Source organism: Brachionichthys hirsutus, chromosome 19 (assembly GCF_040956055.1).
Source record: "Brachionichthys hirsutus isolate HB-005 chromosome 19, CSIRO-AGI_Bhir_v1, whole genome shotgun sequence".
Taxonomy (NCBI): Eukaryota; Metazoa; Chordata; class Actinopteri; order Lophiiformes; family Brachionichthyidae; genus Brachionichthys; species Brachionichthys hirsutus.
Genome location: NC_090915.1, coordinates 7,644,645 through 7,786,884, shown reverse-complemented (window position 1 = coordinate 7,786,884; position 142,240 = coordinate 7,644,645). Strand labels below are relative to the sequence as shown.

The following is a 142,240-nucleotide window of genomic DNA, read 5'->3' as shown; positions in this document are numbered from 1 at the left end:
CTTTACCTAATAGTTTGTCCATTTACCTTGGAACAAATTTGTTTTTTTCTTTTTTTAACACACCCATCTCTTTTTACTGGCTTTTTCGTTGTGTAGAGTTTTGGTATTTTCTCTGCAAGAGTCTCTTTATTTAGATTTTTCAATTAAAGGAATTTCAATATCAAATCTGCAGTGTGTGTGTGTGTAGATTCTCAACATTATTCTTCAAGGACGGGTTTCAATTTCAGGATTTGTCACTCAATGCTAGAGTTTAACGACTCTGAATCCATGTGGTTTTGCAGATATTGTGTTGTTTTGTAAGAAACATTCAAAGGACTATTAACAAGAATCAAATCCACTGTTCTCTGCTTTTAATAATAAAATATTGATATAGCAGAACTACTGTCACCTCTTATCATAGCATCCAGCATGTTGACCCCTCCCATGTTAATTTCTTTGCCGTCTACCAAACGAGTTATTTTTAATATTTTATTTTAAAACATATAAATGTTGTGTGTTTGTTTAGATTATCCATGGAGCAGGTGTGAAATGTTTGGTTATAAAAACCTTTTTAGGCGAGGAAAAAAAAGCAAAGTGTAATCCAATCTGAATTTGATTGCCTGATGAATAAATTTGTCAGCCAAAGGTCGTTTTGTAGAGAGACACGACGTTTATAAGAGTTCACCAGAGTGTTTTAATCGCACATCAGGACAGGTCGCATAGCAGCAGGGGGTATAAAGTTGTAATTACACTTTGAAATGAAAGAGCACACCGAATTATGCAAATCCAACCTCTTGGCATCATGTTATTTTATTTATTTATGTTTTTAGTATAATTTATTTTGCCTGCAGAAAACTGCAAACTTCCATCAGGTTACATCAGTGACTTAAAAACGTGTATCTTTGGATATTTTTCAATAAAATAAAAAATCTGTCAAAAATTGATTCATTGTTGTATTTACGCTGAAACGTAGCGTCTTTTTTTAAAGAGCTGTTTTATTTATATGACGTCATTTCTACAACAGGCCTATGCATGTACAGATAATTGTGTGGGGTAATAATCAGACTTCCCGTTCGTTATTACTTACCATTTTATTTATCTTACTCTTCAGCTTCTCTACTGTGATGAAAATACAACCTTTAATTCATATTTAATCATTTCAATCTGTACAAACGCTTCTTTGTTCTATTTGTTGACTGCAAATTCACAACATCAAACATGTTCTTCCTTAATTTTAGTCGATACACCTAAATGCTAATGACGTTTTTTAAATTACAGTAAAAACGAAGACCTCGCATTAAAAAAAAGCCTATAATTTGCATCAAGTAAAAGTCATTAATATAAAAATATATAGTTATATGTTGTCGCTGCGCTCGAGACATGCGTCAGATGTTGTGTGTTTCTGGCAGCAAATAATTACATAAATAACTATCATTTACTTTTTGCCTGGCAGCCTCCGATACCCAACACGCACTTTGAGTGTGTTTCTGTCATAAACGTGCGTCCACCCTTCTCGCGCACATGAAACTCTTCCTTCCACCCTCCCCCCCCACCCCCTTCTTTAACTATAAGGCAGTCCACGGAGGCGCACCAACTTCCACTGCCGCGCCACGGACGCCGCGTCTCCGCGTCCCTCTGAAGCCTTGGACTAAAAGCTGCAGAAACACCTCAATTTGATTTCGCTTGCTGTAAACAGAGTCCTTCCCAAAAGTGGAGAGGGGGGGGGGGATGACGCACGGAGAGAGGGAGAAGTCTTTCCGGTCTCAATAAGGCTTTCTGCGCAGCGGCGAGCAGCATCTTCGTTATTGAACCGGCGGCGTTTATAGGAAAATAATGCATTTGCATTAAAAAAACAATCTCTGCGCCATCTCCACCAGAATCCATGCCTGGCTCGGATGATACAAGTTGTGACGCCCGTCGCTGAGTCTCCACGCGCAGACTTTGGAGACGCTTTTACGCGCCGTGAGACTCCAGGAGTTCATGTATTGGAAAAATGAAGTTTTGTCCCCTCTTTCAGAGGGAAATAAGATTCTATCCGAGGGAGTTCCCACGAAGCAGGTAATAACAAATGACTTCCATTTCTGTGCGTAATTAAGGGCTGAAGCTGGAGAGGCACGCACGCACGCACGCACGCACTGTTTGGGCCTCGCTTATTTATCTTCCACCGACTTTCCTTCATTTCTCCTGCGTAAAATCATTCCCACTGCTCGGCGTCCAGTGCGCACCGGGGTCGCGTTTGGAGCTGCGGCAGCGTCGTGAGACTTTTGTTTTGTCTCTTTTTGATGTCACAAGAATCTCTTCTCCGTCAGCTGCACGCGCCAGCCGCCGTGAAGTGGCACGCGCCTCCCGTTCTATGAATGGCGTGATTTGTGCCCCCCCCCCCCCCCCCGCACGCCTCTCGAACGCTGCCGACACGCCTGAGAAGAATTGGATTTTAATTACAGCCATTAAAAATCACATTTGCGATTCCTTGGGTGACCCGTCGCCTTTTCTTTTTTCTTTTTGAGTGGCAGTTGAAATTGACACTCTGCGTCGCTCTCATCCATCGCGTTTCAAGCTATTTGTAATTACAGGTACCCCCCCCCCCCACCCCCCCTACTCTCCTGTCCTGGATTGCAAAGAAAATACTATTATTGTGAGAGGCATGGGTTATTAAATCAATCCAAATTGACATAGTTTGTTTAAAATGTGCCTTTTGTTGCCCCCCCCCCCCCCCCCCCCCCCCCAAGCTGAAGGATTTCAACCTGTTTTTATTATCAGGACGACTTTATATAGAAGGAGTTGCGTGCAAATGTCTCCTTATCTGAGGATGCGAAGGGGACAGTGATGAAGACTAGAGCCGTTTACTGCATGAGGATGAGAAGGGGACAGTGATGAAGACTATTTACTGAGGATGAGAAGGGGACAGTGATGAAGACTAGAGCCGTTTACTGACGATGAGAAGGGGACAGTGATGAAGACGCGAGCCGTTTACTGACGATGAGAAGGGGACAGTGATGAAGACTAGAGCCGTTTACTGATCCTTGTCTTGCAGGTGATCTCGAGCGAACGTCTGAGTCTGACGGGATCCTCGCGCTGCAGCGTGGACGCGAAACGCGCGCAAATGGTGAGTTTTATTCCCCATTTTCTGCTTTGAAATTGTCTTATTATTCATGCTTTTACGCTTCTATATGCTCGCCCTGCCCCGTGCGCACCAATGCGCGCATAGCCATATCCCCGCACGCATGGTTTACGCGCATGATTTCCTGTACAATAATGGCGCGGTGCTGATGTCTGCTCTGCTGGTGTCCCTCTTGCACGCAGTCTCACTCGGACGGAGAATCCCAGCGGTCCAACATGGAGCGGGAGGACACTCGTTCGTCGCCCAGCCCTCCATCCACTCCCTCCGTGTGTTCGCCGGCCTCCACCAGCAGCTCGGCGCCGTCCACCGGGAAGAACGTGTGCGCCCGCTGCGGGCAGGAGATCCTGGACAGATACCTGCTGAAGGTGAGAGGTGGCTGCGTGCGTGCGGGGAAAACGTCTTGCCCCCCACCGTGGATCAAACAGAAGGCCTTTAGCCGTCCCGGAATAATAACCTGAGCATCAGTCACAATAATATATACATAAATAAGCAGAACCCGTATGTTCAGATACTTTACCGTATATTTCTAATTATTATATGACGATATAAATGTATATTGGACACGAATAGATTTAGATGTAATCGACCTAATCAGGAACGTCACAGGGCAAAAAAAAAAAAAAAACACGCATTTATTTGGGGAGAGAACACACACACACACACACACACACTCAAAAATGTCCGACGTGTCTGGTGCGTTCGCGTGTGTCCACCAAAATAATTCTCTGCGGCGCGTAAAAGCGTGTTTGTTTTTTATCTCAGAGGCAGCGGAAGGGGAACAGTTATTCTGCTCAGATGTGTTGTTGTTGTTTAATTAAAGGCAGAAACCGTTCAAATACCCCCCCCCCCCCAAAGTAGATTACTTTTGTGTGTATACTTTTTTTTTCTTTTTCTTTTATTGCAGGCGTCATCATTTCGTGAATTACAAAGATGTTAGATGTTGTCAAATAATACAGTATGAACAGATGAACACACGGAAAAACCTTTTTTGTCCTGCATTGTTTAATAAAATATTGATTAGGTCATTTCTCTAGGATGTCGTAAATAAATGTTCACAGGCCAAAACGAAATTAACGACTACTGATTTCTACTAATATGATTAGTTGAAATCGAAGTCACGTGTTTGATTAATTTAAATTAATTTATTAATTCATAGAGCAGAGTCACGATCTCAGAACAAAATAATAAATTAAGTAATGTTAATAAAATGAACTGGACATATATGTGACTTTAAATAGATTAACTTTATATTAACTGTTTATCAAGCCTGCACCAGACACCCTTCATGATTATGGCGTTAATTTAAATAACCACCTTATTTTTTTACCATGTTGCTGTGTGTAAACCGTCAAACTATTAAATTAATTGCATCAGTTATCAGATATATTTTTTTCGTTTATTTACATCTAAAAATTCTGTTTCTCATCTGGGCTTTTTCCCTATTTTCCAATTATTTGAATAAATAAAGCCTTCTGTTATTTATTAACATTTGATTCGATATTTCCCAATAGGCTATATAGGCATATTCAAAATTTAAATGCGCACAATATTTCAGCACATTAATGTATATCTTTACTTAATAAGTAAATTAACTCAATTTTGAAAATAGCCTATTTGACAAAAATAGGGCTAATGTTTACCATAAATAAGAAAATGCATCTGTGTAATTCTGTATCGATCATAAAATTATCTTCGAAAATGATATGCTTAGATATAGCTCATTATTAAATACCACTGTGCAAGAGCTATGTAAATATTTTGTGTTGTCATACTATCACGTACCACGTCCATACACAACCTTCAGTACTCAGGTATGATCAGTTAAAGGTACTGAGGTCTGGAATGAAATCCCAGCTCCAATGAGAGACTGTACCACAATTAATACTTTTAAAATAAATCTAAAAATGTGGCTGAAAAAAACAAACAGATTTGTCGACACTAATTTTAATTGTAATTTTAGCTTTTCATGACCTCTCTTTACTGTCACTGCATGGGATCTTAGTTGTCCAGCTTTCTAACGTTTTTTTTTGTGTGTATTCTTTATTTGCATTGTGTTACTGTAATGTAATTACTTCTGACATGTCAGGGATAGCCATTGGCTAATTCTGCATGGCTTATTTATATTTATATACTCATTAATATGCATTTTCACTTAATTCTTAAAAAAAAAAAAAAAAAAAGAATATTACTTTTATCATGGCTTCCAATATATTAACGTGTGCCCGATTGAACTCGACCTCTGTGGGAATAATGGATCGAATGAAAACGCAGAACTGGGCAACACGTCCAACTCTCATTCATCACCTATGCGTGGGGCTGACAGGGATTTGGTCTCTCTGCAGGTGAACAACCTGATCTGGCACGTGCGCTGTCTGGAGTGCTCCGTGTGCAGGACGTCGTTACGTCAGCACAGCAGCTGTTACATCAAAAACCAGGAGATCTTCTGTAAAATGGATTATTTCAGGTAGGGTAAGTTTATGGCCGTGTTTCTAAAACACAACGTTTTACTCTGCCAGCATAGACCCTTTCTCTCTGCCACGCACACACACACACACACACACACACACACGCACGCACTTCCTTTGAGATGGATGCGGGTTATTTTATGTCTTCTTGAAAGACCTTTTCATAAACTCTCAAGCTCTGTAACAAAATAAAAGTCTCCATGCTCCACCGCTGAAAGAGCCACGAGTTTGTTATGTCTACCCGAAAACACGATTTTCTGTAGCCACGAGGAAATAAAATAATATCCAGTGTCTCTCTCCTTGAATAGATATTTATAAGATCACGTGCTTGAACTTGAAAAACTAAAAAAAAACCACGTGTTTCACTTGTTGGATGGTAGAACATTTAGTGGATGATGTTTAAAACCACATTTCTCTTAAGTGGCATTGGAATATTTTGGTGATTTATTTATTTGACGTGGATTATGTCGGACCAGAAGAAAATAAATCCGTTTCCGATTTCAATGAGATAATATCGTGTGTGTGTGTGTGTGTGTGTGTGTGTGTGTGTGTGTGTGACTGTTCCGACCCACGACTGGGCTTCGCTGTTCGTTTGATCGAAATGTGACACCATGTCACCGCGCTGAGGTTTATAATTACCAGCAATTAGTCGGTCCCCACACCAGACCCCCAGGCCTCCAGACCAGCAATTAGATTCCCCCCTTACAGCCTGGTCAGCAACTTCTGATCCGATCGTGACTCCCACCCAAACTAAACAGCTAAACAGACCCCCCCCCCCACACACACACACGGCTCATAACTTGCTCACACTTGCTCTTTGACACTCCTTCACGTACATAAACATGCATTAAGATGCCTGTTTATTTAAGCATGTCCAGCAGTTGCCAGTCATTTTAATGATGTTTTTCACAAAACAGAGATTTTGGCTGCATCTCAATAAGATTTCCACTGAGCGAGCCGTCTCCTTAGTCACCCCCTCTTGCCCCCCCCAATGCTGCTTCCTGAGGCAGAATGAGACATGCAAAGTGGATTAACAATATGCCAGAGCATTCGGGAATGGCGAGCAAAATGAGTCTAGCTGTCTCCGGGTCACTAATAGTTTGTTCATCAGAGGAATCTTATCCTCTAATTAATGAATGACTCCTGAGCATGAGAGACAATAAATGTGTAAAAACTACATATATTGGTCAGTTTCAGGCTTAACATTGTATATTAGTTTAATAAATCTACATTTGCTGAGCAGAACGACTCAGAGTGATGACTCATTGTGATGTTAAGGTTACAGGTCACTTCTGGCCAAAATTATTAATTTTGAATAATCCTATTTGTAGTTTTGTTTAAACGTTCTTAAAATTCACTCTGAAAAGTGAATTCTTTTTTTTTTTTTTTTTAGAAACTTCTAACAGTGGAGCTTTGCTGCAGGACTAAGGCCTGAACAAAGGTTACCTCTGTAAATATAAACTGTAATCTGGGTTTAGGCCAGATTTAAACTAGGCTAAACACCACTGTGAGTCCAGCTCCTCTGGGCTGGTTTCAAACCTCTGGAGATGTTTTCTCATCTGTGTCAGCCTCTCATCTGGCTTTGGACTGACAGCTGCTTTAATGGGGCGTAATAGCAGGAAATCAGAATGGGTTTCCCTCCATCCCAGTGTGTGTGTGTGTGGGGTGGGGGGGGGAGGAAGGTGGCTTGCTCATGTCGACATCGGGGTGCAGGACAGAGCTCACGCTGTGCTTCTTAAACCTATGTCAGGCCTCAAGGGCTTGCACACTCCAACACAATCCTATGCGTGCACACATACACAAACGCAAGCCATTTCTTTATCAGCCTCCCACCCTGACCCCTCGCCGCCTCTCCTCACCCCTCCCTCACCCTGTTCATAGAAACATCATCCTCGTTCTTGAGCTGCAGGCCACACAGGAAGTTGCATTGCTGTACTAATCAGGGGCACCCTGGGATTCTGACGGTGTAACCAGAGTCCATGCATGCAGGGAACTTTGTGTGTGAGGTGTGTGCACATGGATGTGTGTACATGCCTCTGCGTGTGTGTGTCCTGATAATAATTATTCACCAACCCACCCCTGATTAACAGATTGGGTCTCCATAGCAACAAGTGCGAGGAAATTGCACAGAATGATTTGAGTTTTTTTTTTTTGAAGAAATGAATTAATCAAAATTATAATAAGACATCTGTCACGTAGATAAAGTCTGCTCATCACGGAAATAGAAAAATAATTTAAAGAGACGCTTCAGCCTGTAAGAGCCGATAATTCATATTTATTTTATGCATGGTTAATATTTTGCAGCCTTGTTATTTTAAATCTGTTAAAGGAAGTTGTCTGTTGCGTATTTTATCCCGTCTCAGACGCTTTCAAAGGCTTAACGTGAACCTCACGTCTCAAGACCACAAAGTCAAGCTGGAAATCTCTTAGGACAAATGTAATAGCGATTAAAGTATTCTTATAGCACATCAGAAATAATCCAAAAAACATGTACCCCCTAAAGCCCCTCTTTCAGCAGCAGGTGAATTATGGTAAAAAAAAAAAAAAACCCAAAAGAAAATACAAGTATGGTTTAGATGAAAGATAGGGAGCAAACAGGAGAGGTCTGGGGTAAAAAGAGACTTCTGTGATGTAGGATTTTTCCTTTTGTGAGTGATATAGGGGGCTGTGAGAACCGACAACGCGCTAAAATAAACACCAGGCTTTTGGTACAAAGACAAAACAAGATACAAAAAAAAAAAAAAGACAAGGGCAGAAAGAAAGAGACGGACACGGAGGGGATGATTTGCAGCTTTTCTGGGTTCTGTCTCGTAGCATGAAACTGACAAGCTGTCATGCCAGATTAGCTGCAGCGTTCCACAATGTTTTCCTCTTTACTGTAGAAAAAGCCTGGCATTCCCCATTCCCATCTAAAATGATGCCATACGTTCAACGCACTAAGCCCTGGAGTCGATTTGTCTCCGGAATGGCTTTATTGGGATTTAAGGTTGTTGGGGTTGTTGGGGGGGGGGGGTTTGGTCAAGTTGTACATATCACTGACAACCTAAGCTCCCTGTAAGTGCCATGCCAGTTGATTTCATTTCGAAGTCACCAAAAAAGACCCCCCCCCCCCCCCCCCCTGTAACGCCGAAATAACTTTAATGTCAGTTTTCTTTTTATTAGGACATGTCGTCGTGTTCATGAAATATTAGGATGCTTGTAAAGCAGCAGCCAGACAGATGGCAGAAGTCCTCAGACAGGAGGCATCTAAAGATGAACTTTAAATATTCTCCATCACTCCATGCGTGGAAACGTTACTTGTGGCCGACAGACTTCATGTACGTGAGGAGGGGTCCGAGGCTGCGAGATGCCGGGGCTATAGCATGCTTTCATCCCAGATAGAGTGGACTTGATTGCACTGATGGGCTGCCAAACCCACTCACTTGGCAACCCTCATGCGCTCCTTTCCCTGCTCTCTCTCTCTCTCTCTCCCTCTCAGCCATCGATGCTCTCCGCTCTTCCCCTCAGCCACTTACTTCCTCTCTCCATGTCTGTTCTTTTCATCCTGCCCTCACCAGCTCCTGCCGTCTTTCTACCTTTCAACCATCAACCGCTTTTTTCTTTTTTCTTTTTTTTTGTCTAATTTCTCTTCTGAAATAAAATCGGGCAAAGAAGAGGGAGCGACAGGACTGTTTGAACTGTCGAGTCGGACATTTGCTTGTAAGATATGGTCAGCCGCTCCTCTAAAGAACATGAACGGGGAAACATTTCTAATTTGAGCCGAAGCCATGTTGCTGCGATTCCTCTTTCCAACAGTTTTCCCGTTGAAGCTGCACTTTCTCGCAGACTGCTTACAAATCCTGCCTCCTTCACCAGAATTGGCAGCTGCTCACCTCAACAATGGCCCTTAACCTGACCCTAACCTTCAGCAACCTAAACCGCTTTATAGTCATTAAACCCATAATGTGCTCCTTAAAGGAGGAGCTTAATCTCTTGTGATTCTATGTAAAGCAGGAGATTTGTATAATATTTCAGTTGTATAAGACTGGCTTTTTTTTCTCTAACCAAGCCAGCTGCTCAGCAAAATCTTAATGCTGCTGATATTGTATATTTCTAGCAGAACTTAACTTGAGTCCTTTTGCACCGTTCTGTTGCTGCACGCTCACTAAAAGTCCCAACGTGTATCAATCCACAGCTGAAAATAGTGCCTCTTCAACTCTCTTTCATAATGTCCCCGAAATATTCATTTGGTTGCGTCCCATTTTAAAAGATTCACATCTTTAGTAAACGATTCGTTTCTGCCTTCCTTTGTATTTGTCCTCAGTCACAGTCAAATATTTCAAATGCTGACAGCATGTTTGTTGTTCTTTTGAGCTCATGAGGAAATTGTTAAAGCGCTTGCCGACTCTTAACTCTCTCTGTTTGTGACTTTCGGTGGCTTTGTCTTTCATCGTCTCCTTCTGTTCCCCTTAGCCCCCGAACGCTACCCACCCATTGTGACCAGCAAGTCAGGTGGTTTAGGTTTATAGACCGCCTGACCTCACTGTTGTTATCGGTTACAGCGCAGAGATCTAGAATGATGTCATCTGAACCTGCTCCAGTTTACATGTCTGTTGGTGTGTGTGTGTGTGTGTGTGTGTGTCCCTGTGTACATGTCAGGGCCTTCATGCATCAGCCAGGAAATTGCAGGTGTTGGTTTGTTTGCATTCAAGGCTCAGTTTGCAGCGGCAGACAGCTCCAGAGTATATTCCATAAACTCTTAACTTAAAGTTTAGAAACACTTATCTTCTATCTTAAAGTATCCTTGGCTGAAAGAGTGTCTGCTCATGTTCAATTCTATAGCTGCAATGTCTAGAGACGGAGCCTGAGACGAGGTTTAAAACGCAATATTCTCTGCTGCAATATTGCATTTGCCTCATCTTTACCTCACTAATGCCTCTTTTCTCCTGCCCCTCTGCCTCTGTTGTCTTTCTCTCTCTCTCTCACAGTAGGTTTGGTACTAAGTGTGCCCGCTGCGGGCGGCAGATCTATGCCAGCGACTGGGTACGTCGTGCGAGGGGAAATGCATACCACTTGGCGTGTTTCGCCTGCTACTCATGTAAGAGGCAGTTATCCACGGGAGAGGAGTTTGGTTTGGTGGAGGAGAAGGTTCTGTGCAGGATCCACTACGACACCATGGTGGAGAACCTCAAACGAGCAGCTGAGAGCGGTGAGCAATCATTTTGGTGTGATGCCTGAAGTCCATCCACATTTTAATAAAGTCATTTTTGCATGTGCAAAAATAATAACTGCATAATTTTGAACAATTTGCCATTCCTACATTTTTTTGTTTTTTTCAGGCAATGGCATCACGTTAGAAGGAGCGGTTCCAACAGAACAAGACAGTCAACCCAAACCGGCAAAAAGGGCGAGGACGTCCTTCACCGCAGAGCAGCTGCAGGTCAGCCATGCAGCAGTCTCACCTGAAGAGTTTCAAATTCAAATTCGAACCCTAAAACTAGTATTTATTTGTGTTGGTGCTAAACTGATTTCTGCAACAGCTCATATGTGGTTTCAAACTGCAGATCATGCAGGCTCAGTTTGCCCAGGATAACAATCCAGATGCCCAGACGCTACAGAAGCTGGCCGATATGACGGGCCTCAGCAGGAGAGTAATACAGGTAATCCAGATTCAGCTGTAAGTGTCGAAAAGAATCCTGCTAAAATACTCAGACATGCAAAAATGCTACATTTGTGTGCCGTTTTTAATTCATCAACACATTCCATTTAAAGGATATAGCTACATGATGTCTGGTTACATTGCGTCTTTATAGGTGTGGTTTCAAAACTGCAGAGCAAGACACAAAAAGCACACGCCCCAGCACAGTGGGGCTCCTCAAGGTCACCCCCAGTCCAGGATACCCTCGTCCCTGCCCGATGACCTGCATTACTCTCACTTCGGCAGTCCTGAGCGGGCGCGCATGGTGGCCCTTCACGGCTACATCGACAGTGAGTTATTCCCCTGTATGTGGGACACAGGTGCAACATTTTTTTTTGCTTTACTGGTACGTGTTTTAATACTTTACATCAGTATTTTAAGTGTTTGTGTTTCTCTCTGCTCTCCAGGCCATCCCTTCTCGGTGCTGACCTCTCAGAGTCTCCCTCACCAGGCCATGTCGCTGCCCCAGCTCCCCCTTAGCCGCTAGAGCTCCACCACTTCGACACTTACGACCCCCCCCCCCCCGAAACGCCGGATTGTAACCCTCGATCTTCCACCGCTGACGTCTGCAGGCCTTGCCCAGAGGTCACACAGGAGTCAGCCTGGAGGAAAGACACAGCTTACAGGAGCGTCGGCCACATGGATACAGAAGGAGAAATGGAAGGAAGAGGAAAACCTGAGACATCCGTCCTTTTTTCTCTCTGAGGACAGGAATATCCCACCTGCAGACATTCTGTCAAAACTGAGCATGAAGCCTTTATTACGAGCAGGAACTCACTCGCTGTATTCTACACCACCTCCTGGACCCGTTTATCTTCACATGTACAGCATCCTCCTCTCTGTTCATCCACCCCTGACTTGCCGGTGGAGGAGATTTGAAAACATGGAATTGATTAAAATTCAGGATTGAAGCCGTCAGAGTACAGAAGATAAAAAATGAGGGGGAAATTTAAGGGGGAACTTTCATTGTTGCCTAAAGGCCGGGCACACACAGTAGACCACATGAGAGGTAAGACACCTCCCTCTTTTCTCTTGAAGCAACTATGAAGGATTCCTACATGTAAATGAAACATCGTGACTTTTAAAATGTTTTTGTTGACATGTCAGAAAACACAAACTCTCCATTTTTGTTCAGTTCTTCACAAATGACATTGAAATAATGTGTGCCTTATCATTTTCATTCCTGCCACAGAAACAGTACAAATAGGCTCATTCTAATTTGAAGCTGTAAGTCAAAACCAAGCTTAAATTCTCAATTTGTGGAAAATCAAACATTTCTATAGACATCATCTTGACTGTATATCAGGAAGAAATACCATAAAGCACGGCATATGGGTTTCTGTGCTGTTAAATTAATGCTGTAATATTAGAAGTAGGAGCAGATTTGAATTCACATGGAGTCTAAACTAAGGGAGAAACAGAACAGAGTCTGTGAGCTCACCCTTCAGTCCACGTTGCTACCCAGCATGTCATGAGTTAAATATTTTCACATTTCCAACCCGATGTATACTAACACTAATTTATAATTTTTTTAAGGTTGCTTGTTCAGCCTCAGTGTGTGTGTTTTCACACAAGGAGGGAAAAGGAGTGTTGGTGTATTGGTACAATATGAAACAGACGTTGTACAAGTGTGTGTGTGTGTGTGTGTGTGAGTGAGAATGTGTGTATATGGCAGGGGTAGAGAATGTGCATCTGTATTTTTGTGCCATGGCCATTGTGTGAAGAACAGGATCCAACAAGACCTCAATGCCCTTGTATTTATCGAGATGGTAAATCCCTGTAAAGCACTTTTTTCCCCTCTGACATTGTTTTGTTTTGTTAAAAAACAAGAAATGAAACAAAAAGTTTATTTGATAGACTGTGCATCATAAATGTTTTGTGTATTAAAATGCAATAAAATAGAATGTGACATTTTTGTGGTTTTTTTGGATCATTTTTGTGGCTAAATTAATGAAGCAATAATTCACACAAATAATGCGTGTGACAATCGGACAAAAACAAATAAAATATGTAAGTAATAGTATCCTTTTTGTGTGTGTGTGTGTTTTTTTTAGAATTGCTGCTATCATCCTACTGTCTCAATATGTCTTGTGCTTGCGGTTTGGAACATTTCATTCTTCGGGTGCTTATGTACTCTCATTTTTGTGGACTGCATGCTTCATTTGTGTGTGTGTGTTTTGTGACTTTTTTCTTGCCATGAAGCAGGAAGGGTGCATCATGGGAGAACCGTGCAAAGAACTGCTGCCTTTAAGATAAATTCTCATTCCTGAATTTATTTATTTCATTTATATGATTTCAACTTTTGAAATTGTGAAGGGTGATTGAGGAGCATCAAAATCATAAGATTATACCTTTGGTCTATAATGAGTATAGAACTGTGTACTTCTATCAGTGCCTGTACTATAGCAAAAGATTCAACCCAGAATATTTCAATCCGGAGACCAGGAGTTGTATCAATCTAATCCCATAAATTGAGCATTAATTAGTCCCTTTGATCACCGTTTTGTCACTGAAGACTCCAAACTCCACTTTTACAATAGTTTGAGTATTGTCAATGATTTCATGTGTAGAAAACCTGATCATTTAAATGTATATTTGCAAGTCCAGCCCAAAATACTTGTGATTTGAAACTGCATCAAAATGACCCTGTAGCACTTAAACATTTGAGAAACACTATTTGTGGTAAATTAATCAAACCTATTTTGTGTACTAAATTTGACACAACATATTCATTTGTGGGATGAGGAGGCTAAAGCAAAAGTAATGTTTCAGATGCAGAAACTGTGTTAAACATTTTACTCCTGCGGACAGATATAAACAGCAAAAGACTAAATGCCTCTGATTGGACTGGAAGGCGTCCAAACACAAAGTTTACATAACAAACCAAACAGCTAATCTCTAAACAAAATATAACACATTTAAATGGCTAAAGGTCTATTCACATCAAAACAAATTCAAGTTCGACATGCATTGCAATGGTTTTCAATTTGTACATGAGTTCCAACAAAACGTACGATTATTGAAGAAGAAAAAGAATCACAAGTTTAGCAGGTTTGTAAATATCTTAAAAAACATTTGCTCGTTTTGAAACAAATGATAAAATCAGATTTATTTTAATTCACTGGAATCCTCGTCTTCGGCTCCCGCTACAGCAGATCTTCCAGGATCAGCGTCATCCCGAGCTTTCCGACAAATCCGCACAATCCACTCATGCTCCGAGTCATCTGTTGGGAAAATGTCTTTTTAAAATGATTCCTTTTTTGTTATCGAAAATAATTTCTGAAATCAATATAAACGCTTTTAAATGCTTAAATAAAATCAACAATAGCAGCAAAAATCAGGCCTGAAAACCCGCAGATATACAAAGGCGCAGACTAAAGATCTGCGTTCACCTTGCTGCGCTTTAATCTCTAATAACCAGCAGACATGCAATTAACCCCCGAACCATTTTAGTAAACCTGCAAACTGAGAAGGACAATTAAGTCCCGGGTAAATCTGTCAAATCAAGATAAACCTGACAATTAGGAGAAAATAACTTCTCAGTGCCACTTCAGACGCCAATAAATAATAACCCCGAGAATGGACGCCATTTCCCTAAACCGAAACGACTGACAGAGGAGTTGATAATAAACCTTTTTTTTTTTGTCATCATCGCAACTGAAACGAGTCGCTAATTGCAGGGGAGGCGCGCTTTCTCTGGCGCGCCCGCAGCTGCACGCACTTGAGCGGCCTCGCCGGCTTCCACGGCGCGCGGGGCTCCATTGTACCCAGGAGCAGGCCTGCAGCTCCGCGGGCTGATTGCGCGTAATTGTCGGCCACGGGCGTCGTGGCTAACAGCCACTTCAAGTTTAAATCGCTTCTCGCTTCTTGCCTCTCTTCTACCTGTTCTGGTCGGGAGGTCAATTGAACGCGTCGGACGCGCCGCAGCTGCCATTTTCAGGACGTTTTGACACGCGTTTGTCAGCGAGGAACGTGATTAGTGAAGCTCGTACGTCCTTACGTCATTTCGTAGACCTTTTTATGTATAATCGTTACAGGTGGCGGATCAGAGAACAGCAGGATATTTTTTTGACTACCGTTTCAAAATCAATACATTTAATTTAGAAACCTGCCCCATGCCACATTTCATAATTTCGGTGGCTTTATATGCTGGAGTTGAACTCCCCCCCCCCCCCCCCCCCAAGAAATACTATCATTAGGTGGATTTCATTGAAAAGTGGAAATAAGAAGAAGAGTGAAGAAGCTGAGAAATCCTTTCAAAAATAACATTTAGGTTATTCCCTGAAAAAAAAATCAAAAGGAATTTGTTACGGAGATTTCGACAAAAATTGTCATGACAAAAGAAATCCCACTCCCATAATGAACCCAAATCACCTTGTAACCATGGAAATAAAACAACAAAAACATTAAAAGTTCTTAAAAATGAATGTTAATATTAATTTTGAAGTTATGCAGAAATAAAACATGACAAACAAATGGATGGATGGACCATTCCTATTCCTTCTTCTCAATTTGTGGCAGCGATGAAAAAAATAATTACCCTATATGTGTGGTTCTCTCTATGATGTAAATCTGTCAGATCTGTAGGTCAAGTGCAGCACAGTACAATCGCTTTTTGGGTCACAACGTCTCTGCTGTATCGCCCTGCGTGGATTCTGCTCTGAACGCCGGAGCGAGTGTGTGAAAGCGATAATGGCACCTTGTTAAAGCCTGTTTATCTTAATCCTTAAAATACACTCAGAGGGAAAAGTGTTTCCTTCCAGCCTAATGGCAGCAAAGTCACACACACACACACACACACACACACACGCACGCACACACTGATTTCCGGATTTAATGGTGAAATAGAAAGATATCGTTTCGTGCTTTGCGCCTTATATAATGTTGTTCTCTTTTCTACTTAAATGTTTGTCTATTTTTTGAACATTCTAGTTTCTCTATTGTTTATTATAGGGTTCTCATTGTTGCACCTGTAGGGTCTGAGAGAAACAGAAATTTCAATCCTACAGTACATGCTGCAGAATTGACAATCAAGGACATTTTGAACTTTCAATAGCCCATCATAGTCAGTTGAGCTGTGATTCTGTGACGTCGCCAGGGGCCAAAAATCTGTTCTTGGTCCACTGACAATAGGTGCTAACATTGTAACATTGCTAACCACATTTTGTGGTTTCAAATTTTGAGGCACCACACTGAAAATCAAAATCAATGTGCAAGCTCAAATAAACGTTTGAATGCTCGTCATCTGTCTCCAATTCAGTGTAAAACGGAGCAGCATATGAATTTTTCTATCAAAGTTCACAGGTCTAACACGTGAACCCTGTTTCGTGATTAATTTTGTCCCATAAAAAAGTAGAGTTTCAGGAAAGTGACCTTTCCACTCGGTAGGGCCCTGGCTGATTTGATCTGTCTGTAAAACACCTCGGCTCGACGGGCACGGGAGGGAGGAGCAGCGGTTTGGTCACCAGAGGTGTTTTCCTTGGCAGTGGAATGTTTTCGGTGTGGGACTCTTTTTGTGCGCAGTTATTCCAGAAACAGGAAAGTGCTACTAACAATATGGCAACACATGGCCTCTGCTGGAGCAGCTGCCGCCTCCTGCACTGCTGCTGAGTGTCATCTGTTGCCAAGACAGAACATACACAAGTGATCGTGTGTGTGTGTGTGTGTGTGTTAGTTTAAAACCCAAACATGCTCAATCAGTCATGGTGGAGATTTGATTGAGCAGATGTGTTCTTTTTAATTACGGCTTTATTGGCCAATTCAAATGTTTTTGAATTGTACCTACAAAGTTAAGAAATGAACTTCATCAGCAACAACAAATTACGTCCAATTATGTGTCTCTGGGTCTTTGGGGGAAAGCAGATAAAAACAACCTTTTAGAGTTGTTTGTTGATTGTACGATTTGTGTTTCGGATTTTGCTGTAATCATTTCATTGCGTTGTAGTCTGTTGCCGTTGTATAGTGAGGTATAGGTGACAGTAAGTGGGAGCACACGCTTGCTGTAGCGATCTCAGGTCAAAATCAAGTCATAATTAAAATCTTTCATTGAACATTTGTTTTCTAACAAGCTGCATTTTGTGTATTCAAATGTATGGAATTGTAGTTTGATTACACTTACAAATTAACAAATGCAACCAATTAAAATCAGAGGTGAAAACACACCTAATTTGCAGCATTTAAATTTAATACGTCCCCATAACAAATAATATCCAAACACCATCAGCTGTGTGTCTCAACTCTGCTATCAGTGTCTAGTGTTGTCTTATTCTCGACAGATTTCCTGGTGAAAGGTGTGGCTGCTTTTGATTTAGCATCAAACCGAGCTTTCTTACTCTGCACCTGACTGTTGGGTCATAAAATCGACCCAGAATCAATGACGCTTTAATTGTGTGCATGGACAGAAATCAGTGACGGGTGACAGCTTCATGTGTCAGGCCGTTATCATCTCATGGAATCGTTTTGGTTAACCAGCAACGTCTCCTCCAATTCAGAGAAAAGTTCCTGGTCTATAACCCAAAACCATTGAGTAACGAGAAAGTTTCATGTATTTTTTTTATTTTTTAAATTTCCTGACAGGACCACCAAGAATTGGAATCAGCATGGCTCTTTTAATTCCTACAATCAACGGATGTTATGCATTTATAAAAGGTTGAGTACAGATTTTTCCTCCTTTACAAGATATTCTGAAAATATTCCTCCGCATGAAGCAGCAGAAAAAAAGATAAACTCCAAATATAACCTTTAACCTCTTGGGGAATATTAGCAACAGATCCTATTGTGTTGCCATGTTGGCACTACGCCGACAAGTACTGTTTGTTTAAGTTAGCAACAGTAACTAAGGCGAACAGGACATTGCGGTAGGTCCATTTTGAGCACCGAGTCAAATTTAGCCAAACAACGACGTCCAGTTCAAGGGGTTAATCGTCTGCATTTCAAGCCGTTTCCATATGCATTATTTTGCAGCCTTTGATGGAGCTCCATCAGTTCTTCTTTGTCCTTCATCCACCCGTTGTCACAGCTACGCGGGGAGCTCCTTCCTCTTTCCGCGCTGCGGCAAACGTCCCCCTCTGGGAGGGTGGGCCTTCTTTGTGTCCCATCATCCTCGCACTGCTCATCCTGGACGGAAGCCATGGGGCAATAAATCCTGTCTTCACACCCACTCTGACAAATGTGCCTTCACCTCCAAGGGTTGAGAAAAAAAAAAAAATCCACACAGGATACAGGGGAAATATTCTCAAGAATTGTATACCAAGGCAAGAGGGGAAGTACGTATGTGATGTAAAGCACAAGACACATAGCAACATTCCCCTCTAAGCGCTCTAACAGAAACTGCCATGAAAAGGCACACACCAATTAAATATTTCCTGTTTGGTATTTATTAAAATAAGACCACAGCCAGAACGTTGTTGGAAAATGTTCAGTTACGCTTCATTTTCATCTAAAAAAAATATTTCATTCTTATGCTCTTGCTCTCTTCTTCTTCTTCTCTCTCTTACTCGCTGCTGATCAATACCAGACCAATAATGATGATGAACAACCCACATCAAGGCAAGAGTCGTAAAACATATTTTTGCGCTGGATAGGCTTGCCGAGAACATCTGCCGGGGATGTGGATCCCGTCCCGTGTTTCCTTCTGTCTCCACACGTATGCAGACGCTTGTGCTCGTGGAACTAATCTGCAAGTAGCTCATTTTAATAAAAAATTTCTGCCAGAAAGTGCATTTCCACCATAAGGAGTGTGAGTCATGCTGAAATGTCTGCCAGGAATCCTGTCTTGCCACTTGCCTGTGTTAGTAAGTTTAAAATAGCAGTATAGTCAAATTTGCAGGAAAAATTAAATGGGATTAGTAAAATTAAAAGAGTCCTGCATGATTGTCAAACATCCCAATGCATGCATGTGTGATTAAAGCATGTGTTCTAGTACGGTACTGCATGTGTCCATAGGAACAGTACCGGTAATGGCATTTTGATGCACAGCTCATATATTTAATAACTGCGTTCATAACCTGCTGCCTAATTCCACACGTTGTCCAGGGTATGTAGAATCACAGGAGACACGATGAGCAGAGCACGTCAGAATTTGTGGATTCCTATCGGGACGCCTGACAGACTGCATTCGCTTCAAATCAGGAGTTCCAAAACTGGGCACTCGGTCAGTGGAAAAATGTGTCTTGAGTTTTCCACTTTTGACGAATAACAAAAGGAAAAAAAAGGAAAAGATGGCAACAGCCTATGGAAGCATGCTTATCAGATGTAGAAACCTTTCTTCAGAGTATCAAGGGATAATCCATTTAACAACACTCCAGATCCAGCGTTATCAAATCCTTCCCATGTGGCTAGGCTGCACGCTTCAGGAGATCAGGTTATAGAAAATTTGTCTGAAACAAATTCAACTCAAACGTACTGAGGTATGCTCCTGAGAGGTTGTTTCCTTACAAAGTATAACTATAGAATTCAAGAGACTGGAAAAAATAAGAGAGAGAGAGAATAACGTGATATTTGGGGTCTTACCTGCGTTTCTAAGGAATCTGCCGGCGTAGGACGTGACGACTCTGGTACTGGGATCATAAAAACCGTCTCCGCAGTCGTAACAATCGTCAGGAATGCTGGGTGCAGGGTGCAGATCGGCCATCTGAGATTCTCCTGCAGTAACACAACAGTAAAGTTACATTACATTACAGCTGCATTGAACGGTAATCACTCCTGCCACAAGCTTTGTGCGGACAGCCATTTGGAAAAAGTCCAAATGCACACGCAGACCAGTGAATTTTAGGATCATCTGAAGCTTTAAATGGTTTCTGTATTTTGGGTTAGGGATAGTCAGTCCTCTTACTCACACTCAATTTATTACGAGTTGGAGGAGGTTATGTGATCACTCATGTTTGTTCACCTGTTTTTCCACAGTATTTGAAAAGTTGTCAACAGATTTTGATTACATTTTGGTCGAGGCCCCTGGTAGAGGAGAAAAGTCTGAACGAATTACTGAATCCAAACCTGTTGGTCTGAGCCCGTTGCGCCTCTCACTGTGGAAACGCCTGTCGTGCCCATCGCAGTAGTCCCAGTCCTTCTCCTGGTACTGAAGACCATCAGCAAATGTAAAGGACCCCTGGTGAGGAGTCACAATAATGAAATCACCATTGTTAAGTCACAGTGTTATGGGTTTCCTTTGTGCTTTGCCAAAGATTCATAATTTTCCTGTTGTCAGTTTTCCTTGTGTCTTAAAAAAAAATATATCCCGTGAAAACTGCTGAAAGTGACGTTTAATGGTAATCCTACAATATGTATCCCAGACATGGTTCCTGGAAAGATAAATTGTTGGCTGAGGTCTTCAAAAATGACTTTTCAGAGCTTTTAGCACACAAATTCCTTTTTAACGCTCATTGTTTTTGACAGAAATCATAGACATTGATATAAACCAGATCAAATCAAAACTGTCTAAAATAAGGAGCAAGTGGAAAAAGCTGCCTTTCAGTATTGTGTCCTCATATGCATGTTTATTTATTTATTTCAAGAATGACAAACCCATAACTGGGAATGAAAAATAGACATACTTCCGCAATTATTTTATCTGAGCTCTTAGTCTGCACTGACATGACCTTACTGTTACCTCCACCAAAGAGGTTCTATGTTTGACGGTGTTTGTGTGTTTGTTAGCAGGAGTAGGGAAAAATTGCTGGATAGATCTTGATAGAAACAAATCTGAAGATGAGCCTCGGTCTAATTTATATCCCATTAAATTTTTATATATATATATACTCGCCTGGATACAAATAAGTCCAGATTCTCCCATTTACTTATAATGGAAGCTTTTTCAAAAAATCATATCTTGTAAAATAAGCATTCAAGGGGTCAGATATGAACTGTCATGCAAAATATCTTCTGGAACTGATCCAGAATGAGGTCAGAAAAAAATAAATATTAACGTTAAAACTCCATTTATGAATTCAAGAATCAGTTAAAAATACACATCAGCTCTGATTCACTTCTACTTTTCATGGTTGGTGTATAAAGATACCAAGAACAATTTATAACCTTTTGATGATGATCCAGATCACCATGTGGATGGTGAAAATCCAATTAGGAGGGGAATGAGCGGAGGTTTGTGCTCTCACAGTGCTTTTCTAGTTTAATGTCTGTTTATGTCAAAGCCCTTTTTTTCTAACCTGAAAAAGGTAATTAAAACAACTTAAATATGTATATTCCAATATCTTGTGTCATTTTTATTTTATACAATAACACACACGATGGATATAAACACTAGAACACACAAGGGGGGGGGAAAAAAATCCTCAACTTCCAGAATAACATTGATTTTAAAAGGAGACGCAAAAGGACCAGATATAACTTCCAAGGATCAAATTTCTACATTTCAGTTCAGGTCTGCTTTCAATAGAAGCTCTGTGGGCTTTCTTGGTATGGCATGGAGGCAGGTGCAGGATACTCTGGCCTGAGGTTAGTCATGGTTTAGAGCCGCTATCATTTCAAATGAATGTACTGATGATAATAATTGGAGTGGTTGCTGTTGTGGCAAAAGCCCATGAAAGGCTGCATCAGAGCAGGCGAGACCATCGCTTCATGCTGCAAGGGAAGGAGAGAAATCCAATAACGGCAACAAAAACGGTCAATGATTGCTAAAAGGGACCAGATGTAATATCAGCTATAACAAATGTAAAACATCTACACATGCATGCATGCAGAATACATGCATGCAGGAACACACACACACACACACACACACACATATACACACTCCTCACCTGTTTAGCCATGCCGTTTTCCCAGGTTGCTTCGTATCTACTCCCGTTTGGAAAGTGTAGTATTCCTTTACCGTGAAACATCCCATCTTTCATTTCTCCCACATACTTGGTCTCTGTGGGAAAGGTGTACTCCCCGTTTCCATCCATCCTGAGGAAGAGAGCAGGAGGTGGTCACACTCACCAATGTTTGCTCACATAGGTTGCTCATTTTAATGTGTTTTTTATTTATTTGGTTGTGTGTATCGTGACTTGTTTATGAAATGAAGGTTAACTAACCTGCCATTTTTTGTGTCTCCACTGTAACTGCTTCCGACAAGTTCCATTATATTCTTAAAATGTATATACGAAGAGAAATTCCAGCCAAAAATGTGGACCTAATGCAGACTGCGAGCGATCGTTACCATGACAACGCAGCAACATAAAGGCATGGTGAAGGATTTAAGATTACATTTTTTAGAATCAAGGGCACCAGACTATCGTGTTTTTTTTTAAAGTAATTTAACGGCTTCGAAGTTAAACATGACCAAATGAATACCACGTTCCTTCATTTTAAATTTAAACATTTTAAATAAATTATTTATAACTTATTCAATGCGCATGCGCAAGAGGGTCCTGTTTTGGTCGCGCTCTTGAAACGTCATTAGACCGCGCCTCTCAGCTGACAGTACCGAACTAGCTAAGGAAACTGACCTTCTACGTAGCCTCGGCCATCGTCCTGGAGCCAGGCGAGGACCTTGACTTGTTTTCGGTGTATTTGCTTTAGTGTTTAGTGTCTGTACACCGCCATGCCCATCATAGAAGTCCCCTCACTGCAGGAGCTGAGCGTGGACGAGGTGAGAAGCGTCTGTTGTTTGGCGTGAAGGAAAATCGTCGTAAAACCGAACATGCTAACTAGCTAGCCAAGGTTAGCGACGTTGTTCAAGATGTTCTCGGTAGCGTGAGGCTTTCGTAAGTGTCGTTAACTTCTAGTTAGTTAGTTAGTAAAAAAACCAAAAAAAAAAAAACCTTGAATTTTAAACGACCTGCTAGTAAATATTGTTTTGCACCGTTCTGCTTCTGACGTCTGACATTCAGCATGGCAGCGTTGTGTTTAAGTAGCGTTATATGAATCAGAATAGACGGCATGCTATTTTTAAAGTTGCATTACCTTTTCAATTTGACTTTATAGGGACGGTAATTCTCCAATGATTGAACCAAAACAGATCCATGGCCGGTTTGAGAGCAGGCGTGTTATTTAGTATGAACTTGTCCTTGGATACAGAAAGTGTCTTTTCAACAACAACAATGCTCCAGAATCAATAGATCTACTAGTATGGCATTTTATTTAAATAAGTAGAAAACTAATAGTTATAAGAATGTATTGGAAGTTCCTTAAGAAACATTACAACCCATGTAACTTGCAACACATTTATTGTTGGAGATAATTTTAAGAGAATTATAATGACAATAATTTGTTTAAATCTTTTATGTTGGGTCACAAATATCCACAAGTGCCTCCATGAAAGTAATTTTGCACTTTTTTTCAGAAGTGATCTTAAAATGTGTTTAATACGATTCAGTGCCTAACAAAGCTAGTGAAAGATTGACGGGAAAACAGGAAATGACACATCCTTATTCCCAGAACAATGCAAGACAGTGTTTCACTGTTTTAGGATATATGCTACGGACATTTTGACCAACGTTCATGGTTCCATGGACTGCAAAAATAACTTTTAGAAAAATCTAAATATTCAAAAGCACAACTCCTTGTTGTAGTTAATGTGTACAGCATGTGTGATGGGTTCTAAAAAAAGATGTTTCCATAAAAAAACACCCAAAATTACCATAAAAATCACATACATAAATTTGTTTAGATAATTAACCAAATATTACTTTGCACAGGTCAGCTTTAACAATATTATCTTATTGTATTATAATTGATAATAATTATCCACTGATCTTTATTTATTTTCCAGATTAATGTGTCGTCCGCTGTGCTGAAGGCTGGCGCCCACCATTATGGCTCGCAGTGTGATAAACCCAACAAGGAGTTCATGCTCTGCCGCTGGGAGGAGAAGGACCCCAGAAAGTGTCTAGAAGAAGGGAGACTGGTTAATGAGTGTGCCCTTAACTTTTTCAGGTACCCCTCATTTCAGGGTTTCACTCTTTTTAATGCCAAATACTCCTGGTATTCAAAGATATATGTGATGTTTTGTTAATTGATTTTGTTAGAAAGTAATATGCAAATATTGAAGTAATCCAAAATTGGTAGTGACGGTGAGTAGACTGGAAACTAGTGATTCAGCAGTATTTATATATTATTGGAGATGGAGCCCACGGTGGTGGTGGTGACATCTGCAGAATGAAACGGTGTGATTGAAGATGTGGCTGAACTCTGGAGCCAACTGAGCAGTGCAGAATCGGATAGTCGAGGCTAAATTATGGTCGGCAGATATTTGTGGTTTGCTTTTTTCAGATGGTGTTTTGTTCTGTATTCTGTAATTTTCCCAGCTCATAACATTTCCATTCGAATGGCATTTGGTATTATTAATAATTTTATAATTATTTGGTGTTCAATTTGGAATGAAATTGACCAGTAAAAGAGTGAGGTTAAAGAGAGCTCTAACTCTGCACCAAACTGATGGTGAACGTAACACATCCTCCATGAATCTCCACGCACTGAATCTTTTCTGATTGTAATCTGACTGAAAGGAGAGAGCGTGATAAAGGTGTGTAGACAACTAAAGGGTAAAAGGAGTTTAGGACATTATCAAACACACTATTAACTTAAAGAGGGTAAGGCCACGAGTGCTGCCAAACGTAGTTTCTGTGGGGGCTGGATGATAACAAGCGGCTACTTGCACTTTTCCCAGCAAGCTTACAGTGGATATTTACTGTCGCCGATGTTTCTTTGGATAATTTCAGTCCGTATTGATTTGAGTAAATTTATATAAATTATCCTCATTTTAGTGGTGCAGCTGATTATTGTTAGTGAATCCTAACTTTTTGAATGGAACATGTATCGCTGTCATTCTTCGTTTCTTTATGCCACTTTTTAACAGAGTTGTTAAACTATGAATAAACATCTGAGGTTTTTCACTCTTAACCTCTGCGCCTGTGTTTACTGAAGGTTTGTGACTAAGCTTTTGTTTTACCTTGTGCCCGTGCAGTAACTGCTGTGCGTGGGGGTGTGTCAGACAGCTTGCACTTCTGGCCATCTAAAAAACAGATGACCTCTAATTGTGAAGCAGAAACAAACAACTGACACGCTGACCCTGAAGTTAAACTGAGAGTTACTGTGAAAGAGAATTATGTGTAATTATTATAATGAGGAAAGACTTGAGAAAAGTCGTAATTGCGCCAGGGACCTGGTTTGACGCTCAAAATTCTTCTGGCAGCCTCCTTTTTATGAGCACGTGATCCACACCACCAATTCAAGCAGTCCCTTATATGGAAACATCGCAAGTCATAAATCACAATTTAATATAAAGTCTCAGCACGGTTGGAGTTTTGAATCCGTGCAGTTGAGACACATGGTTCGGTTTTTTGTTTTGTTTTCTGTCCTTGGGATCAGAGTTCTTCTGGACTATTTGAACCCTCTTCTAAATTGTATTCTTATTCAAATCTCAATTTTCACTGTTCCTCACAGGCAAATCAAAGGAACCTGTGCCGAGTCCTTCACGGAGTACTGGACCTGCCTGGATTATTCGAACTTGGCAGAACTGCGGCATTGTCGCAAGCAGCAGCAGGTCTTCGACAGCTGCGTCCTTGATAAGCTGGGGTGGGAGAGACCCGATCTGGGACACCTGTCTAAGGTGAGATTTATGCAGGATTGGCTTCACATTCACAGCCTGATTGTTGAGCTCGATTCAAGAACCAAAACTTATCTGGAATTCTCACTTTTTGTAAATGTTTTCCTGTACGAACCAAAGAAAGTTAAACAGAGGCAGAGCGTGAAAATGCAGCAGAGTCTTGGGTCAAACAGAAAATACAAAGGATAGACGAGGACGGGTAGAAGATGATGAAGAAGAGATGGACATGGTGTCAGTAGTTCAGAGTCTAGGAGGAGAGAGTGGACGATGAAATCATTTATAGTTTTTCAAATCCTGCTCTCAAATAACCACAGCCTGTTCGTTCACTCTTTGATTATTAGATTGCTGTCTCGACAGATTCTCGTTCAACATACTCTTTAAACAATCACAATATGCATTTGTTGTATAAATACAATTATATATGTATGTATGTATATTTTTAACAAGTCATTTTGTTCATATTCCTTCGTAGGTGACCAAAGTGTCGACCTCGAGGGCCTTTCCAGAGAACCCCTATCATTCTAGACCACGTCCTGAGCCCAATCCGGTCATTGAGGGAAAACTTGAGCCTTCCAAACATGGCAGCAGGTTATTCTTCTGGAATTGGTGAGGCTGCGCCAGAAAGCCAGTCATCTTCCAAAGCCATGGGCTCTGTCCTGAAACTGCTCGACTACTTGTGACCATCGACACAAAGGGTTAAATCTCTCGAGTTCGGACCCGAACGTGATTCTGTAGCTTCATCTGTGTCGGGTTCTGAGGGTTGGTTTTGGAAAGGGCTCATGGTCCATCTGCATCTTCATCAGCTGGACATCCAGCATCCTCAAACTTTGGAGAAACTAATCTTTGATTTTTTGAACAAGGTCCATAACTCATCTGTAAATGTAATCAGTACAGAATTACAACATGCTGTTATTATTGTTGTGAAATAATAAAGAGATAAAGTATCATTCTGGACTTTCATGTCTTTAATCATAATCACTCATCGTTCCGGATCTATTGGATTAGTCAGCCTTCAAGGCAGGAGGGAAGCAAGATGTAAGATGTAGGTAACAACGCCAAGTCGGCACATCTGTGTTTTGTCACATTGTGCAGTCAGACTGATGGAGGCTGAGGTTGGAGGTCAAGGTCGAGGGTCAATACCTGCAGTCAGAGAGAGCTGCTTCTGCTTCCTCCTCTTCGCCCCGCTCGCTTCCTGCCTCTGACCTGGACTGGAAGACGACAGGCGGAGCAATTTCACTGATTCACTGTAAAGCATGTTATTGCTGCCGGCACACGCGTGCAGGCGCGCTCGTAACCTTGAACGAGAAGCCGGTTCAAAGACATGCTGGCGTGTGGAACATCAGTGGACCGTGCCAATGCAAACACGTGAAGCGGTGGGACATTGTCGAAGATGAAAGCTACTGTTGAGGGATCTCTGTTGCAGATGAGTTACCTCAAAAGTGCAGATTTATTTTCCCTTATTAGCTTTTAAAAAACTATCATAGCAGCGAGCGACTCACACCTTTTCTTTAACCCCTGCCATGTGTTTGATTTCTTTGGGGACTCCTGGTGCATTGAGTTGACAGCTTTCTCATATTCAAGCAGATTTTGGTCGGGGGGGTGTTTGCATATGATCTAAAAAAAAAAAGCTCATTTCAATGCACAAAAACACCAGAACATATAAGGGAGCGCTTTTCTAATTTTTACAAGGTGTCACCGGTGAGTGTTGCAGAAATCCCCTCACATGGTGTGGACTGGATGTACAGGAAACCCTCTTCTGACCTGGACAAAGGGATGAGGGAAGAAGGGATTTGAAGAGGAAAGGAGGTATAGATGGAGAAAAACATGGAGAGACAGAAGTTAAGAAAACATCGTAGTCGGCGAAGGTTGTTGATGGAAGCGGAATAAATGCGAGGATTGAGGGTTTGATGGACAAGGGGGGAAAAAAAGGATCGCTAGGATCCAGTAAGGGGAAGGTGGAGGGTGACTTGAGTGGACCGAGTGAGGGCGTGAAGGTTGCGTGGCGGCTGGCGGCGAGGCCCCGGGGCTCGTGGCAGGCCCCTCTCCATGCGACTTGCAGGAAGCGGGGGTCATCGTTTGACACGGCACCGCCACCGGAAACGGGCTCTGGCACAGGAAAGAAATACAATACGGGGCTTTGACAAAGATAAAGTCTGCCTGACGTACTCAAATAGTCCCAACAACCTGGTGAGTTCACAAACACGACAATACGAGCAGAACTATCAAGAGGAGTAAATAGTAAAAATCAAGATTGTACAATTAATATCACACATTATAAAGATAAAAGAATAAGCATATTTATCACATTAGACATGACTGATGGGTTTTATCCATTTATTTGTGATTGCATCTCATTAATGTTCCATTTTCTGCACTGTTTTAGAAATGCATTACTTTTCTGTTTACTACAGTGCACTTCTCTTCCATCCCAGCCATCAACAGCCCCCAACATGTGGGTGCACTTGGTTTGACAAACTCTGAAAGGTAGGTGCGTTTGATTTGTTTATGTTGGTGGCCCTTTCTTGCCATTTCCCCTCTGTGATCTCTTGTTGTCGAGTGCTGCTTTCATGTGTCCTCTCACCCCCTCACTCCGCATCGGCTGGCTTTGAAAAGCCATGCAGGTTGCTCTGTGTATAAAACACACACCAGTACCACCACTGCGTCCGCAGTCGCCACTCGTGGAGATGAATAATCGGAGAGCCTCAGAAGCAGACACGTGTGCACATGTGTTCTCTCCTGCAGCAGATGTTGTTGGTTTTCATCTTCGTGTTTTCCGGGAAGAGTTTCATGCAGGCACATTTATACAAAACAGAACATCAGCAGATTCATGTGGATCTGCTGTGTTTTAAAAAAAATATGTGTTTAGAGGTGAACATGTGGAACAAAATGAATTTATGGAATTTGAAACAATCGTGTAGGGTGGGGACGTCTATCTTACCACCAAATTTCATCCTGATCAGATCCGGATTGCAGATATTATCAATATTTTGGTACACTTGTGTTTGGGCCTACTGTGCATTTAATATTAGAGATAGAGATTTCTAACAAGCGGCGTCTTATATTCCATATCGGAGCAGGTCAACGGATTTGTTCTATCTTTAATACCTGAGAAACAGCAGTTGAATTCGGGGTAAATTTTAACAACAAGTTTTGTTTTTGTTTTTGGACACTAAATAATGTCTTTCATCACCATTATCACAAAGGAGGTTCTGTTTTTGCTGTCCTTCACCGAGACGCTGTGGAATTAGTAGTGGCCAAACGGATTTGTTGTATCTTCAAAAGCTCTGGATCTATGAAAGTGTTTTAGTGAATAACTTCTAAACTTCTAAACAAACAATGTGAATCCAATTGCTAAAGGTTTGCTTTCATGCTTAAGGAATCTAAAAATAGAGATGAAATAAATGTAGGACCATTATTTTTGGTGTAAATCCTAATATAGGGGGACTGAGGTGCTTGGGGGAGGTCTGCGCTCTCAGAGTGCTTTTCTAGTTTGCTTCTTTGTTTATTCATTATGTGGGAGAGTTTAAATAAGCTTTCAAGATAACCCTCACATCTTTAGATGCTAAATCGTAATGAATATGAATGCACAAACACACACACACACATATATATATATATATATATATATATATATATATATATATATATGTATACAGTACTGTGTATATCTGAATATATACAGTCTTCATTTTGGACTTATTCTCTTACAGCAGCCTGCTGGAAACAGAATTGATGAAGGTGCTGACAATGAGCCAAAACAGTGAAGTTGCACACACACATAGAAAAAGTGACTGTTCAGAGCTTAAATTTCCATGGTGACAGAGTGATGACCGTGACTTGTGTTTTGCATTCCAGATACGCTCCACGGCCGCTCTTTCGTGCACGTTTTGCCAAACACCTCTGAATGCAATGCTTAAGATAACATTTAACGAATCTCAAGGTTTCATTCGAGGTGTTAATCCATCAAAGACAAGACGCAGCAGGAGTGCTGCTGCTTCGTAGCACGTCCCACAGGTGGACAGCCAAAACACATAAAACAAAACAAATACACACATTCGAACATATACCAACACATCTTAGTTTCTTTTTTTCCCCTCCAAATGAGGTTAAGAGTACCGGTAGTATTGGAAATGATTTTACTGTTCTTCGAAATTAATAGATTTTTGGAAAGCTATGTTTATTCAACATGTTTGAAGGAAAAATCTCCAGGCACTTCTTTTCCCTGCGTGTTTATTCTGGGCTATCTTTGCAAATGGATTAATGTGAAGTATGTGATGAAATGAGACGTCTACTAAATGACAGCTCAGGCTGTTGTCACGCAGCTTAACACTCCATAACTAAGGCCTGGTAGTGTGTTTGTTTGCAGGTGTGTGTGCACATACGCGTTTCTGCATACGTGCTGAATGTGGGCACGTCATGAAAATAAATGTTTGTATGTTTGTGCATTTCTACATGTATGTAAAGTAAAATTTGTAGCCGTGTGTGTGTGCAAATGTGTGCATGTGTAACTCCTTCTGGGCCGGCCTGTGTTTATCTTGGCCTGTTCCCAGACCTTCATCATTTCTCTGCTGATAGCTTCATCCCTCCATCCCTCCGGCTATTTACAAGTCTACCGCAGACAGCCTTTCCCTGCCAACATCCTCTCCTCTCCGCTCCTCTCCTCTCCTCTCCTCTCCTCTCCTCTCCTCTCCTCTCCTCTCCTCTCCTCTCCTCTCCTCTCCTCTCCTCTCCTCTCCAACACATCCGGGGTACACCTCGGATGTGTCGCCAGCGTATCGCGGGGTCACACAATGACATGGACAGTCCTTCCATGTCCTTCCTGCCTTGGAAGCACTCAAGTCTCAGCTCGGAGGTCGACGGCGTCCGACGGTGCGGCTGCATTATGAATGTCGGTTGGATCATCCCTCCTAGTCGACAAAGTTCAACACTAATGCCACGACTACTAACATGATCCAATCCCACCTCAGAGTCACTTTACCCTTCAAAGCTTATCTTCCTCAGAGCACTACCGCATCAAAGGGCCTTCCACTCGAGTGTGTTTCCACACACACACACACACACACACACACACACACACACACACATGGATGGACGCGCTGAACCCCAGCCCAGCACTTATAATCCTGCCAGAGCTGATTTCTTCCCTTGCGCTGGGAAATCTGATGTCGCTCTAATGCTGTTGTGCTCGTGGTTTCTGCAAGGTAGACTGAAGCATTCCTCGACCGTGCGCTCATCTAAACAAAGCTAGTTAAAAAGGACGCACAGAGGCTCGGGCTACACAGTCGTGGCAGGGCTCCTCTGGGTGGCTGCCATCGAGCAGAGGCCTCAGATCGGTTTGGGTTTCCTACGCACGTCAAGGTAGGTTAGGCGTTCCCTGCGTCGGGCCGCTTTCAGGCCCTGGTGGGCTATCACTCACAAGCCCAGGCCCTCCCGCCTCCTGCTCTGGAACTGGAAGCTCCTTCCCCTCTCTCCGCGTCCTCCTCCCATCAGCCACCTCACCCACAGGCCGACTTCTGGCTGCCGTCCCCGGTTTGCTCGTCAAGCTTTGCCCTTTCCCCCCCCCCCTCATCTGTGTCTCTCAGGCGTCCCCTGCGTATGACTTTCCGCTCCGATCATGGAGCACCGGAGCAGAGCTATACGGCCCTCAGTTGTCGTCTCACATTTGCCTCTCAACCCTGTCACACATTAAAGCAAGCTGCACAGAGCCGCGTTTCACTGCCGTCATTGTTGACGCCACATCCAATCACGCTTTGGTGTTTTTCGTGGAAAATGTTTTTCCCGCTAAACATAATTTTTTTCAGTGTTGTCATAAATAATGTTATATTTATTTATTCATTCATTTTCATAATCGTTTGATCTGAAATCCGGGTCGCGGGGGGTCTACTGGAGCCTATCCCAGCAGTCTGCGGGGCGAGTGGCGGGGGTACACCCCGGACAGGTCGCCAGTTCATCGCAGGGCCACACACACACAGACTCGCGCACACACCTACGGACAATTTAGTGTAACCAATTCACCTAATTTTGCATGTTGTGGGAGGTGGGAGGAAACCGGAGAATCCGGAGAGAACCCACGCAGACACGGGGAGAACATGCAAACTCCAAAGGCCCCCCCAAGTTGGATTTGAGCCTGTGACCTTCTTGCTGTGATATTATATTTCCAATTCAATTCATCGTCATATCTGCAGCCACAACTTTTAAAAACAAATGAAACCTTTGCTGCGTTGTCACGTCAACAGGTGAGAAAGAGACAATCCGCTCCACCCATCTCACGCCTCCACGCCTCGGCGCCTAAATAATCACGCAGCTTCCAGGTTTGCAGAGGCAGTTCGCATCCCGCGCCACGCAAACGCTGTTGCTGTTGCTTGATTGTGAATGCAGGCAGTTTGTGAGTCAAAACTAAAATAACTTTTTGCAAAAGAAAAATAAACTGACAGGGTTTTTCCCTGAGAGGAAACCTTTAGTTTACTATATGACATGTTTCTTAATAGTGCTAAAGTGTTCAGTGTTCTTTAAATAAACAACGTGGAATTTTGCATAGTGGGGCATGAAAGAATGCAGGAGTCTCACTGCCCCTCTCACACATGTCAGCAATTTGGCTGCCTTGTGTATTTTGGATGTTGGAAAAAAAAAAAGGGAACATTTCAAAGTAAACGAAAGAAGGAAAGTCTTATCCGCCTGGCAGCTGCGCTCCGGACCAAATTGCTTTCAGCTGATGCGCTGCAGCTCAAACTTGCTTGGGTAATATCAAGTGATGCATTGCAATACTGAGAAAACAACACAGACAAAAAAATAAATACAAAGAAATGCTGCAAAGTTCCAGTGCTTATTCAGGCAAAGCCCACAAACCCCTCAACAGGCACACATGTTCATGAACATTTTATTATATTTTACTTTTATTCAGTCTTACAGGGAGTCAAACGTCAGAGATCTGGACATTGTAGTTTAACATTTTAAAGTTTTAATGAGCCAGAGTGTGAGCGATGAATGACAAAAAAACAAAAACAAATTAAAATGGTAGTGTCAATAAAACAAGAATGTGTTAGAATAAAAGAGAATCATGAAACATGAAGATAAATAATTGAGGATGTTGTTAATCATAAGAACAACTTGGAGAGATGCATCAATAAAACAAACAGATAAAAATATTTATAGGAAGGCTGAAAATATAATAAATAGATCAAAATATGTAGGTTAAAATCAGCTGAGACGATTGGCGATCTTCCTCACACAAACATTATCACCCTTGATATAATGATGATGATGATTATCATGATTTGTTGCACACGGGGCTTTGTTTAATTGCATGCTGGCGTGCAATTAAACCAATAAAGGTAAGATTCAAGCATTATGCAACATTTGTCATGTCTTGCTTTCACAACAACACAGAAACATTCAATCCTCCAGCACATCAATAAAACCCCATAAAACTCGAATATAGTTTAGATATTTTCCACACACAAACAGGTGGAATTAATACAATTATGTTTCAAGATTTTCCTTTTGCAAGTGAGTGAAGATAATTGAGCTGTCCATATTCCGGGAAGTGTTTGTTAGATGCAGCGGTTGAAATGTTTTGCACAGAGGATTTTATGTTTATGCACTGAGGTTGTGACATTTCCTACCATGCATGCCTGTCATCAAACACATCGCATTTTTATTTCTTGCACACTTATTTTTCACATTTGATAAAATTGTCATGAACAATTTTATGAGAGGTCCAGCATATTATTCAATAAAGAGTGTGGCGCAGTGGGAAGCATTTATTTAGCTTAACTATTCACGGGGATGCTCATCAGTAATCAACACTTTGTCAATATTTATATGAAATAATTTCATATTTCCCACGCTTTAATGAGGAATTAAATGTAAAGTGACAGTTAGTAAGAACATATTAAAATATGATGTGGATTATCAATAATTATATGGATGTAAATAATAAGCAGTCTTCAGCACACCATTCAGGAAAAAACAACATAGTTCTTATCGCTGTTGCTCATTTTGGGCATGAAGGAATAATTCTGCTGACGTCTGCTTGATCTCAGTTTTCCAGCTCTGACAAAATATTTCCCCATCAAGCACCGCCACCATCATACCCTTGACTTTTGGAGCCAAGGCAACGTGCCACTTTAACTTAAAAAATAATAATAAAAAAAAAATGTTGGAATGCCAAGCAAAGTAATCAGACTGGAACACAACAGGTTCACCGGCTCTCTGTATGTCTCAGCCTCCAGCTCGGTTTGCGTTCTGCCTGCTGGGAGACCTGGAGGTGTTTGGCTCGTCTCTGGACTCACTGGGAACCATCAGACAATTCATATTTTAAACTATTTTGATATCAACTCTGCAGAGAGTTGCAGTTTCCCTGAGAACATGACTTCCCCCGGGTTCTGGGGCCCATTGCACTGCCAGAAGAATAAACAGAGGGAGAGGCGGGGGGGGGGTTCTAAACTTTGCAGTAAAAGCAAAAGTAAGAAAGTAGGAAAGCACCATCTGCTGCAGCAATCTCATGGCACATAGGATGAATCCGGTTTGAGGTGGAGGTTCTACTGTATGTGTGTGTGTGTGTGTGTGTATTTGAATGTGCAAATTGGACAAAAATAATAAACTACAAAGCAAATCAGTTTAGACTAAGGTAAGGTAAGACCTTCTGAAATACTTTATTTCCATTTTGCAGTGTAGGCTGCTACAGCGATATTATTCTGATACTTTATTAATGGTCGGACTTTGAATTCAGGATTTCTACTTTAGGATTTCTACTTCAGGATTTCTACTTCAGGATTTCTACTTCATATGCGACATTTCTAATTCTATTGTTTCTTCTTTAAGGATCTGATCATTTCTTTTATGATAAAATAATAAATGCTATAACAAAAATGATTCTAAATGCATGTAGAATAACTGAACCTTTATTAAATTACAGTTCCTGACAGATGACCACACACAAACACACGCACACACAAACACACACACACTGCTAATGAAAGCAGCTTTATTTGCCTGCTTTACAGTAGCAGCTACAAACTGCCTGACAGCCGCGACAAAAAATAAATCATCAGCGTTAAAATGTTTTGAGATGTTTTCTTCTTCATGCTTTTCTGAGTAAACATTGTGAATTGTAAGAATCCACCTTCTGGCCAATCAACAGGCCCCACCTTCCCCACTTCAGGTTCCAATGACCTATTAGCCAAATGTGTTTATTCAGTGTTTAGTCACTATTACCCTCAGTATGATCCCTGCTCTAAAGGGCTAATGGCTGAAAATCTCCCCCCCAGACCGACTTCATCGTAAAATAATTGATCACATGTGAGAGCAACTGGCACGCGTTTCCTCTAGTTTTCCTAAAGAGGTGATATCATGCGCTCGGGCCGCTCGCTCGTCACCGAGATAGGATGATTGCTTCCGGTACCGGGGAAAGAAAGGGAGCGATGGATCAGAGAGGCTGCCGCGGTTCTCAGTGGATCACACATTAAATCAAACGGTGTTATCGCACCAAGCCTGAAACAAGGCCGAGGGAAAAACACCATTTGTTTCACTTGTTCTGTTTAAAAGGCTCCGGCAGGAAATCGATCATCAGGGCGTCATTAAAACTAAACTAAGCGGCTTCATTATATATATATATATATATATATACAACTAAATCATATCAACGGAGATAAAATCTCAGTTGGTGAGTTTATTTTATGCATTCTTTCTGAGACACAGAGAGAGTAGACAGAGCAGAATTAGGAATAATTTGAGCTCTTTTAAAATGGCCCAGGTAAAATAAATGACTTTATATTTCCTGTAGTTCATTATAGTCAGTAAAAGCTGGTCTGTCCAGGATTAATACCACTGTATTATCAGAAAATATTATTGATCAGTCCGGATTATATATATCAGCTCTTTCTTTGTGTTTTAAAGAACAAACACAGTCACATCTACAGTACAGGAGGCTGTGTGTGTTATATGTGTGTGTGTGTGTGTGTGTGTGTGTGTGTGTGTGCTTGGGGGGGGCATTTCCTCTCAAGTCATTTCTCTCCTTTTTTGATGCTGTGTGTGTATTTGCAATTATTCATTGTGTTCATCCCATGTAACTCAACACTAAGCTCTCAGTGTGTGTGTGTGTGTGTGTCTGCATGGAGGTTTGTGTGTGTGTGTCCTTATATGTTACATTAACTAAACTGCTGCTCTCTTTTTCCTGCTTCATTTTGACAAATTTTTGTTTCCAGGAAGCCTCTGAGGTCAGTGGCGCATCTGTTGCTGCTTAGGGCCAAGATGCAGTCATGAACACACACACACACACACACGCACGGTGCAGGAGCTGCTTTGTATAGGTTACTGAAGCACCGAGACCCAATCAGACATGAAGGCATGTTTAAAGTTCCCAAAGTGACTTTAAAGAGGAGTCCAGGTCTAGACCTCTTTGTCTAACAGGGAGGTTAAGAGGTTGCAATTAAAGGAGAAGAATCATTATTTTTTAGGGAGGTTGGAATCAGAGTTATAAAATAATTTCAACTCAGGAGCTACGGATCGCTGACACAGAGACAATGCAATAAGAATTTTCATGAGATCAGACAACGATGAAAACTCCCTTGAATAAAAGCTCTATGATTTCATACTGTTATAACTCCCTAATACGTGCGCCTGCACAATAGGTGTGCATCTTTATACCAGATCAGATTACTGACATCTCAGAGAGGCAGCCAAAGAGAGCGGTACAGATCGCTCCGTCTGGCCACGTCGGCCCTTCTCTCTCAACTGCTTCGCTCTGTCAGTTTTCATTCTCCTCCATTCACGTCTCTTTGCCCCCAAAACCACATTCAAGACCAAACATGGCTGATCCCATCAGAGCGTTGCCTCAGAGTACCTCAGTGAAACCCTCACACATACCGCAGTGATGGAAGCAGGGGGAGAAGAAGAAGGAGAAGCTATCACGTCATCCTATCCTTTCTTTCTGCAGCAGGATTGAGAGGATACTCAGCAGAAGGATGAGAAAAGCCAGGAAGATCTGTGCGGAAAGGTTTTTGGGGTTTGGTCCGAAGCCACAGGAACTGTGCTTCACAGCCAAGTCCCTGAGCAGAACCGATGTTACCTCAGCGGGTTCAATGCAACCCAGAAGTACAGATTGCAGACCTCTGCACGGACGAGGCGCCTGGATTCCACTTCCAACCTCATTTTTGCAACCTATTGAACCAACTTTTACCAAAAGTGTCTGGACAAGTGATTCATGAGCAAGAAAGCTAAACAGACGTGGGTTTGATTCTTCTTCCTTGGCAGAGCATCTTTCTGACTTTAAGGAGAACATATTACATTTTAACATCAAACCCCATTTAAAAATCAGTTAAAAATACACATCAACTCTGATTCACTTTTACCTTTCATGGTTGGTGTATAAAGATACCAAGAACAATCTAGAACCTTTTGGTGCTGATCCAGATCACCATGCGGACGGTGTAGATCCAGTTAAGAGGGGAACGAGCTGCTTGGCAGAGGTTTGTGCTCTCTGAGTGCTTTTCTATTTATTATTGCATAAATGAAAGATATCGGTTCTTCTCTTCTAAAGGAATCCCCATCTAAGAAAGAAGAAAATAAAGATGCTGTAGTTTCTTGATCAATACTGCACTCAGGTCTGTAGAAAATACAGCGAGTGGTATTGATCTTTTTACATTAAGTGTCGTTGGCATTATTTTTGAGGGGAACAAACCAGAACCAAAGATGTAGACGTTAGTGAGCTGCATGATGTGACGATATTGAGATGCTTCCCCGCGGCGTGACGGACCGCCGTGTTAACAGGACCGACCTGTGAGAGGAGAGACCACCCCAACACAACTTCCCTCCACAAAACTCAACCAGATGTGCAATGAAGGCCAGTCCGGCCAGAAAATGTGTGAGGATGGTGTGTGTGTGTGTGTGTGTGTGTGTGTAATCATTCTCACCTGTGTTGCTGCAGCCCCCTGTGCGGAGGCTAATGGGACTAACTCAGTAATATACTTTGTTAACTTTGTCCAAAGACCTTCGCTCCCTCTTGCTCACAATTCTGCAGATCTGACTCCGCATTTGTCTTTTTCTAATGTCCCAAATGCATACCTTCCCTCCTCTTCATCCCCTCATCCCTACCTTACAGCTGTTGTTTTGGATTAGTCAAATAGCTCCTGTCAGATCCACTGTTCCCCTCTCCTTCGCCACCCACGGAGCAGCACCGCACGGCCCCACTCTCTCCCTCTCCCTCTCCCCCCCTCGGAGCATGTGCGCACAAAGCCTTCCTGACGTCTTTGACAGGTGCGTGTCAAGGTGCCTCTGTGGGCAGGGCCGTGGGGTTGCCATGGTTTTCAGAGGGCTGAGAAGATATTCTTTCTTTTCAGATCCAGGAAGGCGAGACGGGGACATAAAAAAAAAAAAATGGTTTGTTGTTCTAAACCGGACAAGAAGAGTCCAAAATTCCTGGAGTTTCCCTTCCTTGAAATTCATTGTATCTTTTCAACCGCACCGCAGCTCTTCTTCTTGGGCTTTAATTGTTTTTTTTATTTTACTTACCTTTGGGTGGCACTGATGGCATGATGCTGGGAGGAGTAATGGTGTTATTTCAGTCATTTGTAGAAAAGGGGTTACTTTGTCCACGCGTGCGTGTGAACACTTACATGTTTGTGCATGAGGAGAGAAAAATTCAGCTTGGATCATTTGTCAATCAGAGTCTGCCAGATTGTGCAGGCGAACAGGATTCCTTTGCGCATCGATCGGGAACAAACCTGTCCTGATGATGTCATCGTTGAATTAGTTTGATCAGACGAAGGCGATTGTTACCGAGGGGAGTTCAAATATAAGCGCTACGCAAACCATTTCTGCAGCCAAATGGTGTAACATGATAAGGTTTGTAAATGAGCGCTAAACGCAGTACAGCTGAAACCGATGGGGAAGTGTTTAGCTTGGAATGTATTTGATCATAAACAATCAAGTGCTGGACAACTTAAGAATTTGACCAGATGACCTCATTGGATGAAAACTTAAGGCATTATCAAAGCCATTACAATTTACCCTCTGGGTACACAAACGTGTACACCAAATTATAAACTGTTGTTCGGACTCAAGGTTGCACTTGAGGAAAAGTTGGCCTCCTGGGCTCCCAAATGGGTTTTTAAAGCTTTTTGCTGGAGAGCAGCGATTTAAAAGAACACCATTTTTTTTTTACTCACGCTCATACCTCCAATGTGTAGCCGCATGTTTTAGGATGGTGGGAGGAGTGAACACTGGAGGGCTGGATGTGAATCCAGAACCTTCTTTCTGTCAGGCAAAAGTCACACTATAAAACAAAAGTCTTCTAATTCGCTGCACTTTCTAAGAATTTGTTCGTCTCTTAACTGTTTTAACTGAACCGCTGCCTGCTTCCACATGCACCAGGCATCGTAGCTGTGCTACTTGCTTTCTTTTAATTTCTCTTTAATGATCTAAAATAAATGCATATCTGACCACAAAACATTACCTGATGTTTTCTGTAATTTTCTGAAGACTGAATTAACCTTCTTTAATTGTTCAAAGCCGCTAAAAATCGGAGTATTTTGGAAACATCACGCCGTCTCTTTTTTCCATCCTGCACCGTTGCCTCCTCACCGCCTCCTCTTTTCCACCCTGCTGTTTTCTCTCCGTCTTCGCCCTCTGCCCTTTAGATTCTTCGGCTGAGGATGGGATCCAACCTTCCCCTCCAGTCACAGGCTTCCTGTAAGACAATGGCAGGGCAAACGATCTACGTGTGCAGAGCAATGACTGTGTGCCTGTTTAATTGTTGTGTTATTATTCATTAGTCCTAGCTGTATTATTCATCTAATCATTGCTATTATCCTTCCTGTACTTTGTATGTGTTTGTGTATGTGTGTGTGTACATCATTATGGTTGCATTTAGAAATCATTCGTTTGCGTGCACGTAGATTTACGATACAGGAAACAAGAGCTATGTCATTGTAAAACAATGGAAGATTCACGATGCTGCTGCAGACGCACACACGCACACACACATACACACACACATGCATCTGCAGTCGTTTCTCCAGAGACCCTTACACTTCCACTCCCTTCCTGCAACAATGCTGCCAGACACACACAAACATGAACACTGGGTGACACTGGCCTCACAAATCATCAGGATTAGGGCTTCCACTCACTTTTCATACATAAGCACAAAAAATACGCATCAAGCATGTAGGAAGCAGCAGAGACAGGATGCGGGACATAAATGGGAGACGTTCTGTGTCCGTGTAGCTTGTCAGGTGTTGTTTCAGTCACCCTCAGCCCGGGAGGTATCGCCACATCATTGGAGACCATGGCCTACCCACTGTGGGTAACGTTTGTTAGTGCCACTGTTCACCTGTAGAGGAATAATAAGCTTTCCTCGGTTCTTCTTGGATACTCATCATTCTCTTCCTCTGTGAATGCAGGGTGTCGCTCCAAGATAAAGATGATATAGAATACAGGAGATTATGGTTGTTCCATTGCCCCCCCCCAGCCTTAATTTTCTTTCACACTGCATTGATGGTCAATTACATGTATAGAGCAGCCTAAATACAGGGATTAAGACTTGTTACACCGCTACCCACAAGCTTGTAATTGAAACTTTTTCATTCAAATGTTCTTTTTTTTTTTTAATGCTTTGGCTGCCGAGGGGAGATTGGCAGCTCTGAGTGGCCAGCAGATGAAGCGGCTGGCGTACTAATGAATAGAATGCTGATTGCAGGATCCCCAAGATGCAAATTACCGCGCCTGCCACCCCTGACGACCGGCAATTACCGGGCCGCTGCGGCGGACGCCTTGTGCATATTCATCACACCCACTGGGCATATTGATCAACAACTTACTTCAAGCAAGAAGCTCAGAAATGCATCTTGATGTTAAGTTCAGGTATATATATCTAAAAAAAACAACACTCGTTGTTTTCCTTTTGTCAAAACTGTTGCTCTCACATGCAATGAGACGATTCCTTTAGCTATGAAAGGTGTCGCCGGGCTCAGGTGTAGGCTGGTGAAAGAAGAAATGACAAAACATAGCATCCATTAGAGAATCATTCAAATAGGAATTTCTGCTTGTCCTCATTAATTGCAGTTAAAAGCCAATGCGACCCAAAATAGGATGCAGCTTTAAGTTTTTGTCTTATTCATGTTTTTTTTTCCTAATCATGGACTGTTATTTAATTGGCTGGAGGAAAAGTCAGGAATATTAGGAGAAGGTTATTTCATTGAGCACAACTGGCCATCAAAGGTCCGTTCAATTTCAGTTGGTTTTAACTTGAACGTTTCATTGATCATTACAGTAGCAGCCGTTCATTAGAGACGTCGGAATTAAAATTAGAAGCGATTTTAATTGCAGCTAATGAACACCTAGTTTCACCCACCGGAGTTCAACCCTCAGCATTTACAACCGAAGTATTTATTTTATTTTAGTTAATGTTTTGTGTATCCGATTCATACTTTGGAGAGGATGCCTACACACACACACACACGCGCGCGCTTCAGAACATGGAACATGAATATGAAAGGGCTTCTTTCAACAACAACGGAAAAACAGCACGAGCTGCCAGCAGGCTAATGGGACCAAATGAAGGAAAGCTGAGCAACATCAGATTTTGAGTTCTCTCCCTCAAAACAAACATCCAATGATCACATTAGCGATGGATCAGAGTTGTGTCATTGTATTGTGTTGCCTGGTTAAGAGGCACGGCCCCGGATATTTTCAGATATAATAAAAAGATTTATCATGATGAGAACTTCGTCTCCGGAGAGTTGAATTTTCAAAAATGTTTTGTTCTTTTCTTGCTCGAAAATAGTAGAAGATTCATCCTGACCAAAGTCTTACAGCAACTAATACTGTCAGCATTAGCGTAATGTTAACTCTGGCATGCTGGAATATCTACAGAAATTAGAATAGCCCGATAAATACATTAGGTAATAATTAAATTAAGACAACTTATTACAGGATTTGAAGTGCAGCGTGTATGATTTGGTCATATTTAAGTGCCAGAAACTGATTTTATTGCATGCATGACTGTGTTTCTTACCTTATAATGAATCTACAAAGATCCTCTCCCACAGTCTGACATGTTGTCCTGCCGTGTTTCTACAGTAGCTCCAGAGCAGACAAAGCAAATATTGGCTCTGGAGAGGGCTTTTACATTTTTCAAAGTTTTTGAGGCCACCATAGGAGAGGGTGAGATGAGAGGTGTTCAGTTAGATGTAATCTGCGACCGCAGAGTGCTGGTTGGCGAAATGCAAAACACTGATGCTTTGAATCTCACCTGCCCCCAAAATGAATTTAAAACTGTAAGAAACATAAGAGCAATGACAAAATATATATATATAAATCTGAAATTTAAGAAAAACAAAAGCCATACCAATTATAGCTTTTAATGTTCCTCTTCTGGAAAATAGGTGTTTCATTCTTTTATAATTTTAACTAACATTGATGCATTTATTTATGATGCCATTAAGGGTGCAAATAAAATAAAAGTCAAAGGAATTAAAAGGACAAAATGAAGTCACAAGGTAAAATAGTGCCTTTGATTGCAGCTGGTGCTTCCAGGCCCCCTGCGCATTAACACCCTGCAGCCTGACAACGGGGCCTCTGTGGTTTAAACCTTTTCAGTGGGATTAAAAAACAAGGAAAGCGTTCTCTACTGCCGACGTGCCACTGAGCCAACACCGAAATCACTGCGACTGTGGCTCAGCTTCCAATGACACACAAACACACACACACACCTACACCCCCCCCCCCCCCCCACACACACCCTTTTAACTTTTCATTCACTCAGCAGCTCCAGCTATGCATATAGATCCTTATCTTAAATATTACCAACCCTTTTGATAATAATCTCCACAAACACTAAACGGTCTGACATGTTTCCGCCTCACAAAAACAACGTGCCCTCAGGAGGGTGGGGGTGGGGGTGGGAGTGGGGAAGAAAACCTGATAGTTAATGAAAAAGAAACTAACAAGTGAGTACAGGTGCTGACCTCCAGAGTTGCACACATATAGTGTTATCTTCGTGTTTTTACTGCGACGTAGATTCTTATCTCCGGTTGGTTGGCCCACTGAAGTCCACCAATCAAAATGTGGCTCAGGGCCCAAAGTGCACCAATCAGGATCTAGAGTGGAGCGACGCTTTGCGTTGACAAATTGACTCCCATTAATTACCGTAGACGTAAAACACCTGAAGGCCAAGTGGAAGCAGAGCAGAGTAGAAAAACAGCAAATAAAAAAAACTAAAGAAAATACAAATGAATTATACTTATCGTAAAGTATGCAATTTTGTCATTCTCAGAACATTTACGTCTGATCCAAGTGTACCAGTGAGATAGAATCAACATCCTTGATTACAGCGCTGCATTTCCTGCAGTAAATCTTTACCCTGCAAATTCATGTGTTTAATCACATGCTGTACAAATCCAATATCTACTTTCCCTCTGCTCACCTGCTCAACAATGTTACATGTTGAGCAGGTGATTCTTCGAGATAATCTGCCAGACAGGTGAGTATGATAAATTCAATATTGTATAATGCGATTGAGAATCTCAGCAGGAAGCAATCACATCAGGGTCAAAATGACCATAGAGAGGCGTCCGTCACGTTCATGGCCCGAGCAGCAGGATGTTTCGTTGTTTGATGCTGAAGTCATTTGAAGTTTGTTTCATGAGCTGTTCCAGCTGGCAGTTTGGAAATTACAGAAGGTTTGAGTCATAAACACATTACAGTGTCCCCCTTCCAAACCCATGAATTATTGCAATAATTTAAATCACAGATGGATTTTGTGTTTACGCTGTGGTCACGTGCAGAACCGTCCTGCTGATTCCAAATTCCCAAATAATCAATAAAACGCTATCTTAATTCCAGTCTGTGCAGTTGAATATTTTTGTAACATCATGACAGCAATGACCTGAAAGCGATCAGAACTCCAGGGTTAAGACTCTTCCATGTCGGAGTGCCTGTTTTGCTGCTGTGGTCACATGATCATTTGTGACAGGGGTCATGAGAGGTCAAGTGGGGTCATGAGTGGTATCCTGACATCCTGCCAGTTTAATCACCTGTTTATTTTTTTAACAACCAAACTCAGATCCATACCGACTGAAGAAGAGAGGGCGAGAAAGTGAAAGCAAGAGGGAAGGTTGATTAAGGTTCAACTTGATCATGGCTGGTCTGATGTAGGGATGAGTTTCTCATGTTTGGTTGTGCCAACGGGCCTTGTTTGGTGTCCAGCTTACAGTTTTGGTTTTTATTCATGACTACCTGAAGCTGTGTGGTCATATTTATAGAAATTCATTACACAGACCTGATGGCGATCGCAATAAAATGTAAAAAAAAAAAAAAAAAACATTGAGGGAAATGTGTATGAGATTATGCACAAGGTAACATCTTGGTGTAGCTGTCGAAAAATGTTCAGTTTCAGGTTTCAATATTTCAAAACAAGTAAAAGTCAATTTAGACAACAGCAAGCTTTAAATTAGCAAAGCTTGTTGCTGCCCTCCTTTGGGAAGTCCTGGGACCTGCTTTGTTGCGTGCTTCACTTGCAATGAGCAGCTTCCACCACACAGTGGCAATAGAATGCAGCTGCAACACTGGGTATAGATTTTTGGGCCTGATTGAAACATACGCCAAGGATTCTAGAAGAAAAGAATTACAAAATTTGCTCTGATCTGTTGATAATAACTTGTCCATACTTGAAACCATTTTACTTCACTTTTTCCATTTCCATCACAGGTTGAGATAATGTATGATAATGATGATTATGTCAAGCGATAAAAAAATTTGAGTGATTAATAAATCTGTATTTAATTAATCTAATAATCTCTTTTTTAATCTCACCTAGAAATGCTAAGAAAAACCCTCAGCTTCAGGTATTTTAATTTAAATTCATGACATTATTGTGGCAGATAAAAAGATTGCAGTAGTACTGTTAATATCTCCTACCAATGCAGTGTGTGCAACTGGGTCTAGACTCTAGATCCTTATCTGGATCACATAGTAGGGATAAACACGTGAAGTTAGGCGGTACAACAGCCCTTAATTTAGCATTGGGCAGGTTTGAGTAAAGTCATTTCCACCTGGCGGTATCGCCTACACTGTGTTCTACACAACTGCTGATCTGATCATTGCATTTTGACATTGTCCAGAAACTGTCCTCTGATCAGGCATTGGTGGAGGTATGTGCTCTTTGAGTGCTTTCTAGTTTTGTTGAACTTGTGAGGACACGCTTGTAGGACATTATAATGATTCTAGTATAAAAATAGAACTAAAAGACTTGAAGTTAAAGAGGAATGTCATCTTTTGAGAGACAACATTAGATTCTATTTTTGCTGTGTGTTTTCATGTAAACTGTCATGAATAAAATAAATGACGCGGAGCTGCTTGATTCTCTGCACACATTAGCATGTTTGTTTTAGAGCAGTAAATGACTTGATGAATATTTGATCTCCGACAGGTAGACTGAGCTCAGGTTACAGCAGGATGACTGATGGCCGGCAGGGCTGGACTCACATGCTAACAGTAAGTGGATGTTAAGATATTTAATAGCATATATATCAATATAAAAATAATATATATATGTAATAGCAATAATATTTAATAGCACCAACACACGAGAGGCAGAGTTTTGTATGATCTGTGATATTGCTATACTTGCAAGCCAAGTACTGCCAATGCCAATGTTGACAGGACGTGTTGAACAGGAAATGCGGTCATCTTTGCACCAAATTTACCTTTCTGAAGACCTTCAGGCACACGAAACACACCTCATGTTCAAAATTAGCTCCTCCCACATCCTGCACACCTGCATATAAGCACACCTGTCACCTCAGCAGCATACACTCTGCTGCATTCCTCTGGTTTCCACACTGAGTCTATCTGAAGAACACTCCGGTGAGTGGGTTGTGTTAGATTTAAAATATATATTTTTTTTTCCCAATTGATGTGATGTGATGTCATTTTCAATGATTGTACTTTGTTGTTGTTGTTGTTCAAATTTCGACTTGTGATTGGAAGAAGAAGCGTTCCCCTCTTTCTTCGGGATCTCGTTGTCTAATTCGTGCCCATTTAGAGTCGTCGTCACAGCTATGAAAGATAATGTGAACAAAAATAAGACACCGTCCTTCTGCTAGTGAACAAAGCTTCTCCCTGTGGCCGTGGAATTCAATCAGAATATTTTTTACAATATTTCCCAAAGCTTTATCTTTCATCTGAACAAGGACGTTCTGTATTCGGCTGCTCCTTTGTAGTGCTGTGGGAACATTGCTGCAAGGATCAAGTGTCAGGGAGACAGAGAAGTTTCTGTGGCTGCGAACGAAACACAAAAAAGCAAGCTCGCATGAAACCACACACACACACACAAAGACACACTGTCCGCCTCATCACTGTGTGTTTTCCCATCCACCAGTCAGAGGTGCAAACACCTGTTAAATTCATGCTCATATTTGGAAAGAAAGGAATCAATTTAAATAGGATTTGAATATGAAGAGAAATTTCAGTTTCATGATTTAATTTAGTCGGGGACCTTTAGGAATGCTTTGACTTTCCAGAGCCACTTTTCATCTCTTTGCTTTCTTCCTCTCATGGATTCTGCTTGAATATAAAACACACCCTATTATCGTAGTAATAGAGTTCTTGGCGAGAGGCTCTCTGCCGACCAGGGCTTGAAGCAGCACTCATTTACTCATTTGATTTTATGACTGAGTTAAAATGGAGTTGTATCTGAGTCAAACAGAGCTGGATGGAGTGAAGTGGCCGCGACCACAACGTTTCTCTCCCTGTTTCACCTCCATTGGGTCTCACGTTCACCGTTAGTCATCATCTAATTCCCCCTTCGGTTTCTCTTTGTGTCCCTCGTCCTCTTAGCCATCCATCATGACCGCCTCATCACTAAGGAATTACTCGCTGATGCGCCCATCCTCGTTCAGCAGCCAGTCGATGGTAATCTCTAACCGGGCTCCATCCCGTGCTTCGGTCTCCTTCGCCGCCATGAGCCCGCTGAGCCGTTCTGGATCTGTCGGCCAGGACCTCAGCGGTCCGGTGGGTCTGCAGCTTAATGGAGTGCAGGGAAACAACGCCAATGACAAGGAGGCCATGCAGAACCTCAACAACCGCCTTGCCAAATATCTGGATAAGGTCAGCTCCCGAAAGAAAAGTACTTCACTGTTGTGATGTTGGTCGGTCCAAAAAATGATGGGCGTATTTCCATCTGGCAGCACACAAACACGGAATCTACACTATGAGCCAATCAAGCACTATGCACGTTGAACCTTTCTTTTGCTATCCTTCAGGTGCGTTCTCTGGAGAACTCCAACGCAGACCTGGAGATGAAGATCAAGCAGTTGATGCTCGAACGCATCCCCAAAGGTTACGACCTTGACTCCATGATGGCCAAAGTCCATGCTGTAGAACAAGAGGTAATGAATTAGTTATTCCATTATATTAAAAAATAATCTTAATAATTGTACAGCTGGTCCTCACTTAAGGACTGCTATGCAACAGGACAGTGTCAGCGAGGATGAACGGAAAGGTCAGTGGTGAGGCCAGCCATGATGGACGGCTTGGAGACAGTGGCTCTGAGGAAAAGACAGGAGGCGGAGCTAGAAGTGGAGGAGATGAAGATGCCGAGGTTCTCCTTGGGAGTGACTAGGATGGATAGGATTAGAAATGAGACAATAAGAGGGACAGTGAAGGTTAGATGTTTTGGAGACAAGGTCAGAGAGACCACACTTTGATGCTTTGGACATGTCCAGAGGAGAGACAGGGACTATATCGGTAGAAGGATGCTGAGGATGGAACTGCCAGGGAACAGGGCCAGAGGTTGACCCAGGAGAAGATACATGGACGTAGTGAGGGAGGACATGAGAGTGGCTGGTGTTGGGGAGGACGATGCAAAGGACAGGGTCAAGTGGAGAAGGTTCATTTGCTGTGGTGAGCCCTAACATGGAAAGTACAGTAGTAGTAGTGGTACTAGTACTAGTACTAGTAGTAGTAGTAGTCCTCACTTAATGATGGAGTTATGATCCGAAGACTCTGTTTCTAAACAAATTTTATCATTAAACAAAACTCCCGTTGACCAACAACTTGGCCGACATTTTCTGTGGTCCAAAAATATTTTTTATTTCATATACGTATATTCCATTTATACTGTACATATGTACGTACTCACTCATAACACCGCAGCCAGCGATTCCTAAACACATACTTCCAAATCTCGGAAACTCCAAGTCGTTGTTAGAGTAATTGTTAAGTACATTGTCAAGCGAGTAGACACGTATACCCAGGAGACACGTATAATTAGTCACAAACCAACTGCTGAGGAATGAGTTGACGTGACAATTGACTCTAAAAGTAAGCTAATGTAGAGTGATGTACATTAGCGATGTAATGCAGTGTTGCCCCACCTTGTTTTCCAGGTGAGGAGGAAGGCCTTGGAGAATGCTCGTTTCATGCTCGAGATCGATAATGCTAGACTGGCTGCAGATGACTTCAGAATCAAGTGAGTAAAGTGAGAAAAATAGCGCATATAAAAGGTTTAAAGGTAATTGAAATGAAAGCATATAAGCCTTTTTTCCCCCTGCAGGTGGGAAACTGAACTGGCAATGTGTCAGTCCGTGGACAGAGACTGTGTTTCTTTGAGGAAGGCCAAGACTGACCATGAGCAGATCATTTCCTCCTTGAGGGGAGATCTGGATAGCCTGAAGGAGGAGCTGTACTTCCTCAAGAAAAACCACGAGGAGGTGAGACCCTGTGTCTCGTTACTCTTTCATGTCTTCTGTTTTCTCCTTCATCCCCATCCAGATGGTGTGCAGCCATTTAGAACAGCCTAATCTGATGTACTTGAGCCTCCTCCTTTACTTGACTTTGGCTTCATCTCGATTCCACCTTGGTTTTCTTTCTTATTCCTGCCCTCACCCACAACCAACTGTTTAGCATTGGACTGACCTATTATGGTGGACTGAAGAGGTATTTTTCAGGAGGCAACCGGCAGAACAAACGTCTGTCTGCGGTCAAAAGGAGATAAGAGGTGAACTTGTGTTTACTATGGACAAAAGGAGTTGGCAGATCCGGTTCCCAAACCTGTTCTTTCTGCCTAATTAGCATTGAGCTTCTTTCCAATGGAGACACGAGAAACCGATAGAATCACACAGGTAGCCACCTGGAAGTAAAATGAGATCTTCTCCATTAACTATTGATGGAGAAGATCTAAATTATGAAGAGGCCCTCTCATCCTCTCTGCCACCCTGTGGTGTAGGATTCACCAACTTGTGGCCGGTTCCATATGTCCCATATACATGTGATTTACCTATACCCCCCTGCAGGAATTGGAGCAGATGAGATCTCGCATTGCCAAGGATGAGGTGAATGTGGAAGTGGACTCTGGTGTCAGCGGACCGGACCTGGGAACCATTCTGACTGACCTGAGATCCCAGTATGAAGGGATTGTCAAAAACAACAAGGACCAAGCAGAGCAGTGGTACCGCCAAAAGGTGTGGGGGAGACAGAATGTCCTTGATTCATCTGATTTTGCAGAGCAGTTTTCATCCAAAGACAGAAAAATCTCGAAATGTTCAAAAGCCAAAGGATAGAAACCGTCCTGTTTAATAACCTGGAAATGTTTCATTAAGATGACCTAAACAAAGTAGAAAATAAAAACTGTTAGCTGTTAGCAGATGAATGAGGGGACACGCACAATCTTTAAAATGTGTGTACATTGTCCCTCATTGTGTTTATTGTGTCCTGGTCCTCCAGCTGGAGACGGTGCAGGTCAATGTGAAAGAGAGCAACGAGGCTCTGAGAGGAGCTCAGTCCGAGCTGGTCGAGAGGCAACGCTTCCTGCAGACGCTGGAGGTCGAGCTGGAGAGTCTGCACAAACAGGCGAGCTGCTGCACCAATATTCAGGAGGTTATTGCCTGCACAGTCAGATCAATCAGATTGATGTGTGCATATGAAGCATTTAGCAAATGCAATCAAGTTCAAGAGCGAAATAAAAGTGCTAAAAAGTTGAGCTCAGAGACTGAACAACATCCTTGTGGTTCCAGTGAGCTGCGATCTGAACCATTATTATTGTGTTTCGTTTTATCAATGAATATAAAAGTCATACTTCTGGTTTCGTGAGCTGTGCAAATACAGAATTATCTAATGCATGCAAAGCTGTGCCGCAACTAGGATCTGAATGTAATCGTTGCCACAGTAAGCAATGACGTCTGGTTTTATAAGGAGGATCATATTATGCCTCTCCTGTAAAAAAAAAACTAAATATGGGAAATGGCTTGTAAAGATGTTTCATTTTCTTTCTAACCCTTTTGTTAACGGCAAATATGTTTTCCCACACTAGTAAAAACACACTGGATTCCCTCGCTTGAACTGCATGAGGGTGAGGCTCTTTGGTTAGTCAGTTAATCCTGTCTGAGCAGCGAATATTCATCACGGATGCCAAGCCCTTGTCAAACCACAGACAATTGTGGTCGCATAATTGTTTTCTGACTAATGCCGAGTTCTCGAGATGTCATTAAGGCTTGGCTTGAACTGCTGGCAAGCATGCTCTGAGAACAAAAAGCATCACGCTAATGTGCACGAGTTACAATGCACTTTTGGGTGTGTGTGTGTCTCTGTGTATGCTTCACAAAATGAATCATTTGGTGACATTTCTTCAGTGAGAAATGATTATTCCGAAGTGATTGTGGACGACAAAAGCGGAGTGGTAATGCAGGTATAGGCAGGTGTCGTCATTTTCTCTTGCTCTCTTCAGGTCTCAGCGCTGGATGGCAATCTGATGGAGACGAGCCAGAAATACTCTGCTGAGATTGAGCGCCTGCAGATCACCCTGAACCAGCTCGAGGACGACCTATCCCAGCTCAGGCTGGACATGCAGCGCACCAAGACCGACTACGATCAGCTCCTCCGCATCAAGCAGAGCTTGGAAATGGAGATAGCCACCTACAGGCGCCTGCTGGAGGGAGAGGAGATGTAAGATTTGACCAAATTCATTGAGACAACAAAGTGCAGGAGTGCCAGCAATAAGGTGGAAATCAAGTCCCGCAGTAACGAATATCGGCTGAGCACGCAGGACAAGCCTTTTGTGAGACAAATATTGTCATGAAATCATTATTTCCTTCATGCATTTTATTTGTTTCGTGTCCATTGCCAGGGGGGACTCTAACAACTACAGCAGGTTAGCTTAGCACACAGACCAGGAGCAACTGGACAAATATAATTTAGATGATTAAACTGATGACATTTAACAATGCTGAAAAACAAAGTGCTTTGGGTTCCTCTTGAACCTGCAAACAGAACAAGGCTGGCTACTTCCCCACGTTCCAAGCCTTTCTGTTCAGCTAACCCAGGCATGGGCAAACCCAGGCCCGCGGGCCATATGCGGCCCGTTGGGCTATTTAATCCGGCCCGCCGAACTTGTCCAAATGATATCATTAAATAAAATAGTATTATAATTAAACCTATTTCATTTGACCTTTTCCCTGTAATGCTACCTGTAAAATGCCAAATCCTTTCATGTAATGGCTTTTACACATCATTTATATTAGCTCACACAAATACTCCATCCATCTGTTCCTCGCCCGGCCCCTCTATCAAATTTTAGAACCCATTGTGGCCCGCGAGTCAAAAAGTTTGCCCACCCCTGAGCTAACCAGACAGCTGACGTCATGAAATGATTCCAACGGCTTTTCTTTTCTGTCCCTCAGAGTCAAGGAAGTGCCACCCCCGCCAAAGAGTGAGTGCTTTTTCACTGACAAAACAAAGCAAAGTCACTGCATTATTGTACACAAATATCAAATGCGTATCTCAATCCAAAGGACAAATGCAGGGACATAATTAGTGAGGTGTAATTATGTAGATACATGAGAGAGAGCCATTGACACGTATTTATTAGAATTTGTTGAATGATCCTTTCTATACACATGAACTTTAGCCTTTGATAAAGCCGTCGGACTGGTCCATATTAGGACATATTATAGGCCTCGGGCTAATAATATGTTCATGCACTTTGAAACTAAGGCGATCGCTGCTACCATCACACCCTTGAGTAACTTGTAACTATGGCTGAATCCAAATGACTCATGCTGCTGGATGAACGAATTGGGGACAGATGTTTTCCATTGTCTCCTTTAATCGGAAGTATTCAGTACTCTGACCATATACCTGCATCAATGGCCACTGTAGAAGTCGTGAGGTTTGCAGATGACATTGTGAACTGCAGTGCAGGTGTGTAAATGAGAAGGCTGGACGCGGACTATGCAAAGGACAGGGTGAAGTGGAGAAGGTTGGTTTGCAATGGCGACCCCTCAGGGGGGACAATCCAAAAGTACAGTAGTAGTAGTAGGTTTATCACTGGATATATATAATTTTACACAAAACGATATTCTCAAAGTGTTTAAACTTTTTTCCTCTTTTTTCATTTCATGCAAACATCATCATTCGTTACCGTTTAAACTCCACAAATCTTTCTAATCTCACACTGTCTATTCAATCCTTCTCTTTCTTTCCTCTTACCCTCGTCACTGCTCCTCATTCTGTTTAATCTCAACTAATCACACCTCCTCCTGTGCAGAGGAGCCTGATGTTCGCACCAGAAAGATCGTGAAGGTGGTGACTCAGACGATGGTCAACGGCGAAGTGGTGGAAGAATCCAGTGAGGTGGAGCAAATCGAGGAGAGCAAGAAGTAAACGGGAGGCGAGGAAGGGAAGAAAGTGAATCGGAAAGGAGATGAAAGTGAAGAGAAGGAATTAAAATGTTGGAGTTACAGAGGAAATATTGTTTTTACCTGGGAATTTTTGGAGCATTGCTCAATTCCAAGTATCTTATTTTACATATAATTGTTTACTTGTGAGTAAATCACAAATATATGTGGGTAGAAATGTCCGTGTGGGATTGTGTCAACTGTCCAGCTAACCATCTTCAAACTGTTTCAACTTTAAATGCTGTCTCATTAAACAACATATTTATTTCTATTTCTAAGAAACTTAGCATAATTTTACAAGAACGTAACTTTATTGCATTTGGTGTCTTTTCATTTCAAATCTATAAATAAAGTTTCTGTATAATCCATGGTATATCTGTTTCTTAAATTGCTTGAAATCATATTTTATACTGAAATCAACAACCTGCTCATGACCTTGTTGCAGAAGGTTGACTTTAGGAACAGCACACACCTTGGCATTGTACTATTCTAGAAGGAGGATGATGGGTTTTACATCAATTTGATGTGACCCAAAATATCAGGAAAATTATTATTTGAATCCGGATAGTTCGGTTAGAAAGTCAGGGGATTACCAAAGTTAGTAGGATTTAGCTTCTGGAGAAAAATCCACCATTACTGAAAGTGTGCTTTGAATAACTTCTAAACTAACAATGAGATCAATGTGGATCCAACTGTTAAAGGTTTGTTTTCATGGTTAAGGAATCCAAAAATAGAAATAAAATGAATGTTGAGGCATTATTTTGGGTGTAAATCACAATATAGGGAGACTGAGCTGCTTGGCGGAGGTCTGCGCTCTGAGTGCTTTTCTAGTTGTAGATACTGTATGTCGGTTTGGACTGACCGTTGGACATGGTAACATGACCATCCCTATTGCAATTATTAAATATAAATTTTAAACATTAATAAAAACAATTATCTTTAGTCTGTTAAATTGTTTTTGGAGAAGATAAAATTATCAAGGGATGATGAAACATGAAACATCTGTCTTCTGATTAGAGCTGTTGGCAGCAAATGAATCCCTCCAGCTCCTGCTGTGGTTGAAAACAAATGGTAGCGGGAGTGTGAAGCAATAATATTTTTCAGCCAAAATACTGCAGGTCGCTCATCAAAGTCTCTTTGGAGACAGTTAATTCCTGGGAATATTACAATTTAAAAGGAATCAGATCGTGTGAAATTAGACAAAGAAAGATGATATTTGTGCAACTGTTGGGACATGCATCTGAGACGTCTGTCTCAGATTTACATAAATGTAAGACATATTTTGTATTTGCTTTTCATTCCAGGTGAGCTTTGTGACTGTCTGTAAGATAAAATGTACAAATTAATAGACAAAGACAGTCTATTCTTTGTCTATGACTGTAATTAATACAAGTATCCCTTCATAATAATTTCATATGTGAGCGAATACAACTATCCAAACTGCGAGTCCCTTCAAATTTACACGATAAGGTCAGGACCTTTTGAACTGAGGTCACCATGCTCAAAACTGAGGAGAAAAAGGAAAATGTACGTTTTATCTGTGCCAGCATTTTCTGGTTTGTACAAGTTCATCAGCCACACTGAAGCACATGCAAAGCACTTTGTGATAAAACAACTATTCTGCACTTCTCTCCCAAGTAGATTTAAGGACACACTTTTATACAGAGCAGATTAAACACAGAATTTAATGCAATTACATAGACCATGCCCTCAAAAGGACAACCCATCCTGAAAACATGGTTTTATAACAATGTCAGCTCGGTGTGTGAGTTCAGAGTAAAAGGTTATAAATTGTTCTTGGTATCTTCATACACCAACCGCAAAAAGTAAAAGTGAATCGGGCTTCATGTGTATTTTCAACAGCTGACCCGATGCAGATTAAATTTGGCAGTAGGATAGAGGTCCCCATCCTACATGACTGACTCAAATTCCATAAACATCGATCAATAATCAACCGAGATATTGAGAAACAAATTTTGAAGCTCCATTGACTCCAATGTTACAGAAAATGTCAAAGTGGTTGAGAATCCCAGATCTCTTCTGGATCATCACCAAAGTTTAATTATATATTCCCGGCAAGATTCAGAAAAGTTCCTGAAAATTTAATCAAGATCCGCCCATAAAAGTTTGCGTTATCTTGCTAACAGACAGAAAAACCAACATCGGTGAAAACAAAACATCCTCGGCGGAGGTAAACATTTGAAAATCAAGTGGTGACACAAACACCTAGATTTGTTGCATTTTTTAGAAATTGCAAAAACACCATTCACAGAGCTTATTTGAATGTAACACAAGTAAATGACGAGGATAAAAAAGAGTGTTGCACCATGGGTAATTTCCCACCCTGTCTGCATCTCGTAAGTCACCTTATCAGGTGATTTATCGAGGTAATTGTGTGTTTGGAGGAGCGGCCATTCTTAGTCTGTGTTTGTGGCTTGGATGACGTTCAGCATGGCTGCTTTAGGCCTTCTGCTCCCACCTGCATTCTTCTAAAAACCGAGGTATGTACTTTTGTTTTTTTTGGATCCATTGCTCTATCTTGGCATCGATATGTTCTGGCTTCACACCAGGCTCTGCATGTTTGTTTGTGTGAATGTTGGCATGCAGAGCATGTCAACCTTCTTCGCACAAAGATTGGTTGGCTTTACCTGAAAGCCTTCCTCTGTTTCCAGCTCAAGGCTTCTGCAGCTCTCTGGTCGGCTGCAGTTTTCCCCTTCTCTCTATTTCTTTTCAATATGAATATGCGAGAGTTCGCATCATTCTAACTCCAATGTGAGTGCAGTTCTCATCCAGTTCTGTTTCCATGCGCTGTTGTAGGCTTGGTAGATCCGCTCCCTCGTGTCTACCTGGTCTCTCGTTGATTCCTGTCGCTCATCCTGTCTGTCCAGTTTCAGCGCTACTTGGCTCAAACATTTATTCCTGTCAGTATTTCCAGCGTCCTTTCCTTTGTTCCGATTGTTCTGTTTTTCTCATCTCTTTGTTGGTCTGTCTGTCTGTCACTCCCTGTCTGGTGGTGTGTGCGTCACTCTGCGTGTGAAACCGAGGCGTGTCTCTCACTCCTGCCTCGTCCTGCTATGACTACCTGGAACTTACCTGCTTTACGGAAACCTTTTCTCTTCATCCAGCATTTTGTCCGCCCACTCTTGCGTCCACACGCGACCCAGTTGGTTTGTGTTTTAATGGCTTTGTCAGTTGGTATTTACAATGTTTTGTGAACCAGATTTCATTGATAACTTTTTTATTTGGTTTTGACTTTGCTATCTATGAACTATTCTCTCTCTGCTCGCGGCAGCTTGAGTTTCCGTCTCTAGCTTAACTAGCAGGTCATCATTAAACACACGCAGCTTATTGTGTATTAGAACTCGTGTAACATTATTGATCCTTGTAAAGTGATTCAACTTTGACCTTATTTCCTAATATGAAATGTTCCAGCTGGCTTTGTTGGAGGAAAAACCTATTCCCAATACCTTGATGGTGGCTGCCCACATTACTTCCACTAATGGCACATTGGCATGAAATTATTCCACTCCCTGAGTGAGTCAAATATTCATTTGTAGGAACAAGAGGAAACCATGTCATCGGAAAATAAAACTGACTCGAGGAAGGCTTTATTCTTGTAGTTTTAAGCAACCCAGCCACATCTCAGTGTGCACTGTGTGCTAACCCCAAGCCATTTCAGTGCAGACACATGACCTGAGGGCTGCATGCCCACATTGACACCACTAAGAGTGGAAACATCCACATGTGCAGCTCAGTCCCACATTAGATGGTTATGGTTATGCGTGTTGACATTTTCCTTGCAGTGTGCACAGCTGTGGGCGGTCTGGCTGATCTCCACTACAAGACAACTGCTTCTCATTTCCACTCATCACCTCAATACTTAAGCCGGTCAGAGTAAACTTCTCCTTCACCTGAGCTCCCGCGATCTTGTGCCCTCCACTGTTTTTGTTCTCCAGCTTTTTCTTGGAGATTTTTGTTTTGTTTTTGCTTTTTGCTCCTCAGTTATTTTCCAACTATTTTTTTTAGTTCCTGTTTTCATTGTGAGCGCCAGTCTGTTCCTGATTGTTCCTGCATGGTTGCAGTTTCTCTTTGTCTACATAAAGCTTAGCTTTATTAGAGACATTATAGACTGTATCCTCTGCCTGCAGTCTCAGCATCTTTGGATCCATCTTCTATTCTTGTCACGCTATATTAGTTTTCTCATTTCAACCTCACTTTATAATGTAATTTGTAGCAACACTTCCAACTCCCTGTGGCCGTTCTTCTCTCATTGACAGACATTGGAACGCCACTAAAGTGAAATTAAAGTCTAACTACATTAAATACAATGAATCAAAGAAACATGATAAATTCATTTTTATCAATAAATGTCATGAAAACAAAAGTGCAAAGGCTTCAATGCCTGTTAATGTTTAATGGCGTCTGATTTCATTCTGGTGGACAGATCCTGCTTGCAAACATTCACAAAGTACCAGAATGTAAGGTGGAGTGTGTACAGAGTGAAGTCCTTTGTGCCACAGAGTGGGTTATTTCTGGTTGAATGTATGCAATCAGTAAGGTCAGCCAGCTGATCTCATCAGAGCTAAGCTAGTTTACAGGCAGACTGGTCGAGGCTTTGACCTGTTGCACCTCACACACTGCCAAAGAGTGTCACTACACCTGACCCTCCGTCACATGTTTCACAACTAGCATTCATTCAGAAAATAAACAGACGCGTAGAGTCGGGTTAACCGATAACTGTAGGGCTGGTTAAAAGAGCAAGTCAAATAACACACACACTTGAGTTTTACTCTGATCAGTATGGTGTGTTGTAATATCCACACTGATAGAATGTGGATATTCCTGGCAGAATCTTTATCATTTTACACTCTAAAATGAAATTAATTAAATATGGTTCTTTGGATTTCTGCAACATTTTATTCTGTATAATTATTTGAACATTATTTGGAACAAGACTAATTTCTAAAAGTAGTGTTAAAATGCAGATTTGTAATCTTTTTCTTTGAGTCACCACATTGTGTAATATTTCTACTACAGACATTGGATATTACGTCACTGACATATGAAATATGCAGCTGATTATTGTCGAGGACATTGAGCGAGTCCTATTGCTCACTAGCTCGTTGCATAATATTGCATTGCAAAAATGCGCAGCCTGCTACTGAATGACACCTTGTGTGCTTCAAGCTGCTGCATCTGAACAGAGGCTAAATTGCCCAACAGTTGAATTAGTGTAATAGGACTAAAGTCTGAACGTCGCACCACCAATAAGCCCATTACTGCTCAGCATGTTATGTGTTGTTTTGGCTGGATTCTCTTGAGCTCAGAAGGATTACAGCCCCTCACATGGCCAAAGTGCATCACGTTTTTAAGCCTGAACTGCTGCTTTTGTGCTGGTTTTAAATCCTATTTTTTTAATAATCAGAGAATTTGCAAGTGAAACTCCATGAAAAAGGAAAAAAATAATCAAGTGATATTTGTCTATAAAAATATTTTTTATTTGAGCTTTCACATTCAGTCAAGGCTCCACAGGGGTAGTAACATTCTTGTTGGATAAAGTGCATGAACACAGTGGCAGAAGAGAAAATAAACGGCTTTTTCTAATGTTTTCCAACTCCTCATTCTTCTGCTGTTTCTTGCATCTGTCCATTCAATGCACATCACTATCAAATACACAACACAAAATAATTATTTTTCACATTTTCTCTCGTTCCCCGTCTCCTTGGTTTCAAGCCTCTTCCCCGCTCCTCCGCTTTAGCATGCTCCAGACTGCAGGACGGATTGAAACTGTCCAGCCATGCACACGTCCTCCTGTTTTTGACGGACGATGCGCTGGATGGCAGGGGGCAGGCCTCGGGGGTTCCTAGAGAAGACAAGGGCATAGCCATCCTCACAGCTGCCGTCATCCTTCAGGGTGCGGCAGGCGTAGGTGATGGCATAATTGTCGTAGTCGGTGTCAATCACCCAGTAGTTGTCGCCTGGTTGGAGAGGAAAAGGAGATCTTAGAATGTTTGCAGTGAAATGATAAGACATAAGAAGGATATGCATAGCTGACCTCCGCTGGACAGGTAGCTGGCCAGTCCCTGGTAGTTCATAAACATCTTGCCAGGAATGGCTGGGTCAGGGACAGAGTACTGAGCCGCCATGTCAGCGCACACGACCCAAAATCTACAACACATCCACATAAACACACACTTTATCTTCAAAGTTAGAACGATGGAACTTGCCAAGCAATGCTGTTTTTCTTCAATTGGAGAAACTTTTTCTCTCCCACATTCCCGTGTAAATATCGAACTCCCAATCCTCCATAACCCGGGGAAAACTCTCCTTTTGGTGGAATGCACTTCCTGTCCTAAATCTTAATATGAACTGCAGCAGAACCTGAGAACCGTTCTTAATTAACCGCCGCCCCTGGTTACTGGACATTTAACCTGACCAGCTCTTACTTTGGACCAAGCGGACCTAATAGTAGGTCGGATGTTTTGTCTGTTTTGGTCAATTGTACGGTCAATCTTTAGACAACAAGAAAACGTCATCATCCCTGTGGGGCTCCGTGACGCACCCAAATAGAGTCACACGCCCTTTGGAGGAGGCGGTCATGGAGCCGTCATCGTCGATGGTGTGCTCCGCTGAGATGTTGTCTTGCAGGAACAGGCCCTCTGGATCTTTCTTCTGCAAAGCGTACCACTTTCCCGCATACTGCAACGGAGAGGCAGAGAGTCAGGAATGACTTACTTTTTGTCCACATGCATGTGTCTTTACCGGTAGTTTCATTTCACTCACCCTCTTAGGATCAAAGTCCTCTTTGACGGTGAAGCTGTTGACGACACACGAGGCAGACAGACAGCGTTCGACACAAGACAGCAAGACCAGCAGCAGGGCCAACTTTGAGGATCCCATTCTACAATGACCATTCACGTGAGCGTTTAAGGACCATGCAAGATATGGGATTACTGTACTTTTTTTTGCTTAAAACTTGAGACAATTACTTATATACTACATTATACTATTAATTAATATATCATACCTATGTTGAAATCAAATGTCTTTTTTGACACTTGCAGCTCACAGAGCATGAAGTTTGAACTTTTTTTTTACAAAACCCATTATACTTTCCATCAATGAATTCTCCCACATAAATAGATGGTAATCAGTCTCTAAATAAAGACAATGTCAACATGTTACCTGTTCTGCGCCAGTGAAGCAACAGGGATCACGATGCTGCTTGTGAAGGTGGTTGGCCAGCAGATTGGGTTTTACGTACTGAGGTAGCCTTTATATAAGCAAACTGCAGACAGGCTTATGGCTGATTTTGTTTGCTTGGAACTAAATAAGGTGCTTAAATCTAGAGATAATCCTGTTGGGTTGAAATCCTTACCGTAATCCTGCTTCTATGTTCAGATTTACTTACTATAAACACAATTGCACCTTTATGCAAATGTGAGGAAGCATATTAAAATAGGTTGCTGGATATCCACAGAGATACAGGGCCGTGCATAAACGTAAACAGGCTCGCACAACTGACAAGAACTGCTAACTTTTAGAAAATAAGATTTTCTGAAAATTTGGTTTTATTTATTTTTATTATAAAGAAAAAACAGAAATGACAACGGTCCAAACTGCTGTTCCATTCTGTACATGTCCTATTATCTGGGACATATACTGCAAATTAAACACACCACTAAGAAACATTTAGTCTGCTTCACTTGGAAAAACAAACAGCTTTTCACTCACCACATTTATGTTGGAAAAAAAAGCTAAATTCAAACAAAAAAATGAAGTTAGATTTTTATTTTCCTCACATGGTATTTCTGTGTGCATGTAAGATGCATAAATATATCCAAAATATGTTCATCTTTTACCTTACATGATTGGTATTGTTTGAGACTGTATTTGTGTGTAGTTTAATAAATAATCTTTACAGGTTGTGTAGAAATGAACTTTGAGTCTGAATATTATTTTGAACTTATATTATTAAGTAATTTGTGTGATGTGGTAAATTCATGCCACCACACAAATTTTTGTTTTTGTTTTTTATCTCCAGATAAAAAGTATATTACTACACATTAATTGCTGTTTGATGTTTTTGTCATGCGGTTGCAGATCTTCAGCCACTCCCTAATGAAAGGCATCTCAATGGTGCAAAACATTCCCATTGAATAATCATCCTTTTCCCATGCAGCTGGCTGAAAACATACATGTGCAAACTCATCTGTTCTGTGTTTTGCAATCACATTCCAACATTCATTTATATATATACTGTAAATAAAACGCATTGACTGGCTGGCAGTTGTCTCCCACGCTGGTTTGTCTCTCCTTGCTGCTGCAGCTTTGTTGCTTTTCTTTAGAAATACTTGCTCATACTCCCACATTAGTACTTCCGACTCAAGCAGGGTGAAGTATGTTGAGCGTTTTTTTTTTTTTTTTTTAGTTGCCAAAGTGAATTGTACTATCGGTGCTCTTTTGATGATGGCTTTTTATTGTTTTCATAGACGTGCTTAACTCAAGGATAACATTGATTGAACTAACACTGATCACCTGTTCTGAAACTCAGAGTTACGCACCTTGGGGCAAATAAACTCAGAGCTCCGGGTTAAACTCAGAGTTCGATGCATCAAGGGTGAAAAGACCAGAGAAATGGGTGGCGCCTCACACCAACTTGATGGCTGGCTTGTTGGTGCTTTGGTGACACTTAGAGGTGATGCTGGGAAACTGTTTCTTAAAAAACTGGTCAAAAATGAGGGAAAACGGCTGGAAATCTGGGGGGTCTGCTCTGAAAATGGCTGGCAGTGAATGAGTTAAACGATTTTGTCGTTGAACGAAACACCGTTGACTGAATTCTGTGTGGTATAAAATATTTTTAGACACGAAGGGGGACTCAATGAGCTGGTGATGCTTTCTTGTCTTAAACATCAACACTATGTCAGTCTATCATATACTACTGCTATGATAGGGTCCAACTTAAAAAAGAAAGAAAAAGAAAGAAAATTCCCAGAAAAGAGTTCTTGGAAAAAGCAGAGCACCCAGAGAAAACCATACACTCCTAGATGAATGCATTCAATCCCTCACTATCAAACTCGCTGCAGTAGTCAGACTTGAATGATGTCATATCTGTACATTTGGCTCATGCTCTAAATTTCTCTGCTTCCTGTTGGAAATGATTGATTTTCTTTTGCAGCTCTTCATTGTGTTGCAGAAGGACCTTATTCTGCTCTTTTGCTTGGTCAAGCTCATGCTGCATGTTGTCAGCATTCTGCCTAAGCATGTTGTCAGCATGCTGCCTAAGCATGTTGTCAGATCTCTCCATCTCCTCCAGGTGTGAGGCGAGGATCCTTTGCAGTTCTTCCCTGTGGAGCCTCTCTTCCTGGAGCTCAGTAGAGAACTTTTCATTGCTCATTAAGTGTGCCACTTGCAGTTCCTCATAATCTTTGTGAAGGTCCTTCTTCTTCTTGTGTCTGACAGTGTTTCTCACCAGTTTTGCAACATTAGCAGTATCAAGAGTGCTTTTGTCACTGTACTTTTTAAGACTCTCCAGCTCTCTCTTTGTTTCTTTGACCCTATTAATGAACATTTCTTTGAGGGTCTTCTGTCTCCTCAGCTCGCCTTTTAGATTTTGCACCTCTTCCTTTAGTTCCCTTATGGTGTCGTCCTGTCCCTGTGGATGCTGTTGCAGTCTTTGGTGTAGATGATATGGTCCTTGGTGCTTTGGGGGAAACAACATTGCTCGTTGTTTGTAAGTCCTCCTGCGGTACTCTCTGTTGTTCCCGTTTTGATTCATTTTATTTGAATGGGTACTCTCACACAAAATAAAAAATACTTTGCTGTCTCAAAGTTTATGCAACTTGAAGTTGTATCAAAGCGTATTTAGACTTGACAAGCTTTGATCTTTTTTATGCTTTGATCTTTGTGCAGCAGGATTCATTGTGAATGTGGAATTTCAGATTATTATTATTTTTTATCATTACAGGCAACTTTCCTGTACATTTAATGCTCAGCATGGGAAATCCGTTCTGTCTTCCACCCGCCACCAAAAATCTCCAAATGTATGTGAACTGGTGTCTCTAAATTTACCAAAGCTGTAAATTTGGGTGAGCATGGTTCTTTTCTCCAGCCTCCATCCTACACTGAATGAGCAGCTGCATAAAATAAGCACATATTTCCCTCTGCACTCATCTAACTTTGAGTAAGTATTTGTGAATGTTAATGAAATATTCAGCTTTGATCATGGTACATGGCAGGTAAACTACAGCATACCACTCTCAGACCACACACACACACACACACACCAGATATGTAGTAATCTATTATAGTGGAAGCAGATGATCTATTTGACCTTTTGTTGAAGGTGTTTATGGAGCCTCTTAACAGACGGGTTCACTGCTCTGACTGAAAGGATTAACCAAAGAACACTTCTCTTTCTCCACTTCGTGCTTCTTTGCTGCTCTCTGGCTTTAGTTTCTCAGCCCTTTCAGAATATCTGAAATAAAATGAAAGACATCATAGGAGGAGACGTACAGGAGTTGTGGACTTCTATGTGTGAGCAAGAGGCAGAAATATACAGATGTCAAACTGACATAATTTTGTCATCTATATGGAAAAAAAGGTTATTATTAAAACATGGAGAATATAATTATACATCATTTCTGTATTTCTGTAACAAATATTAAAACAGAATGCATGGAGTTTTGTATTATTATTATTACTTACAAGTGACATTATGTTTTTACGGATTAAGTACCGGTACCCAAATACATTTTGCTGATTTTATATTGCTTTTACTCATTTTTATTTATGTATGTATTTACATAGTTTAATCAGGAGGCAAAATCAAAATTAAAAGTGGAATACCCTGAAAATTCAAGTGTGCAGTGAAAAGCAGTGTTTTATTTTCATAGTAGCATTTCCAAGAGAATTTCATTTAAGACTTTATAAATGCTGCTGTGTCATTACTCATTGATCACCTGACATGTTTAGCGTGCGTAGATCCCCGCTAACCTTCAGCTCTATCTGCTGATGACAGAAGGATTGTTCGGATTCATCCCTCTGCTTTCTCCTCACGGTATTCCCTCTCTCATTATCCATTTGAGGATTGTCTTTACCTGCATTTGAATGTCTGCACTTCTGTTTTCCCCCTTTGCATGCAAAACCTGGGTAAGATTTTCCTTTTCTTTGTGGGATATGCTGCATGCATTGTTTTAGTTATTCTTTTTCCCCCCTTACATTTATACTCTGAGAAGTTGGAGGCATCTCTTTTGGAGCTGCATCACTGAACTGAAGTGGGAGAAGGCAGGAGCGTTTGGGAGAAAAGGAGCAAGGGGAGGGGGCGGGGGGGGACAATGGGTGCACGCAAAGAAGACGTGGAAGAATTCCTCAAAGGGAATCCTGAATTTGCTAAGAATTACTTCGCCAAGAAGATGAATGCCGCCTCCATATCAAAGGTGTCAAGACTTCCAGAGAAACAGATCGACTTCAACCAGTTCCAAGAGCTCAGTCAGGTAAAGTTCATTGTGTCAATACCTGCTAATCTAATGGTGTAATAGAAAAGAAAAGAGGTGACCTGGTGTCTCTCCTTTTCAAAGTATGAAGAAAGCCAAATCATGTACGACTTGATCAAAGACATGCAAGAGAACATCAACATGGAAAAGGTGGTGTTTAAGATCCTGAAGAGGATCAGCGCACTGATTCACGCCGACCGCTGCAGCTTGTTCATGTACCGCCAGCGGAACGGCGTAGGAGAGCTCGCCACCAGGCTCTTCAACGTCAACACGGAGGCACAGATGGATGAGTGTGTGGTGCCACCGGACTCCGAGATCGTCTATCCGCTGGACCTCGGCATCGTGGGCCACGTGGCCCTGACCAAGAAGGTTGTTAATGTGAAAGATGTCAGGGAGGTAAGTGGGACAAATGAACATTCCTGAATTCAGAATAATGAGACTTCCCATACCTTCTATAATGGGTGGCACAATTTCCTTAGAGTTTTCTGCTTCTGTTAGAAAAATATGGCGGTTTTATATAGCAGACCTTTTCGACAAGTTGAGGACAAAGATGAGCAGGAAGGTGGCAGGCTTGTTGCCGAAGGCTTACGATGGCTGGCATCCGCGTCTTGCAAAGGAAACTCCAAATCTACTCTTGACACTCGTCAGTGGAAAGTCCTTATGCTCCGTTTTTATGTATCACACAACCCCTCGAGTCAATAATGATTCTATACATTTAAAGAGAAGCTAGTGACGTGCATCTTTACATGATGTAGCGAAGGAGTTAATCTCCTTGGCAGACATAATCCATTTATTTCGAGATCTCATCAGCCTCTGCTTTGGATTAGATGTCTCTGGCATTTAGTCAGCAGGAATATAAAACAGATCTAAGCTAGTTTACTTTACACTGCCTCCGTGCATCGTGTCCAATGTGAATTGGACACAAAGGGTTAATATATATATATTAAATTAACTATTACTACTTTAACTACTACTTCAACTTGCATGAATGTATTAAAGCGAATGCAATAAATTCTGTCAAGTAAATTATATTAAAGTAAAAGTAAATTTCCAGGAAGTAATTATTATTTTTACAAAAACATTAATTAATTGTGTGTTTACAAGTATGTTTACATGTATTTTTTTCTTTTTTAGAGCCAATACTTCAGCTCGTTTGTTGATGAACTCACAGATTACACAACGCGCAATATTCTTGCAGCGCCCATCCTCAACGGCAAAGACATGGTGGCTGTGATCATGGCTCTGAACAAGACAACAGGACCACACTTCACTGCTGAGGATGAAGATGTGAGTCCCAAACACATAAGCGTCGATGCACCAAGCAGCCACAGAAACAGGAGGGCTAAAACACGGCGTTTAAAGTCAAATTAAATTGCATTTCATCAAATCTATTTAGTCTGTGAAGAATTTTAGTGTTAATAATTTGTATTGCTGTATCTAGAGACATTTACCCTATCTGTAAATGAGTGTGTACAGGTAGATGTATGAACTGGAGAGTGCAAACCTCCACAAAGTCCGCTCAGGTACATAAAGCAATCCCAGCATAAGCGCTTGTCCATCACAATAAGACTCCTTGTCTATGAGAAACTACACCTAAAATTATTTGTATCATTATTAGTTTGAACAGACGACATAAAGAGCACAACAATTCACTAATGCTGGTTTTCTTCAGCTCCATAGACATCGCATTCAGCCCAAGAAATAAATATTCTTGTTCACAAATCTGAAAACTTTCTTGGATCCTTTTTATCTATCTCTTCTGCATCCGACGTCCTCACTCGACCACATCTTATCCTTTACGTTTTCTACAAGTTGTTTCATTACCAATGATTCCTTCTCTGGGTTTTTCTTCCCAATTAGCTTTTTTTAAAGTATCTCAAAATCGCCACCTTGAACTTGAAGATCTACCACCTGAGTTACCTCCACAATTGTGAGACACGCAAAGGACAGGTCAGATATCTGGATATTATTGTAATTATTTGAAGTATAAGGCATAAATACTGCACTCGCACTGCATAAAGAGACTTGTTGACTCCGTGCTGTGTCTCCCAGCTGCTGCTGTGGTCTGCCAACAAGGTGTTTGAAGAACTAACAGACATTGAGCGACAGTTTCACAAAGCCTTGTACACAGTACGAGCCTACCTTAACTGCGACCGCTACTCTGTCGGCCTACTAGACATGACAAAAGAAAAGGTGCCGAGTTCTACGTCCTCTTTTACTGTAATATCACAAGTTCTGTGTTCATGCATTTACCATAAAATGCTGAAATGTAATATGCGTCTTCTTCCAGGAGTTCTTTGATGTCTGGCCAGTGTTGATGGGAGAGCAGGCACCTTATGCTGGCCCTGTCACCCCTGACGGCAGGGTATCAATTTATTTATCTATCGACGGACTGTGATTGTCCACACACTCGATACAGCCTTTGTTTTGTTTGTTTTTCTAATTGAATACCAGTAGCTCTGCTCTATTTTCTCCCACAGGAGGTAAATTTCTACAAGTTAATTGATTATATATTGCATGGAAAAGAAGACATCAAAGTAATACCGTAAGAGAATCTTTTACATTTGCAGGTTGGATTAGTATGACGCCCCGCGGTCTCACACTTGTGGCCTTTCTCCTCCTCATGCAGCAACCCCCCTCCTGATCATTGGGCCTTGAGTAGCGGTCTGCCTACCTATGTTGCCGAGAGCGGATTTGTGAGTAATCATAAGCTGTTGAATCATTTAGGACCTAAATTGAAAGTGCTCCACTTCAATCGGTTCTGCTCCTGCTTCTCAGATTTGTAACATCATGAATGCAGCTGCTGATGAGACGTTTGAGTTTCAGGTAGGCGACGCATTCTCTCCCCCCCCCCCCCCCATACACACACACACCATGAGAAAGACTTTCAAACCGTGTCACGTTTTTTGCAGACTGAGCCGCTCGATAGCAGCGGTTGGACCATAAAGAATGTTCTTTCCCTGCCAATCGTCAACAAGAAAGAGGAGATAGTCGGTGTGGCCACGTTTTATAACCGGAAAGATGGAAAGCCTTTTGATGATCAGGATGAGCAGCTGATGGAGGTATTATGATCGCCCCTTCTTAGCGCCATCCCACATTTAAATGCAGTTTGATGTATGTGATTGTTGTGCATTATACATGTCTGTTTTTCCCGATCCCTTTGACCCCAGGCTTTGACGCAGTTTCTGGGATGGTCCGTTTTGAACACGGACACGTACGACAAGATGAACAAGCTCGAGAATAGGAAAGACATCGCTCAGGACATGGTGCTCTACCATGTCAAGTGTCGGGATGATGAGATTCAGAATATCCTGGTGAGTAGTTCACCTATGGTCATGAGCTCTGGGTCGCGACTGAAAGGACAAGATCCCGGACACAACCGGTCTGCATGAGTTTCCGCCGCATGGTGGCTGGGCGCACCCTTAGAGACAGGGTGAGGAGCTCGGTCACCAGGGAGGAGCTCCTCCACATCAAGAGGAGTCAGCTGAGGTGGCTGGGGCATCTATTTCTGATGCCTCCTGGACGCCTCCCTGGGGAGGGGTACTGGGCATGTCCCACTAGGAGGAGGCTAGGTCTCTCGGCTGGCCTGGGAACGCCTCGGGATCTCCCTGGAAGAGCAGGAAGAGGTGGCTGGGGAAGTCTGGGAATCCCTGCTGAGACTGTTGCCTCCACGACATAAACTTTGGAAGAGGGTTGGTATTTGTTGACTTTATACTTTGATCATCATTGATTTTCTTATTTCTCCCAGAACACCAGAGAGGTCTATGGCTGTGAACCCGGCGAGTGTGAAGAAGAGGAACTCCTTGGTATCTTGGTAAGACTTAAACCTGTAAAATTAAAATACTTTGTTTATCTTTTTTTATACTTGGGCATGACTGTCTGCCAGTGTCCTGGATGTGATCTGTTATTTATTTTTGTCTCACTCTGCTTTTCATTAGAAACAAGATTTGCCCCCATTGGTCAAGAAGTTTGCGATCTACGACTTCCGGTTTTCAGATTTGAATTGCACGGAGATGGAGCTGGTGAAGTGCGGCATCCAGATGTACTATGAGGTTGGGGTGGTGAAAAAGTTCCAGGTTCCTCAAGAGGTAATCTCGACGTACAATCTACTCCAGATCCCACGTGATCGGAGCACTGTGCCTGGCTGAGTCATCGGTTCTCTCTTAGGTGCTGGTTCGGTTCATGTACTCGGTCAGCAAAGGCTACAGAAGAATCACTTACCACAACTGGCGTCATGGCTTCAATGTGGGACACACCATGTTTGCACTCTTAACGGTATTGCTCTTGAATGTAAATTCTACTGTTTATAATCGCCGCCTCTGCTGTGTTGCATTCATTTATTCATTTTTATTTTGTACTCAGACAGGCATGCTGAAGCGGTATTACACTGACCTGGAGGTCATGGCCATGATAACTGCAGGCTTCCTCCATGATATTGATCACAGAGGAACCAACAACTTGTACCAAGTCAAGTAAGTGATCCATCAAAAACAGCGTCTCGCTATCACTGTGCACCATTATGTCAGGGGTATGTGGAAGCTCTTATTTACTGTGTTTGTTATTGCATCACCTTCCAGCTGATTGCACAAGATGTCATTATGAAATAGGATTGCACAACAAAAGGCAGTCAAAGCCACTTCCAGTATACAGGTCATATAATTTAAATGAGAGTAAATAGCTTTATCTTTACTTTTTAACTTCTCATTCATGAGTTTAATCTCTCAGGTAAATCTGCTTGTAAAGACGTGAACGTTTCCTTATGATGTCACAGCATTTGTTTTGTCTGGGACTTTTCTACATGAACTTTGAATGTTCCCTCCATGTCCGTTGTCTTAGTCCCAACACCAAGAACATGCGGTATAGGTGAACCGGTGGATCTGAATCATTTACTGTCTTTCTGAGCCGGTGGTCCTCCCATTGTCATCTGGGATCAAAGTCTAGTCCGACTCCGACTTAATTCTGTTCCCACTGAAGTGTTTCTAATTTATGCCAACAGATCTGGCAACCCGCTGGCCAAGCTTCATGGTTCCTCCATCTTGGAACGACACCATCTGGAGTTTGGAAAATTCCTTTTGGCTGATGAGGTGAGAAGGAGGTGAACTGGATTTCCTTTTTGTAATCGCCTCCTCCACTCCTGACGCCCCCTCGCATTTCATCTGCAGTCGCTGAATATCTACCAGAACCTTAACAGGCGGCAGGTCGACCATGTGATTCATCTCATGGACATCGCCATCATCGCCACTGACCTAGCTCTTTATTTCAAGTCAGCCAAATCTCCTCCTGCTCTACTTTGTCACTCATTTAAAAGTAGTCCAACATCAAATGTAATCCCTGTCATGCCTCGCTAGGAAAAGAACCATGTTCCAGAAGATTGTGGATCTTTCACACACTTTTGAGGATGAAAAGAAGTGGATTGATTTCATGTCTCTGGAAACAACCAGAAAAGAAATTGTAATGTGAGTACAAGGAGCCCATATATCATTAAATGTATTTAATGGTATATATATATTTTTATGATTTTTACTTTCTATGAACCCCTAAATCCTGTCGTTTTCAGGGCTATGATGATGACCGCATGTGACTTGTCAGCCATCACCAAGCCTTGGGAAGTGCAAAGCAAGGTGAGAACCAGGGCAACAAGACAGGTGTGTGACTTCCTACAGATTCTGACGTGTGTGTCTCGTGCGTGTCTTCCAGGTTGCCTTGTCTGTAGCAGCAGAGTTTTGGGAGCAGGGTGACTTGGAGAGGACGGTGCTGGAACAGCAGCCGATTGTGAGTTTAGTTGTTGTGTCGTGTGCATGTCAGGATGCATGTGAGCTTTTTCTGGCATGCACTCATTTACTCATTAGCCTGACCGTTAGCCTGCCCCTGACCCAGTTTCCATAGTAACTATGTCGAACTTGCTTTATGGAACTGAATCAAGTCCAAATAAGACAAACAAATAATATTTAAGTGCTTCAAACACTTCCTGTCTCCCTTACCAGCCCATGATGGACAGGAACAAGGCAGCAGAGCTTCCAAAGCTGCAGTGTGGTTTCATCGACTTTGTCTGCACCTTTGTGTACAAGGTAATGCCTGATAATGACCTCCGCCGATGTGTGGGGGCTATGTGAACAATGTAGAACCTTTTGATGATGATCCAGATCACCGTGTGAACGGGGTAAATCCAGTTAGGAGGGGGTCTGCGCTCTCAGAGTGCATTTCTACTTAATTTAACAATCCTTTAAAGCTTGCATGCGTAACTTTATAGTACGTTGAAAGTAAAAAATAACGTGATTCATAAAATAAAATAAAAAAACTACCCAGTATTGCTCTGTTTTCATCATTTTAATGTATTTGGCCTCTGATTCTTTTCTTATTAGGAGTTTTCCCGCTTCCACTCACAAATTCAGCCCATGCTGGATGGCATTCTAAATAACAGGAAGGAGTGGAACTCTAAAAAAGAGGAGTTTGAGGCTAAACTGAAAGCCATTGAGGATGAGAAGGCTACCAAAGAGGCAGCCAAGGCCAATAAAGGTGCAGTGATCCTCTGGAATAAATACACGGCTGTGAAATATCATCTCTGCTGCAATAATGTTTTCCAAAAATTCAGCATTTCCACCAGCATTCCAAGTCCTTTATTTCATGTCATTGTCCAACAGTTGCAAACAACACCGGTGGTGGAAGCTCAGGCTCCAAGACCTGCACAGTATGCTGATCTGTGCACATGACGGGAATGCACAAAGACGGTTCATGACAGACTGCAGCCAGTCAATCTCACCTCCATGGTCCAAGGTCAGGAGGCCGATACTCGAGTGAATGCACCCCAGTAATTCATCAGGAAACACGAGAAGAGCCGGATCTTCTCTGAGAAGAGCAGCCGCTCACGTTGGCGGATTAGGAAATCTACCGAACGCAGGGAAGACATCGCTGAGGAGGAACAGAAACACACGCGACTGCTTCTACCTCAGGTTACATCTAAAGCAAAGCTACCCTTCCTCTCAAATTTAAATAGGAATCTAGGCCATTTCTGAATCTCGGTTTTTTCACTCAAGCTCCTGAAGTAGCAGTTTCCTTATATTTTCATGATTCGTGTTAGTTCAGATGAAGAGACTGTGTATGTGGTGAACCTTTTTTTTTTTTTCTTTCCAGCATTTATGAACAGCAAAAGAATCCAAACGTGTACATATATTTCAGCAAATCCCAGGCCACAGATTGTATATTTGGAACACAGTTCATCTAGGCCAAGGGGATATATAGAATTATCTAACTAGCGTTCATATATATGAATGATTGGACAATAGCAATCCTCGGGTTTCTGAAAAACTACGAAGGTTTCAGCAGCATCTAATTATTATTTTATTCCTGGGAAATTCATTCTCCACAATGGGAGCAGTGATCAGCCGAAGAGCTCCAACCGAGGACTCGCCCACAGAACCCAGGGGTCCATAAAACATCTGCAGTAACCTTTGCAGAGAACTGTTGGCGAAAATGCAAACATAAAAATAGTATTTGTTTCCCTCCTGTGTTCAGAATATTTTTGGTCGTGTTATAGATGCTTGATCTTCAACTAGTGAAATAGGTGTGAATGGAAAGCACAGGCAGAGTCCAAATAACCTCATCTAAGGGTTGAGGTGTTTTTTGTTATCATGCTTGTCTCACTGTAATGATGAGAAGAGTGTGTGTGTGAGATGATCATGTAGAACTAGGCAATAGACTTACTGTAATACGCTGCGGATATACACTTTAATAATTCCTAATATGGGCAGTATTTGAAAGCTTGTCCTGTGCTCCATGCGAGCAATGAGCAAAATAAAGCAAATGTGTTTTCTAATGAGGCAGTAGAGTGAAATCATTGCAGAATAGTGAACATTCCTTTCAAACCAACATGACTGCAAGACTTATTAGCACGCTCAACCCAAGACAGTAGCTTCACTCAAATATGTTGCTGTGAGGCAATATAGATTTCATACTTATGATATTACACAACACCTATGAGTATTGAGGAAACATTTCTGTCTATCCTGCACATTCTGTTACTGGTAGCTGACCCCAATCCTGGGATTGCTGCTAAACCAGGGCAGGATTACAACCTTGCTCTCGCCTCCGGCTCATCTCCTACTGAAGGACACACACACACACAAAACAACAACAGCTCATTTACAGTCGATGCAACAAACAAGCTATAAAAGTGAAATGTTTGACCTTCTAAATAAAATAAATGCTATATTATTTTACATTTTAGTAAAACAAGATTGAAAAAACTGATTCTGAAACATAACCACTCAGATCAGGAAAGGGATCATCTCAGGATGGTGTCAGGATTTGGACATCCCTGTCTTCTCCTCTCCTGCTGTTCACCAGGTTGTGCATTTCTACTGAATCAAGATCCCGTTGACTGAAGTTCTTATTGCCTACCGATAGGTGTCACTGTTTCCCTGTTGAACGTGTGGGACGCGTCTGTGGAAATGTGTTTGTTGATACATTTTATTTACTTGGAAAACCAAGCCAGTCAAAATGTTCTTCGTTGACATACACCCATTGTGCACCCGCATGCACGTCACTCAAGTTGACAAATATCTCTCCACATTATGTTGTGTTTATTACTGTGAGATATACTCATAAGAGCGAAGGAGGAACCTTGAGTGTTGTGTAGGCTCTTCAACAAGAAAAAATGATCAAACGCGCTGCATGTATACATGTCATAATTTTATATACAGACGTTTTCAGAAACGTTGGCTTTATAACAGTTGACATGATAAACCTTGACACAAAGGCACCAGTTAGCTTAGGGGCTGTTAACATTTATAGATAACAGTGGTTGTAGTTCATGTTACGTCATTGGCATACATTTAATTAAACATGCAGCTATTCTTTTAAAAATGCATGTCAGAGTAAAAGAAAGGTTGAACCACGATGACACTGTTTAAAAGACTTAGAGTCATTATTCACCTGTCCAAATTATTCAGTGATCAGAATTGTGTTTATTAATGAAGTGAAAATGAAATGACAATCCTCTCTGGCTATCAGCCTACCTTTAAACAGCTTCCAGTTTCATTAATAAACAATAAATAACCAAAAATATTCTGTGCAAGATGTTTCTCAATCGTTGTCATAGATGTTATCTGGAAAGAAGAAACAAATACAAATATTATATTGAATGGAAAGATGATGGAAATTTTAACAATTAAATGGAATAACATACCCTCTCCAATATCGTCATAGATCTCACCATCACTGCAAACAAGAGACAAATGATCAGCAGGTCAAGATGTAAAATTGGATTGTGTGAATGTTTGATCGTCTGTGGTACTTACTCCAAAACAACGTGGCTGGTGGAAACATAACCAACTATAAAATACAGACAGATATTAGATGGATGGATAGATAAAAACAAAAGCATTGATGTTCCTGATCAATACTCACACTTTCCCTCTTCGTTCCGGCAGACTAGTTTGTTATCCACTGCTTTAACAATGACGTCGAGTCTTTCTCCTGCTTTAATTTGAAGCTCTTTCCCAGTCCACTTCTTCTGAGTGAGCGTTGGGACAGAGGTCACCTGGTACAACGTCTGTATCTCCCCTTCATACTGAAAGAGAATGGAAAATGACCTTTTCATGTGGACTTTGTGAACATGACTAAATATGATTCTACATTCTCTATACTCTGTAGGACACAAATATGTTCTCATATAGCTTAAATTTGTATTATATATATTTATATTCATCTACTCAATTAAGGGAGATGCTGGAATCATCCGAAATGTAATCAGATAAGTTTTCCACATGTGGAATCTTTGACATTCGAAAAATGCCTTGCGAATAAGGCTAGTATTTTATACAGCATCAAACAAGGGGGATAAGCGAGGGGTCAGTAAAGCAAATATACATTGGAGAGAAACAAACTTTAAACTTTTTCCTGAATTCCTTCTCCTCTTTCTCAATCTTCTTCTGTTTCTTTGGGTCCAACTCTTCAGTCTTGCATTTGGCTTTCAAGGTCAGAAGACTGGACAGAGAAAAATATATATTTAAATCTCAAAAATACATTAAGAAACCCCATCCAAAGCAGTAAATAGTCATATATATATATGTGTTGGTATGCACAAATACCAGTGAAATGTTGTTTTAAGACTAATCTTACCTGCTGAGGGGAGGAAGGGGAGGCAAATTCTGAGAGTCAACATCATCATATATGTCTTCATTGATTGCTGCTCCCGGCTGATCTACATGGGATAAACCAGGAAAGTGAATTATTAAAGTTCCTTGAAGCGTTCTTATCATTAGGGTACACATTTTTATTGATGGCACACCTGGGGGGGAAGGTGACAGGAAATGTGGGAGAGGGAAGAGGACGTCAAAGAGACATGGCCGAAATCGTAGATTGTAATCGTTCAGCTTTAATACTTATAGCTTAGTTAAATAAATTAGAACGGCAAATTACATAGAGTGGGGTGCACTACACAAAAAAATGCACTTTCACATTAGTCATGTTTTAAAGCGGTGTATTGTCGTACCTGAAGTTGTATCTGCAGTAAACTGTCTGGGTGGGGGCACTCTGGGGCAACAAAAGGAAAATGATTACATTACTCCTAACATCGTGTAAACTTCGGTTAATATGATCCAAAGCAGCACAGATCAATAATTATATCCAATAATGATCACACAGTGTTTTTAATTATTAGGAGTGTTTTGAATACTTGTTAAAAAAAAAACAGGCTTTTGATGCTTGATCTTCTGTTAAATGGTTGCAGGCAAACATTGATTAGTCAAACAACAGATAATCAGCTGCACCGATTGTAAAGACAACCCAGAAAGAGGAGTTAGGGTTTAAAAAGGAAAATAATGTCAGTCAATGTTATTCAGTATCTGGTCTGTGAGAAAGGTCGTCTTCAAACGAAGGGGGAGCCATTGACAAATGAGGACAGTTGAAAGCGGAGGGGTTAAGACAGTGGACAGCAGATCTGTGGTCAGTCTTACTACGGAGTGTATTTTACACTTTAGTGTTGGCAGCACGTCTGCTCCGGTCAAACATCCGCAGCAAGCTGCGAGGCTTCGTAGGGGAAGACCTGGCGTCTAAAGGACTAAAGAGCCAACCAAGGCTTAGCAGTCACAATGATTTCACAGTCCAGGCTGTAACAAATAATCAATGCAAGTAAAGAGAATTCCCACCTGACTTCCAGGTTGGGATCAACGACATCATCGTATATTTCTCCTCCTTCTCCCGGTGGCGGGGGTGGGACAACTGCAGGACAAAAGCAAGGATGGTGTTTATGCTGGAGTTTTTATTCTGGCGAATCAAGAAAATGCATTAATTTTAATTAGATAAAACACAAATAGTTCCAGCGGTGTACGGTTTTAAGCCTACCTCCCGGTCCTTTGATCCCACTGTAACGAGAGAATCAGGTGATGAAAACACTGAACGTTAGAGTAACGTTTCTTAATATGGATAAGATGCCTGCTAAAGTTAAATAGAGTTAAATAATCAAACTTGTCATTTACTTCTTTGCTCTAATCTGGTAAAGTTTTCTGAACATGTTGGAGAATAAGCAGATACAAAATGCAAAGATGAGATTGTCAGTTTATAATGAGGGGAAATATTTTTGCAGCTGAACAATTTCTCTCCTCTCCACTCTTACAACTGTGAAATTAATTAACTAACTGTAACTAACGAACCAACTAACTAACTAGGAGTTTGACCATTTACATCAACAGTCATTGCACCTATTATCCGTCGAGGCCACGTCGATGTCATCGTATACTTCAGGGTCATATTCCTTCTGAGGTTTGCAATTCTTCAGAGTGTTAAAATCAATTTCCACCGATGTGATCTTCACATAACCAACTATTAAAACAAACAAACAAATAAAGGAGAAACATTGATTTTAGTTGTTGAATTCTAGGTATTATGTATTGGATGGATTTAATACAAATACAGACTAATCAGGGGGAAATGACAATGTGTCAAAATAAGATTGAGCGCTGTCTTTTAAAGTATTCTGAATTTACAGATGAAACAAACGAGCGAAAATGGAGAAAAGCTCGAAAAAAAGGGATGAAAATTCGACCAATGAGGGATAATCTTGTGAACTCACTGGATCCATCTCGCGTCCGTGCCAACCACTTCCCCTCTGGGTTGCCCAGGACCCGTATGATGTCAAGGCATTCTCCCTGTTTCAGACCGAGGTCCGTCTTGCTGGCTCTGCTGTCCACTCGAGCCGCCACCTGGTGGATGGCTTCCTGTGGGCCAGCCAACTGACACCAGCACACAACACAACACAACGGAGCAGGCAGAAATACATGGATTAAGATGATTTTAGTGATTTACTGATGCCCTCTATGAGAGGAATATAACAGACAATAGGAAAACCTTTGGAGAGTATGATATTGTGGGAAATCTAAAGTGATGCCTTTGAACTATGTTCACAAGTCTGTGTGTACAACCTAAATATGGAACAATTTCTAAAAAGGTGTGCGAAGAAGTTCAGCTGAGAGTTCCGTTCTCATTTACTCACCTTGAATTTCTTCCTGGCATCATGTTCCTTTTTCTCCCGTTGCTTCTGCTCCCTCTTCTCAGCCTCCAGTCGTTTCTTCTCCTCTCTGTCGTCTTTCTTTTCTTGTTTTTGCTCAGCCGCTTCCCTATTAGAGAGCGGGAGAGAGAGAGAGAGAGAGAGAGAGAGAGAAGGAAGCAAAGAGTTGGAAATAAGCAGCTAAAGTTATGAAACTGATAACGAAACGCAGTGAAGCTTCATCCATAGTGAAACACCAGAGATAACCTATTGATAAAATGTAATATGAGATAAATAAATAAATAAAAATGCGAAAGGATAACAACAATCAGTGAGCCGTGTAATCAGATTTCAATAAAAAACATTGTCTCACCATCGTTCATCAAGATCCTCATACATCTCGCCATAATCATCATCATCCTCATCATTATCAATAACATCATCATCATCATCATCACCACCATCGTCTTCCTTCTGGGCCAGATATTGCATGAATAAAAACAAACGACACAGAGGAGACATTAACAAAAACAGATATGAGATACTTGAGACTGACCCACGCTAAAAATGTGTGTTTACGAACACACACACACACATAGTGCATCTGTGTGTGTGTGTGCGTGCATCTGCACATGGAAACCTGTATAAGGAGTAAACTCATCTAGCGTGTCTCACCTTTGCTCTCTGACTCGGGTGACCTGGGGAGCAACAATAAAACAACTTTACAAAACGAATTTGCTCTTTTTGGAATAGTGCTAAACAACGACAACTATTGACAGAAATCAAGCAAAAAGTGACAACTCAAAGTAAACGAGAAGCTAATAAGTGTTAAGACTATGCACTGCTAAGATACATGACAAAGGGCAGGTTGCGTCGGATGAAACGGCGACTGCTGCTGAACCTGTGGATGGTGGCAGGGGCGGAGGGGGGCTGCTAAATGCATCGACATCATCATAGAAGTCATCTTGCTGGATCCTGGAAAGAGAGTCGGGTTTTAACCGCAGTTCACTGGGCTTACACACAACGTAATGCCATCCGCGTGCTTATGCCTGTACTTGAATATATGTTAACACACATGGTTCCAGGGTGTCGCGGGGGCAGACTCGGAAGAGCAGGAGCGGGTGGCGTTGGCGGCTTGTGGTTGCTGTGGTTACCGGGGTGGGAGGCTGGAGGAGTCGGGAAGAAGGGCTTCTTAAAGATGCCTGGAACTGGAACAAAGACACACGGTGTGAAAGCAGACAAGCATCTTCTCCACTGGCTCTGAATGACATGCTATAAATATAGTGAGCAATGTGCCAAGAAATGAATGGTTTCATGATTTTAACAAATCAAGGGAACGCGGTTCTATTTAGTTTTTTTCAAGTTCATCGTGGGAATGCAAATGTTATGGATTTAGGAAATTCCCAAATTGGGATTGATATGTTTTTGACATCAAAACCTATGTTTCCTGTGACTGTGCCCATATTCTGTCATCTTTCTCTGGTTGCTCAGCAGCAGTTCATATCAGGTATGTGTCTAAAGGCCGAGGCTCTCACTCGATACTCTCCCTGTTTGCTGGAAATTACTTCCTCCTGTGCAGGAAAAACAACAACTCAGCTGTCAGAGTGGGGAGGAGAAAGGAGAAACTGGATAAGGAAGCGAATAGAGGAAGCAAGTGTGTCTCTGCGGCGCTGCACAGATGTCTCTGCAACTTGGACTCATTTCAAAACAGAATTGAAAGATTCAGATGCTACATCGGAATATCTTACAGCGGTTTGGAATATATTGCATCGTGAATAAAGTTTTTGGTGTGAAAAATCCTGAAGTCTGGCAAAGTAACGCTGCTAGTGGGGGACAGGAAACTGGACTTAAAACGACCAAATAAGAGGAACTCCATCGTTACAATACTTGAGAGCCCTTTGCTTACACCTTAGCGATTACCTCAGAGTTGTTGCTTGTTCATTTGGAAAGAAACGACCCAAACATGTTTAGTAATGCCTGTTTTGATGTAAATGGCGCCATCTTAGATTCTTGTTTGTTCAAGCCCAACTTACCATCATCAGAGGACTCGGCGCCTCTCTTAAAGCGCTCCAGGTTGACTTTGGCGGGCCGGTTGGGCTTTGCAGGAGCAGGGCCCAGAGCTAAGATGTTGGGGAGGGGTTTACGTCTGGGGCCTGAAGTGGCCTCGTCAGCACCGCCGTCCTGAAGAGGAGACTTGGGGGGCTTCCTTAAGCTGTTTTTTTTACTGGCTGGAGGTACGGGAGGAGGCTGGGAGTTGGTGGCTGTGAGAGGTGGATTTTTGACCCTATTTGCTGCCACGCCCTTTTCTGGCTCCCCAGTGTGGTCCTCCTTGTTGAACATATTTTGAGTAACCTTGAAGCTGGAAGTGGGCTTGAAAGTGGAGCTTAAGGGATGTAAATTCTTGTTTGCTGAGTTTGTGCCATTTCCGGTCATTTCGTCATGTAACTTGAAAATGCTGCTGCTCGGTTTGTTGTGCAATGGTGGTATTTTAGGAGGTGTGGTCCCGGGCGCGCCCCCGCCGTTGACCTCTTTTAGCCAGCTGGGCTTCCCTGCTAGGCAGGGTTTAGGAAACGGGGGTTTGGAGTCGGACACGGTGGAGCCGAGGGAGGGTTTGTTGAGAGGGGGCTTCTGTCCAAGAGCAGGTGAAAGAGGCAAGTGCTGTCTACTGGTGATGAAAGGCTTGTCAGGGGTTCTGGTGTCATCCTGGGCTTTGGCAAACCTGCTTTCTGGGGTCTTGGATAAGTTCGGCTCGATGGCTTCAGCATTGCTTTTAGCTGTATTTTTCAGAAAACTCGGTTTAGGGGGAATATTTACCGGGCTGCCTGAGAGACTTTCCGTGACAGGTTTCTTTGGGGGTACTGTGGGGTTGAAGGAAAGGGTGGGGTGCAGTGCGTTCTTTGGACGTCCGGGTGGTGTGGAAGCAGCGTCATTGGTGCTCATTTCGCTTGCTTCGAAGCGAGCCATGATGGCCTTCACATCAGATTTGTTTTCCTGGAAAGAAAATGTGGATCAGACGCTGAGTTACCGGTAATTAAAAAAAACTATCACCACTATCAGTCTGTTGTTAAAATGTGGGAACCGCAAAATGCTAGCCTGTACTCCCCATTAGCTTTTAAATAAAGTCATTCATCAACTTAATCTTATTATGCAGTAATTCTCTCATGACTAACAAGACTGCATAAAGCATCATGAGGTCATCATAATGCTTATACATTATTGATCCTGTTTGGGAAGCTCCCTCAGGAACATTCGTCTCTGTATTTGACCGTGCAGAGCAGTTTGCATCCTTCATGGCGCCGAGGGAGGAAGATGAGGTTAACAGCTTGGGGTTTTTTTTTTTTTTCAAAGCAACGCGCGAATAAAGCTCTTTATTGCGGTTTGTTTTGACTTCCTGGTCTCTCTTAACTCTTTGGCTAATCATATACCTCAAGGACATCCTCCATAGCACATACATGAGTTGAAGAAAAAGGTTTCAGTCTAAACCAGAAAAAGTGTATTTGACTTTGGTTGCTTATTATTCTGAAAATAAGTCAATGGGAAAAAAATAAATAAAAGTTTTCTTTAGCACTGTTATTTATGTAAAGCATATATCTGGAACCTGATCATGTGTCTGTCTACAAGAGGTGTGCAAAGTGGTAAGACGTTGAGTCGCATCCTTAAATGTTCCATCCAGAAAGTGGAAATGTCTGCTTGTTGCAGATAATGCAGATGATTTGAAGTGTCACTAAAGACTGACCAAGAAAAAGCCACACCTATTTGTAACCAGGCCTTCTGACCAGAGTCACAGTCCCCATTCCAGGAAGTAGTGATAAGAGCTATAGGACACAGAGTTGCTGCTGTTCCTGTTGCAAAGCAGTAAAAGTCGGGAGGGGGAACTAACAAGGGAAAACACAGAGCATGACGTTAATACAGAATGGGAAGTATAATGATGCCTGGAACTTGAACTCCTATCTAGATTGCTGTAATGACAAGAACACGGGCTGCTGCCTGCGGGTAAAGACAACTGCTGAGATCTTTGCAAAGCACTCAAGCGAGCAGACCTTGAGGTTTTTCTTACAAGCCACTTTTAAGTGCTATTTATGGCTGCAAAGATTTGTTTGAAGCATCCCTTTAATAGCCAATGACATCTTCCACAGTTGACACAATGAAATGTGTTAACACAATGTTCCTGGCATTCGGCAGTGAAAGCAAACCGAGGAAAGTTGCCTCATCTCACTTCTGTTTCTTGACTGCAGCGAGCTAAAAATGGCCCAATATGTTCTGTTCCATATCGTTGACATGACTGCTTCTCCAAATGTTTTTTCTCAGTGGCAATTTTGTAAAAAAAACGACGCATTCTTTCAAGACCTCTCACAATCTATCATGACACAACTCCACATGAGCTGCAGATTGCAGCCATGAATAAAAAATATGTGTTAAATTCAACATTGTATTCTTCATAGAGCCGGGATTTGCAGCAGGGAAGATGTAGTAGATGTCTGCACATGTAAACAAACAAGTGTCAAGTGCCTGAGAAGGGAGGTCTGACGATGATAAACGTGAAGCGGAAGCGTGATTCCTATTTGATGCTGAAAAGGGGAGAAAAAAGTCTCCTTGCTCAATCGAGCTGACAATGATTTTCCCATTTTACGCAACAAAAATCAACAAAACAAAAATCAAGTTTTTGCGACTTCAAATATTAAAAATGATCTCACTGAATTTGTGCAAAGAACACACAACAGTCATTGGATTTGTGAAGTGCATGAAGACAAGGATAGAAATTAAATCGAAGCGCTTTACTACTTGAGTATTAAATTCTTTACTGCTTTGTATGGCAGTCAAATTCAATATCCTTTCATGACAGGTCACACGTCTTCAAATGACCTTTTTCCAAAAACCATATTTCATTGCGTCTTACACGCTTATCAACATGAGTATATATTTTAGCAATACTCACCATATTCAGAACAAAAGTCCCAGGCTCCTCTTCCGTGTCCGAGGGGTCGGGCTGTGAAGTGGTGGAATGTGTTTGTTCAGTCTGTCAGGTTGAGCTTCTCTTGCTGTCGAAGAGAGAAAGACAGAGAATGACAGTGTGAAAAAGCAGAGTGTGCGTGTGTGCGTTTATATGTGGGTGGGTGCCTTACGTCAGTGTCATCGGCAGACTGCTGACTACTTCCTCTCTTGCAAGCCTACTACTTTGTGCGCTTTGACTTTCGGCGCCCCGGTTATCTCTTATGTGTTTTTATCGCCTTGCTTTCCTATCCCTCGCCGCCTCCCTGCTGATGTGAAGCGGCAGAAACACGGGAGAGGAGGATTTGGCTGTCTCTCTGCTGGTGATCACCGATCTGATAACTTACCAGTGAGTATGAGTGCATACACACACACACACACACACACACACACACAGCCGTATTACTTTTAGAGCCCACCACCGAGTCAACGGGTCAATGGGTCCAAAACAAAGACCAGGAATGACCACCATGAGTCACCCGGAGAGCCAGGGTTCAAGCGACCCAGGAAGAGGCTGAAGAGCGCCACTGATGAAGCCACCACAGGTGGTCTGTCTCTGCGTGGCCCTGAGTTTCGCTGGCGACGCATCCGGGGTGTACCCCGCCTCTCACCCAGTCAGCTAGGATCGTCTCCAGCAACATTACGTGACCCACAAGGCGGATAAAGCAGCTGCAGACGAGACATTTGAGGTTGTCTCACCGACAAGAAAATTGATGAATGGATTTAAATTAAGTGAGATGAAGTTTGATTTATTTGTTTGCATTGATTGATTAACCTAAAAGATAACCATAAAGATATAGATTTTAACAACACATATTTGGTCAAGTTTCCAAATGTTAACTAAATTAGAGTTAAAACAGTTTTTCATGTTTGTATTTTTTTTAAAATCTTGATCTCAATTATAAATTTGTGTTAGCCGTTCCCTGAGTTACATTGACAGCAAGTAGAGGAAACATTCCTGGTTCAGTCACATCATCGCGTCTCCTCCTTCTGATTCTGATTCTGATTCTTATGATTCTTGGCTACAGAGATACTTTTTTTTTTCTCTGCAACTGCAAGTCAACGTTTTGCGTTTTAACTGTCACAGCATTGTCGTGAGTCCAACTTCAGACGAACCCTGAGGTCTCAACCATCTTCCTGTTTCAAGAACGTTTCAATCATCAAGTAATGACAACACAAAAGTTGAAGGTTGCACGAATGTTTTCATTCGGCCTGTTTGAATAAACCCATCCTCGGTGTCCTTTGGTGAGCTTTTCAAACGTATTACTTGCAAACATAAAAATTCTCAGTTGATAACCGTGGAGTTCGAATTGAAGGAGATTTGTTTATGAGGCCTTTGTTTATTCGTTGACTTTGGTGTACATTCATGTATTTTCCTTGTCGTTTTAAGAATGGCATCTCTTCCTCCCTGTTTTGGTATCATTCTTCTGGCCGGTGATAGGAGTACGTCTCCACCACCCCGTCTTCATCTTAGCCTCCATCATGCCCACCCTCGCTGTCTCTTTTCCCATCATCCTCAGGGCAGTGTATCCCCAGTCTCTTCTGCAGCTTGTCCTCCTGAAGACGGAGCTCCGTGGAGTCCACCAGGTCGTAGACGCTATCAAGGGTCCACATAGGCGATGGGAACCAGGCCTTGACATCACTGTCCTTGCCCACAATCAGCATGCTGAAATAATCCTTGCTGATTTTCAGCTGTTCTCTCAGGCTGTTGACCACGACACGGGACAGCGGCTCGGTTTCACTCTGACTACGACCTGGAGAAACAATGACAGGATGAACGGAGTGAAAAAGGATTATTATTATTGCATGATGATCTAAACATCTTAGTCAGACATATCTCATATCTCTACACGGTGGCGTAGTGGTTAGTGCTGTCACCAAGAAGGTGACTGGTTCAAATCCAACTTTGGGGCCTTTCTATGAGGAACCACCAAAAACATGCAATTTTGGAGAATTGGTTGCACTAAATCGTCCGTAGGAGTGAGTGCGTGGTCCTCCGATGAACTGGCGGCTTGTCCAGGGTGTAGCCCGCCTCTCGCCCATAGACTGACCCAGATTATGATGAATGAATAGTACAACACAGCCAATGAACTCCAATTCCCAGTTTACGGTTCACTGAGCGTCCTCACCATTTAGTGGATACAGCTGAACAGTCCCCGACGCTCTGTCTCCAGTGCCAATCAGCTTCATCATGGTAAAGTGGCGAATACCTGAGGAACACCCGAAACGCTTGCATTTATTCATTTGAATCACGACTGGCTGTCGACGTGTGTGAGGCGCGCTGCTGACCCAGCTGGCACTCCTGTCCGCCGAGAGCAGACAGCTGCTGTTGGAAGAAGTAGTCGTCCTCAGAGGGAGCCGAGAGAAGCAGCAGTCGTCTCTTAGACATGAACCTAAACCAGCAGACGGTAAAGACAGGAGGAGTTTTGATTGTTTTTTATTTGTATGTTCATAAAACAATGATTTTAAAACCCCTGTAAAAATATTCCATATGTTTAATGAGACGCTCGGGATTACAGTCAGCTATACTCTACCTGAGCAGTGACTGTTCAGCCCCTGGCTCTCGGTCGTTTTTGTAGCAGACTGGAGGATTTTTCCTTTCCTTTTCTATTTCCGAACGCCTTGTGGGAAAGTTGTCAATGTAGTCAAACAAAGCAGGACTGGATGGAGGAGCCTCAAACACTCTCTGGAGGGAGATAAGCACTAATTAGGCAGAGTTGCAAGCGTGATCAAGTGTATTTCTGCTCCACCTGTTCCATTATCTATCACTTTGACATGCCTACATCAGCAACAGTCAGTAACACACAGTATACTTCAAGGAAGCGATTTTTAATCAAACCATTTTGACATAAACATTTCTCCTGTTTGGCTCCTATGACTGCAGATGAGATTAGTATTGCTCCCTTAATAGAAGTGTGAGCATGATGATGATGAATATATTTATTAGATAGAATGTTAGAGTACAAGTACAGTCACACAGTAGCATGTATTACAGTACAAATACAGTCAAACATCCTGTCTAAGAGGAGCATTTCAAAAAAGCCCTTGCGGTCTTGTTTCCGTTGAAAGTCCTTCGTACATAAATCATCCACAATTAACAATACAAATTTAACAATTGAGCTGAAACCCAAATCAAAAGAACATAAAGAAACACAGAGGAAGCTGCCTTACGTTGGGCTTGATGTCGTAGTCTGTGACCGTCATGGAGAAGAGGTCGGGGGAAGACAGGCCAAGCTCCGCTCTCAACAGAGCGATAAGGCCCGAGTCCCAATTATATTTGGATTGGCTTTCAAGCGGAGGCTCTGATTCTGAAACACACAAGGTGTGTGAACAGGTGAAGAAGTATAACTACATGAGAAGTTACATAAAGCTGAAAAATAAGACTGAACAATATATTTGTCGCTGTTTTTGTACATTTGCGGACTTTGAATCTATAACACCCCCCCCCCCCCCCCCCATCTGCTCCTGCTGCGATTCTTGTTTGCTGCTAATTAGCAAAGTATGTTAACATGCTTAGAAAAATGTGTTGTAAATTAGTCACGGCCTCTAGCACGGCCTCGCTGACGCTAAAGTCCGCCGCACGTAAACACACCACAGCACAAGAAGAGGAAGGGGAGGAACATGAAAAGGTTTGCTGCAGAAAATGTTTCTGAAATGAACTTAAGTAGAGACAGCGGAGGGTGAAAACCACCAGTGGGAATGTTGTTCACAGCTCCAGATGCACTGAGGTGTCCAGACACTTCCTACCAAGCTGGTGGTGATGAAGCGTGAGCGTGACATCACTTCCTTCACCCACTATAGTCCCCACTGTGATTTTCCTGGAAGCAAGGTCACAGTCTTGCTTTTCATTCTCCTCTTTTTGCTGGATGTACAGGGTCGTGTCTCTGCTGGGTGTTGAGATCAGCTATAGCGAAACAGACAGCATTGCAAAGGGACGACAGGAAGACACTGATTAGGTACAGATGTGCCTTAAAAGCCACATTGTTTACATCTATAATGCGTTCAGAATAAAAGACAGGCAGAAAAAAAGGCAGGCTTAAGAGCACGGTCTCACCATTAACCTTCTTGACCCCTTTATGGTGTCCAGATACTCCTCCAAGGCTTTTTTAGCTTTCTCGCTGGCCTCTCTGTTGGATTTTTTCCCTCTTCCTTTCCCTTTGCCCTTTTTCTTAGATCTCTGTTTTTCCAGAGAAAGCTCCTTTGGATTCTGCTCTTTGTTTTCTTCACTGTTTTTCCCGCCGTGTCTTTTCTCTTCTTCTTTCACAACGGATTCTGGGCTGCAAAAAAAAGCATTTTGGTGTTCATCTGGGATGTAATAACTCGTTTCTCTGTGGTGTGTCATGCCACTTCAACTCCTTACACAAAAAGTAAAACACAAAATCTCTGCACAAAAAAACTAACGACGACACACCTGTCCTTCTTTACTCCATGGCTGCCATTTGACACAGATGGAGGGCTGCTAATGTTTTCCTCTCTGTTCGAGGTGGTCCGAACAACAGCGCTTGAGTCCCTTCCCCTGGTGGAGCCCGCCGCAGGCACCTTTCGGATAACAAACCTCGAACGTCCACTCAGTATATCCTGGATCTTCCTTCTCAGGGCAGCTTTTCTATCCAGAGGAAGTTGTCTTTGCAGAGTCACAGCAGACGTTGCATTCCCTCTCCGCTCAGGACTTAGAATCATCTTTTTCCTAATCCTCTTCCTTGTCACCACAACCTTCTTTTTAGTAGTTGGACACCTGAGGAAAAAATAATAATAATCAAACAACAAACTTATTTATTCGTGCAAAACAAGAATTAGCCTGCTCAACTGAACGCCATAATCCTTCATCTGCTCTCTGTCAGTATCGTGAATGACACAGCGGCATGTCGGCACCTCAAGTTGGGTCCTTTTCTAGTGATTTTCTCCAGCTTCCTCAGAGGGAACTGATCGATGAGTTCCAGAATGGCCTCCACCCGGACAGGGTAAGGGAAGCGCTCACTGACCCGAAGGTTCTTCCTTAGAAGCAACATGGTGAACCCTTGCTCCTGGAAGAGGCAGTAGGGTGTAATAACTTGCATGTAAGGGGGAGGTATATAATAAAACTTTTAATCTGCTTTGTTTTTGGTTTGATGGCTTCACCTGGTTGGTCAGATCCAGGTAGTGCAGCAACCCGGTAACTGTATCTGGGTCCAGGCTATCGGCCATGGCTTCTCCTTGGATAGTTGTTTTCTGGATGCGACCTTCCATCATGGCGTTCTGGATGACGGTGATGATGAATGTGTCTCTTTCTGCTAGTTGGCAGTTAAGTCTTTTCTGAGTGAGGTGGCAAATATAAAAGGAGGAGACGCAGGAGAGTGGGGAAGGAAACTATTTGAGTGTATTGTCCGCTAAATTAAATGAAAGGATTGAATTTGCAGTACCTGCTCCATGTCTTCCAGCTGTTTCTCCATCATACGAAGGTACTGATCGCTGTACGATGGAGCTGTAATCACCCACAGTCGCTTTTTACCTGGAAAGAAGGGTGGTGGAGGAACTTTAAATCAGTCGAGGAATACATGGATCGGCGGAGCAGTTCATTTGTCTTGCCTGCAAAGTCAGCAAGGAAATCCAGCTCTGGAGCAAGGCTTGGTGACGCCCCCCCGACTCCTCTGGTGTCTCCATGCTCCCTGTCTTTTTCCAAGCCCAAACCCTGCTCGATTCCCGGAGGGAGGTCGGAGTAGTCTCCCCAGTCCTTCACGTTCGGGTCTAACTGCTCTCTGGGCTTGCTGTGGCTGACGCCCGGCCAGGCAGCAACCAAATTCTGGCAGCTGAAGCTCCACACGGCAGCAAACAATGGCAGAATCCAGTGAGAGTTAAACAAATGAAACATCCTTACCCGTTGGTTAGTATTTAGTTTGTTGATCAGCTGGAAGTAGTCACAAAAATCCTCCTCTGTTTGTGTGATCACAAATGCTGCGTCCTTAACGGCATCTGAAACCAGCAAGATGGGTCCACCAGGTGTTTGAAGGGAGTTCAAGGTGAAGACGTGAACAAATCACAAACCTCACGGCTGAGAAATCGCCATACTTTGAATCACAAGCTATTTGTAGCCTTATAAAACTTATAACCCGTCCCACTAGCAGAGAGAGAGACTGACTGGGGAAACGTCCCTCTCATTGCACACACATGTCTGGTTTGCATTATACCCAGGGTCATTAACAGGAAAAACCTGGAATTTTCTGGGACTTCAAAGCATTTTTTTGAAGCAAATTCTCTCTCTCTCTCTCTCTCTCACTCACTCACTCACATGTGCACATTTCTGTATGTTTGTGTTTAGTGCTGCTTTGTCTCACAGCCGACTGTTCAGTGATCTTTACTACTAGTACACAGCCACTGGCATATGAACATACAGAATAATGAACTGCATGTTTATTCCGTTTGATGTATGAAAATGTTTGCTTTTTTTCTACCCATAAGATTTGAATATATTTGAATTAAAAATGTAATTTTCTATCTGCAAGATATTAAACCAAAAACTTAATATTGTATCAATGTTTAATTTAAAAAATATATATATTTGACTGTGAAGTAATAATTAGATATCCATAGAATCATCAAGGTTGCTTTGTGGTGGCAAAAATCTCCTTTACAAATTATTTTACAATACTCCTCACTCTAAATTTAATTTGGACATTTATATCAAGGGATATAAAAATGACCTGAAACAGAAGAGGAAATGATTTTTAAAAATAAATAATGAATATGCGACTAGTAACATTTTAGAAACTGTAACTGCATGAATGTTTACAATCAGGCACCTACAACACAGAGAAGGGCCTTTTAGGAGCAGTTATAGCCAAAAATGTATGCCTGCTTACTGACCTCCGAAGAAGAAGAGATCAAAAGTTGATTAGAAAAAGACACACAAGTAAAGCCAAATAGAAGAGCTGTCTGTGCTGTGTGGAAGCATAAATCAGAACCAGGTGTTACAATGCATTCCTTTCTCAGAACATAAACACAACCAGATTCTACTCCATTATGGATCTGGCCATGGAGGATGCACACATTATATAATGTGGATGAATCTAGATATTGGTGCAGAGTGAAACACACACACGTATAAGGTAATTATTACTCTAGTCTCTAACACAGGTCTTGTTTCGATGGTTTTAAGGAACAAACATTTACAGAGAAGCTTAAGCACTTTCTACGTGTTTCTACTAGCACAGGAACGCAGATGCTATTCATCCCAAACAAATACAAATTAATGGCACATCAGCACCATAGCAACAAAACAATGGGGCATGTGGAGCCATACAGAAAGATCAGGAAATGCTGTAGATCACAGTGAAATGATGCTGAAGCAGAAACAAGTCGGTGACCTTTGACCTCTTCAGTAGTTTATCAAGATTGAAAATTCCATTCTGTAGTTTTAGCTTAAAAATATAGTTCTTATAATGGAAGGATAAAACTTTAAAATTTGGACTTGAGTTAAATCTCAACTGATAAATTTAATCGTAAAACACAATATCAATAATTATTTTGCTTTCGGTTCACAAACGCTTCAGCCTCCTGTTACTATGACAAATGTACACGTGTGTTTTTTCTTCATGTCACATGGCGAGTGTATATCAACGTCATTCGATGTCCTCTGACGTAACTCGCGTTATCCTATAGCACCCCGTAACGCCAGACTCCTTCCGGGCTAGCAAGTTCGGTTGTGCTGCAAAGAGCCGGGATATTTGCTAAGGTCAGTCGAGATATGTGCCTCTAATCAATTAACTTGGACTTTTTTGGCATGCGTTTGTTTGGGTTTGCACTTCTGTGCGTGAGCATTGGATTTGTAACTATACGTCGCCTTCACGCACGAATCTAATGTGTATGAACTGCAAGACAGCGCTTAGAGCTAGCTCGCGTTAGCCTTGTGCCCTGCTAGATGGGCAGTGAGCGGCAACAAAAAAAAGGAGAAATGGTTTAATCCTGATTAAATCTGACTCATTGTCACACACGGTCCGACCAAAATAGATTTTAACCCATCAGTTTTAAGGCATATTGTTTTCTCTCAGAATGAGTTCATTTAATTAAGCGTTGTTTTATTGATTCCCTTGTGATGCATTAAAGTCGACTGTTCCATTTAATCTCGCGTTTATAGCGTCATAATTTATGAGAGCTGTTAAAGTCGCGACCCTGGTCTAACATCTGGACTCCGGACAAATACACTAACTTTTGTAATATGAGAAATGTTGTAATTTGATGTCATTCATTCATACTTTAAAACTGCAACCTTTATGGTGACGTGTTACGATTTGTGTTTTTCCTACCCGGAACATGAGTCTTGAACACAACACTGCTTGTGGATTGTTTTATTTTGTGTAACTTGTCAAATAGTCTCTTCTTTACTTCTAAAAGTTAATTTAAAGGTAGTTGAGCAACAAATGACATTTGTAATATTGTTATCAATCATAAATAATAATACATTTTATTTATATAGCGCTTTTTCTGGACACTCAAAGCTGCTTAAATCACACAATCACAGTGCAGGTTACAATGATGATGACCTCAAATTGGGTTAATCTCTACAGTGACTTCTACAGCGGCAGTAGGATGTGAAAGTGTTGTCATAGCGACTGCGGCCTGCTCATAAACAGATGTTATGAGTGTTTTATCTGCACAGAGAGAGGAGGACATCGTTTCTACTGTTCCTACTTCTTACCCATAAGCCCCTCTGCTTTCTGTTTATTGCCTCTTGTCTCTCGCCCCTTGTCTTCACCAGGAGGGGTGCCGCTGGTGTTCCGTTGAGGTCCTCCTAGTGTTCCGGTGTGCAACATGGCCAGCCTCCTTCGTGTTGTGGCGGCCAGCTGTTCAGTCCCCGTGTTCAGTGGGGTGTCCTTCGCCAAGCTGCAGAGCGCCCACGCTGTCAAGTCTTCATGCCTTCGCTTTCTCAGGACCAGCCAATCTCTGGGACAATGTGCCCATCCAGGTGAGACGCTACGCAAGGGTGCAACATCTTCATGATGTAACGATGAGATTTAACACTTAGATTGGTTCTTATCCTGCAGCTCAGATCAGAATTTAACTCATGTGTAGACAAGTTGGTGAAGTGTGTAGGTGCGTGTTTTATTATTTCACTGCAGACAATAGGATAGATAGGAAGACGTGCCTTTATTGGCCTTGGCAACTTATTGCCTGTTGCGATGTAGACATCCTGTGAAGCGCTATCAAACAATCAATATGTTTTAATGCTTAGTCCTCTGTAAAGACGCCTAAATCCGTGTAACTCCAGATAAAGAACTGTCACGTACACACAGCCAAACCGAGACGACCTTTAATCTCTTAAAAGTTTACTTTAGAGTTCATTGGTGCTGCAGATGCGCTCCTCTCCAAAGTCACACAGCAGCCCCTCAGATATTGTGTGTGTGTGTGTGTGTGTGCATGTGTGCGCACTGTGAAAACCAGTACCAACTGGTTGTGAGTGCATTTTGTTTGCGTTTTCTGAGTTCGTGGTTGAACTGGAGGTTTCTGGTTGTCGGTTGGGAGGGTGTTCGGTTCCAGTAACAGCTGGCACTGACTGCTCTGGATACACAAGTGCGTACATGTGTGTACAACGTGTGAGCTACCTGTTGCAGAGACACTTAAAAAGTAAAAAAGACATAAAATGATAAGAATAATTCATTGTGTCTATCTTTAGTATTTATAACCTGAACCCTGGAAGCTGAATAAACGAATGCATGTGCTTTTGTGTTGCTGCTCTTTGCCTCTGCAGGTATTCCATACAAGCAGCTTACAGTCGGGGTGCCCAAAGAAATCTTCCAGAGTGAACGTCGCGTGGCGCTTTCTCCCGCCGGCGTCCAGGCCCTCATCAAGCAGGGCTTCAATGTTATCGTGGAGTCCGGAGCCGGAGAACCTTCCAAGTTCCCCGATGAGCAGTACACCCAGGCTGGAGCAACTATTAAAGGCATTAAAGATGTCTTTGCATCTGATGTGGTGGTCAAGGTCAGTGGAGACGTGGATGCTTGAAGCGAGGAATGTTTTTGAAGATGACGGTGACGATCTAACTCTCGCCTGTCTTCGCCACATCTGACCGAGTTTCCTGCTTCCAGGTCCGTTCTCCCATTTTCAACCCTGATGTGGGCATCCATGAGACGGAGATGATGAAAGACGCGTCCACTTTAATCAGCTTCATCTACCCAGCTCAGAACCCCGAGCTGATGGACATGCTGTCCCAGAAGAAGGTCACCGTCCTGGCGATGGACCAGGTGCCCCGAGTCACCATCGCCCAGGGCTATGATGCACTGAGCTCCATGGCAAACATTGCAGGGTTTGTATACGGTGCCTTCAAGGAAAGGCTTCTTTCTTTATATGTATTATATTATATTACATGTAGGGCTCGATTCCTTTCTGAGAGGAGTTTGTATGTTCTTCCCGTGTCTGCGTGGGTTCTCTCTGGCTTCCTCCCACCTCCAAAAACACGCAGCTGAGGTGAATCGTTTACGCTAAATCGTCTGTAGGTGTGAGCGTGTCTTTGTTTGTCTTGCGTGTGGCCCTACGACGAGCTGGCGTCGTGCCTCTCGCCCGAAACACCCGTGACCCGCGAGGCGGCTGTGTTTTAATTCTCCTATATTTTAGTGTTGACTTTCAAATTTCTTCTGCTCAGCTTGTTTTTCCTGTCGCTTTTTAGACAGACACACACTTGAAAAATGTGCACACAGATATTTTGTCATGCTGTTGGAAATAAATGGAATTGTTTGAACTCATAAAAGTATATATATCCATATTATTACTTTGTTTGCTTCCGACATCCCAGATACAAGGCGGTTGTGCTGGCGGCGAACAACTTTGGCCGTTTTTTCACTGGACAAATCACAGCAGCCGGGAAAGTGCCACCTGCAAAGGTGTGTAAGATGAGTTTGTGTGTTTCTTATTCGGCATTTCTTTTATCGGAAAGCATTATTACAAGTGAGTGTGCATTTTAACCTGCTAAATGAGATGTATTGTCACCCCAAACTGTGTGTGTGAACAGGTTCTGATCATTGGAGGTGGTGTGGCTGGTTTGGCAGCAGCTGGTAGTGCCAGAGCCATGGGCGCCATTGTCAGAGGGTTTGATACCAGGTTTGCTTCTGACGTGATAATTCACATTTGAATTGCGGGTGTTAAAAATGTTGACTTGTTCTGCAGCTAATATGATCACACGGTCAAGTTAACAACAACGGCTGAACATTGTGTGTTTGAATAAAGTCATTATTTGATCACTATAACACAAATGGTGGCATCACTGAGCTCTAAATGATAGATAGCAGTATAAATACACAGATTAAAGATGGAATCTTGAATACTTCAAACATGCCCTTCCAGCTTCTCTGTCTTCTTTGAGATAAAACCAAAGAGAAACTTGGGAATTTCAAACTAGCATGGCCGGACAGACTTTATTATTATTTCAATAAAGAAGTCTGTCATTAATCAGGCTTTTTCTGTCGTGCCAAGCGCAGCAGAATTAGCATTTGGTCTCTGCATGCGTATTTTTCCACGCAAACAACCGGACACAGTAAAGTCGGCTCGTTCTGTCATCTACGACTCTTTATCCGGCGGCTTTATCCCCTTTTCGCTCCTTGCAAGACCTAGAACGGATCCGTTCAGTAAACGATAGAAATGCGTGTCTTGTTTTCGTTCTGATTTTTGACGACCTGTCACAATAAATGCTGGCCACAATGGAAACACACCGCATCTCCTGTTGCAGCCATCTTGAGTTTCACTACTATCTTTTAATTTGAAGCAGCAGCTGTTGGAAATGTTGACTGCATTGGCAGTATTTAAGAATTGCATCTTTTTTTTTTTTTTTTTTTACTGCGGTTGATATTCAGCATCTTTCAGTTGTATACATACGCTCTGATCTCTGCTCTTTGAAGGTCAGCGCTTCTACTACATGACCAACCTAACCCAATGGAAATTTTGAACATGAGATGCAGCACGCCCGATCTCAAACATTTTTCCACTGCCTGAATACGAGTCATGTCCCCTTCTCCTCCCAGAGCCGCAGCTTTGGAGCAGTTTAAATCTCTGGGCGCCGAGCCGCTGGAGGTGGACTTTAAGGAGTCGGGAGAGGGCCAGGGAGGCTACGCCAAGGAAATGTCAAAGGAGTTCATAGAGGCAGAGATGAAGCTGTTCGCCAAGCAGTGTCAGGACGTGGACATCGTCATCACCACAGCTCTTATCCCTGGTATTTACAGACACGTGGACTCACTGCATCAACATGGATGCTAGCCGTACATGCGAGAAGGGAAAGATGAACCAAGGCATTTAGAAATGTTTATCCTTCGGGTTCTGGATGCCACAGAATGTGAGACATTCATTCTGGGCAGGTAGTCAGAGAATATGAAAATGAAAAGGACAAATAACAGAATATTAAACTGTAAAAATAACAAGAATGTACCAGAACATATTTTTGGATGCTTACGACGGGTCGAATTCCTGACCTCCTAAATACTTGAGTACTTAACCATTTTTCCTTTTTCGCATTTAACGCTGTTCGCATAGTATTACCAAAATGATAATAGAAACCTCATAGAAGCTGATGCCTTGTTGGGAATGACCAACCAATATCCTGCATGGCTCTGAGCATTAAGTGGAATACAGCTGCAGCAAATGATTGGATTTTAACTCCTTGTATGTCATTGACGTCTAAAGATGTTTTTTTAAATAACATTCTCTGCCAACCCTGACATTGAAGTCTGCCTCTCTTCAACGGCAAATGACTTTCGAATGACAAATGCTATGTGGAACATCTTAAATTCATATGATTTATATTTAAATAGATTTACTATGTCATTACATTACTCTACATACTTTCAATGGAAAAAAGAAATGTCTTATTTAGATTTCACTATTTATTGAATTCTGAACCCTTCTCTACTGAGAGCTGTTCTCTTGCTTGTTAAATCTTGATTAATTTTGATCCGTGTATCCGCGTTTGTGAGCACGATTATGGCACTTCCGGAGTAATTATGCTTTATTGTCAGACTCTGAGTTTCCTTTATCATCCTGTAGGCAGGCGGGCGCCCATCCTGATTACGAAGCCCATGATCGAGAGCATGAAAGATGGGTCAGTGGTGGTGGACTTGGCTGCTGAGGCTGGAGGAAACATCGAGACCACAGTTCCTGGACAGCTCTCTATGCATAAGGTCAGTTCACCTTCTGTTGACACCGTACCATAACCGAAACTGCACGTCTTCCCTTTTTAATTTAACGAAATGTCACCAAACTGATGCCGATATTTTTCAGGGCGTGACCCATATCGGCTTCACAGACCTACCCAGCCGCTTACCCACCCAGTCCAGCACTTTGTACTCCAACAACATCACTAAGTTGTTGCGGGCCATCAGCCCCGACAAGGAGAACTTTTACCTCGATGTCAAGGAATCATTTGACTATGGGACCATGGACCACGTTATCAGAGGATCAGTGGTCATGCAGGTACGAGGTCTCATGCAGCCTGCAGCCAATCAAACAGGCATATGCTCAAACGAGGTTCCGCGTTATACTGTCGAAATATCCTGCAAGTCCATTACAAAGTCACTAGATGTCACCCAAGGGACGATCAACATGAACTCCAGGCAGTTGATAGCTCCTCAGTAAATGTGTACTGGTACCCTCATTAGTTATGTCTGCCTAGTAAGAAAAGGGACATTGGTATAAGAATATAAAGCTAAATGAACATAGAATATTGAAAACACTGTGTATTATTCGATATCATTAGCCTAATAATAGTCATATTTGAATGTTTTCACACGACAGGGAAAAAAAAATTAATTCTGCATGAACACAAGTCAAAACAATGACCGAGGCAATTATGCTACGATATGAAAATGTTGCTTTTCTGTGACCGCATTTAGCTTTACTGGTGTAATCATTGAGTTTGTTAGACAATTGGTACTTGATCTTTTCTGACAGTTGTCCTCAAAAGTTCTTGGATGCACTTTAGTAGTAAATAACACACTGCAGATGCAGAATCAGTGGGTTAGCGAACAATCCATCCTACGTGTCAGTATTTAAAATGAAACTCGGGATCAACCGATCTATCACTAGAAAGGCCCAGAAGATGGCAAAGACATCAAGACGAAGGCATTTCCACACCCTGTTTGATTCTGAGTCTATATATTATTTATTTTGGTATATATTTTTTTTCATCATCCATAAGGAGAGCCCTACCTTTACAGCAGTGTAAAGTCTTCAGTTTGTGACATATTTTGGAGAGATTACTTTTATGGTAATCGGTCTTAATCAAGCAACGCCCATGAGCTGCAATAAATAAATGGTAGTTTGACAGATTTGTGACTGCAGTAAAGATAATAATAATAAAGATCACACACTTGGAATGATGCTGAACAGCACTTTTTACTTTGTGTATCTGCCGATCATTAGTTGGCCCGCTTTGATCCCGACGGCCTGGTTTAGTGTTTCACAGATTCCTGAATGCAGAAAGGTAATTTTACACCATCAGGCTGCGAGATCAGGGAATAAAAGCAGAGATCAAATCACCTTGTGATGAGTTCCAATCACTATTCTTTATTTAAATCACATTTTGCCTAGTTTCTGCCCGCTTTGTAATCAAAAGCCAAGCCATTAATATGGCGTTTAGGAAAAACTGATCTGACCTTCCTTTTAGTATATTTTTTCCCTTTTTGGTTTCCTTAACATCATGCTGTTCTCTCCAGAACGGAAAGAACCTGTTCCCTGCTCCCCAGCCCGACAATGTGCCCGTTGGAGCTCCGCCTAAACCCAAGACCATCAAGGAACTGGAGAAGGAGAAGGCTTCTGAAATCACTCCCTTCAGGGCCACGCTTGCCACCGCCGGCGTCTATACTGGAGGTCAGTTGATGTGGTAAAAATGAAATGCAACCCTGTTTTTATTTATTTATTTATTTCCTGGTTGGGTAGAGAAAGGAGGACGATAGGTTTTTCCTCATTATGTCCACACTGGGCCTTGAGGGAGGTTAAGGGTCTGTCGTTGGGTGAAGGACACGCCTGGCGGGGTCGCTGCTCGAAAATGTGCAGGAGGTAGCAGCGACACACACTGTCACCGTGTAAGTGTGCGTTGTAAAAGCAGTGTCATGCTGAGTGTGCGTTTGAAGTAATGCTGCAGTCGGGGGTTCTCACGCCTCCGTATAAAAGAACCGCCTGCAGTTAATGCAGTTCACACGTTGTTTAGGTGCTCCAGTTGTTTCCTCCTTAACGCCACCACGCAGCTGCTCGATTTGCCATGGGTGCGTGCTCATTATCAGCAAGATCGACACTGTTTTGACAAGTTGACAAAATTATTATGAACTATATAATAAACATCTAAATTGCTAGCAGATCCGAGTTCTTTTGTTCTGATGTTGCCTCTGCCAGGCGCCGGCGCCCTGCTGGGTCTGGGCCTGTCGGCTCCAAACGCCGCCTTCACTCAGATCGTCACCACCTTCGGCCTTGCTGGGATTGTGGGATACCACACGGTGTGGGGAGTCACTCCTGCTCTGCACTCTCCACTCATGTCTGTCACCAACGCCATCTCAGGTTAGTTGCGTTCAGTTCCTCCCGTTCAGGAAGCGAGTTCTCATTTTGAAGGCATTGTCCGAGTTGTGGTGTCACATTTCTGAACGGTTGCACTTGAACGTGTCATGTGCATTCTAATATATGATAGAATAATTTATAATAATACAACATATAATAAGAAGGGTGTACTTGGACTGTTTAATAACGGTAAACCGTGATAACAGTACATTTAGAGGTAGTAACACAGAGCATACGGTGTCTAATAGAATTTAGTATTTTATTTGGTATTTTTAGCATGAACATAGTGGAAAATAACATGACATGCTAACAAAACCCCTTCCTAGAGGACCAAACATGTCGCATGCATGTCTGTATGTCCAAATAAAAAGTTTAAAGCCTATTTTCTGCCCTCTTTTTCACCCAATCTCAAATTTGTCAGTTGCCACAGATAAGGGCATTTGATTTGAATGTTTCTCTTCTAATTTTACCGCAATAATTTTTGAAGGAAAAGAGAGATCCATGAAGAAATGAAAGAGGTTGTTATTCAATTTTTTATCTCACAATGTTAACTAGAAATAAAAAATTCGCAGGACCCATCCTTGAGGAAATCTTTTGTGTAGTTTTTGCATTACTTTGAAATTCAGTGGTACCACGTTTGACACTTGGGTAGCACCTTTTGCTACTTGCCAAAAATGTCAAAACAAATGAGGAAATGTTGCGTTAAACATCTATCGACGAACTCGCTACTTGCACTTCAACATAAATTGTCCACAAACACGATGCCATGTGAGTGCCATGCAGCTCCCAGGGAGCGTTCTGTTGTGTCTCACAGCCTGTAAGTCATTACAGGCCTGATGTTTCATGCTTTCCTAAGCCACATGTCTTTTTCCATTAGAAGTGAACAGAACATGTCGCTCGATGTACATTTTTTTTTATTAAGTGTTTTTTCAATGCCCTGTATAATGCATTATGAAAGGAGGGGGGGGGGGGTCTTGAATACTAAACATGTCTTCTTCTTGTTGTGCAGGCCTGACGGCTGTGGGTGGTCTGTCCCTGATGGGTGGCGGCTACTCCCCATCGACGACTGCTGAGACGCTGGCTGTGCTGGCGGCCTTCATCTCCTCGGTCAACATTGCTGGTGAGTCACCTGTGCAGAGACACCTCAGAGTGATGCTGGCCAGTCGCAGCAACCATAAGCCAATAAAATGTCAACGTATGCTAAAAATTGAAGGGCCTTGCATTGATTGCCCAATAACATACTTTCTGCCTTACCCATTGTTCACACCGGTGTTGACATTTTGACACGGACCACACACAGACGGTCCTGCTAATAGCCTTAAACACTAAAATGTCATTTAAAGCAGTAAAATCAGCATGTCACTGTTAGCATTTTGACATTAGCATTTAGCACATGGCAGCATCTGTAGTCCTGTTGTAGTCCTCCAGACCTTGCTTGTTGCTCTTGTAAGTGTTCAGATTTTGGCTTGAGGGTGTTTAAATACACAAACATTCCTTCCGACATGTTTCAACAGTCTCAGGCTAAAATTGCATGAGCCGGCGAGAAACAGGTGCTAGCCTTTGTTTCACCCTTCCAGCTACTTGTGCTTGTGGCTAAAAAAATGGTGGACGTGCTCGCCGTAATGCGATCTTCTCCCGTAAAGCAGTGAGACGCCGTCTGGTCCCGGGTTCACACATTTGAGGTTTTCTACTTGAAATGTTTTACAGTGACATTAAGTCGACTCATTAAATTTTTAGCATTGTATATTGAGTTTGGCAGCCATTTTTGGCTCCTGGCAGGGAAACATCTGTATTTTAAAAAAAAAGAAAAATAAGTTATTTCCCATGCTCTTTGGGTGTCAAGTCCCGGCTTTTACATCCTTTCCTCGACACCTGCTCCCCTCTTTTATTTCTACGCATGCCAGTAAGTCTAAAGGATTGCTTTTTCTGTCTGTTGGCAGAAAAATTGCCAGACTTTCATTAAAATTGGTGGTAGCGTTGGGTTCGTTGCAGGGAAGAATGCTAAATGAAATGTAGGTCAGGTCGATTAACTCATGAGGCGGATCTGAATCAACACACATTTTAAAATGGGCCACAATTTTATGTCAATTTTGTCTAAACATTTTGGCAGGACACTTCGGATCTGAGTGGAAGAAACTCGCCTGGTGACGCTGCACAGGCGTATTCATTGTCTCGGTCTCTTACCCAGGTGGTTTCCTGGTGACTAAGAAGATGCTGGACATGTTCAAGCGACCCACCGACCCTCCAGAGCACAACTACCTTTATATGCTTCCTGCCGGTGTGTTCGTCGGAGGCTATGCTGCTGCTTGGCACTCTGGATACAACATCGAACAGGTGCGGTGCGAAAAACTACTTCCACCTGTACTTTTAGCCTCTTCCCAAAAACCTATTAGTCCTTCAGAATTGGTGCAAAACAGTCCGTGAGTCAGCTAAACAGCAACCGTCTATCCGTATGTCTTATCTGTTTGTCCAGATGTTTTGCAGGACCGTTTAATCATTTAGCCTAACTTCTCATCTGTTTCTCTCTCTCACCAGATGATGTACTTGGGCTCGGGTCTCTGCTGCGTTGGTGCCCTGGCTGGTCTTTCCAACCAGAAAACAGCCCGCCTGGGTAACACTTTAGGCATGATCGGAGTTGCTACGGGGGTCGCTGCCACTCTGGGCGCCCTCAAGCCGAGTCCTGAGCTCCTTGCTCAGATGAGTGCGGCCATGGCTGTAGGTGGCACTGCCGGTGAGTCATTGCGTTCATCCCAACAGGAATTTGTTCCACCATATGTAAACTATTGAACGAGGCTTTTGCATCCTGCGCTTGGCCAGACTAAGTAGCAGTTGAGTAGAGGACAACAGAGTAGAGTCCCTGTGATGTTTCATCAAATGCAGCATGACTAAACCCCTACTCGACACAGGAGGTCTGTTGAAAAGGTCAGCGTCATACATTAGTCATTGTCATTCACTCGCACCAGAGAGTTTGATCACTTAAAAGGTAATTTGTTCCAGTAAAAAAACTTTAGGTTCAAATATCCACACAGATACAAGCATGGAATTTCCCCTAACGGGGCTCATCAGCAACACCTGGCTCCTCAGACAGACCCACTTCCCAGCATTCCTCTTAAATGCGTGTGCGCGCACATGCTTGTGATTTGCATGTCATTTGTGTACCTTTTTTATTTTCTCTCTGTGTGTCTCTCTCTTGATCTCTCTAGGGCTGGGTATCGCTAAGAGGATCCAGATCACGGATTTGCCCCAGCTCGTGGCTGCCTTCCACAGCTTGGTGGGCCTGGCTGCCGTGCTCACCTGTGTGGCCGAATACATGATCGAGTTCCCCCACTTTGACACCGACCCTGCGGCCAACCTCACCAAGATAGTGGCTTACATCGGCACCTACATCGGCGGAATTACCTTCAGCGGCTCTTTGGTGGCGTATGGCAAATTGCAAGGTGAAGCACGCCGATATATAGATCACGATGCATACTGAACATAACAAATTGTGTGTTTGCTATTTGACTCTTTAAAAATATGGCTTTGCATGCTTCGCATTGGAAAAACCTTGGAGGCGGATTAGATCGGCCCAGTTTATTTACAAATGTAGTTTTGAATTTTGGGAGATTTGCTTTATTTCTTTTCTTGACTTTCTTTCTGAGACTTGGCTGGATAAGACATCAAGATTTGATTTGCGTGTTTCTTCCTGTGTACTGATCAAACAAAAGAGATCAAATCTAGTCATCTTTAGAGGGGCTGCCTTCGCCAAAGAGGGCGTGTAGGGTTCACCTCGTCTGTGCCTTGTCACTGTTGTTTTACTGTATTTCAGTTTTCTGAACATTAAAAGAAATCTTTTTGCTTTTTTTGGTTTATAACCGTCCATTTGATGAGCCTTTAGTTTATTAATCCTTAAATAGAATTAAAAGTAAAATTATTAGGATATTTGTTCAGATGACCTTGCTGTTCTTGTAGATCTGATCTCAATACTTGTTTGTACTGTGAAGAGAAATTTATAAAAAGGGATCAGCTTTTTGTGCTGCACCGCTTTTGGCCAACTACATTCTAGTCTACACTTTGGCTGGAAGTGCTTCACCAAGTCCCACCACAGCACGAGTTAGGGGTCAACAAAACCCTGAACCACCGGACCCAAAACGTCCCAACCAGAACAGAAGGAAAAGCCGAAGAGCAGAAACATATCCGGAATGATCTGAAGACATGTGGCGATCCAAACTGTTGTCATCCCCTACGTTGCCGGTGAAACACAAGATTCCCCCATACACTTCAAACCTGGCAACACCCTGAGACAGATGCTGGTCCACCCGAAAGACCAAACTCCAGGACACAAACGGAGCAATGTAGTGTCTGCTGTCCAGTGCATAAATATAGTGATTAATGTGGAATTGATAGGATAAACAAGGTTTGCTGCTGTTCCACTTTATGTCTTCGTAAGAAGAGTCCACAGTCGAATCCTAAATAGTCTTCCCTCCCCAGCCTTTAATAATCTCTCGCTTTCCTCCCCTGTCCATGCAGGTCTCCTGAACAGCGCCCCCCTGATGCTCCCAGGCCGTCACGCTCTGAACGCCACTCTCATGGCCGCCTGCATTGGTGGCACGATTCCCTTCATGCTGGATCCCAGCTACACCACAGGCCTCACCTGTCTGGGCTCTGTCTCTGCCCTGTCCGCTGTCATGGTGCGTACACGCCCTGCGTTGCGTTCAGTGGAAGCAGAGAAATCTCCTCCTTAAATATTCTACATTGGCGTATTCTTGCGTGCTGACAGACGGAGCATGCAAGGAGGTTGTTAAAATGCCTCATAACAGGAAAAAAGGCACAAAGAAGTAATCAGAAATGGAATATTGTGCATGCCGGACTGGGTTGTAAGGTTGGGTGTAGCTGTCGAGACGTTCAGACAGAGTAGCAGATCGCTTTTAATACTCTGGCAGCCAAAAGCCCGACTGACTGGTTCCTGCTTTTATTCAACTCAATATTGCTTGGCATGTCTTTTTAATTTTGTAGATTTTGTTGGGAACAGAATTTTCTCTGGTCTCCAGGCAATCTAGGTATTTTTTCTGAAACGGTAAGTCTGGGGAAGATCAGCATCTTGCATAAGAAGAAACCAATATTCACACACACATACACACATATATATGTATGTGTGTGTGTGTATATATATATACCATAGTGGAAATACTTGGAATACACTGAGCCCATCTAATTCTGAGTCTTGCATCGTCATATTCATTCCTTAGTGGGCAAAACCTTTTGAGCTTTATGTTCTGAAACATTTAATCTGCTGAAAGACCAAAGATTGTTAATCCAGGACAATAAGAAGAATAGAACTGTGCATATGTCAGACCAACACCTCCAGAACTTGACTTCTAATCCAATTGTTGATCAATTTATTGGCAATTGAGGCTTTGCTAAAGTATCTGTACGGATATTCAGTTCAGCTTCTGATTAAAACGTATTGTTTTGGTTACAGTTATGAATTAATTCTGTTAAATTGTTCCATCCAATCTGTAATCAGACCTCTGAGTGCAGCGTAATGCATCGTGCACTTAGAGCGTGCGCGTCTGTGCGAGTCTGGGTTCCTTCACTCGATCACATTCCGCAACATAAATCTCCAGTGCATCAGCAAGAGCAATCAATGATGGAAAAAAATTCGGCACACACTCTTGGACCTCGCCGCCGCTTTGACAACTACAGTTGGCAAAAACAAGTGCAGACGATGGAGGGACAAAGAGCGACTGGATTTACAGCTGGAGACCCCGCCGAGTCTCCGCTGGAAGATAATCTATTTTTTGTCTTTTTAAAAATAAATCCTCGAGCACGTTTGATTGGTGCAACGATTCAGTCAAACGGGTTCATGGAGTTTATCGTTGTCGAACCTCAAAACCTACTGGGCAGAATTTGAGAAATCTCACGGCTGCCTTAATGACTTTCAGCTCCTTATTGGTTTCTTCAATATATTTTCTTGTCATTTTTGCTTTCAATCATAGGAGGGGGGGGGGGCTTTTTTCCCAATACTAATTGTATTCCCCCTTTTTTTTTTTTAACTGTCACTCCTCTTCATCTAAACCATCTCTCTTTCAGGGCGTGACCTTGACCTCCGCTATCGGTGGCGCTGACATGCCGGTGGTGATCACCGTGCTGAACAGTTACTCGGGCTGGGCCCTGTGCGCCGAGGGCTTCCTGCTCAACAATAACCTGCTGACCATCGTCGGCGCTCTCATCGGGTCGTCTGGAGCCATTCTCTCATATATTATGTGTGTGGTGAGTCTCAGATTAAATCATGCGCCGCCTCGTACGTATTCCAACGGCACTTCCTGCCTCAGATGAAGCGCTCGGTGTGTTTTGGAGTCCAGCGGTCATTCCTCACCTGACCACCAGGAGGGACTCTAACTTTACCTCAGCAGAGCTCCAGTTCTGACCCAAAAATCTTTGGTTGCAAATATATAATTTTTCAAAAACACATTCAATGATGTGAAAGCAAAAGGTAGAGCAATCATAAAAAAAATAAAAATAAATGCAAAGTATCCCTCTTCCTCGCCCCTCAGGCCATGAATCGCTCGCTGGTTAGCGTGATCTTGGGAGGCTACGGCACATCCTCCACCGGAACGGGAAAGCCTATGGAGATCACAGGGACACACACTGAGGTCAACGTGGATCAGACCGTCGACATGATTAAAGAGGCCCAGAGCATAATCATCACTCCAGGTAGAACACACACACACATACGCACACACTTCAGAGGTCTCGTATACGAGTGGAAAAACATGCTGCTTTGACTTTTGCCACTCACTTTTTTTTCCCAGCATTAGGAAAGTGTGTGTTCTGTTTATGTAACCTTTTCTTGACCCATGTTACATCACCATCTTGCTAGGCTAATTGACAAGTCATGGTATAGAGGACACACACACACACACACACACAGAGACAGGCGTACACACACTCGTACACTCAGGTTTCTGTGTGGTCGTCAGTCCCTGGTAAATAGACATTCTACAGCGCCGCATATATATATGCAAGGTCAAGGGAAAGTTAGATGGGATGAAGGTAGGCTGGGATTTTGTTGACAATTCAAATTCTACGTTCAAATTGGCTTCTAGTTTCTTTTCTTGGGGGGGGGGTTGGACTGCGTCGTCGACGCCTCGTCCCAGTTGCAAGCTTTTGTTTCTTTCACATGTTTTTAGTGTTTTTTTCGACAAAAAACGAACTCTACACCGTTGGTGTTAAATATCGGTGCAGAGTTAATACTGTTGCACAGACATCAATGAACAAGCCCGGCTTATTTATTTAAAGTTCACTTCCGGTGTGTGCAGCTTAACTTTGCGAATGACACCGCTTTCAGATCACATACCATCCAAACGTACAACGATTCTCTCCAACCCAGCAGTCAGGCGGCATCGTTGAACGGCCTCGCCTTCAGTCACTCCCCTTGTTTCCATGTTTGCCATTCTCCCTAATTGGAGTCGTCACACTCGCTTTGCCTGATTGAGAGGCGGGGTACACCCTGGACAAGCCGCCAGTTCATCCGCAGGGCCACAGACAATCATTCACACACTCAATCCAGTGTAACCAATTCACCTGCATGTTTTTGGTGGTGGGAGGAACCCGGAGAACCCAGAGAGAACCCACGCAGACACAGGGAGAACATGCAAACTCCTCACAGAAACAGTGGCAAGTCGGATTTTGAACCTGTGACCTTCTTGCTGTGAGGCCGCAGCGCCACCCACTGCACCACCGTTCTATTATCTAACCTCTGGCCCATTACTAAACCACCTTTACATTTATTTATTTTTTCACAATACAAAAAACGGGCGTAGGAGGAAAATCATTGATGTTACTCATTGGGCAGTCACAGGTCCAGGTTCTGTTGCACCATGTATAGAAGAACCTGCGGACTGATACAAAGAGGGGCAAACAGAAGGAGAGAGAGAGAGAGAGAGAGAGAGAGAGAGAGAGAGAGAGAGCACACCACTACTGGGAAGAAAGAGGAATTAGACTTGTCTTGCACGAGACAACATGCTAGGAGGACGTGTCTGTCCTCAGCCTTCAGGCTTTGTTTGAAATCCTTTCAGGTTATGGACTCTGTGCTGCAAAAGCCCAGTACCCCATCGCCGAGTTGGTGAAGATGCTTCAAGAAGCTGGGAAGTCGGTCAGGTAAGAGGCCGATAAAACTTGGTTGCACTAATTGAACGATACTGAAAGTTATTATTGCGGTTATTGGTTTGTCTTGGAGTAAGTGCAGATATGGTAGCTGGGCCCTTCAGAAACATTTAAAAGGTGCGACGTGGCAGACCGAAGAGAAGCGCTGAGGTTTGGGGCTTGATGATGGGAAGATGGGACAAGACCGAGGAGAAGGAGGCTGGTATTTAAAAAAACGCAATCGGAGAGGACAGACGAGGTACAGCGGAAGCTGGTGTAATCGTCCTGCCTCAGACGTTTGATCCTGGCCGTCACAGCTGCTGCTACTTAGAGCATTTGTGCTTGATTAGTGTGAAGTGGGTGGTCAGACTCCCTCCATCCTCGCCTCTTCTCTATTTCTCTGTTCTATGTTTCAATGCATTCTTCTGATTTCTTCATTTTTCCATCCGCCAAGGTTTTTACCAGCGTTTATCTCTGTCTTTTAGCAACATAACTCAAAAGGTTGCAGGCGGATCTGGAATACATTTTGAGGAAATGTTGCGAATGTTATCGGGAAGAGAGGATTCAATTTTGGTGATGATCCAGAAGAGATCCTGCATTCTGGATCAAAATGTGTTCCTCAATATTTTGGTTGAATATTATTACATCTATCTTGCCACCGAATTTCATCCGGATCCAATTTGGATTGCGGATATTAAGATTTTTCTCCATTTATCGCCATCTGGCCCACCTCGTATTTGTTACCGTGAATGAGAGGATGGCTAGCAGCAGAGAAGGGATTGTTTCAAAGGTCCCGTTTGTTCCCACAGGTTTGGTATTCATCCTGTGGCCGGCCGTATGCCCGGTCAGCTCAACGTGCTGCTGGCTGAAGCTGGGGTCCCATATGATATCGTCCTGGAGATGGACGAGATCAATGAAGATTTCCCAGGTACGATCCAGCACCCTTTCCACATCAGGGACGGCTTTACCTTAAAGGGACGAATCACACGGATATCATTGTTCTCTCAGCCTCTGGGCTTCTTAAACGAGATCTAGCCGTATTGCACACTCCTTGTAGAGCTTTGGTAACTTTATTAATGCTGTATTTGTATTATGTTTACTGGTTTTTATGATGTGCAGCGGTTGTGACTGCTGTTCTCAAATCAAATTGCCCTTTGAGGACATTAAAGATGAACCGTTTGACTTGCTTACAGGTATGTCAGGAGATTGGTGCAGCTCATATCCATATACTAGATGTAAAAGTAAAGTAAGAGTAAGGCGACCATTACCGCAGCGCAATCTTATCATTTTAACGCAAGTATTTTCGTACAATTCAAACAGATCAGAGGAGACACGTCAGATTTAGAGGTTTGAATGGGAGAATAACTTTAATACAAATTAATAACTGATGTTTCGTGGTTGTCCCCCCACCATCAGAGAGACCGCGTGTTGCAGAAATGGTTATATTTTCTGAAATGCTTTCATTTTGATAAACCTGAGTCAGTCTGGATTTCCTGCCACACTATTGTTTCAGTCTTCAGTTGTACTGCTCGGCTGAATGAGGGCGCTGTATTTAGGCCTTGACACGTGTGTGACGGCGCGGGTTGCGAGTTGAAGGGCGCAATGAATAAATGCAAAAAACACCAACAACAACATGACGTAAATGGATCGGTGTGTGTTCTAATGTTAATCTGTTGGGTGTGCTCAATCAGAGACGGACCTGACCCTGGTGATCGGCGCAAATGATACAGTCAACTCGGCCGCCCAGGAAGATCCCAACTCGATCATCGCTGGCATGCCTGTTCTGGAGGTCTGGAAGTCGAAGCAGGTGAGACATCTGGTGCATGCATGTGTGATAATGAGGCTGCCCTGGAGCTCAATAAAGATAAAAAAGAATGGAGGATTTTTACAACAAGATTGCTTTTTATCGCTGCATGTTGAGGTCCTGCAGGGGCTTCCATGTTAAAGCCATACACGTAAACAAATGCATACTACACACACACACACACACACACACACACTCGGGCATAACCATCCAGGTGCAGTCGCACGCTGATCACATTAGTGCTGACGGTGTCATTTAAAAGACATCTCTGAGACCTGGGATGCACGGAGCACTCCCACCAGCCTATCGCCAAAAATCAACCATATACCATCCTGGAGATGCACAAAGACAAATACTAAATGCAATAAAGCACATCTTATTTATAAGTATTTTCAACCAAAGCACGTGTATGTGACCATTTGTCCTTCCCTTCTAGGTGGTTGTGATGAAACGGTCCCTGGGTGTGGGATACGCAGCCGTTGACAACCCCATCTTCTATAAGACCAACACTGCGATGTTGCTAGGCGATGCTAAAAAGACGTGCGACGCCCTGCAAGCCAAGGTCCGAGAGTCCCAGAGCCAGTAGGGTCGGGGGCCGCTTGGTCCATCTCTATGGAAATAGATCAGAAAATGAAGGTAGAATATGACAAGGTAAAAATATTCCAGATATCTCAGCATTAAGTCCAACTGAGACTCAACAACTGAGCATAACTGGGGTCGCTTCCTTTCATCTATAAATAAAAGAAATGGCAAAGTTTGTTGTAAACAAAACACACACTTGTAATTGCTGTAGTTTTCTACTAGTGAGCTTTACTCCAATGTCCTTATGTTTCATCTCCTTGACATGTCTTTTATTTGTTAATGCTTATAAAGGGCATGTCAATCATGTGCACGCTGTCTACAATCTGGAGATCATCTGATAGCATCATCTTTAATTAAAACTGAACTGCAGCAAAGGTGATGGACCAGAGAGTCTTAAGTGAGACTTGAGCACAAATGTTTTTTAATTTTCTCCAGACTTCATTTATTTTTCAGTGTTTCCTTCAATTAGTCAGTTCATGTTCTGTTAAAATGAAAAAAGGCAGGAACAGATTTTTTCATTTCAGGTTTCATACTGGATTTAGAGATGTTTGTATTGGGCCTATTAATCTAAATCGGGTAAATGAAAATATGCGTGATCAATTTTCAGAAGCTGCGTTTTACCTGAACGGGACCCGTGACCTCTACCTACATCTCCAGGTCAGCAATAAAGCATAAATGCATAAAACAGTACAAACATCCAAACAAACCTCATTTATTAAGTATTTAAGGCAATAATGAAATGACTTTTAAATTTGAGACCACAGCTGTGCTGTAATTTGAGTAAAAACTGTTAGTCCTGAGAAATGCTCCTTCTAGCTCTGATGTCTAAATTATAAGTGCCGACCATTTTTAACATGATAAAGACTCCAAAATGTGCGTCTAAACCAGACATGGGCAAACCCAGGCCCGGGGGCCATATGCGGCCCGTTGGTCTTTTTAATCCGGCCCGCCAAACTTGTCCAAATGATATCATTAAATAAAATTGTATTATAATTAAACGTCATTCATTTGACCTTTTCCCTGTAATGCTGCCTGTAAAAGGCCAAATCCTTTAATGCAATAGCTTTCATGTGTCATTTATATCAGCTCACACAAATACTCCATCCATCTGTTCTTGGTTCGGCCCCTCTGTCAAGTTTTAGAACCTATTGTGGCCCGCGAGTCAAAAAGTTTGCCCTCCCCTGGTCTAAACAGTAAGGAAAGATGTTAATCTGTTGAAAGAGCCTACAGCAACAATGCAGCTAATTAAATTACAAAATGCATGAATGTTTAATGAAACAGGCCATTTCTAAATTAAAGCCAGCCAGCATTTATAATAAAAACTAAAATTCAGCCAAAAATATCCGCCTTTGCAGTCTGTTTAAGAAATATGGTCAAAATATTGCCATTTTTATTTTTTGCATGATGACAGGAGTTATTCTTAAGAAATCAGTGACACGCCTGATTTGCTCGATGAATTGGCAATAAATTGACACATGATTTAGAATAATTGATCATGACATGACAAATGACCAATCTGTGTTGCCTATAATATCTATAAACATAGTTCAAGAACTGTGTCAGTACTTCTAAGTAATTATAGCTTCATCCTGGGAGACAGCTACAGATACCGTGACCATGGCAACTATTCTACCTCTCCTGAAATTGAGCAATCACTTTCCATAGGACCATTACGTGACCAATCGCATTTGACCTTGTCTACCGCAGAATGTGTAAGGGACGAGTCGTTTTCCACCTGCACACCTGCAACTTAAACCTGACCAATCTCCACCTGTCGTGTGTTTCCACCCTCCAGGCCTCGGTTTGCCGCTCGCTAGTTTACCGTGTGCTAGAGCTGCGTATGTCTTTACCGCTCATGAGGGTTTATTGTTCATACAGCGAAAGCTGTGTTTAGGGACTGTTAGGTTGAGGTGTGTGCCTCATTTATGTAGCTTGGCATTAATTGTAATGTATAGACAAGGCTCAATTTAAGGGGGATGGAAAAATCAAATTTTACAATGGTAAATAGTCTCCCCTGCTCTCGCATCTTTTTTCTGTAAAGAGGCTGTGTGTGTGTTGCAACAATCGAGGCTTGAAGTTGTATGTTTCAAGGCACCAGGGACGTGAAGTGTACTGTGAATGTCCCCCCCCCCCCTTTTTTTTTTTTATTTATCATGGAACATTTTCATCCCAAATAAACCTGTATTTACACTAAATGTTGCCCAAGGCTCTCATTTCTTTCCTGACACACTCTTAAAGGTGCAATTCAATTCCCTGCTAATAAATAAGTTGATCTGCAAGGTTTTTCCTGAGGTCTACCACCACTTTGATGGTAATGTCACCTGCCCAAGTTTGTGCGGCCGGGTTGAAAACTCAAATATTTGCAGAAATTATCTGGATGAAGGATCACGAGAGGAAGGAGTTGGATCCACACTCACTCGTATTTCATCGGCACAGTGCTGCTTTACAGACGGGAGGCCATAAATAATGTAAAGACTGTGCAAAGAATTACAGCTACTGTATGTCTGGCAGGCAGCCTTTCGGTAGGGAAGTGTTCAAGGCAAGATGGGGCAAAGATGGAACTAAAAAAAATAAAGAATCTGCAGGTGTGTTATGCAGGAAAAAGGAAAGATAAAGATGAAATGCTCTTCGTGTTACTGTTCACCAAGCTGTACCGTGCGAGAAGCATCTGGGACCGCAGCAGAGCGGGATCGCATGAGTCCGCCATGAGGGCCGCGATGATGTATCAGCTTGTGTGACATTTTCACCTACAAGAGGCACTTGATTGCTATTCATAAGTCGGGAGAGTGAACTGGTGGTACTTTGGATCAGATCTATGAAGATTGGGATTGCATGAGTGTGTGATGGGGGCGGCTTCAGTTTGTAACAAGTAGCACTCAGACAGGCCGTTATCTGCACACAGGCTGGAGGAGATCTGAGGGGGGGGGGGGGGGGGGGGCTGTCACTCCCACAAGCAGAGACGAGATGGAGAGATATCGATAATGGATTTGATTTGTAGAGCATCCTCTGTTCTAACCGATCTTCACGCCATTTACATATTTATTTGGGGCCTTGGGCTTTGAATGGATTCACGTGTCTTAATGTTGATCCGAGGTCTGATGAGGGCTGAGGCGACGGCCTCCTTAGCTCAAGCTGGTCTGTTGTCACTGAGCCAGTATTTACTCGGAGCCACCGTGTTCCTGCCACAATGAGCCTCCACCGTCCTTCCCGAAGCGATGGTTTATCCTCACTGGAAAAAAAATAGTTTGTTTTCTCTGACCTTGCATGCAATTTGGCTTTTAATTATTTATGATGCGTGCGTTTTCGCGATGCCGCGGAATCTATTTGATGATGAAAGCACTTTTAGAATTCCGTTGTTTGATAAAGTAATTGGCAAGCATGGACATGCGAGAGGGAAAGAAGACAGCTGCAGATAAAGCCTAACGTTAAAATCTGAATTAAGTACAGAATCAGAAATGCATTTCATCAATTTCTTTAGGATCTTCCTGGGATTTTTATTTTTATTTATTTTTTGCTGACATGGGGCCCTGTTGCTGAAATGGTAAACTTTCTCTTTAGAAATGCAGCAGTGAAATTTTAAAAGAAGGTTTCCTGTTAAACTCCACAGTGTGTGATGATGTGCGCTAACCTCAGGTCCTGCAACCCTCAAAACTCTTCAACCCCAAACCCACAGACTTTACTTTTCCATGTGTTTCACACATGACCTCCTGGATGAAAACTCAACAATTACAATGTACCTGCCCATTTATAGTGTAGATTCAAGCATTATGACTGTACGGTCCACGTATTGATGTCTTGTGTCTTACTGATTGACAACAGCAAGAAGACTGGCTATGATGTAGGGATATGTTAAAAGAGTTTAGTGGATCATATCCAACAGAGTTTTCATCCCTGGTCTGGGCCAGATGCCACAGCCGCAGGTCTTAAAAACTCTCTGACCAAGTAGAACAAGGCAGTCCAGGCTTCTGCAGTGGAAGAAATCAATTCAGGATGTGTGTGGAGACCACATTTATAGTTGATGCACACATTTATGTAATGCTGCATCTGCTCTTGACCCAAGATTATACAAATCAAGCAACTGCCAAGAGAGGCAAAAGGAACATAAAAGACATGAGAGGAAACGCAGAAACATCAGAGTGTACAAAGAAAGAACTCGGCAAATGCCAAACCAGCGACTGCAGAGAGGAGGCTAATGCCTCCTCAGGGATCAGTGCAGGCTCCGTCTATTAATCATTCTATCAGCATCAGCTTGCTCTTCTTCGTCTGTTGTAGTGATATGCTTCATCCACAGTTCTCTTTCTCCTATGGAAGACACTTCCTGGATGTATTCTCAGAGGTGCGTGGACCATTAGGCTTGCCCAAAGGACCCATTGGTGCACAGGCCTTGCACCTTATATAACATTCTATCACCTTCAGAGGAAAGCTCCTCCCTCCGTGATGGCTGACCCCCCACATTTCCATGTCCAACGGCCTTCAGCACAGGTGTTTATCTTTTAGCATTTTCTAGCCTGGGCACTAATAGCAGAATATCTGTTTGGGGTTTTCCAAAATGTGGTCTATTTCTCAGGTCTGTCAAACAGTGGAATGTTTCACGAAACTGGGACGGCTTCAAAGCGCCTTCAGAAAGACAGATTAGCAGCTCTCCATTCCAGGTCTGCTAACAGCAATGCAGGTAAGGCTGCACTTATTCATGTGCTCTCCCATTAGGCTGATGTGTAGCAGGAGGTGTGGCATGGAAACTTTGCAGGAAGAAGCTTTATTTAGTTGTATGCAATCATATGAACTGTTGTGAAATTTGCTTTCTGGATTTGGCCCTTCTCAATGCGGAGAATTGCACCCCTGTCTATAGGCTGTCCGTATGAACGATGACTCAGCCTCCTCAGACTTTATGTAACTTATGTATTTACATTTTGCTAATTATTTGCCTATTAGCAGCGGAAATGCTAGTGATCATAACTGGACACCTCCCTGGGGAGGAAGACCTAGGACACGCTGGAGCGAATATGTCTCTTGGCTGCCGTGGGAAGACCTCAGGATCCCCAGGAATAGCTGGAGGAGTCAATTGTCAGTGGAGTGACAGAGAAAATAAGTTTTCTGCTACCTGCTCCAGGGAAGGAGTGGCTCGAGACAACGTTCTGTTATGATCTGGTGCTCTATAAATAAAAATGAATTTAATTTAACTGCATCATCACTATGGTTAGAATGGTGGATGAAAGAGGAATCTCTTTCATCCTTGATCCGGACTGTGTTCCCTCCCTGAAAGTCTAATCTGAACATCCCAACAGCTTGTTTGGAGTAGCTGTGTTATTGAGCGGTATCTTAAAAGCTCCCAGACCAGGACTCTTGGACACATCGTCCCATGGACACTCGCAAACATACACAATGTCTTCCCTAGACCATCCTAAAGTTGTTTTGACTGTGACAGCCAGAGATAAATGTAGGCACACTAACCTGGCCAGCGAACACCACAACCGGCCTCTTTACTGTTCAGTTTCATTGCTGCCCGGGACGGGCTAACGTAAACATAGTGGGAGTGTGTCCTTTTAAGTGGCTTTTATTGTCCAGCTGCTTCGCAGCCTCTGGATGTAAATTGTTGAGTTTGAGATGGAAGGATGGGGGAAGAGGGGAATGAAAGGTAGGGGTGAGAAGAGGTGAGGGGATGGTTAATATAGTGGGACGTAGTAAGGGATGGGATCTTCTCTGAAGCAAAACAGGAATCATTGAAAGACAGTGTGTGTGTGTGTGTGTGTGAACAAAGTTCAGAGAAACAAAATGTTTATTGAAACAGAAACCACTTAGCATCAGTTTGTAATTGTCTTGAGGCTGGGCGAGAGTTGCAGGGGGAAGAAAGAGATGCTAGAAGAAACAAATTGTATTCAGACAGAGCGACCGGCTGGGAAACCAACTCTGTGCAAATTCAGCAGAGAAACTCGCTATAAGGGTTTGAAGCCGATATGATCTGAACGCCAACCATGAAAATTCAAAGTGAATCAGAATTGATGGTGTATTTTTTTTTTGATTTTTGAATCCATAAAGGGGTTTAATGTTAAAATGTAATTTTTACGTGACGTGACCTCATTCTGGATCAGAAACAGAACACCATTTTCATGATATTTATGACTGTGATTTTTGTTGACTGAATTGAATGCATATTTTACAAGATTAGATTTTTTTGAAGAAGCCTCCATCATAAGTAAATTGGAAAAGCCGGATATCTAGAGACCAAACAGGGGATCATGTGCAAGAGACAGAAAGGAAAGAGGATCGTGAAAGTATGTGCTCACAGAGAAATGCATCTATAATGGGGGGGGGGGGGGTGTATCAGCTGCACAAGCTCTTCAGTGTCAGGGGGGCCTCATCAGCAACACACACAAAAAAGGGAATGACACAATGAAAGAGGGATGAGGTTTCACAGCCGAGGCGGAAAAAAGAAAACATATCGCTCCCCTCGCTTCCTCGGCCTGTCTTGCTCGCTTTCTGTCTCTTTCTCAGTGTTTGTGAAAGTCCAAAGAGAAACACCTGAGCTGCTTTTCTTAGCACTATGTCACAGAAAGAAGGCACCACTTGTGTGTATGTGTGTGTGCCTTCATGTTTGCATGTTTGAATTACAGCAGGGAAAGAACCGTAACCAGCATGCCTCGATGTCCTACCTGCATGAGAGTCTTTGAACACTCCACGCTACATGGTGGCCCATTCAGGGATCATATAAAGTGTTTGATCACACACTCAGAGCGGATATCTGATTAAACCTCTTTGTTAGGCGGGAAGAGACCGATCTGTTGACCCGTTTGATATTTTGGATCGCTATTGCTGAAACTGGAAACAGCGAAACCGCTAAAATGCGTCAACAGTCTGTCGTTTTTTGTTGGTCTGCATGCCTTTTAAGAGAGAAGTGCACTCAGCAGTGGAAGATCTCAACCGTGTGTGCGTGTGTGTGTCTGGAGGCATGTTGTTGGAGAACAGGGAGTTCAGGACAGGCTGCGTCTCGGCCGAGGATACGCAAGGGTGGCAGAATAAAGGGAAGGCCGTGTGCCAACGCTGTGTGTGTACCTCGGGTCAAGATTCAAAACTGGAGCTGAGAGGAGGATTTAGGATATCTCCTTGGTGGTTGAATCTGGAGCAACTTCTGTTTTCCTCTGTCCAGTTCAGATTCAGCCTTCAAGGATTGCCATGACCGAGATGGGACTTTACTGCTACAATTTAAGGTCAGATTTCTTCTGCGGAAAGAAAATCCACAGAGTTTGAGAATAGAGAAACCTAACATGTTAAATTCAAATGTGGGAGGCTGATGTTGATGGTGGCCGCGTTATCACTCTCGCCATATCACTCTGATGTTTGCACAACACAGAAAAGAGTTTCATGTTAGTGTGAGAGACACGACGGTAGATATTCCGTGCCACTAGAGAAAAAGGATTGAGAAGGCAGAGACACTCATCTCGACCCAGTTTGAATCTGTGAAAGGGCAGCCGTCAGAACCAATGGGAGTCACGCACAGAGATACGCACCAACGTGTGAAATGACCTCACGGGGAGATGGTGAGGAAACATCGGTCAATCCGCGAATCTTTTTCTTCAGTCCGGTGTCTCTATAAAAGCATAATTGTCATTTGGGATTTTTTTTCTGGTAAAAGTACGAGTTTATGCCTAAAGTAAAGTACAGGGATGTATCCAAATGTAAATGGAGGATAAATGTAAACGGGAAGACAGAAGCACCAGCAAAAAAAGAAATCTGAAGTATGCACAGCTGCTTTTACATAGCTGGATTATCTGGATTACAGATTAAGGATTGCATCTCCACAACGCGCTGCTTCTGCTCCGTTTGCAGACATCATTTCCTGTGACCTGAAAATTATAACCCCCACACCTGGTATACAGGCCGTATGACGGCGCAGACTGACTGCAGGCACAACAACAATGTCTGCCCACCGAGCAGACAAACATGATGAATTGCAGCTTGAGCCACAACGAACAGCGTTTACACATGACCAAACGAGAAACACGGTTTCAATCGATCGCTCGGGAAAGTCAGACGTTGGAATGTACCAAGCAGCCGATACAAACCAGTCCGTGTCTCGGATTGAGTTTATCACTTTATCGTCGCTGCTTGTTTCATTGTCATGTTTTTACTGCATCCCTCTATGCAGATGAGTTCAGATCATTTCGGCCAATCCGTGATCACACATGCTCGTGTATCCTGTCCTTGCTGTTGATATGTCGTCCTCTGGACGCGTCATCACATACTGATGCAATTGTTGTACAGCGTCTGATTCTTGTATGCAAGTCTGCTCCAATCAGGTTTTTCTGCACCAATCACAGATCGGCAGTTGCTAGGCAAATCACAAAGTCCTGGCGATAAAAAGTTTAGTGGTCACTTAATATGATATTATTCATGTCAAAACATTCTTTTAAATCCAATAAAACCAGTCAAATGGTGGTGATTCAGGAACCATCCATCCGTCCATCCATCCATCTTTCAATCTTCTAGGGATTTCCAGACTTCCCTTGCACCAGATATCTCCCCCAGCTCTTCTGCGGTGATCCCGAGGCATTCCCAGGCCAGCTGAGAGACATAATAATTTTTTCCTGGTAACATTCCCAACATTTCCTGAAATTTTTTATCAAGATCCATCTGTAACCTTTTGAGTTATGTTGCTAACAGTCAGAACAACAGACAGATAAGCGCCAGCAGAAACATAACCTCTTGCCGGGCTAACAAATGTGTGTCTGTACAGTTTCTGCTTGTCCGGATGCAGGAACTGAACCGGAGAGTTTCATGATGTTCACCCTAAAAGGCTTTAAGCTCAAATTTCAAGATTTCAAGCACAGAAAAGTACTAATAACTAAATAATATTCACAAGGTTCACACTCATTGGGATAGAGGAAAACATAAATGCTATGATTGTAATTGTGATTAGGCTCAAGAACATTTTAGTTTACGGATACTTATGGATGTCTTTGGATCCAAAGCAAAGCAATATTTCTGATTGACTCTCCGAGCTTCTTGATTCTAAACAAAATACAAAATACAAACAAAGGTTTATAAAATGTCACGTTATTCCGTCCAAAATACATTATTTCCTAATAAATGTGGTGGATCGACATACGTTACTATTTACATTACCAGCCTCAATCTGCACAAAGACATAACAAATGGGAGACATATATGAAATAATCCCAACCAAATCCCTCTTTGTTTATGTGAAGGCTAAAAAAAGAAAAAGCTATTAAAAACTAAACACGGCTTTGCTTTCGGGCTTTCTTAATCCCCGTCAGAGCTCAGCGCGGTCGACATAGTGCTCTTTGTTCACAATCACACTAACTAAAAAAATCCTGTTAACCAGACACACTTCATCATCTCTTTTTTTTTTCAACCTGCTGGACTGAATCAAAAATTATTCTTGCGACTAAACAGACCCACGGCAAAAATAGAACTGTCCCTTATTGTATAATTTAACTCCACATTTTCATCATGACCTCCGCACTCCCGCTGCAACAGCTGAGGAACATCTTGCACTCGTGTTGTAACATACACACGTGCATTTACGTGGTTATAAACCCATGAACTGTGAAACCACGTCGGGCCCACTCCTGATTTCTTCTGCATCCGTGTGTATGTTGATGCTAAAAAATGTGGGTACACTTGCGCTTTGGCCTGCTGCGCATTTAATATTAGATATAGAGATTTCTAACAACCGATTCCACATTGGAGCAAGTCAACGGATTTGTTCTATCTTTAATACCTGAGGAGACGTAGCCAGTTGAAATCGCGGTAAAGTTTGCTAATGATGTCATCAGGTGTGCTGAATCTGCATTTTAATAATGTGACAATTACCTTTCCTGGCTGGGATGCAAGCTATTGATATTTGTACATTATTAAAACACATGTTTGTCCTATTATTCCCTCTTCTGTACAACTTACTATTGGTAACGCACACACACACACACACTGACTATTTTTCAGGTGCAAATGTAAATGTTCCTTCGCTGCATTCCTATACAACTAAGCGATAAACCACAGTCTAAAACCTGCTTCCTGTTTACGCGGGCACGCACATGTCCTGTGTACCTGGTCACGTGATGCATGTTCCATTCATTCATTCATTCCTGCATCTTCTTCTGACTTTGCGGGTCAGGGGATTTGCTGGAGCCTATCCCAGCTAGAGTTGGGGTACACCCTGGATGCTTTGCCAGTGCATCGCGGGGTCACACAGAGACAGACAACCAGTCACGCACACACGCACACTACGGACACTACGGACACTACGGACACTTGTCTTCGGAGGTGGGAGGAAACCGGAGAACCTGGACCACATGGACCCGGGGAGAACATACAAACTCTCCACAGATGGGATTCAAACTCGGCACCTTCTTGCTGTGAAGCGACAGCGCTAACCACTCCGCCAACGTGCATGTTCCAATAGATGGATATTATTCCTGTAATGCGATTTGTTTTTCTTGGTTTAACATGATCAAAAATACTCCGCAGTTCATGCACTAATATTTTAACATTTATCTTATTTACAAAATGCATTCATTTATTTGTAACCATTAGAAACCAATAATAAAGTACATGACCTAATAAGTAAGACCGATGTTCACGATTTGCTGCCAGAAACCTTTTCCGTGATCTACTCACATTTATTAAGGATGTGTGGTCCAAATATTCCCCACACCTGGAATTCGATGTCTTTCTTTCTCCTTCTTTTGCAGTGCAGATGGGGATACGCGTGCATGTGTTTGTGCCTGTCAGGGTACTTTGTCTTTATTCTGAACAGATTTGGCCGCGTGTTTTGAAACGTTACCCCTCACACGCTGGCCTGCAGATGGGTTGCTATATCTGCCAGCTCGTCCCAAGGCTGGGAGAACAAGCGTGTGTCAGTGGGTGCACATTGACATGTGTGTGTGTGTTCCTTGATTACACTGCAGTCTGTGGAGGTATAAGGTTGACTGCCAGTACATCATGTGCTGAAAGACTACCCAGGAGGGTGCATCATCTTCATCATCATCAGAACTGAACTTATGACTTCATGATGACAGTAATGTAAAATCCGTTTTATACTGTAATCAGTCTTTAGTTATTTCTCCCCTACGTCTTTTAATGGATATAGCTCTAAGTGAACCCAATGTTTTTCCTACAGATTAGTTGATAGCCAAAAAATATGAACGTAATTTAATAGGGGATCCTTTTGGTTGTAGAAAATACTCAGAATTATCCAGTTTTTCCAAGTTTCTGATCACATGCTTGTCTCTGTAATCATCCGATGCAGCTCCAGAAAACCTAACAGACTGACAGAATTGACTGTTTCAGGGAAAATAAGTTCAAACAGCAGGTGAGGTCTAATTTAATATCTGAGATCTGATAATAAGCAGACTTGACTGCTAAAAAAAGGCTTTGGTGTTTTACTTGCATATTTGTCGTCCTCCTGTTAAGTAATATCCATGCTCTTGCGTGTGAATGCATACATGAGTGTGTCCAACTGTGTGTGTGTGTGTGTGTTTCCCTGAACAGCCATACAAAGTCCCAACTCTTAAACAAATAGTGCAGGAGGTCATCGCTAAAGATGGGCCAAGAAAGACACCAAAAGAGACGGCGAAAGAGAGAAATGTCAAATAAACCCGCTCCTCCCAGCAACTCTGTTTATGTATCAGAGCTTCCTGGTGACGCTAGTATGTGTTTATATTTGCATCAGTGTGTATGTGCGTGCAAGCACAAGCTTGCGTTATGCTTGTGTGAGACGTGTGCATTTATATGTACATTTGCAGTGTTGGGTTACTGTATGTTGTCAGTGGATGTCCTCATATGGACGTGTTGGACAGAGTGCATATCTGTGGTTAACCTGGGGTGGCCTATCTGACACTGCTGGTGTATATTTCAAAGTGTGTGTTTAGTTTTGTTTTCTAGAATCGGCTACTGCTGCACGGCCGGTCCTGTCCTCTGAGACCGGGGAGAAACTCCGTATGGGTTGCGGAATGTTTTTCTAAATTTGGTAAAAATGAGGACATTTTAAAGGAGGACATTGCTTGAATCCACTGCCCAACTACACACGCCTCAGTTCCTGCGTATATTTCATCATCATGAAGTCGTGCATTACATTATAAGACTTTGTTAAATCAAGTGTTATTTAGGGAAAAGTTCTCTTTAGTCTGGCACGGTTCTAACAGCACTCAAAGTAATCTGCTTCTGTTATTTTAAGCAAAGATTTATATCTTCCCCTCCTGAATTATTTGACTACTTAAGATTACCCTGTTCATGTTGATGAGAAGATAAAAAGAAAAGTAAAGTAGGAGGTTATTTATTACTTTCCTATCATGGATGATCATGAAAACTCTTTTGAGAGTTCCGATTAAGCCGTCGGAAACAATACACAGGTGAACGCAAGTGTGGACTACAGAAACTACTCCTCACTCTACTACTACTGCTACTAATACTAATAAGAACACAATCCCAACTAGAAAAGCACTCGGAGAGCACAAACCTCCTCCAAGCAGCTCATTCTCCTCCTAACTGGATCTACACCATCCACATGGTGATCTGGATCATCATCAAAAGGTTCTAAATAGTTCTTGGTATCTTTTTACACCAACCATTAAAAGTAAAAGTGAATCGGAGTTGCTGTGTATTTGTAAGGTTCGCTTCCAGGATCTCTTCTGGATCGTCACCGAACTTTAATCATTTGTTCCTGGTAACATTTCCAGAAAAGTTCATCAAGATCCGTCCTTAACCTTTTAAGTTATCTTGCTAACAAACATTACAGAACTTCTGTCTTGGCGGAGGTAATATTAATGCATTTATATAATAACATGTAACTGTATTAGCGCGTTAGAATCATTAGACAGCATAAATATATTAGTTTGTCACACCTGCGGCGTTTCTCAGCATTAAAGGATTCCTGTGTTGATGGTGAGGAAATGCCTCACTGTAGTTTTATGATAATTGATTGCAGTAGTTTGAATTGAAATCAATGCACTTTAAGTTCAGGCTGATGTTCTGCTGCTTTTCCAGCTTGATCTCTTCCATCCTTGATTTACATTATAAAACCTGTTCTCAAAAGTCACGTGCTCCAGTGTACCAAACATGTTTTCGGACACTTAGGCTTCATTACTCACGTTCATGCTGCTCTGAGTACTACATAGATACTTTTGGGGTGATTGTATTAAGAAAGGTTGAATCATCCCACCCCTGGCTGGATGTCTCCCCACCGGGGACTATTGTAAATATTTGAGGGGAACTGTTGACACGAAGATAACACTGACTAATGGATATACAAGCCCAGACTCAGAAAAACACTGATGGGTCTGTGGGAGTGATGGGGGGGGGCGGGGGGGGATGGAGAGAAAGGCAGGATAGATGGATGGCAGTGTGGTGAAGGACAAACAGAAGAGGGACGTGTGGAGGAGGAAGGAGCGACATAACTGAGGGTGAAGATGAAGGTAGGCGGGAGGCACGAAGAAGGAAACCGATGCACTTTTAAAAGTCTTCCATCCTCCCTTCCTGAGCTTCCCAGTTTCACATCGATGAGAGAAAACAACGAAATGAAAGGATAGAAGGAGCCTGGGAGGGGAACACTTTCCATTCCCACCACTGTTTAGTTTGAGATTATATCAATATTGATAAAACTGTCTGTAAAATTAATTTCAGGCAGATTACCTTTACTATTTTGAGAAGTGAATGATGGCAGAATGGAGGCGGCTGCTTCATGCAGACTTAAGTCTAATACGACTTAAGTTTTTCTCCTGTACAACATTATTTGTGATTAAAAACAAAGACAATGTTTACACTTTTAATGACGGTGAAAAATGGAAATTCAAAAAGGGAAGCAAAATGTAATGAGAAATGATTTCCTCATGGCTTCTAAGCTCGGTCTCCTTGGGTAATATATTCCTGGAGCAGCATTTGGATGTTTACATGTCAGTGCTGGGGTTAGGGTTACAGGATTATCTAGGTCTTCTGTTGCTCCTCATAAATCATATTACAGTACTGAATAATACCAAAGTAAAAATCCTCAATGAAGCATTCCGACTTGAGAGGAGGGTTCGTGGAGTTCGGCTCCTGGCTGAAGATGAAGGGGAACCACTTGGTCGTCTTTCGGTTGAAATGATGAGTTTGAGAGCCTTTGAAAGTTTCACATCTACTGCCAGTAGATGTTGGACTGCAGCGCCAGTCTGTGGCTGTGTTGGCCACACCTCTTCCATCAGACACCTTTGTACCTTACAAATCACTTGGAGGAGCTCCAAGGGATGGGCCACTGAAGTCTAAACCAGGATCAGTTCTGAGGGTTTCACCAGCGGTCTCTATGGATGCCAAACAAATCCAGTGAGATAAACATGCAGTGTTTATCCCATTTGGGACAAAGTAAATACTGCAAAGCAAAGACAAACCAAACTGAGTGCTGATAACTTCTGATGATATCGCTATGGTTACTATTAAAGCCGGCTACAAGGTATAGGAAAACAACAAAGATTCTGAATTGTTACCATGGTGCCAATCCATCGATGAGTCACAGTCAGCGTGCTTTTACCTGGTTAACCAAGAGGGCATGCCAACTCCATGTTGACACCAACAGGTGGAGAGCTTGTGAGTCGGCTCACAGTTAACAACGTACTCGTTTAAAAGTATGTGTTTAGCGACAAGGAATCTCTGTTACGACGAGCGGAATGCAATGGCTGCGGAGTTACGATTGAGTATGTACATATGTACAAAAACCCTTTTGACCAGACAACAAGCCGTCCAAGTTGTTGGTCAACGGGGTTTCTGTTTAACCGCGGAATCGTTTAGCGACGGGGTCTTCGGAACGTAACTCCGTCGTTAAGTGAGGACCAGCTGTCGATCTTACTTGCATGTCTGTGACTCTTTGTTGGACGACGATGATGGATGGATGAGCTTTGCCTACGGGCACCACTTCTGTTAGTGACTGACTACCAACTCTTGTGCATGCCGCTGCCATGATACTGGTTGCTGTAAGTACCAAGAATAGTGAGTAATTGTCTCCAAGTATCTTTATAGCTTGAAGTAAACTGTAGGCGTACTGCTGTATCCTTGCAGTTCCAAACATGACCACTAGGGGCAAATATTTTCCCTTAAAAGGATGAAAGCAAGCTGGAGGTCTGTGCAGCGTTCTCTTTTATCCAAGACTAATAGCTATGACATATGGAGAATTGTGTCTTTCTGTTCCTGTTTTCTCCCCCTGGCTTTTCGTTCCTGCATGTTACTGTTCCTGTTCTGACTTTATTTGTGTTACTCAGTGTCACTGAATAAAACTTGACTATATGCAGGCCTGAGTAATTTGTTTGACTGCCAAGTCTATATTATACTGTTGACATGTTTTGTTTTTCATGTCTGCAAGTTTTGTCTTGTATATGCTTTGTTTGTTTTGCGATTTTTCCCCGAGTAAACATATCATCTTCTTCATTTAACTGGCCAATCAACAACAGATGCGGCTTTCGTCGTAACTATGATCAGATTGGTGGGAGAGCATTTTCTGACTTTTGATTATAGCGTGTCTATCATGCCAATCAGTATGATGTTGAAAAATAAGTTTATAATGAATCTTAAAAAGAAATTAGATTCTTTTGAAAAAGGAACATACACAAAAGACTTTATTCAAAAACAAGAATTTACTGGCTCGCAGAATCAATGGAAAATGCAATTATTCTCCAATGCTTCAAACAAAAGTGCAAGTTAAACATTCAGAATGCAAACAGTGCCAAGGTTAAGGTCAAATAACCATCATAGTCATTTGAAGAAAAAACACAAGAATTCGTTTTTTTTTTTTTTTAAAGGGCAGATTCTGAAAGCAGAAGGAATGGAATCTTCAAAGAACCGTGCATGGCCCTATTTTACATAAACAAATTCATCACTTGTTCATTTAGCAAACATTGACTCACAAGTCTTACACTGACTCAATAGTTACTTGCAAAAAAATTGGAAATTAACCGAATGGTTGCCCCGGCCAGTAATTTAACCCTTAGGCTACCAGTGCATTAAGTGGAGGACCAAAACCGGGATGACAGTACCTCTCAGTTCCTCTCTGTCTTCTATTTAGAAAATGTCATTGCTTTTAAATTAGCCCAAACTTAGGGCTTTTGGGGGCATGTCCACAGGAAGTAGAAATGTTGCCAGGAGGGCTAAAAGTTCAGCCCAGCTAAGTTTTTCGACTGTTTGTCTAATTTAATCAAAGGTGCACCATTTATAAATGCTGAAATAGCAAAAAAACCAAACAGCTCACATTTTGACCGATATGACATAAATTGTAGTATTGTGGAATTCCATGCACCCGTGTGGCTGTGAGTGTTGGACCATTGTCTCCTGCTACACTTTCCAATTGTTACATGTGACAACCGGACTCCCAGTTGTTATTCCGAACAGCAGGGGTGAGCCTGTCCTGTTCAACCTCTTGTAGCTGTTGTTCAGCGCCACACAGCTAAAATAAATGTGTCTTTCAAATTCATACACACTTTTGACCAGAAGTGCACATCATCTGCTCAATTTTCAAGATGACATTTATTTGACCTTTTTATTTAAACAGGTATAACGACCTCCATGTTTATGGAGGTGGAAGGAAGCCCGAGAACCCGGAAAGAACCCACGCAGACACGGGGAGAACATGTAAACTCCTCACAAGCTGGATTTGAGCCTGTGGCCGTCTTGCTGTGAGGCAATGGCGCTAACCACTGTGCCACCGTGCCCATTAAGAGATGTATGCATTGTTCATTTGGTCAGATTACAGATTATTATTATGTGTCGTCGCCACTGAGGAACTGAGATTGTCACTGGCAATTATAATTCAATGCAGTGCTTGAGCTGTTGCCCAACTTGTTTATTTATTGTGTTTGTGTGTGTGTGTGTGTGTGTGGGTGTGTGTGTGCGTGTGTGTGTGTGTGTGTGTACGTGCGCTCATGTGTGCATGCCATTAAGTGTTCCAGGAATCAAAGAGAAATGAGAGAGAGAGAGAGAGAGAGAAAAAGCTGGAACTCCAAAGAACCTTAACTACATCCTGAAGGTAAAGCAGACCTCTGTCACCTCCATGTGTGTCGTCCCCCCCCCCCCCATACACACACACACACACACACACACACACACGCACACAAACAGCAAAACAACCTGTAGCCCATAGCCCCAGAGAGAACGCTTTATATAATGTGTTATTTTGTCGTCTTCACTATTTTACGATGACTTTTGACTGACTTTTTATTCCACTGTGACTCTCAGGTCAATCAGACAGCTTAGTACAGGGAGACTTTTTTTATTTTTTATCCAGACATTATCTTCAGATTTATGCCTCCCTGGAAAGCAGGGTCCAGGAACCGGATTGATTTTAAATGCAGGGCTTACGGCTTGCACATGAATAAGAGGTTTAAGCAGAGTCACATGTCTCTTGCTACGTAATGAGCGATGATGCAGAAAAATACAAAGAAAATGTTTGTTTTTGTAATTAAAGTATTAATTTAATGTGCGAGGCAACATCCAATTGTACGTCAGGGGGTGACACAAATCGTTCAAAGGCTTTTGCCATCACACACACACACACGTGTGTGTTGGAATGTGCCTGTGCGCATATGAGTTTGTGTGCTGAATGTGTGTATCTTCTGGTCAAGGTAGGAGTGCGTGAGTCACGCTGCGTACAGCTGTGGTCCAGATGAAGGGGGCCACCTGCTCCCTTTCTTTCTTTTTCTTCTTACCTCCATCATTTACACATTCTCCCAGACACACAAACAACCTCCAATTAGGCCAGCCTTGACTCACCCTGTGCCTTTACTTCACACACATATCTGCACACACAAACTCTGCCACCTCACGTTGGGCAGCTGCTCGGTGTGCCTGTATTATATAGAAGAAAAGAAGAATTACATGCAGATCCAGTGTTTTTTTTTATCTGCGCTTACACTAATCCTACCAAAGAACTTTTAGATATATATTTTCTCAGTCCGGAATGACTGGATGCTTGTGGTTTGTGTGTTTGTGTCTCGTTCAGGCACGGTGGTCGTCGGTCGGGCCACACGAGGTGCGTCTGTTTCTCCATGCGTGTGAATTTGGAGCAATGTGTTGCTCACGAGTGTCTATGTCTTGTTTACGGGGTGTGTAGTGTTGTAAAGTCCATATCATCCAGTCTTATCCGCTAAAATTAAGGTAAATAATGGGAATTGCTTTGCCTCATTTTACGCAGATCTTCAGTTAAGCATCTGTCCTGATTGGAGAAGATGTGATCTGAACTTCTGGAGATAATGCTAATTACCCAACATGAGTTGATGCTGAATTGATATCGCTAGATCGTATCTGTATTTTCTTCTCGGTTCTCATGTACACTCCAATTTCTAAAGTTTAGACATTTTTTCAGATTGTTTTGAGATTTAGGAATCCGGCTGTCTTGAATTAGGGAATTCTTCTGACACATGCTTAAAAAAAATGAATCAGCATTTTGCACCAAATTGCTTACTGTGTACTTGCCCGATCCCGAGGCTCAGCTTCCCATGTATACCACATAACTGAAGCAGCTCTCACCATGTTTGAATTACAAAGCTTGCTGAGATCATTTGATTTCATTTGATTTAATGCCTGCATGACTTTGTCTGATGAATTTAGATTTCCACAACATTTGAAGCTGTATAATATTTCTTCCAAATGAAATTTCACGCATCAACAAGGAGAAAAACAAGACATTCTGAAACATGCATTTTCCCCAGGACTATAATATATTCAATAAAACCCTGTTGAGATGGGTTTCAGGTTTTCACTGATGGATGAAATGATTTATTACTCTGGGATTAACCAAAGTTTGAGAATATTTTACATTCAAGGGTTCCATGAAAGCTATTATAAAAACCACTTCACAGCATAATGAAAATGAAAACCAGCACACCGCTCCTGCCGACGTGTCGTTTTTTTTTTTTATAAAGGCATATCAAAAAGTCTTGTCTATAAAGGGCATTTCCATGTTTATCTCTGTTCTCCATTTCAACCTCCATACATTCCAGTTAAATGAGGCCTCCCATTGGTCCCAGTCAGTAATCAGCCCCCTGGCTGGCTGCTGCTGTTCTGTAATAATATTCTAATAAGCAGTGACTGCTGCTTTGATGAAGGCCTGCTACTCCTACTGCTGATCTACTGATACACCGAACTTACTCCTACTTGGGTAATTAAATATAGCTGAAAACATGGAAATGGACCACCGGCTCTCCGTGTTTTCTGTCCCTCCCTTTCTTTCGCTCATGTTTTTTGGCTTTGTTTTCTAAATTTGTGTTTTGATGTGCCTTTTCATCAGACCCCACTGCTTTGGAGCTCTTACCCCGCTTGTCTCCTCTTATTCCTATCTCATCTCTTTAACCCTTATGTTATGTTAAGGGTCAATTTGACCCGTTTCAGTTTTCGTGTTGACCAAAGTACTGGTTATCCTTTATTTTTCGTCATACAATTTTGTGACTTTTCCTCATCTTGGGTCATGAACTTGTGTGTAAAATCTGGACACCTTGATGTGTAGTATAATGTCTGTGCAGACTTTGTATACGAATATGATGTTGGGGTCATTTTGACCCGGACACTTTAATGAGGGTAAGAAACTGTTCAGATCCAAAATAAACACTGATGTATTTTATGTCCTTTATTTAGATTGCCCAATTATTTGTATTTTGACTCCCTCTGAATAGCTATTTTGACACAGAGACCCAGGTGTGAGTAGAGGAACTTTTTCTCCCTTGTCCTTGTCACTGTTCTCATGTCATCTCTTTGACAAACACACCAAAAATGAGCTCCAGAAGGTTTACAGTTGATGCTACTTTGGCTTTAGTGATGCAGAGGAAGAGATTTCAGAGACCGGGGACAATGTTATTGATGATCCAGATTGTCAATTTTCCTCCGATGAGGAGGATTCAGAGGACGAGTCTGCCATTGTCTCTCCATCAGATGAAAACCAAGGAATGCAGCAATAATCATCCACAGAGGGGACATGGGCATCTAAAGTTGGTAATATAAAATGGTCAACAGCACCACACCAAAGCCAAGGGAGGCTGTCATCTTCCAATGTCATCAAAAGGACTCCCGGTCCTACAAGATTTGCTGTCACACGAGTCGATGATATTCAATCAGCATTTCAGCTCTTCATATCCCACCAATAGAGAAGATTATACTGGACATGACCAATTTGGAGGGAAGGGGTGTATTTCAAGAGAAATGGAAGCCACTGGATCAGACTGACTTGCATGCTTACATTGGAATTCTGGTATTAGCTGGAGTCAACAGGTCAAAGGGAGAAGCAACTGCAAGTCTGTGGAATCAAGAGAATGGAAGGCCAATCCTTCGAGCAACAATGTCTCTGGAGACATTTCACATGATATCTCGTGTGATCCGATTTGACAACCGCGACACCAGAGCTGTTGAACATTGAAAATCTGAGGAAATGGAGCAAGTCGAATGAAAAAAAAAAAGTGTTCATGAAGAGGAAAAAACTTCAAATAGTTCTTAAATATAGTGTTGGAATTAAAAATGTATTGTATGTCTCTTTTCTAAATGTTCATAATATCTAAAATGAAGATGTTATTGGTTTAACACGTTTTTTTTTTACTTTTTTGAGTGGATTTACACAGTGCGGGTCAAAATGACCCTAACATAAACAACGTAATTATTTTTCAACATAATACAAGGGTTAATTTCTTATTTGTTGATGTTTCCCAAGTCCGATGGGAGCCTTGTGCCAAACTGCAGCTCTGATTTTACTCCTACCTGCACAATGCAATCAAGAATAGACAACCAGACCACCGGTGGGAGGATGGGGACACAGAATTCCCATATCTTTTTATTCATATTTTTACAGTGCATCGATTATAATTTGATCATTTTTATAGTATTTTATGATCAAAACGTTTCCCATTTGCCTTGTGTTTTATGCCCTGTCTGTCCGTCTGCCTTCCCCCACACTTCTTTGATTGACTTGAGTGGGTGAAACAGGCCAATTTGTCCAGCCAGAGTCTAAAATTACCTTCATGGATGTGGAGAAGCACAGATGATTTCTGCTCTCCCATCGGTAACCGCAAGTTCATGGCACTCAAAAGAAATTAGAATCAGCAACCCTTGCGAAGCTCTTTCCCCGAGAGAACTCCGAGAACTGTTGAAGCTATTTCCTGAAATGATATCAAAGATGTCAGCTTGTTGCACAAAAACAGAGCCCAATTTGAAAGCTGAACAGCTTCAAGAGCTGACAGAATAATGGCCAGAAACCAAAAGATATTGTTGTATAAATATCTAGCAGAATGCTCCCTCCACATCAATGAGTGCATGGTATAATGGTTGCAACTTCATATGCCAATGAAGACACGTTAAAAGTTTTTACGCTCCTGGATCTGGTATGACTGCGTAAACACATTCATGGCAGTAATTATCCTAAATGCCTTACTCCAGTGAAAAAGCTGAGTCTGCAATAAATGAGCCTTGTTCATGGAAACACTTTGATATGGCACAGGAGGACTGTTCCATGCAAATAATATGGTAATTTAGTTATGTCACTGTGGAAAGTAGTCCCTATAATCCACAAGCAGAACGTTTGGCGTGATGAGATTTTCAGGAAATGTTGGGAATGTTACCAGGAACAGTTGATTAAATATTGGTGATGATCCTGGATTATGGATCAATAAGACATTTTCATTAACATTGCATTCAATGGAGCTTCAAAGTATGTTTCTTAATATCTCGGTTGATTATTGACCGATGTTTATGTAAATTGACGCAGTCATGTATGGTGGGGGCCTCTATCTCACCACCAAATTTCTTCTGGATCGGATCTGGATTGCGGATACTGAAATAACATCTGAACAGGTTCTTCAAGTTGCTTAATTGATTTCCAAAAACGATCTGCTGAGACATTTGATAAGTTCTGCACTACAAGGTACTAAAGAAGAACCCTTTCGGCCGAGGAAGGTGAGCTGAGGGTTTTTTGCTTTGATTCCTGTTTGTGGTTGGCCCTTGTTCAGCTCACATTTTACTGCTCTGTCTGCTCCCATACTGGGGGTCTGGAATTAACCCCCTGCAAAAAAAAAAAGCAAACATAGTACAGATTCCATTGTGTTCATGTGGTTTTCAAACTTTTGTGGGGGAATTTCAGCATTTTCAAATTTTTTAAACACACACATTCACGCAGATACTGAATATCCAGATGAAATAACATAGCGTCTGTGTATTAAGGGGGTGTTCTGTTAGATTAGTTGAGGAAATACAGATATTTCTAGGCAGATTACCTTAAAATAAGTTTGGAGCTGTTCAACTCTGGCCTCCAAAGTTCAAATTGCTTCTTTGTGGGTGGTTCGGAGCCAACGTTTTGTGGCCACATCGTCTAGTCTCCAACATTTTTGTGTCGATTCTTTGTGTAAGGAATACTTTTCCACTTCACTGGCTGCACTGCTCGCCTGTTTTCCCTGCTCTTTCTTTGGAAGGGGACCGTGTTTTTTCTTTGTCAGTGTGAACATTATTTCCTATCTCCCCCGGTTTGTGAAACTGTGGTGAGGCGGGGTGACCCCAACTTCAGTATAACAGAACATGTCGGTGTTTGTACTTGTGTATAATTATTTGTGTTTCTATTACAGCTATCTCTTTTGTATGTATTTATACCATTAAAACGTGGGAGTAAATATTTGTTCTGTCGTGATTGGCCGAAATTATAAATGCACTGTGTATGAAGGCAACAATCAGTCGTGCTTCAATCCAATCGTGCATCTTGTCTTGCATCAATTAACCATCCTGACGTTATGACGTCTCACATAAATGGAAATCATGAATACCGATGAGCTTCATTTGCTTCGACTACATTGTTTTGTATGTGTACAATATGAAGGAGGCTCAATATTGACTTTTTTAAAGAAAAGAAGACGTTTTTTTTACTTTTATGTTTCTACCACTTAAGTAAAGGCTATATTGGATCTTTAAATAGTCAATAATTTAGAATCTAATTTGGAATCATTAGATATTAATGTGCAAAAAATATTTCCTTAACTGAAGGCACTCTTTTATTGATTTACATTGCTTTTGCAGATCAACTCCTCTTCAGAGATTTCTCGGTTCATACTGTTCATACGTCTGCACTGTCCAGACACTTCTTGCCCCCCCCCCCCCCCCCCCCCCCAGCTGTAAAATGATTTTAATGTTTTCCTAAAATCCACAGTATTCTCAGCAAACACTTGCGTCCTTGTTGGTGTGGATCAGTGCAGATCTCTTACAGCTCAGCTGTTTTCCACAGAGTTCTGTATGCTAGTTTACTCCAGGAGTCCAAATGACCAGAACACCATGCTTACAGCACCTTAAACCAGACACACAATAACTCTTGAGTGCATTCGAAGCAAGGGTTAAAGTGGGCCGGAGCTGTCTGGGACGGCGTCCTGCTACCTTCGACATGTAAACAAATAAATCTGTTTGACAGTTTCACACGTCGTAGTGTCAACCCAGTTCATTTCAACCCGCTAACCCTGATTTCATGCACGCGGCCTGGGGGAACATGTTCAATAAAAGTCATATAGATTAATACATCGATTTATATGTGGCGGTGAAGCTCAGTATTAGTTTTTCATCCTAATACTTAAATATCCCTGTGCTTCCCTTGTTCCCTGCTAGTTTTACTCTGTTTGTAATGTTTGACCCTCCACGCTTCACGCTGGGACCAGAACTGTTTGTCAGCCTGTGATGCAGTTGAGTTTGAGTGCAGCACGCTGTCAAATGATCTAAACAAGGTAATAAAATCAGCGCATGTGTTTGACGACTGAAATCGTGTTGAAGCCGCTTGACGTGCCGAGTGTTTGCTTGATTTGCAGGCCAAAGGATGATGGCGGTAGAAGCGGCCGGGCATCTGGGATCTTTATTGACTTTCTTATGTCATGTTGTGGGCAGCAGGGTGACGCAGTGGATGGTGCTGTTGCCTCAGGTTCAAATCCAACTTGGGGCCTTTCTGTTTGTATGTCTTCCCCGTGTCTGCACGGGTTCTCTCCGGGTTCTCCGGCTTCCTCCCACCATCAAAAACAAGCATGAAGCTAAATTGTCCTTAGGTGTGAGTGCGTGTGAACGACGTGTGGCGCTGCGATGAACTGGTGGCTTGTCCTGGGTGTTCCCCGCCTCTCGCCCGTTGACTGGTGGGATAGGCTCCAGCTTGGGCCGCGACCCGATAACGGACAATGCGGTTGGAAAATGAATGAATGGATTATTTAATGTTCTACTTTAAATCAGTTTGAAGAGACAACAATACTCATGTCATCTTAGCACCGTGTAATCACAGCACTTATTGTCTTTGGACCAGCTCTGGTTCCTGTCATTACATCTGAATTCATAGTTCCTCCTCTGCCAAATCCTGCTTTAAATCGAGATTAAAAGATCATCTTCGTACTTCCATTTTTTTCCTGAAGCACGGTAAATCTTCACCCATAAGTGTGCGCCTGTGTGCGGTGCACTGGGTTTGTTCCTGCACCTGTGCGCTTGTTATCCTCACTGCATCGCCGATACCAGACGGCCTGATCCTTCTTACAAACACCAAACACCTTCACCCATTTGTCCTGCGGTCCCGGTAAAGTCACTTGCTAACGCAGACTTTATGAGTGCTCAGAGCTGTTGGAAAGTCAGAATCAAGTGACTTGTTATCATTTTAAGAGGTCTGTTTACTCTGTGCAGCCCCTAAAAAACCTAATCCCTCTCTGGGCTGCGACCCAAAAGCTTTATTAGCAATATGAGTGTTGGCCAAATCTGTACATGTGATTTGGGTTCCGAGCATGTATGCATATGTGAAACTGCAGCACGTATTGCATGCGCATGTGTTTATGTACTTGGACCAGTTTTTACTGGTTGTTGTGTGGCTTAACTTCACCTCTTAAAATGTTGGAGGGTGATTGTAAGATTATTTTTTTGTTGTTTTTACAATGTCTGTAAAGGTGTTTATGTCGGCCGGGTCTGTTTTCACCTGCTGACAGGTGCAGTGCGGCGTTCCAGTGCATTAAAATACACACTGAAGTCGAGCAATTAAGGGAAAAATAACCGAGAACCAGCAATTAGAGCCTTTCATTGACTTAATCTCACTGATGTTTTAATACGTTTGTACACGAATGAAAAAAATAGAGCGTGATGTTCATGCACTCAATGACCACGAACAAGTCTGCAATGATAATACTCATGCTAAAGTTGAAAGTTGAAAAACAATAATAACCCTATAAACCTCTCGGGGGGGGGGGGGGGGGGGGGTCGCACCTTTGTTATAAAACAATTCAGAATTAGAATGAAGAATTGTCCACTGAATGCTTGCTTCAGTTATTTGCTATCACAAACCCACCATGTTCAATGTCAGTCAATATCGAAAAACAGAATGATAAAAGCTGCAGACTAGCTGTGCAGGCGGGGCCGACATCACTGAGGAGGTTAATATGGGCACACGTTGTGGTTGGAGGATGTCAACGCCGAGTGAAATAAGGCAGCAGAGAAGGGTTCAGACACCAGAACATTCAACCCTCTGTTAATTTCGGTGGTTTCTAGCTTTATGAGAAATGCTTTTCTGTTTGCAGTGATTATCTGAACTGCGGGAGACGAATACATTTGAACTTTGAAGCCGATAAGGGAGAAGACTGTAGTCATTTCTTTTTTCTGAAATCAATATGAGATTTTTTTTTGGGGGGGGGGGGGGGGGTTTCAGTGACAATTATATGAGAATATAAAACACAGTGGAGAATCTGCCAACAAACAGACGACACTGTGGATTCATCTGTCCATCGGCAAATTACCAACCTTCCCTCATCTTTCCTTGTCCTTCTAATCCCCGCTTCATTTTTTCAGTCTCCCCCTCTGTGTCTTTGTTTAGTAGGTCATGATGTTCAGCCTCCGAGCTCCACATTAATTGTTGTCTGGCTGTATCACGCGACCATTCACAGCTGTGACTCATTAGACTTCTATCTGTTCTTTCTGAATTCATGTGTGCGTGTGTGTGGTTGAGTGTGTGTTCACCAGGCTGGGGTTATTCCCCTCCATCTTTAAACAGGTTGGTCCAAGGCTCCAAGCCGTGTTTCCCGGTGTCTGTGCTTTTTATTCCTGCATATAAGCTTCGATGTTGCAGAATGAAACACTCATGAGGGTTTCACTCCTAATTAATATTCTATAACCCCCCCCCCCCCCCCCCCAAAAAAAAAAACCAATCAATTGAAAGTGTTGCTGTGGTTTGTTGACTTAGTAATTAATCATGGCGCTGGCAACTTTAGATATTCTTTTTGATTTATCCACTTTGAATTCTCTGTTATTTTAAACGTAGTAATTTGACTATCTGGGGGTCCGGACTGTTTGTAAAATGGTTTTATCGACTTTGCAAAAGACTTTTCTTACTTTTGACAGACTGATCATTTATTAGTTATTAGAATGCAAAAAAGGATATATGTGCACATGAACAGTAATTATATGTGACTGTATGCTCGTGCAGTTTACTGTAAGTTTGTTTCTGTATCAGCATATCAATAACCATGTGTGGGCCTGTGTGTGTGTGTGTGTGTGTGTGTGATGTGAAGCACCGTGAAAATTCTTGAAAAAGCTTCTAGCCAATCCAAATCAAGCAAATAAAAGATCACAACGTCTGCCATATGGAGTTTGTTACGATGGAAAGCGTAGGTTACACAGGCTGGAGTCTGCAGGAGGAGGTTCAGAACCGTGTTTAGGAATATATAACGTACACACACCTGAGAAAAACAGGCTCAAAGTACAGCGGTTGGCTAATTCCCACATGCACAGCAGCAACGATGTGAACTGCTCGAGGTCTCCTCCAGACGCCACCAGAGTCACTTCAGGTTACGAGCTATCTCACATGTGGATCTTTCGGCGACCCGAGGTGAGAGATGAAGTCCAAAACCACTGCTGTGCTCACAAAGACTTTCTGCCATTGATACTGTGGCAGTTAATCGACATACGAAGGCACAGAAACCGCCTGCAGTAAAAGAGAATGTGCAGAAAGGTCACAGCCAAAGCAAATCATTATGGTCCTGCATGTCCTGTCGTAAACTGGTGGTGATGGTGGTGTGACAATTAAATGAAAGAAATGCCAAGATTATTCAAAGCTTTCCAAACGTGACATTGATTTAGTCTTTCAAGCCACATGATTAATGGTGAATGTTTTTTATGCAACCTTTGGGGCTTGAAAGCTGCATACTAAATAATTAAATGCAATAAATGTGTTTTGGGCAGTCAGCGTTGCTATCATCTACGCTCGCCCTGTATGATGGCTCTAATTGGGGACATGGGGCCAGGAGCTGTTTATTACTTTCATATGGAGCCAACATGTGGTCCACATTTTCCCAGAGATCTTTTTTATTTATTTTTTATTTTTTTAAGATAGACTAAGGGCATCACTTGTAAACGAACGCTACAACTAAGACATGAAAACAACAGCTCTCCCAGAATCAGCTGCACCTGTGAGTTGAATGGCAACTCCATTCTCCTTTATGATGAATCGGTGCAGGAAACATTTTTGATCCGTGCAAAATGAAATCAGCAAGTAAAGAATCACAATTAGTCCTGACCCGCCTGCCAGGGGACGTTTGTAATTTACCACGCTCATTGATTTGGCTGCTTTTCGTAAATAAATTGCTGTTTGACCATCATTCCACTCATGAATTGCTGTTTTAGACTCTTGTTTCCTGGAGCTTGTGTCATGACACAGACCAGTTAGAGATGCTTTCTATAGTCCAGTGATGAGCCGCTGGCATGGAGCACTTGCAGAATATGATATCACTGGGAAGTCCTCTTCTATGCTGAAAGGCAAAGTGCATCACTGAAAACCCCATTAATGGTCCTGCAGTCTCGATGGACCACACCACACACACACACACACACACACTCATCTTCTCCATGATGGCCCATAAATGAAGCTGGCATTGTTTTTTTTAATCTGAAACAGAAAACAGGGGACAGATGATTGTGGAAATATTTTGTCATGGGCCATGTTTGGTCTCACTGAGCGAGTTACCAGCTTAACCCCGACATTTCGGCTTCACGGTGGCGCTGTGAGTAGCGCTGCTGCTTCACCGCAAGAAGGTCGCAGGTTCAAATCCAACTCGGGGCCCTTTCTTTGAGGAGTTTGCATGTTCTCTCCGTGTCTGAGTGGGGTTCTCTCCGGGTTCTCCGGCTTCCTCCCACCACCAAAAACATGCAGCTTAGGTGAATTGGTTAGTAGATCCCGTGATTTCGGATGAAGTGGCTAAGAAAATGAATGAACAATCATGGTCACCACGCAACAAATCTGTCACCAAGATACTGTCAGATCCGGAAAAATATAAAGTTGTAGAAATCACCTTCAAAGTTAATTTAAAACAGCTCAACCATGCTACAACCCTCTTGTAGGCCGATACCACAGCAATCTCCCCAGACTACCACAAAAGCCCACACCCTCCCTCGACCACCTTGCCTCATGTTGAGCACATTTAGTGGGTTTTTCCCTTAAGCACACTCTAACCACACATTCAACACAAAGCCTCAGGCGCAACCCTTGATATTGCCAATGCTGTGTGCAGAAACAGCATAGTTCTTGTAAGAAATAAAAAAACAAAAACAAGAATGCACATATGTTTCTATCACAGCTGCACAGTCCCAGTCATAAAATGTCATAAAATATGATGCTGCATCTGCACTAAAGTTTAGCAAAACATGGAAAGGCTGAGTATGAGATATTTTTAGCCGTAGTACTAATTGACAAAACAAAGCACTTTTAGAAAAGCTTTTCTTTACCAAAACAGCCAGAGCATAAATGGATCAGGGAATCTGGGTCAGGGTATCGTAAAAGATAAATAAATGACATGTTGGAAGGAGAAAGTATTTTAATCTGAAAAACAGGGGGAACATTTGGCAACATGGAGTGGGATGTGATAGTGATTGGAATACAGGGATGAGAGAACACATTCGCATAAGACCAGAAGGGTTGTATGGTGGAATTTGATGTTAGTTATGCACACAGACAGCGACAGAAACGGTTTCATTAAGAGAGTGACCAATCACAGACACGCACACAGATACCTAGCAACTCTTTCATGTTCTCTCTCTTTCATCTGAAAGTGTTGGTGGTGGTTGATGAAGCTCGATGAAGGTGCGTTGGCGGTGCATTCATACACATCGGGGAGTGATGAAGAACAGATACAGCACTGCAAATATAACCTTGTGTGAGCTTGTAATTAGCACTTTATGGTAACTTTGGTTGACAGCAGTGATGTCTAAATAAATTGAATCCATCAAACGCCTTCACATCATCCTTGGAGGGCTCCACAATTAAAGCCGCCCGAGGGAGAGCAATAGTCTGATTTTAATCTGTTTGTGATATCAAACAGATTCAAATCAGACTATTGTTTCTTCGTGGGAATTCCACATGAATCAAAAGCAGATGTCAAAGGTATTCTCTGCATTAAGGGCTCCTCATCGTCCGTCGAAATCCTCACCTTTCACTGTAAACATCCCATTCAACCAAAAAAATGTGGCTGGCAGTTGTGTTGCCTTTAAATTAAATCAACAGGATTTATATTATTTGTAATTTCTAACTGGCATAACACATCTGTGATTATTAGATGTTTATCATGCATGCAGTAAACCTTACTGTACCCATGTAAGGTGAATTAAAGTAAGTATACACCCTTTGGAGTTTCTTACATTTCTGCCTAAATTGTTTATAAAATGTGATCTGATCTTTATTAAAATCCCAAGAATGAGCAAACAGTGTCTGCTTAAACTAATACCACCCGAAACAATTACATGAAATCATATTTGCATTGATCGTAACAGGTAAACATTCACAGGACGGGCAGGAATAGGTATGAATAGGACAGGTTACTGCTGGTTGGCAGCAGTAAATTCAACCAGACGCTTCCCGTAGTTGCAGATTATAAACATGCACAAACAACCATCAGGATGAATCTTGGACCGTTCCTCTTTACAAAACCGCTGCAGTTCAGCAGGATTCCTGGGACGTCTGGTGTGAATAGCTTTCTTCAGGTCATGCCACAGCATCTCAATCGGGTTTAGGTCATAAGTTTGACTGGGCCTTTCCAGAACACGTATTTTCTGCTTCTGAAACCATTCTGATGTTGATTGGTCTTTGTCCTGTTGCAGCTCCCGTCCTCTTTTGAGCTTCAGCTGTTGAACTGGTCGCCTCAGGTTTTTCTGCAAAATAAACTTGTGAATTCATTTTTCCCTCGATGATAGCAAGTCGTCCAGGCCCCGATTCAGCACAGTCCGTCCCCCCCCCCCCCCCCCCCCCACCAGCACCACCACGATGCTCCCTCCACCATACTTCACAGTGGGGGTAAGGTTTTGATGTTGGTCTGTTTGCTCATTCGTGTGATTTTGATAAAGATCAGGACACATTTTATGACCAATTTAGGCAGAAATGTAAGAAATTCCAAAGCGTGTATTTACTTTTTCCTCCCACTGTATGGTTAAACGTGACTTTCTTTTACAGCACACCAGTATATTAGTCTTTATTTGATGCCATGTCAGGCCCTAATGCCCTGCATGTTGACTCTGCTGTCAGGCAGCCGGTGATCAAGGACTAATAGAGCGTTTCTGCTGCCATCGCTGCTTCCAGCGACCCTCGGTCTTATGCTAAATCACGCCAGTGGAGCTGGAGGAGTGAAGGCCAATATAAACAACAAATATATTTTAATAAAGACTGCAGGCATATTTCTCTGGAGAGTAGGGGGATCGGGGATGGTGGGGGGAGGAAAGGTAAGGGAAAGAGAGGTAGAGCAGAGAGAGGAGAAGAATCAAGTGTGTCGGGAATGAGAAGAACCAAAAAAAAAAAAGTAGTTTTATTTTGCTCTGGCTCGGACCCTGGAAAGTGTTTCATAGGTTTATCAAAAGCTTCACTAAATTATTAATACAAAATGCATGTTTACATTCTTGTTTTTATCTCTGAGTAGCAAACACATTCAAGTGAAATGCATTCTACGTCGTTGACTCACATTTGTGTCGGAGAGAGTCTTCAAAAAATATTTATCTGTCCTGCTCGCACGGTTTAACTTTATCAGGGTTTTTTTCTTTCGTTCCCTCCCACCCCTTCCCCCCAAAATTCTCCATCTCCATTTCCAAATCGATAAACAGAGACCTCACCTCAGTACAGGCCAAAGCAAATGTTTGAGCCACCTGTTGCAGGAAACTTGAAGCCCTCAGGGGATGTGAAGATGGAGGCTGTACTCCAGGTACGGGTCTCCCCTGACCCAGAACACAGAGGACGGCTTAAAATGCAGAGCCGGGTATGTTTATGTCCAGGGGGACCCAGGGGGTGAGCTACTTGGTGTGTGTGTGTGTGTGTGTGTGTGTGTGAAATCACATTCACCATCGAGGGGACCTGATCCTTTTTTCTATATTTAAACTTCAAGGTATTTCAGACTGCCTAAGAAAAACGCTAAGAAAAAGAGAAAATTAATCCAAGCAGAAAAGAAAGGCTATAGATAAATAGATAAAATGATTTTGTGTTTTCTGTGCTTGCAATTTTAGATTGTGAATGATCTTGAAGTTATCTTGAGGGAAATTGCAGAGACAATAGTTTCCATCATGTAAAAGTACATGATACTACTATTGTAATAACAACACAAAGCGAGCCGAGTGGGTTCTAAATAGTCATGCGTTTCTTCTCTCTCTGGAATGAGGAATCTGCAATGACTAGTCGGTGATCTGGATGGCATGTAAAATATCAGCATGAAACGACAAGAAACGTAGAGAGAATTGCTTTTAAAATACCAGCATAACGATGATTGGTTAACAATGAAGGTGTATGTAGGTGTGACCAGCTTCTTTATCATTAGAAACTGTTCCCAACATTTTTAGTCATCCTGAAAACGCATCTGCAAAGTGTAATCTCCTTGGTGGAAATAATGAAATCCAAACCCATCCGAGAGACTGGCGTCTATTTCGTGGAATGATGTTTTAATTTGGCTCACGTCTGATCCGCTGAAGTTGACGGGGTTCATCATCATCATTATTGCAACCACCCGACAGGCAGCACTCGCGATAGCGTGTCTTCATTATTGCAGAGCTGTCATGTCTTCCCTTCTTCATATGCAGTCATGCCCCCCCCCCCCCCAATCCACCCTCTTTACCTCTGCAAATACCCCTTCAAGCCATCCCCACCCCCCACCCTCCGTCTCCAGAATTTGTGGCAACCCCTTTAATCGCCTCATCACCCGTTCTTCCTCTCCACCACTCACCCCCCACCATTCACACTTTGGCATCCCATCCAAGCTGCTGCCCTCTCAGCGAAGCCCCCCCCCCCCCCCCCACCCCCACCCCGGTAAATGCCCCCAGGACTGTGGTTCTTTGAGTTATTCACCTCTTCTGCAAACCCACACTTCTTCCTGCAATTCAAACTCTCTCTCTCTCTCTCTCTCTCTCCCTCTCCAGGATATAAAATATTCACAGCTGCTGCTGCGGTCGGGTCGCACGGCCACAAGACTCTCTTAGCAAACAGAGGAGCTGTGAATGTGTGAAGCCGATGGTGTACGTTTCATTTGAGGTCCGACACAGGTCCAATAGTTCCAATGTAGTCAAAACAGAAACCGCATACCGAGCCTCACCGCATGCCTCAACAAACCGAGCCCTAGCCATGCATACCCAAGCACAACACTCAAAGACAACATTGGCTAACAGTTTGTAGAAGCATGTTGGGAGCACCGTAGGAACGGGAGAAATGATGCATGGCTTGGTGCCACCGAACAGACGAACTCGTATGTCACCGGGGCTAATAATCTGCATGGAACATCTGTCTTGGATAAACGCCCTGCTTTCAAAGCCGGACCTTGTTAAGGATTATGGGTCGATGCAAGAACGCGTTAAGTGATTTTAAAGTTGCAATGAAAAGAGATCGAGCTATTGCAAAGAGGTCAACATGACACACATGCACACTTGACCTCAAATGGATGATGCGGCCTTAAATGTGAAAGTCCGGATCTGCGTGTTCTAATAAGGACTTCAATGGTGCTTTTTTTGCATAATATGTAAGAGTTGTACCACCAAATAATAAAGACATCTTAGCTTAGGAATGCCAGCCCTTGAACTTTATGAGGGAGGGAGAAGGGTGGGGGAGGACGACAAGCGGGGGGATCAGTGTCTTGAACACATTTCAAAGTAATTGTTCTTGATATGTCGTTTAGAGAACACCCAAGTAATCATATAAACAAAGGGCTAGATGCCCTAGGAGGATAAAAGGAAATTCGAATCGCCCTCTGATGCATCATACTTACTCACGTTTTGACATGAGTGTTTGGCGCTGAAGATTCCTGCACACCAAAAGAGGATCTAGACCCTTTTTAGCGTAAACACGGCAGGATGGACCGACTCCGGTGGATTCCATCACACTCAGACAGAGAAGGAGAAAGAGGGAAACAGACTGCAGAGAGTTGAAAGTGATGGATGGAGTGAACTAATTACAACTGCTGCTGCCCTGGGCGGAGGAAGTGTACGTGTGTGTGTGTGTAGGTGTGTGTGTGTGTGTGTGTGTGTGTCCTAACCTTTCTCGTGGTCTGATCCCACTAATTGCTCGATATTATCTGGACTTTACCAAGAGATGACAAAAGTTTCGAACAACAATGGAAAAAAAACGTGAAGTGAACGCAGCGCAGGACTGGGCAGCGACGTAGAGAAGGAACTTAAGTGGATGAGAGGGAGAGCATAAGGAGAATAAAGCAAACATGACATCATAGTTAATTAAAATCAGGTGATAAACAAGGGAGTGATATTTATGTTACACCACATGCCCTGCGCCATGTGTCTTTCTGTCTCGGGGGTGGAGGGAGCGCAGCAACAGGTTTCAGACAAGTAAGGTCAAGGAGGAGGCGTTCCCCAGCTGCTGGACCACACTGAGACGCACACCTCTCTGTGTGTACGTGTGTGTGTCGTGTCTTTGTTGTTGTCAAAGTCTAATCGCTTACAGATTCTTTACTCACATTATTTACACTGATTTCATACATAAAGATGTTTTCAAAATTTTCTTTTTTTTTTTTTTTATTTGAGCCTGAAAAGTGACTCTTGATCCTTCAATCAATAAGTACGTTCGCTCAATTCAGGAAATTAAGACACCAATGAAGACCATGAGCCGGATTTATTTAACCAGTGACTTATGACCTATGCGAGTTGCGAATGTTCGACGTTACAACGGGATACCGGAAAGCGAGTGAGCGAATCGAGCGTCCTACAGTTTCTGCAGCTTCACCCACGATCTCTCCCGATTGTCTCTTTCTACTCCTCATTTACAGAATCATAACGCAGCATAATCTACTTACAGTAATTTAACATGGGGGCGACTCAGCAGCGTCATAATAATCGCTCATCTAATCTCATGTTCTTTAGCATCACACTCTTTTTCCTTCTAACTCTTAGATCCAGCCATTTGCAAGGTCGGAAAAAAAGAGAATGAGAATGCAGTGAATCCGTTACCTGCGTCAACTATTGGAGACCCTTTCATCGTTTCATTCATATATTCATTTTATTTTTTTTATCTCTTTGCTGTGTATTTACAATATGAAAAACCGTTAATGGAACAGTGAAATATATGAAAGGATTCAAAGGCAAACAACATAAAGACAAATTTATATATATATTTATATTTATTTAGGTTTAAATGATTAGTATTCAAAAAGAGAAGCATAAATGGTAAAAAAAAAAGACAATAATTTGTCCTTTCTTGTGTTTTGTTGGTTTTTGTTAAATATTTCCACAAAATAAATAAATTTAAAGAAAAGAAACATGACAGAATATTATAATGTTAGACTTGCTGTTTTGTTTGTGCTTCTATTTTATCTCCTTCGTTTTGTCTTTTTCTCTTTTTTGAACACACG

At 42.3% G+C, this 142,240-nt stretch overlaps 9 protein-coding genes across 9 annotated transcripts; 5 read left to right on the top strand and 4 right to left on the bottom strand.

Annotated features, from left to right (window-relative positions):
• Positions 1-1,959: 1,959 nt before the first annotated feature.
• Positions 1,960-11,729, top strand: lhx6a (LIM homeobox 6a). Its single transcript, XM_068752883.1, has 9 exons — positions 1,960-2,037; positions 3,014-3,085; positions 3,283-3,465; positions 5,443-5,564; positions 10,533-10,753; positions 10,884-10,984; positions 11,109-11,204; positions 11,358-11,532; positions 11,650-11,729. Exons 1-9 carry the CDS (start codon positions 1,960-1,962, stop codon positions 11,727-11,729), a joined length of 1,128 nt encoding a protein of 375 aa, XP_068608984.1.
• A 2,621-nt stretch (positions 11,730-14,350) lies between these two features.
• morn5 (MORN repeat containing 5) lies at positions 14,351-22,322 on the bottom strand. The gene is made up of 5 exons (XM_068753221.1): positions 22,276-22,322; positions 22,000-22,147; positions 20,237-20,348; positions 19,754-19,885; positions 14,351-14,466 (listed from the first exon to the last, which is right to left on the bottom strand). Exons 1-5 carry the CDS (start codon positions 22,320-22,322, stop codon positions 14,351-14,353), a joined length of 555 nt encoding a protein of 184 aa, XP_068609322.1.
• Positions 22,323-22,669: 347 nt separating this feature from the next.
• On the top strand, positions 22,670-26,737 carry ndufa8 (NADH:ubiquinone oxidoreductase subunit A8). The gene is made up of 4 exons (XM_068752988.1): positions 22,670-22,832; positions 23,955-24,118; positions 25,628-25,793; positions 26,263-26,737. The coding sequence occupies exons 1-4, from the start codon at positions 22,785-22,787 to the stop codon at positions 26,398-26,400; spliced, it is 516 nt and encodes a 171-aa protein (XP_068609089.1). The 5' UTR covers positions 22,670-22,784; the 3' UTR covers positions 26,401-26,737.
• Positions 26,738-45,645: 18,908 nt separating this feature from the next.
• On the top strand, positions 45,646-52,791 carry si:ch211-243g18.2 (uncharacterized protein LOC559906 homolog). Its single transcript, XM_068752849.1, has 10 exons — positions 45,646-45,656; positions 46,629-46,898; positions 47,054-47,179; positions 48,179-48,261; positions 48,346-48,502; positions 49,085-49,252; positions 49,515-49,640; positions 50,515-50,732; positions 51,467-51,495; positions 52,333-52,791. The coding sequence occupies exons 2-10, from the start codon at positions 46,638-46,640 to the stop codon at positions 52,446-52,448; spliced, it is 1,284 nt and encodes a 427-aa protein (XP_068608950.1). The 5' UTR covers positions 45,646-45,656; positions 46,629-46,637; the 3' UTR covers positions 52,449-52,791.
• A 5,425-nt stretch (positions 52,792-58,216) lies between these two features.
• rbp4l (retinol binding protein 4, like) lies at positions 58,217-59,362 on the bottom strand. Its single transcript, XM_068752879.1, has 4 exons — positions 59,246-59,362; positions 59,025-59,161; positions 58,518-58,630; positions 58,217-58,440 (listed from the first exon to the last, which is right to left on the bottom strand). Exons 1-4 carry the CDS (start codon positions 59,360-59,362, stop codon positions 58,217-58,219), a joined length of 591 nt encoding a protein of 196 aa, XP_068608980.1.
• Positions 59,363-63,798: 4,436 nt separating this feature from the next.
• pde6b (phosphodiesterase 6B, cGMP-specific, rod, beta) lies at positions 63,799-70,654 on the top strand. The gene is made up of 23 exons (XM_068752503.1): positions 63,799-63,957; positions 64,042-64,353; positions 65,092-65,244; positions 65,818-65,907; positions 66,010-66,150; positions 66,248-66,322; positions 66,438-66,502; positions 66,587-66,653; positions 66,736-66,783; positions 66,870-67,019; positions 67,128-67,271; positions 67,706-67,771; positions 67,896-68,045; positions 68,125-68,232; positions 68,320-68,429; positions 68,954-69,041; positions 69,120-69,220; positions 69,306-69,413; positions 69,515-69,578; positions 69,655-69,729; positions 69,942-70,025; positions 70,320-70,473; positions 70,599-70,654. Exons 1-23 carry the CDS (start codon positions 63,799-63,801, stop codon positions 70,652-70,654), a joined length of 2,568 nt encoding a protein of 855 aa, XP_068608604.1.
• A 1,992-nt stretch (positions 70,655-72,646) lies between these two features.
• fyb1b (FYN binding protein 1 b) lies at positions 72,647-82,018 on the bottom strand. Its single transcript, XM_068753220.1, has 20 exons — positions 81,910-82,018; positions 80,210-80,316; positions 78,475-79,432; positions 77,517-77,649; positions 77,343-77,416; positions 77,117-77,139; positions 76,815-76,915; positions 76,448-76,571; positions 76,028-76,187; positions 75,657-75,777; positions 75,301-75,320; positions 75,105-75,177; positions 74,930-75,016; positions 74,450-74,490; positions 74,077-74,158; positions 73,842-73,941; positions 73,363-73,525; positions 73,254-73,287; positions 73,142-73,173; positions 72,647-73,061 (listed from the first exon to the last, which is right to left on the bottom strand). The coding sequence occupies exons 1-20, from the start codon at positions 82,016-82,018 to the stop codon at positions 73,039-73,041; spliced, it is 2,565 nt and encodes an 854-aa protein (XP_068609321.1). The 3' UTR covers positions 72,647-73,038.
• Positions 82,019-82,849: 831 nt separating this feature from the next.
• ccdc80l2 (coiled-coil domain containing 80 like 2) lies at positions 82,850-87,278 on the bottom strand. The gene is given in 12 exon segments (XM_068753318.1): positions 82,850-83,184; positions 83,560-83,640; positions 83,720-83,823; positions 83,965-84,116; positions 84,602-84,738; positions 85,178-85,334; positions 85,485-85,707; positions 85,842-86,165; positions 86,303-86,454; positions 86,549-86,722; positions 86,830-86,918; positions 86,996-87,278. Coding segments are annotated over 12 exon segments (2,211 nt in total).
• A 2,936-nt stretch (positions 87,279-90,214) lies between these two features.
• On the top strand, positions 90,215-107,448 carry nnt (nicotinamide nucleotide transhydrogenase). The gene is made up of 21 exons (XM_068752968.1): positions 90,215-90,368; positions 91,152-91,381; positions 91,489-91,706; positions 92,193-92,280; positions 92,409-92,497; positions 93,415-93,602; positions 94,430-94,563; positions 94,664-94,855; positions 96,097-96,250; positions 96,773-96,934; positions 97,941-98,051; positions 99,120-99,265; positions 99,467-99,662; positions 100,135-100,368; positions 101,441-101,601; positions 103,004-103,183; positions 103,468-103,627; positions 104,992-105,073; positions 105,868-105,986; positions 106,750-106,865; positions 107,299-107,448. The coding sequence occupies exons 1-21, from the start codon at positions 90,215-90,217 to the stop codon at positions 107,446-107,448; spliced, it is 3,264 nt and encodes a 1,087-aa protein (XP_068609069.1).
• Positions 107,449-142,240: the final 34,792 nt, after the last annotated feature.

Bases quoted from the DNA above. Each gene is read 5' to 3' on its own strand.
- lhx6a (XM_068752883.1), top strand. From the start codon at position 1,960: ATGTATTGGAAAAATGAAGTTTTGTCCCCTCTTTCAGAGGGAAATAAG. The intron at 3,086-3,282 runs GTGAGTTTTATT...TCTTGCACGCAG, and splicing joins ACGCGAAACGCGCGCAAATG to TCTCACTCGGACGGAGAATC. The intron at 3,466-5,442 runs GTGAGAGGTGGC...GTCTCTCTGCAG, and splicing joins TGGACAGATACCTGCTGAAG to GTGAACAACCTGATCTGGCA.
- morn5 (XM_068753221.1), bottom strand. From the start codon at position 22,322: ATGGAACTTGTCGGAAGCAGTTACAGTGGAGACACAAAAAATGGCAG. The intron at 20,349-21,999 runs GTGAGGAGTGTG...ACTCCTCACCAG, and splicing joins AAAACGGCATGGCTAAACAG to GGGTCCTTTACATTTGCTGA. The intron at 14,467-19,753 runs GTAAGACCCCAA...TTTTCCCAACAG, and splicing joins CAGATTCCTTAGAAACGCAG to ATGACTCGGAGCATGAGTGG.
- ndufa8 (XM_068752988.1), top strand. From the start codon at position 22,785: ATGCCCATCATAGAAGTCCCCTCACTGCAGGAGCTGAGCGTGGACGAG. The intron at 24,119-25,627 runs GTACCCCTCATT...TGTTCCTCACAG, and splicing joins TGTGCCCTTAACTTTTTCAG to GCAAATCAAAGGAACCTGTG. The intron at 25,794-26,262 runs GTGAGATTTATG...ATTCCTTCGTAG, and splicing joins ATCTGGGACACCTGTCTAAG to GTGACCAAAGTGTCGACCTC.
- si:ch211-243g18.2 (XM_068752849.1), top strand. From the start codon at position 46,638: ATGACCGCCTCATCACTAAGGAATTACTCGCTGATGCGCCCATCCTCG. The intron at 48,262-48,345 runs GTGAGTAAAGTG...TTCCCCCTGCAG, and splicing joins GCAGATGACTTCAGAATCAA to GTGGGAAACTGAACTGGCAA. The intron at 49,253-49,514 runs GTGTGGGGGAGA...CTGGTCCTCCAG, and splicing joins AGCAGTGGTACCGCCAAAAG to CTGGAGACGGTGCAGGTCAA.
- rbp4l (XM_068752879.1), bottom strand. From the start codon at position 59,362: ATGGGATCCTCAAAGTTGGCCCTGCTGCTGGTCTTGCTGTCTTGTGTC. The intron at 59,162-59,245 runs GTGAGTGAAATG...TCTCCGTTGCAG, and splicing joins AGGACTTTGATCCTAAGAGG to TATGCGGGAAAGTGGTACGC. The intron at 58,441-58,517 runs GTCAGCTATGCA...CTCTCCAACCAG, and splicing joins CAGCTACCTGTCCAGCGGAG to GCGACAACTACTGGGTGATT.
- pde6b (XM_068752503.1), top strand. From the start codon at position 63,799: ATGGGTGCACGCAAAGAAGACGTGGAAGAATTCCTCAAAGGGAATCCT. The intron at 69,221-69,305 runs GTCAGCCAAATC...ATGCCTCGCTAG, and splicing joins GACCTAGCTCTTTATTTCAA to GAAAAGAACCATGTTCCAGA. The intron at 69,579-69,654 runs GTGAGAACCAGG...CGTGTCTTCCAG, and splicing joins CTTGGGAAGTGCAAAGCAAG to GTTGCCTTGTCTGTAGCAGC.
- fyb1b (XM_068753220.1), bottom strand. From the start codon at position 82,018: ATGCGTCGCCAGCGAAACTCAGGGCCACGCAGAGACAGACCACCTGTG. The intron at 79,433-80,209 runs GCCTGGTTACAA...TTTTCTTTCCAG, and splicing joins ACTGTGACTCTGGTCAGAAG to GAAAACAAATCTGATGTGAA. The intron at 77,140-77,342 runs GTTCAGCAGCAG...GTTGCTCCCCAG, and splicing joins GCCCCTGCCACCATCCACAG to GTCACCCGAGTCAGAGAGCA.
- nnt (XM_068752968.1), top strand. From the start codon at position 90,215: ATGGCCAGCCTCCTTCGTGTTGTGGCGGCCAGCTGTTCAGTCCCCGTG. The intron at 90,369-91,151 runs GTGAGACGCTAC...TTGCCTCTGCAG, and splicing joins GGGACAATGTGCCCATCCAG to GTATTCCATACAAGCAGCTT. The intron at 96,251-96,772 runs GTCAGTTGATGT...TGCCTCTGCCAG, and splicing joins CGCCGGCGTCTATACTGGAG to GCGCCGGCGCCCTGCTGGGT.